Below are 104,589 nucleotides of genomic sequence, written 5' to 3' on the forward strand. Positions count from 1 at the left end.
ATGCTGTTAGCGAGTAGCCAGCAAAAAGATGAGACCTCACTGTTTTTACTAGCTAACAGATTGATGGTTTAGATTAAAATAGTTAAGGGATGTATTTTTTTTTTGAGGGAAAAAAATTCTACACAGGTTTGTACAGAAACCATGACTAATGTAAATGTAGATCTGTATCCTTCCTCTGCTGTCAGATCTACCCCATGACACCATCTGTGGTTGTCTTCAGCTACCCATTGTACATCATATCCTGTGACCTTCCCCTCTATCAATAGTTTTTGATGAAAGTATTATGTGAACAGGTTGGGGTGGGTTATGTGTGTCAGGGGATGGACATGTCTGTATTCATCTGTGCACATGCAGAGAATCATTTACTCTTTTGCTGATATGGAAGATGAGGCCAAGCTAAAGTCAAATTTCAGGTCAACTTTACTCCCAAGTGAAGGTTTTGTGAGTCAATAAACTGTGAGCATTTTTTTTTTAAGAAAAACAGGAAATAAGAGAGTACTTCAGAAAAAGGCTTATTTTTTACGAACAATTTGAATATATCTCAGTTCTGAGTCCTCTCTCCCTTCTTCACCTTCCCAGTACAACAGGAGGACTTGAGCCTATATATTTCACCTTAATGCATTTATTTTAACTCAGCTTTATTAGCTGGCCTTTAGAGCTAAAAAAGCTCACTTCATTCAAAGATTGATCGACCTAATCGCTTCCACCAGAAAATAGATTTATTTTGTTTAAATGTTATCACTTGCTCATATCAGAGAGCTAGATAGGGATCTGCAATTGAACAGACCATGCTAAAGAAACACTTGATGCAAAGTTGTGGTATTAATCATTTGAAGGGAGCTGTGAAGGATGCAAACAGGTTGGAAGGGACATGAGAATTTTAGTTTTCAGTCATATTTTCCAAAGTTTACCTGATTTACTTTTTTTTTGTATTTTAGTTATGTAGGAAACATGTATGATATATATGCACACATTGAAAAAAAAAAAGTTTTTGTTTAGGTTGTCCATCGTACCATTCATTTGCATAATGGAGTTGCCACCTCCCTGTAGCAGATAGAGGCAATGTGCTGAGGAGTCTCCACAAAATGCCCCAGTGGGCTGGGGAAGAGATGGGCAGGGGAGCAGCAAGACAGACGTCCCTGAGCTGGCCATGACAGGTGTCCATGAAACCATACCTCCCATGGGACACAGTACAGGTCAAGAGCCGGATGTAGTGCTGTCCTTGTGCTCCCAGACCTCCAGATATGGCCCCAAATTCTCAAGCAATGTTGTCGAACACTTCCCCACTTGCAGGATCACTGATAGGGCCCAGGGAAGGACCAGCCTTGCAGCAGGACACTGCCACCTCCATCCTTGGCCAGCATGGAGAAAGGTCAGTGGGGACCAGCCAAAATGACCAGTGGAACAGGGTAGTTTGAGGTTTCTAAAGCATGTTTTGTCAAGAGAACCTGTTCATAAAAAACAGGCATAGTGTTCTTGCCTGTTGTTTAAAAGAAAACACAGGTTATTGCTAATTATTTCAGCTAATCTTTGCAAAGTGCTTCAGTTTTCTGTTTAAAGACGTTAAGCACATGTTCACATCTGATTCAACACCATTATTAAGAATTTTCAAGAGGATACGAACAAAGTCAATAAATATGGAAAGCAGACATTTGACAAGTCCTACAATTTGCAGTAAGGACATCCAGTAAAAACACAAAAAGTGACTGTGATGCTTTCAAAGGCCATGTACAGTAACACCAGACTGCGTCAGTAGGTAGTGTTATTACTCCAATACCCACATGGGCCAGCACGCTGTCACTTTCTCACAGCAAGCAGAGGTAAGGACTTTATTTCTCAAAGTACATTGCCGAATGATGTGACTTTGAGCTAAATTCTCCAGTTCATTTCTGAGTAGGCTCCCTGTTCCACCAGAGGTGGTTTTGCTCAGGTATCAGGGCCAAGAAGTGAGGGACTTGACTTCCCATCAACTCTGAGAATGAATCCAGACCCGAACTTCCCGATGCTTTTTACATTCTTTTTTTTTTCCTGTTTGCTCCCTTATCCTCATAAGTCTTCTTCAAAGCCTTATAAAAGGGTCTTTTGATTTATTCCGAAATCTTCTGTGCAAAATTCTAATGCACAGGATATGCTTTTAAGTCATTTATCCTCAAATTTGGTGTGTACAGAGTAAGCATGAGACCAGATTTGTGCCACTGCACAAAGCAGGTGTGCTTGCAGACCCAGGCAGTGGGAGTCTCCAAACTGGTATTTCACACACCATGTTCCTTGTGAGCTGGCCAAATTTCATCAGAATCTTCAGTTTATGCCAAGGCCACTACCTTTTAAAATACCTGATTATTTTAAACTCCAGAAAGTGATTATATTTTTTTACTCTCATTTAGGCTGATGTAAACCCCAAATAACTTCACTGAATGAGACATTGGTGTCAATCTGGGATAGGTCAGATCTGTCACTGACAAACCTCCTTGGCTCTATCAGTGAGTAACAGTTTAATTCTGTCATGAGATTACGATTCCTCTATTTGTTTCCCTTGCTTTGAAGAGTGAGGATGAATCCAGGGCTTTGTTCTGACAGCAAAGGCCAGATAGTGCTAAAGCCATTTGCAAACAACTCCTGACTTGTAGCCTACAAAAACCAAGTTATTCTCATCCTAAACTTCTCCCTGGCAGATTCTGCCAATCATGAAAAATTGTGTGGAATTTGTGGTGAATTTGTGATGTAGAGAACACTCCACTAGGGACTAATTTGACACCATCAGATGCAATTTTCCTTTGCCACCCTGAGGCAAGATTTAAACTAGTTTCCAGGGGTGAGAGGTTACTCCATTAACCCATGGCACTCACCCTAGCAGGCTGCCACCTAGACAGACTAGGGCATCATTAAGAGGATGTATTTCTCCTGTTTCCTCAGTCTGTTCTGCGGTTTTCATTTTAGGGCAACATTTTTATTCTTAGTCTTCGGATGCACACCTTTTTCATAGTCAGACTGATCTCTACCAAATCCTTTTCTGCAGCGTTTTTTTGCAGGAGAAAACTAAGATTTAGGCTCAGTTGTTCCAACAGATCTGGTTAACTCTGTGTTGTCTGGCAAAGGGAGAGGAGAGTGAGGAGGGCAGGGATGCGAAGCTCTGGGTGAAGCTCAGACAACACAGGGAGACAGAGATGGGGAGAGGTGTGTGGAGACATGGAGCACAGAGCCACCCCAGGTACTGTGGGACACTGCCAGACAACTCAAACCAGAGCCGGCCCTGTACACACCTATCCTATGAATACTTGGCCACTCCATAGGAGACCAGAGCTTTTGCACTGGTTCAGGCTTCAGCTGAGCATCTGCCTTTGCATGACCTTGTGCCTGAGGCACCACCTTCCTGGTGTCCTGGATCAGTGTGAGGCTCTCCAAGCAGGCTTCCCATAGCAGCAGCCCCAGCTCAGCAAGGCTTCCTTGTTTGGGATTCAGCCTCAACCAAAGCAGCTACTTTGCTTCTGGATCCCAGCAGGCGCTGGAAGAGGTACAGGCCTGTTCTCTTGAAATCACCCCTAAGTTATAAATCTTTCGCTTGGTTTCTCATGTGTCTGTTTGCCATAGGATCATAGAATCATTTCAGTTGGAAGAGACCTTCAGGATCATCAAGTCCAACCATAACCTAACCTAACTCCAGCACTAAACCATGTCCCTAAGAACCTTGTCCAAATGCTTTTTAAACAACTCCAGAGATGGTGACTGCACCACTTCCCTGGACAGCCGGTTCCAATGCCTGACAGCCCTTTCTGTGAAGATATTTTCCTCATATCCAATCTAAACCTCCCCTGACACAACTTGAGGCCATTTCCTCTTGTCCTATCACTTGCTACTTGGGAGAAGAGACCAACACCCTCCAGGCTACAACCTCCTTTCAGGTAGCTGTAGACAGCAGTATGTCCATGGCACAGTTACCCTTCTATCCACAGAAAAAACACACCAATAACAAATAACTGTGGAGACGTTAATGCTGACCAACACCAGTTGAGATTCCAGAATCATGTCTAACACCCGTCTTATAGTCATTCAGGACCCAGTTCCACCAAAGTCCACCATAAAAAGTCAATATCATAGGTAAGAATGGCATTTGTAAAAGAGCTCGGATTGCATATGCTTTTTTAATTTTTTTCCCCCTCTATGAATTCAGGGTTTTTCCTTCTTCCTTCAACTTCAGAAAAATTGAGTTTAATTTAGTTCTGTGTCTTTGTGCTTCTCCCCTTCACAAAGGCTCTGACTACCAGGGGACATGTTGCTTATGTAAGATTTTGCAAAAGGCAGAAGGAGAGTTCCTCAGTGTTTTCAGTGATGAGTCAGAAAAGTAAGGACAAAAAATGAGAACTTTCCTCTTTAAGCCTGGACATAAAACAGACTCTTCTTAGGATGATGTGTGCAAGAGGTTTAGTTAAACCACAGAATTCTGGTGTGGCAGAGGCATATCCATCCTGAATTTGCAATTATTGTAGTGTTTGTCTTTGACAATAATTTGCAAAAGGCACTGCAGAGGCCTGAACAAGAATCCCCAAGAGGACAGATGCAACGTTCTCCATGGTTTTAATAAATAGTATAAATCCCAAATGGTGAGGTAGTTCTGCCTCTTTTAAAATGTTTTTTTAGTTGTCAAAAAGAGCTGTTATGTGTATTAAAATGAGCTAGTTTTAATAAATGAAATAAAAATATTTATATAGGTTCTTGGATGGGTTTGACTTCCCCTCCTTAACTAAATTAGGTGGAGGCAAAATGTTTGGGACTGATGATTATTGCAAAATAATCTGGATGAAGACTAGTTATAGATTTAAAATTAATTAGCTATCCCTAAATATTTTTATATATACATGGACATTCTTGTCCTGAGGCAGACAACTGGAAAGACTCTGCAGAGTGGATCACCTGAGAGTAGGAATCTGGGCCACAGTACTTCTGATGACAGCATCGTGTTTCTACCATTAACTAGTACTTCATGGGTGTAATGCTGCCCACTGTCCTTCGAGAGCTGCCCGACATCCTCAATTTTTGCCACGTGGCCTCTGCCTTTTTCCTGCTCCAAGGCTGTGTGGGAGGCAGGCCTTGTTGCCACATAAGAGTGTTTGCAACACACTCCTCCAGGATGGAAAACACAGGCTTGGAGGCATCTGCTTTCAAGATCAACAGGAAAAGCCATTTAAACTGAATTACTGGCACTACTGTTTTCACCTCTCCACAACCTAGCCATGACTTACAGAGCATCCTGAGCTAAGAGCTCATAATTCCAGCTGAACATAATAGGAGTATTTACACAAGAATTATGTTGCAATAGCTAATAGGCTTGGTTGTAGGCAAGTCTGTTTTGCTGTGTCTATACTGATTTTGGTCCAAAGAATGTTCCTACTGCTACAGTTCCACCAATAGATAAGAATAATTGTAGCATTGCTGTGACTGATCACTGTTAATTCAACGACCATATCATCTAATAGTGGCCCAGGGCAGACTGTAGTGTCTGCAAAACCATGCTGATGGCTGCTGCTGGCTTGTACACACCAGGTCTCCCATCATCACTACCACAACAGAAGTTCTGCTGCTGGGCAATTTGTAAGGAAAATGTGATTTCCGTCAGGTCCTCTTTGTCTCTGCTTTCTTCATGAGCACAATAGCAGTAATGATATTTCTCAAGGTTATTACAAAGACTAATGAGTAAATACTTATAATGTGCAGTGAATATGAAAAGTGTGAAATATTCTGTTTAGTTATAGATGCATAGATGAGGCAAATGTAGGAGTCAATCATCTAATTTAAATAAAATGTCCTTTTATAACATTCTAGTGATGCTGATTTTTGAATGTGACAGGATAGTCAATCTCTGTACATAAACAATGACATCAGGAGATACACTTACTATTCATGAACTTTGGAAAACCTGATCCATCTCATTTAATAATGAAAAGAATAATAAGGGAAGGAGAGAAAGAGAGAGACAGAGAAGGAAAATATGTTCTTTGAGCTAATGTGAGGTGTAGGGCAATGTTTCATATTAACCCTGGCTTCCTCTTCATCCAGCTGATTTCTTTGAAAAACACAGCCATAGTTCATCTACTCATCCTATGGCCTGTGTTTTTCCTCAGGGAGGCTCAATGTTATGGTTACAAAGAGCTAAAGGAAAAATATTGCTGAAGGAATTTAACTAGATTTTTCAACCCAGCAGCTTTGTAAGAAAAAGGGATGCATTGAAGCTGAAGTTTCTAATAGAAGTCGCATTTTTTTATTGATACTATCAGGAAAGTTTGGACAATTTCCAGAGAGGACCAGACAGAAACCATTGGATTGCATTGGACTGGGTTCAGTTGGATTGGGTTAGGTAGGGTACAGTAGGTAGATCACCTTCTGAGGATATGGAGAGCTAGAAATCAAACCTCTGTCTCTCCTGGCTCCAAATAGGAATACCAAGGTGACTCTCCCTTGTTGTAACCAGTAATTTCTGATGGCTTGCTTCTTTTCTCCCAAATCACCTAGGACTTTTCCAGCATGGAGGCAGTCGCAGAGGAATAGAGATCCTTCAGCCTAGAGTGACAGGGATGCTCAGCTGCTGTGCAGAGACCTGGTCACCAATCCCTGGTGCCAGTCAGACAAGCAGTGAGAGAAACCTGAGCAGCGTTCTGGAGCTCAAAAGCTGGGAAGAGTATTGATGGTAAGCTGCAGATGAAGGGCTGGAAAAGCCTGTGTCCACGTGATGAAAACTGTTAGATAAGATGTCCCATTAAATCTCTTGCTACAGTGTCCATAGCGAATGTAATGGTGAAGAAGGACATGAGCACAGTTTTCCCACAGGACAGATGCCCTCATCACCCTAGGTAGCACTGGTGTAAGAGGGTAAGGGAGTAATGCTTTCCAGGGGTTTCTTCAAAATCCCTCAGGCCTGTGTGAAACAAAGCCAACACGAATAATTTTGGAATTTGGAAATATCAATGAGCTAGGATTTAATTTCCCATACTCTGCCAGTGGCCTGACCTTTCCTCTACATGTTCCTTTGTCTATACACAACAGTGCAAAAGGGAAGTTATTTCATCTAACTTCAGGCACTTACATATTTTAGGACACAATTCAATTCAGCTTTTAGACATCTATCATAAGACAAATAAACCGGTTATAAAATACTCATGTCTTTCTACTGACTACAAAAGCAGTCTAGATGACAAGTTCATCTGCAGATATGTGGTCAGATCAATTTTAACCCTGTAACTATTCCACCCACGTCCTTCACATTTACCCCATGAAAGAATATGGATCCTCTCACAGCACGAGGCTCAGCACAAGCACGGTTCTGCTTGCAGAGTCACACCAGTATGTGCTCATTGATGAGTGAAACCAGGTTGAAATTCAACTGTCAGCTCTGGCCTCCCACTCATTATCTCGGTTGGGTGTTTAGATCTCAGGGAGTTTGTGGAGTTTCTGGGTTTCCAGATACCAGATAGTCTTTTCAGTGAGGCAGTGGGTGTAATTCCTTCAATGATTGTGGAGGAATCTCTAGAAGGGAACCTCATGAGTGTTGCTGTCTCTCTGTCTTCTGAGGGAAGAAATTGAATGCATGGTTTTCTGATAAATGCTTGTTTTCTGCTGTTGACAGAAAGCCAGGAGAGATTTAGCAGCTGTATACAGTAGAAGCTAAAATTTCCACTCTGCTGCTACATTGGGTACATACACAAAGTGAGGTTAAAGAGAAGTAGCTCTGCTCCAGGAGAAACTGTCACCCAGAATAATTTTTGAAGTGGCACAGCCCTCCCTCCCCTCCCACCTTGATATAGGTTTAATTCTTAAAAAGATATTAAAAAGACAAAACAAGGATAGTTGCATATTCAAAGCACAAATCAGTGTTAAAAATAGACTCACTGTTTCAAATAGAATGTGTCCACAGCCTTCATTCAAGATACTAGTGTGTAATTGATGGGATGTTGTATCTGATTTAGAGTTATGTTTCTAACAGGAAGTTATCACATAACAGACTCAGTGTGTCACCAGATACTGAAGTCATACTAAGCACTGCAGAAAATTGTCTTCAATACAATCAATACCTCCATTTCTTTGGGATGTGAAACTCTTTCACTTTCTTTTCTGCTTTTGTTTCCTAGGGCTCTGTTTCCTTCGAAGCTAAAACTGGTATTTGCTGGTTTCAAGGGCTATTTATTGCTGTGACAGTGACACATCACTCCAAGTAATGCCTCTTAAGTACTGTTAGCACGTATCTGATCTGAAAATGTACAAACACATTCAAAAATTCTGTATTAATAGACAGGCCTAAAATAAATGACCCGGAAAATAACAGAACATTTCTCAAAGAAGGAACTGCAGTTGAAATACTTTAAAGATAAATAAACTTTTAGATTTGACTCCCTCTAGAGTACTTTTAAGGAAAAGCTTGATACAGGAGATTCCTTTTTTTGTTGCAGAAACTCTCTCAGGGCAGTCCCACCAAAATGTACTTCTCTCCAAATGCAGTAGTTCCTCCGTGCCTGGCACCCTCTCTTCAGCAGAGCTCTCTGGTGGGTGCTGGTTGGACCCAGGCCCCAGCAGGGCCCCGGGCCAGAGTGCCTCGGTGCCTCATGGAGACCACAAAACAAAGGAAGATCTTCTTTTTTAATAAGAGGCGAAAGAGCCATCATGGTGCATGCCTGCATTTTCCAGAAAGGGAATGAAATCCTGCCTGTCTTCGTCACCTAAAGGCAGTTGGAGAGCTTTCATTTGGTTTGTAGTGACAAGTCAGAACACAGTGGATCTCTGCAGGGACCTGTTGTGGTACAGTTCTGTACTGCAGCACAGTTCTTTTTGACCCTTGGGAATTCAAACAAACTCAGCACAGTGTTGCAACATCTGCAGATCCCAAATGCCTATTTTTTTTTCTAGAAGGAGGATCAGTTACCTATTTCAAAATGAGCAGTGCCAATGTAGTCACTGAGGTCCTCACAAACCCTTTCAGTTAAACTCCCTCAGTCCCGCTGTGCATGACATGAGAGCCACTGATGTTCAGCCATGCTCTGTATCCACTAATGCTGCCACTAGTGCCCGCTCTGGGGGGAGCTGCAAAGGATTCCAAGTAGTGGTGAGATATTGAACAGAAGAAAAGGTAGCACAGAAAAAGCAACAGAATTTTCAAGAAAGAATCCAGCAGAAACAAGACACAGAGTCTTCCAAAGCATTTGTATCTATGTTTCTAATGAAAACCAAGCATAACATCAAATGCATTCCATAAGTTTCCTATGTAATAACAAAGAAGGAATAAAGGACATGCACAATTTTTCTTCTCTCTTTGCCAGGCAGTGAGATGGAAAGATACGTGGAGGAAAAAAAAAAACATAACATATAAATATACTGTAACTGCCTGGACCTGAAAATACAGAAACTGGATTTCTCGCTAACTAGTTCCATCACTTCCCAGCATGTGATAGATTCCCAGTTACTAGTTTTCTAAAGCCACAAAAGAAAGGAAAAAGACAAAAAAAAAATCTATTATCTTTTTAGCTGCAGAAATGTGTAGATAAATTCAATCTGACTAGAACTCATGTACTGCACTGCAGTCCCTCCAGGAATAAATTTGGATCACTATGCCATAGACTCCAAAGGGTCAACATGACATATTGCATCATATCCCCCTACACGAAAAAGAATCCACTAACAAACATCACTTCCAAAATTTCTCCTTTATTCCCCTTTCACATTATAGTTTCTTATGAAATATTTTAGTGGATTACTTTCGTGCTTTGTCACATTTCTCTCAATCTATTTATAAATGTTTGGTTGGAAAGAAACTAAACATTACAAGACAAACACTTTATAAACCTTTACTATTTTCAGATAATACTCGAATTGAGATTGGTTTTGCGTTAAAAAAAAAAAAATCCTGAAGTGCTCTGCAGAACGACAAAATCTCCTATGCTCATTAAAATCCAAAAAGGAAAAAAAATCAAGAAGTGTAAACAAACTATTTATATCTCATCTCAGAACATACAAACGGTGCTTTTCATAAGAAAAGGGGAAAAAAAAAAAAAAACAGGCCTGCCAGGTAAACTCTATCCTGCATAGTATGTAGCTGGTAACAGCCTTCGGGGCAATCACTGTTTGATTATAAGTAGAATTGACTAACGTGCCACTAGAAAAGCGACAGCACGATGAGCTTGTGATTTGTCCCCCTCATCCCCCTCGCCTCCTCCAATAATGGATTAAACAAATGTTTCACACTTGAGGGCTATGGCTGCCTTTGGAAAAACACAACTGGTTTCTCCCGGGCAGAAAAGCGCTGGCCGACGTGCACGTTGCTGCAGGGGTGGCTGCTCACCCACCCTTCCCATCCCGCACACCCAGCGACTTGCTGCTTGTTTATTTAAATGACACTGTTGTTTGAAATGATGGGGGCTTCTTATCCTCTTGAGTCATGCATTCTCTGTCTGGGATTCTCTGTTTAGGCACTTTTAGCACCTCATTAATTACTAACTGCAACAAAGTCGTGCTGTTTTGCAACTCTATTGCCTTTGTTAAGAAATCTCAATCCTGTGTTAGAATGTGAAAGGGGACTGTTATCTACCATATGCCCTGCTTGACTCCATATTACAAAACTACATATACATGTGCTCTTTATAGCCATACCCCATGGTTAAACGGACTGACTTCTGTTAAATAGCCTGCCAGTAACAACTGTAGAAGCTACTGTTGCAGATAAAACCCACTATTAACTCCCCACATTATAAATAAATGTTTTATCCGGGAAGATACATTTCTTAATCGTTAAGTCCTGCTACAAAATGCTACTTCAGATGCCTTTGTATGAATCTGTGGGTACTAAAACCCTCTTGAACAATTAATTATTAAAGATAATTAACTAACAGATTAAGCGGTTGGAGATTTTATTTTACTTTTAGTTGACAGGTTGGTGGGACAGTATCATGTAAGATACCGTGAAACTCTTCCCTGCAATGTCCTGAATGTTTATTACTATATGCAACTCTGCAGGCACATTAAAGCAAGTTAGTATGAGAAGTTTGATCCAAACAGGGACTTTGATGGATATGTAGAAAGCTGTGATCTAAGAATCATCTTCAGAGGCAGCTTAGCTTGGAAGCACCTAATTAAATTCAGTATCTTTCCTTGTTTGAGGTGAATGCTCCATGAAGTTCAGCCCCTGCAAAGACCCAGAGCCAGTCCAGGCAGGACTCCTGGAGGAGAAGCTTGTGGGCTGAAGCTGAGTTTATCACAGCTAAATTCACTGAGGAGCTAGACCCAGCCACCAGCTGGACCAGACCCCTCTCAGCAAGCAGTGTGCAATAGTTGCTTTATAAAACAGAGGCAGAAAAAAAGAACTGTTAATGATAATGCCTTCTCATAGTGGTTAGGATATATGCAGCCAGGAGACACCAGTTTCTGCTCATAAATTTCTGTTTAATGTAAAATGTGCAAGCAATCAAAAGAAAAATAGTCAGAAATTAAGACTTCCCTTCATGTGCCTTAAAATCAGTTCCTTCTTACGGTCTAACACCAAGAATCTGATCTTTGCTAAACCACTGCAGCAAGCAGCCTGTGGAGTGACCCCAGCTGAAGATTCCCCTCACCAGGAGCCTGGGGCATGGAGTGTGCTTGCGCTCTAAATCACACTCTCACTGAAGGTACGCATGGAGCATAGTCCACATTCTGGCCAAGTTTCATTGCCATTGGGCTTTTATACTAAAGGAGACTCTGAAAGAAAAGAGAAAGCTGACTCAAGTATTTGAAAGAAAGGATTTTGATTTGTCCCCTGATGGAGGAGACTGGCTGGCTGTGGCACGGCAGACATTCAGCTGGGATGGGTGATTCCTTATTGCCAGCTCCTGCTGACTCTCAGTTTAGGATGCATGTTGGTTCTCATAGCAGTCTGAAGGGGTACACCTATTCCCACATTTTACTTAGTGAGTTCAGGCAGCTAACTGTTGAGTGTCAAATGTCACTTGCAAAGTCATATGCCTAAAATATAAGAATTCTTACTCCTAGATTGAAGATGCCACCATTTATTTCATTAAGTCTTGGCTTTCAAGTTGTAGCTGTCTGATGCCTGGCTTGTAGCTTGTTCAGTTAAGTAAAAACTGATACTAGCTTAGCAGAAGCTCCAGATCACTAAATAATCATTGTTCAAATATCAGCCGTGAGCCTCATATGACAAAGAACCAAGTCCTGAATCAAAATGCAGAAGGGTTCTTTCCAGTCATAAATAGTGGTCAGAAATATGCTGGAAAGTACACAAAAATGGTAAGGTTCTGACTGAGGAAGACGCGTCTCTTCAGACAAGTGCAAGGGCTTATTTCGGTTCCGATGATGTCAGTGCAACATATGTATCTGCTTCATGCTCTCCAGGCATAGGGACTGACATCAGCTTGTACTTAAAAGTTCTCAGCAGAAGACCTTGTCTCTGCACCATAGTTAAGCAGAGAACATCCTTCTTCGGGACTACCATTTTGCAGTCTTTCAGGACCTTCAATTTATGCCCTGAAATAAGCAACAAGAGCATTCAAGTACAGAAGTGCTTCTTGATTGTTCAGCACTATCAGCCTAATACAATTATATGTTACTGAAATACCTCATCAAATAAGTATCGGGGACACATTTACCAATGTGCAGTGAAAGACCATCTGTTGCAACATTTTAAATCACATGGTAGTTGTCTTCACCTGAAAAAATTCTAATCAAGTGCCACAAAGTTTGGCCAGTGGAACAACTTTTACTCCTGTGCCAAACCTGACAGCTTGTTTAGGAGGGGCAGTGCTGCTGTTTCATTCTGTTTACTGACAGATCCATTTTGTGTAGCTCAGCCGGATTCCTGCTGCACTTCCCTGCTAGCACAGGGCAGAGCACCCCATGCTTGCACATTCTGTGCCTCCTGTTGCAACAGTGACCGCCCAGTCTGTCACCAGAGCCCAGCTACTATCAGCTCTATAGCACCTCTTACGATGCCTTCTGGTCACCAGAGCTGAACTGCTTCAGAACTGGCAAGGGGATGGGGTTGTTGTGGACACCTGGTACTGCAGCACAGGAACTCCATCCACACTGTGCACCACTGTCCTTCATGCCTGCCTGTCCCCCTATATGCACATGAGACAACCTGCCCATCACCCATGCTGGGGTGTGAGCACACATATTAAGAAACAGGCTACTTCTTTACTCCCTGCTTTTGCAAAGGACCCTGCATCTGTAATTTCACCTTCAGAAGTGAGATTGCTTCACTGACCCACTTGAGACACTCTTATTTTACATCAGGCTTTTCATTCCCATTTCCTCATGGTGAATCAGATCAGGGAACTGAATATGCTGGAAAGAAACCTTTGTTTTGGCAGGTTTTCATTTTTTCAGCCCAGTATTTGCCTAATTCAGTGTACAACTGCTAATGTTTGGACCAGCACGGCCCAAGAAGTGGGAATGAGCATATCACTCAGGCAAGCATGGGATCTACTTAGGCTGATATTACCACCAAAGAAATTCACAGGAAACACTGCCAAAGTGAGAAAACAGCTTCAAATTTAGTTGTTGCAAATCGCCCTCCCAAATACTCAAGTCATAGTGAAGTCAATGCCTAGACAAATGGATGTGTCAGAGTCCTGTGAAACCTTTGTTGTTGGTTACTCACATCCTCCATCTTTACCCTGTTATATTCTACCTTATGGGCTATCACCACAGGAGAAGTATACTTGGGCAAACTGATGTGTGAATTCAAACCAGTGTAGTTATTCTGGTATTGCTTTCTGCATGGTTAAAGTTAGCCTAGACCAAAAGATTTTTTTTTTTTTTTTTGCAACTTAGCATACATCACAAAAACATTTATGCTAATCACTTCTGTTCTAGATTGAGTATTTACATCCAAAATACACAGATAGTTCCATGGCAATGCTAAGATTCTTTCTTGTAGATACAGTTGCTCTAGGCAGAGATTCTGCAAACACAGAACAAAAAGTTGGTCTGCATCCCAAAGGTTTTACAATCTGATCTCAAGTCCAAGAGACTGCCAACTGATAGACGAATACAGGGAAACAATGACTTAGCGGGGTTTGATCATCCCCATATTAACTGCTAAAACTTCCTCTGTGCCAAAAAGTTCTCAATTTCTTTTTAAGGCTTTCCTGTTGGACTTTCTTAACTGAACTGCATCTGGAAGTCTTGTACTGCAGAATTTGCCCATGTGTTTTTCCTAAAAATATGTGCCATTTTTATTCTACATAAAATAAAACAATTCAGCTCCCTTCCATTGTGATCCAGAAGACAAGATCCAAACCTCTCTTGGATTGATGTAGGTTCAAGATGACAGCAGCAGGATTTGGATTTGGCCCAGGCTGAAGAATAGTCCAGACCGACATGCTAATTTAGGGCCTGATCCTGCAGATTTTGATTACACTGGGATTTTATTACAATGACAGAATTGCACAAGTCAGAGATGGGAAAAATCAATTAGGTCATCTAGTCTATTTGTTGCCAGTGTAGGATTGCTCCCTACTGCACATTTTGTTAATGTTTGGACATTACGTCTTTCAAATATCTGAAGCATAAAGATATTATTAAAGATATTGGGACCAGATCTTTAGGAACCAGTTTATTTTTTAAAAAGTATGCACATTCTCATCAGTTCAACTTATTGTGAGTAAAGGAGTTGTCATCACTCACTTCTTTTGGTTTACTTAGGCTATGCAGTTATAATCTGTTTGTGACATTAACAGCTTTTGAGAATGCTCATGATGTTACAGGAGATTAACCTAAACTGAACATGACTAAAGCACGAATGGGTTATGATAGGAAACACAGAGAAATGTAACGACTGTCAGATTTGGAAGTAAGGAAAAGTGTAGCAATACAGACACACACATACGTAAGTGTGTATGTGTGTGTGTGTGTTGGGTAATTTATTATAAATTTGTGCCTCTGTATGCCTTACCCACTCTGTGCCTGCTTCTTATTTTGTACAGAAAAAAACAAACAAACAAAAAACAAACAAAAAAAACCTGACAAAAACCACAAACAAAAACTGGGGCAAAGACTGTAATGATTTGAGGTCCTGTGCAGTGCAAAGAATATTGTTGGTGTTTAACAAATAGTAGATGTGTCGGATTGTGCAATTTTTTCTCAGGATGACTGCTCCAGTCCCTTCGGTGGACATTACTGATGCAGCTCTGTGGGGATGCTGCTGTGGATCCCTCCTTGGTGGTGAAGTCTGACCTGTGCCACCTACACCCTGAGCAGCACCCAAAAAATAAGGATATTTTCTTGGACATAGTATGTTTCATTTTCAAGTTATGTATCAGAGGTAAGGCAAGGCCTTTATTTCTTTATTGTGTTTCCCAAGTTGAAAAGGCAAATTAGTGACCCTTTTGTTCACTTACACAAACTATTTCCAGTCTAGAGAAGAATGACAAAGGGTTAGCATTCAGCTGTCCTGTTCACATGGCTAGTTCTTATGGCTAGAGTACAACTTTAAGTAAGCGTAATATCACCTATTAATTGAATATTACTATCCTATTTTGGTAATAATCTGAACATCTTGAGCCCATCTCTTTCTTTCACCTATTTTTTAGCTATTCTGCAAACTGAAAATAACATTTTCTAGCTATGGAAAGTTGCACAGAGAAATCACTGGGCAGGAATTGCAATAGTAAAACCATCACACAGTATTCCTCTTTGATTTTTTTTAAACTAAAAAAACCAAAAAACAAACAAACAAACAAAACAAAACAAAACCAAACAAACAAAAAAACCCACCTAGCTAATTTTAGTCTCCTGCTGCTGATTTTAATGTAGTTCAGCAAAACAGAGGGCTCAGACATCTTTGACTTCCCAACAACAATACAGACCATCAGCCACCCTCCCCCTCCCCACCCTTTTCAACAACCCCCAAAATAGAGAGGTGCACAAAACCGCCCTGGGAGCTGTTTCTGATTAATCGGTTTCGGTTGCAAGGAAATAGTACATCCAGCTCCCTCCGCCTTGTGTGCCGCTGCCAGCTCCTCAAGTCCCTGGGCCTGGCAAGGGGAGGCTTTTTGCCAGCCCGGTCCCCCCAGTGCTGGCAGCCACCAGCCGCAGGGACAAGGGCAGCTGTGCAGCCCCACACAGCCCAGCCCGGTCTCTGGCTCTGCCTCCCCAGGCCTGATGTCAGCCTGAACTTTGCCACCGATATCTCATCGGGATGAGCGACATAAACAGGGAATTGCACGCCAGGGTTTTGCTCTGGAACAAGCTCCTTCCACACATTTCAGCAATATAAACCTTCTCCTTTTATCACAGAACAGCAGTAAATGTTTATGGGTTCGGTTTACTATTGTTGTTGGGGTTTTTTTTCCCTGATTTGGGGGAGTAACCTGGATCTCTGGAGTCCTCTCACCCTGCCTCTTTTCAGATCCTATTTTGAGTGAAGGCACAGCTTTTGTTTTCTTCCTGGTCTATGCCTCGGTCCCTCTTCCACAGCAAATAAGCGACCTCTCCCCACCGCCGCTGGTCACTCATGCATACCCTGCCCTTCTGCTTGGCCCTCGGTCAGCATACACCCCACAAGCTGGTTTTGTCAAGGCTCTTGGGTGACCCACGAGGTCCCCAGGACTGTCTCCCAACACATCTACCCCACGCATCCCTGCTGTAGCAGGGACACATGGAAGAGAACAAGCTGGAGAGGCAGCAAGCGGAGTTCCTCAGCCGTGCTTTGTCAGGGCAAGGAGAGGGAGTGCACTCCCCGTTTGTTTAATGTTTTCCTTATGTTTCTCGCAGAGCGTTTATTTTTTGACATGATTTCTCTGCCCACTGGTGCTAATGCTTCTTGAGCAAGCTGGCTGGCTGGCCACAGGTTGGCTCACACGCGTGTCCCATCCTTTCTCTGCAGCCTCGTTTATTTATGTCACTCGCCTGCCCTGCTCAGAAATTTCCACACATGCACTAGCAGATGAGAAGTCTCAATCTCCAACAAAACAAAACAAAACACTGAGGCGAATGCGCTTTCTTGTTGTCAGCATAGCCCCTCGGCTTGTCTGCTGAATGACTTTTTATTTTATGCCTCTCTGGCAATCCCACCCCATCCGGCTCAAGTATCCTGGATTAGAAAGACTTTCCCTAGAGTCCTTTTCAAAGGGAGCCTCCCACAGACCTTTAAATCCCCCACATTTTATGGTACAGATATTTAACAGTTCTGAGACGGGCAGCGGGGGGAGAGCCTGAGGAAAACAGTTACAAATAGAGTGGCTGCCCCTCACACCACTGAGGTTCCTGATGCGATCAGCGCCGTTTTATCCGGGTTTCTCTCTCATCCCAGCGATAGCCACTGAGATAAGAAGCGAAGGAAGAAAAGGTCCAGTGAAGTCGCCGGCCGGTTTTCCCCTGAATCAGCCTCACCTCCCCCTTGCTAGCCCTCCCCTTCCCCCCCAAATAGTAACGCTTGCCGGAGAAAGGAAACGCGATATCCTTCTGTCAAACAGGCTGCTGTGCCTCCCCTAGGTGCAGCAGAGCTGTCCCTTTGCTGCTGGGGAGTGTCCCGGAGGCGGCAGCTGCGGGCACCCACGGGTGCTGCGGCTCCACTCGGCTCGGCCCCGGCCCACGGCTCAGCCCCGCGTCTCCCCTGCTGCCAGCCGGCCGTGGAGACGGCCCCCGGCCCCGACGGGACACGCGGCTTTGCTCTGCCCTGTCCCACTGGAGAAGCCACCTCGGAAAATGCCGGTCCCACGGTAAAAAGGAAACAACGAAGAAAATCCCGAGGAGAGAGAGAGGCTGGAGACCCCTCACCCCCCTCCCATGTCCCTATCTCCATTTCGAGCAGGGCTGTAGGGGGCAGATTCAGGCAAGGAATGGGGAAGGGGCCGAGCACACCGCCCTGTTCCCCCGGCAAGTGCGGGGGCTGCTCCCCACGGAGAGGCCGGGGCGCGGGGCGCAGCGGCCGCTCCGCGGGGGCCCCGGGAAGGCCGGCGGCGGAGGGGAGGCCAGCGGAGACCTCCGGGCGGGGGCTGCCAGCGAGGCTGCAGAGCCCCACCGCCCGCCCCGGCCCCGGTCCCGGCCCCGGCCCGCCCCGCCCCGCCGCGGGTGGCAGCGCAGCCGCGGGGCCAGCGCGGAGCGGCGCCCCCCGCCCGATCCCGCCGCTGTAGGATGCTCGGGCGCTGATGCCCCGAGGGGGCTCGATCGGGCTCGGGGAGCTTCCCCGCACTGTGCCGGGGCACTGGGGCTCGCCTCCTCCCGCCCCGCTCCGCCCCGGGGCTTGTCCCCTGCGGCCCCGCTCCGGAGCAGCTCCCGCATGAAGCCCGGGGGCTCCTGGTCGGCGGGAGGGAGAGCCGGGGGTGCCCGGCCCACCTGCGCCCGGTGGCTGGCAGTGCCCGTGGCGCAGAGCGCGGCTGCTTCGGAGCAGCGGCGGCGGGGCTGGGTCCTCCTCCTGCCCCCCCGCCGCTCCCGCCCTCGCACAGTCCTCTCCCACCGCCATCCATCTACCGTTGCTGTCGGCACCTCGCCCGCCCGGCGCACACACGGGCGCGCACAGCCGCACGCACCCCGGCACCCCCACAACATGCTGCCGGCCGCCGGCCCGGCATGGACCCCGGCGGCGGCTGCTCGGCTCCTCTCCGCTGCTGACTCCTCTCTGAGGTTTGCGGCAGGTAGCGGGGCCGACTGCTGGAAAGTGCAATAGCAAAAAAAAAAAAAAAAAAAAAAAAAAAAGCAAAAAAAAAGCAAAAAAAAAAGCAAGAAAAAAAAAGCCATCAACCCAGCCAAGCCTTGCTTTGGATCTCAGTGCAGGTATTTCTGCTGCTGTGTTCATCCCTTGCCGCCTATCATCCCGGTTTATTTTTTTTTTAAAGGAAAGAAAAAAAAAAGAACGAAAAGGAGAAGTCGAACTGTCAAAGGGTTACTATGCAATTGCGACTGATTTCTTGTTTTTTTATCACTTTGAACTTTATGGAATACATTGGCAGCCAGCACGCCTCCAGGGTACGGCGACAGGGAAGAAGTAAGTGCGAAGAGATTTATACTTTGATAACTTCTGCTTCCTCTCGTTGTGCTGTTCACCTGTCCGGGGGGTTCTTGTGCCCCCGGTGCCTTTGCGAGTGCGCTGGGAAGCAAGTCCCGCGTCCGCAGCGCGGCCGAGCGGATCTGCAGGCAGTTTCACTGAGTTGGAGGGATGAAGGCGACTTTTGATCTCTTTCTGCTCTTCTCTCACCTCACCGGGATGAGCAGACCTGTCTCCGGGACGACCTGCGCCTGCTCCTTAATATTTTAATGTCTGGTAAAGGGGAACGTCTTTTCTTAACTCTTTCAGTTTCCTAAAGGGAAAGTGCGATGACGCGACAGGTAACTTTTTATGCCTTGATTCCCTAAGCGCCTTTCTCCAACCCGGTCACCATTTAGCGACCTGGGGGAGGACGGAAAGAGAAGCCCTCACCCCAAGAACCAGCAGTACAGATTATCGCTATAAATTAAGCCGGGCACCCGGCGATGCGGAGTGAGGGGCTGGGGTGCCGCGGTGCTGCCTGGCCCGCTGACTTCCAGCCTCCACTCGCCACCAATCATCTCGGTGGCACCGTCCGGGGAGCTCCTGGATCATCCATCGGCACTGCTCCGGCTCTGTGGCCTCTGCTTTTTTTTTTATGTTGTCTGGTTGGTTGGTTGGTTTGTGGTGGTTTTTTTTTAATCTCATGAAATTGAGTTCATCCCTTCTGATTTGGCCAGCGCCTGACCGATGTAGCCTGGGTCTGAGGTGGAGGCAGGAGGGAACCGGGAGGGTCGGGGCATCCTCACAAGCGGGGGCGAGGGACAGTACCCGGGGATGCTGGCAGCAGCTCCTTGGGCGCTGCCGTCCGGAGGAGGTGATGTGGGAGACCAGAGGCGAGGAGACCTCCCCGGCATGGGGACAGGAAGCAAAGTGAGGCAGAAGCGGGTCGCCCCTCGGGAAGGCGCTGTCCAGGTCGCCGGGCGCTGCGACGCGCGGGTGGGCTCTGGCTCCGGCGTGGCCGGCAGCACCGGGCAGCTCCGAGGACCCGAGTCCGCGGTGACTCCCCCGGCAGAGTCGCCGGACAGAGCCCTGCTGGGGCGCCGAAAGGAGCCGCCAACGGTGGCGGGATATGGCAGCGGGTGGCATCGGGACGTGCCCGCGGTCCTGCCTCGCCACCCCGCCTGCATCGGACCCGTCGCCCTTTCTGGAGAGGGGAGGCATTTTCCACGCACCTACCGCGGAGGGGCTGCCCATGCCTGTCCTCTTTCCCTGACAGCTGCAGTTACCGAGGAAATGTCATAAACCACGGCAGCCTGCATTTAATCAGCGAGAAGTAACGGAATTACTTTCTCGGGGAGGGGGCGGGGGAGTACTATTATTTTTTTTTCTTTTTTTTGCTCAACACTCCCTCTCTTGCCCTGCTTGGCATGGCTAGCCCTTGAAAGCCTCCTTTGTATGGTTTGCCTCCTGCACACAATGTTTGATTCACCTAAAGTGCCCCTAAAGCTGAGCCGAGGACCAGAGAGACCGGGGCTCCAGCCCTCCCATCCCCACGGCCGCGCAGCGAAAGAGCACTGAGGGCTAAGTAAAACATGTCAGGGCATCCGATTTATTATCCTTGGCAAGGGAGGGCTCCACAGCCTCCATCACTTCCCACCCACTCCTTTAACCCCTGGCAGCCGCGGGCCCACAAGCTGCGGCTGCCCACCCCCGTGGGGGCACCCCGACGGAGGCGGGTGGAGGGGTTCAGCCTTGGGTCGGGGGCACAGCAGGGGTAGAGGGGCAGGATTCCCTCGTGGGGCGAGGGTCGGGGAGCGGGCCCTCTCCGCCCGTCCTTGCTCCGGCACCTGGTGCGCGGCGCGGCGGGCCAGAGCCGGCCCGGCGGCGACCTCTGCTGTCCTCTGCGGCGGCGGGCAGCCCCGGCGGCAGGTGCTCGGCTCCGCTCGGCTCGGATCGGCACGGCCACTGCCCCCCGTCCTGGGGCGGGAAGCAGGTCGCCCTCCTGCCCCTGTCAGGTTTTGGTGCTGGGCGAGGGCAGCCGCGGTTTCCCAGTGTCGGGGCTGCGCCGTGTGCAGGTGGTGTCGTTCCCCGTGTATGCGCCGTCCCGGTTGGGTCTTACTTAGACTCCCTGTTCAGCAGCCTAATTTTTGGGAAATAGAGGGGGAAGTGTTGGCTGAAAATAATTAGTTGGCTGGTACAACGTGGAGATGGTGCTGAGTACTTGCTCAAAGTTTTCTGGTTAAAGTGCAAGAGTTAAGTTACATTCACAGTAGAACAAGCGGCTGAAGCATCACATCTAAAAAGAGTCAGAATGGAAATCTGGCTCGTTATTTTGACAGTAAAGACAAATAACCTTCACAACATCTCACCTGGACATGGTGTACATTGTCCACTGGCTGAGGTCTTCAAATCACGCTGGTTGTAAAACTTGCTTTGGTATAACTAGTGATTATTTGTGTGAAGCGAGTATTAGAGTTTGAGTCTCTATGAAAATTATCATAAAAGAGGTTATGGTCACCACTTGCACTGATCATTTTGGCTTTAATAATCTATGAATCGCTCTTAGTGAATACTGGAACCTGAAAAATAATGATAGTGTGCAGTTAAAAAGACACCTGTCAAATTTATCTATTACATGGAAGACTTTCTTTGGATTTCTGTTTCTTTTGCCCAGTCTCTAAGCATAAGCCCTAAACCCATTGTTACAGAAGTGTTTTCAAATTTCCATTTAACCTATGTATTTTTAAATACAGTGCAAACCACTTGCCGTCAAGCAGTCAGTGAGCCAGTGTTACTTCAATTTGTTTAATATTCGAGTCCCCCATTCTATGTATTAAATTGTAGAGTCTCCCATTTTAAGATAAAGGAATAACAAATCCTGAACTGAGTAATTCAGAATACGCTGGACCAGACTCTCAGCTGGTATAAATTGAAGTTTCTTTGTTAAATTACCCTACCAGAAGGACTCAGTCTTGGAGCATTATTATTTTGTACCTATTGCGACAGTAATCTTTACTAGAAGAAAAGTACAATCTGCAGTCCATTCACTCGTCAATCTCCTACTGAAGATTCTAGTTTGAGCTTCCTAAATTTCTGTCTCATGATCAGTAGTAAATGAATATTCGGCGATACAGAGGCAAAACTACCCTGAAGTCCACTATGGAGTGCAGAGGATTGGGTCCATAATTACACATAGCGGGCAAGATAAATAAAAGTTCAAAAGCAAACATATCATTAGCAATGAGATTTGTTTTTATTCTGATAACAGCAATCAAGATAAACGAATTAAGTTGCTTGTTCAGGTCGAACAAGAGAGATTAATGCACAGCTGAGTATAGATTAGCATACCAATAAATAAGAAGGTCTATGTATCTAACAGTGAGTCCAGTTTGCTTAGGAAAACCATAGGATTAAGTCAGTAGTTCCAAAATATTTTGGCTCTGCAGGCCACCACCAACCCCCAAAACTTAGTGCTGACAGTTGTGCACCTTTCTCATTGAACTTTTAACTGACGGAAATGAAGTATTTTTTGCTATGGGTCTGTGAATGACCGGCCGGCAGACCATTTGCCTTGACCCTGTGGACTACCAGTGAGCCACAGACTAAATTTGGAAATTGTTAGAATAAATAAAGTGACAGAAAATTCTGCATTTGTACAACTCCTACATCCAGGAGTAGAACTATTGGTATGACCTAGTGGAACTGCAATTGGGAGGTACAGCTACCATGATGTATATTATTGGTAGTCCATCAGTATCTGATGTCGGCAACTGCCTCCTGTGTTTTGCTGTAATGGTATGTTCAGGATACCCAGCGTCGTTTGTTCCTTCGGTCGCTTCTGCGTCGGTCCTTCGTTGACATGGGACTGCAGGTCTTCCAGCATCTGCTTCTGGTCACAATCAGGAGTAGAGAGCTCCACCCTGCAAATACTCTGTCTCTCTGGTTTGGTTTGCATGCAGCTGCTTGCAAATTCAAAACTAAGCAGATGCGTAACAGCCCGTTTGAAAACATAGCTGTATAAAATACAGCAAAACAGGAGAGTACTGACAAAACACAAACTTGTAAAATTATGTCTTCATTTTTTTTATACCCTTATGGAGGGTGTCATTTACATGGAGGTAAAATGTCAAGAAAAGAGGAATTACATTATTAGCTAAAGTAACACTGCATTTTGGAAGCAAAGTTTTAGTAGTTCACCGCTGATATCTAAAGGTATGTTTAGGGCTGGCATGGCACAGATGGTAGTTCTACATAGTCTATATATAATATAGGTGTTGCTAGCAATTTTTTAAGGAAGAAATAATTTTGTATCTGAGTGCAGTAATTTAAAGCACAAGTTAGACAAGCAAACAGCCATTATGTAAGATGAATCTGTCCTTGGGTGGGATTAAATTATTCAGCGTTAGTTCTCTTTCAAAGTATTTGTATGCCGCTGGTAATTTTTTTCTGCGATGTTATCATATTAGTATTGTTGGAGTAAATACTTTGCTGGTGACAAGTGCATCTTTTTTGCAATGCAACTATATTTCTCATTTTTGGATGAGATCCTGTTTATTTCAAAATAGACTGCAAAATTCCTATTGTAGTCATTAGAAACAAAAGCAGACGGAGAACTGTTTCATCGTATTTCCAGAAACTGTGAACTTATTTTGTTGTAGTGATGTCTTAGATAATTAAATATTAGAAAATCACTACCCCTCGCTGAAAGCGTTAGAAGTATTATAGGAATAGCCTGTTTGCATTTTTTTTTTAATAACTGCATGTGCATGTAGATCTGTGCTTGAAGTATACCAGCTGCATGTGGAACGATACGTTTTATTAACCCAAGAGATTAAAGGATGTTACAGACCAGGTCCCATTTCATACATGACATCTGAAAGGGTGATAATTTCGAATTTTGTTTCTTTCAGCTGCAGAAGACATTTCTTATATTATAGAAAATTCACGTTAAACTGTAAATGCATATACTACTATAACTTCTCAAAGCCATTGCTGTAGGATGGTATATCAGCAGATATCTAAAGAGTCCTATTTCTCTTTGCAGGCAGAGTAAAATATTGCTATTAATAATGAGGTGGTTTTACAACTTGAACCCGCCTTCTTTGCTACGGTGGAGAAAGTCCCATGGACTTCGCTGGAGCTGGAAAGGGCTCTATTTCTACAGGACCTCGGGAAACATTTTGAATTTGGAAGAATTCCTATGCTAGAGTACTTGCAAAATCGCATGATCCAAATATGTACAACTCCTATATAGGAAAAAACAGTGCTCTGTGACTTTCAAAACTATGACATATAGCCTGCTTGGGAGGCAATCTCTTTCTTAGGCATATGAAAAGAACAGCTATTTTACTACTTTCACCTGTTGAGCCATCGGAATTCAACAAAGTTAACTGAGATTAATTTCTTCTTTTAAGCTTTGTTATTAGTCTATCGAACTTTTTCAAATCCCTGATCTGCTGCTGCTTCTTGCTGTGAATTTTTCACTGAAGATAATGGAAGTTATGCTGAAGAAAATCTGAGCTAGGATTTTAAAATCAGACTTACTCTTTATCTCTTGCTTAGCATGCTCATTTTGCTTTCTGGTTAATAAATCTAGTGTGCTGGCTTGACCACGGCTGTTTATCGCTAACATTAGTAAGCTGTCTATCATTTCATATTCAATCATTTATAAACAGTGACTACTAGGAAAACTCAGCTGTTAAAACTATGGAGGTTCTTAAGAATTTTTTCCCCAGCAGTAAATAGTATCTTTTGCTCTTGGAATTAAATTAAAAGTTGCGAAAGCCTGGTGGAGGGGGTAGAAAAGCTAATAAAAAAATAATATTTTTGTCTCATTTCTAATTTTGTAGTCTGAACTGCTCAAAATCACTTTGCCAATTTTTTACCAAAATAATTCAAAACAAAGCAATCTTATCAGATGACAAAAGGCAGCTGAAACCATGTACATTTCTACACAAGAGTCTGTCTGTCTACTACTACCGCAAACAATGCTGCAGATAAAAATATTCAGAGAATATTTATTCATGCAAAATACGTTATGGCTCTCAAAAATAAAAAGAAGAGAAGAGCTACAACTTTTTTAATAAATAGTTGAATAACTGAGCTTCTGGTCATGGCAGAATGATTATGACACTTTGTCATAACAAAATCTAACAGCTTTTATTAATGACTACTTTAACCCTGTTTTTGTTGTTAGCGGTGAGCAGTGCAATAAGCAACACTACTTAAAAAGAAGGAACGATTGTACTATGGTTATACAGTAGCTAATAAACATTTTTTGTGTTTTGATTTCTAGACTATAAGCTATAGAACCTGCATTTTAGAATGTTAGTATTTACCTGTGTGATCAAAAGTAGCACCCACTGAAGCAAAGGAACCACGAAACGTATATCCCTCCAGCGCTGCTAGGCAAGAACTCGGCTGTGGGGACCAGAGCTGAACCAGGAGAGCCGTGAAGGGGAATCTCATCTTTGGCTGTGGTGATGGCACCGAGCTCCCCCTTGCTCCAAGCAGCACCCCGGCCTTGAGCCCCACACAGCAGAGTAAATAGGGGGAAGAGCATAAGGGGTGCATATAGTGATGCTTTTAAATGAAAGTAAAACCCCGAATCACAGGTCTACACTGAGTTCTGGTAGCATGCTGTTACAAATGTTGTCCTTTCAAGCTTGTTATTGTGTGTCAGTTTTACATCCTGACACGTTTCATGATTAAAATTAAAAGTTCCTAGATGGGATTTCAGACCTTTGATATTTCCTGCGGGGTAACGCAGATTTTGGGGCACTGCAAAATAAAACAGGAGCTCATTGATGCATGTTGGAATAGCAACGATGTGTGATTCCTGCGGCTTCCTGTAAAGGGCGAGGGCAGACACAGAAAAGCTCAGATCCAAGAACAGGACTTAGGTGCCTGAGGTGTGTCTAGGGCAGGATTTAAACACCTGAGTCCTTCACCTTCAAAGCCCTGCTTAATTGCCACCTCACTGTTGACACATGGGCATTTCTCAGAGGTTTTGTTTTTTCTTACATGAGACTTCAGCTTACTGACATTGAGCGTCCACCTGGCATGGGAGACTTCTGAGCTCAGGTGTCTTCTGCAAAGACTTTAAGAGTTTCTTTTAAAGAAACCCTGGGTAAAAAGGGCAATAAATAAATAATAACAAATAGTAAAAATAACAATACAAAATTCTGCCACAGAGAGCACAAGACTCTGCAGGCGATCGCTTACTGACACTGGAATATAGTCATGCACAGGCCTGCTCCCGTACCCGGGCCCCTCGAGCTCTTCCCTCTGCTGTGCTGACTGAAATGAGTGCAACCAAATGACCTGCAATTACACGTAAATTCAAATGATAAAAAGTCAGTTTATTAGTGCAGATCAACACTGGATAGAGTGATGCTAAATAGAAGAATTAATTTAACCTAGATTTCCAATTCCTGGATGAATATTTTGGCTATTAATGTTTTGGATACATTAAGGGTAGCAAGGCTGCTGCCCCCTTCTTGAAGTGTTTCAACATAACAGAGTGAGGTTTCCTTTCTTTTGTTAAAAAATACATTGGCTTGCAGGGCTGGATAGCAGTGCCAGGGCATGTAAGTCACCTGGGAAGCCAGGATTTGAGACCGTTTCTGAACCTAGCATTTCCCTGTGACCAGGCTGAGTATCCCGTGTTCAGCGTGCTGTTTTTTGTCAGTCCATTTTGAAGGCATCCAACTCTTCCCACCTACTAAAAGGCAACTTAAATGCCTCGCTCAGGGCTGCCAACTGTACTTTGATGGATGGCATCACTACACAAAACAGGGGTGTTCAGAATAGCATAAATCCACTTCTCTCCAAATAGCTTACCTGGTGCGCAGCTTCTCTGATGATAGAGTTTTGGTGGGGAGTTACAGCAGAGGCAGGGCTTGATCCCTTTTTCTCCTCTCCCCTACAAAGTAAGACTCTGTTTCAAGGGGAAGGAAGAGAAGGCTCTTGGGTGAACTAGAAACCTAGGCGCAGCCAGCTGGTGGAACAAGATTCCCATTGCATTTCTCGGCTAACATTTACAAACATCCACGTGAACCAGAGATACTAAAACCTGACACTTTAATATGATTACAAAGTTTATATATGTTATCAGCAAATGTAATACTCCCAACAGGATTTATTACCGGTTTCTTTAGCAACAACATTTTTTATTCATAACAGCTCAACTGGTCAGAGAGAGGAAAACGGCCAGTTTCTTCAGAGCACGCCTCCCACGCACACTTGCCCAGCATTATTGCATTGTTTCTTCATGAAGATTACAAACACCAGTGTCGGCAAGTGTTTCATAACCTTCTTTCCTTTTCCTAGAGTGTTCATAATTAATTTCATTTTTTTCTATGACACTGAATAAGGAGTTGCTGGTTTTATTTTACCTTACGTTACACTGCCGAGTGAAGAATTACCCCTCCAAAGTAGAACCAAGTGGGACCAAAGGATGTTTATTTAACATGGGAATCAGAAGACATTAAATGCACCTATTTAGCAAATAGATGGAGATGGATGAAGATTCAAGAAAGTTTTAGTATAACACAGAACTGAAAATAATCAGCTGAGACCTCCTCATACTGGGCACAATGGCCACAGATGTCATAAAATCTAGCAGACAAGACCTTGGAGGCAGGAAAGATAAATAAATTACAAGATTTCTGTGATTCTGTGATTTGGTATTTTGCAAAAAAACAGCTTCTGTTTTGTGGTCCAAAATGAAGTCACATGTTCTTTTTTGTGTTTATGTTTTATGAAGAGTTGAGCAATTAATGAGTTTCAGAGTTGAGGGTGTATTAAAAGTGAAAGTAGCATTCTGTATGACAGAGTAGAATTTATAACTTGTGCTATTTCCTGGGCAAGCATTTTTAAGCCCAAGGGCCTGGCTTTAGGAATGAAATATCTTAAATGTGCAATTTAAGCTATCCATTGAGGGGAAACTTCAGGGATGTAAGAATTTATCAGTAGGATTCAGTTGTGAGTGAATGTCAGCAGGAGGACATCCACATGGTTGTTTAGGTCACATATTATTTCCTAAGAAAAGACCAAAGTTATTTTGAGGAACTGGTAAATATAAAAACAATTTCCCCTGGCCAGATTGTGGACAAAAATATTTCCCTTTCTCTGATGGCATCTTTTATTTCTGATAACAAGCTACACAATTAGCATGATTTGAGGATGCTTATTCTCTTCCACGACTGGGTACCATATTCTTTCATCAAGAATTCACTGAGATGATAATCACACTTTAGACCCTCAGCTTATTTGAAATATATGTCTTAGAACAAGTAAGCTGTTACATTAATAATTCTGAGTTAAGTATATTTCAGGAACTAATGTAACAAGTGGTGACATATATTATGGTTGTGTGGTCTCTTAGAGGTAAAAGTGGACTTTGTCACTCCATGGATATGAAAACTATGGAGGAGGTTTCAAAAAGGCTTTCTTTTACAATTTTTCTATGTACTGTGGCTGATGAACACAAGCCTTCCCAAGCTTTATGGAGGTTAGAAGCACTGTGTGGGGAGCGACCTGAGTGGGGTGTCTTCTTATTCCTATTTGCCAGGATCTGACTGGCCACAAAGGAAACAGTAAACTGTACCTGGTCGAGATGAGGACAGGCTGCTATTCAGCGCTTCCTGAAATCACGTAATTTCCCAGCTACCCATTCATATCTTCCTCAGTATAAATCACACCTGAGTCCAGATAAAATAGATTAATCAAAAGAGAAGTATTTTCTTGCATTTCCATGCTTCATTGATTATGTAAAAAAGGAGGATTCTAACCTTAAATACAACGATAAGACCACCAAGCATTATGAAAGTCAATCCATAATCCTTTCTGACGCCTTGCATAATTTGTTGAAAAATAAGTTATTCATCTATGGAACTTTCTGGTCAAGTCTTTCACCCTGGTTGCCTGACTGACTGTGGTTACTGCTGTATGCACCAAAAAGGGCCTGAGTTTTTCATCTGGAAGTCAGCAGAGACCTTGGACTCATCTTGTCCAAAAGAGATCAGCCACAGAAATTGCAGTAATACATATAAGAGAGCTTATTCAGAAGAATCTTCCATCTCATGCTCCCTGACTCCTACAGAAGCCTTCTCTGACTTATGAACTTCATAGTCTGAAGCCCCCTAAGCCTACAGTTGTAGTCCTAGAGCTGGAAAAAACTCCTTTACACACTCTATGGCCATGATCTGCTAAAAAGACCTTTTTTATCACCAGTATATATAACTTGACAAACGTGTCAGAAAATCGAAAACCTACCAAAAGTGGAGGGTGGTGTTGAACACTGTTCACAAAATATTGACAAAATTAATAAATTTTATGTAAAAAGACAATGATATTTTATAAAAATAAAATTATAAATAACAAAAATATAAATAAATAAAATAATGTAAATGCTTGTACATTTAGTCATCTCTCCATTCTCCCCTACACATCGATATCTGTATCTGTATATACACATTCACACACATAGACACAAATTCACATAGACACAAGCAAGAATTAAGGGTCTTTTAACTTCAAACCAAACCCTAAATTACAAAAAAAAAAAAAAAATTCTATGGATCTATGGATTCTTCCCTTTTTGGTTGTATACAGGTGAAACCTTTCTGGCTTTTCATATGTCGTGTATCACTAGGCTGGAAATTTTATATAGCCAATGAAGAGGAAAACAGTGTTCCTTAGGCTGGTCTCTGGGCAGGGGAAATGAGTAGTTCTAGTGGAACAGCATCTTTCATCCATGACAACACAGCAGCACAACTACTGATGTTCCTAGGGGGATGTCTGTGTGTGTGCCCATACGTGTGTGTCCGTACGTGTGTCCCTGTGCATGTCCATGTGCTGACAGAACAGCAAGGAGAGCTAATATTCCTCTCTTGTATTAGAGAACAGAAATGTCATGATCATAAGGCACATGTCAGAGTAACATGAGGTTTTCAATTAGAGTCTCTGCATTGTTTTTAATGGGAGTTGGTTTATGCAGAATAAACATCTCATAAAGGTTAAGGGATTGATTCTGCTTCTAGTTACAACTTGTGTCAGGAAGAAGATAACTCACAGAACTCTGCCAGCGTAAAATTTGCATGTGCTTAGAATCCAGCCTAAATTTTTATACGGGCTATTTAAAAAGCCATGATACTTGGTGAGAGATTTTTGTTCTCACTCCTCAAGAAAAAGAGCAGCAATGCAATCTGCACTTCTCTTTGTAAGATGCCGGTAAAGGTTGGGAGGGTATTCCACTGTCTTTTGTAAGAGAACAGCTGCAATTTGCCACTTAAAAGTGTGGGAGGGATAATTTTACTGCTTTGCCCATGATATACGTATTTACCCTGCCCAGCACTGTGTGCTCATGAGCTTTCTCCTATTTTGCCATCTGCTCAGTTGTGGTTGTCAAGCTTCCTTCTTCCCTCTCTTTCTACATGTATTGAACTCGGGCACTGTTTCTCAAAGTACTAACTGAAGTAATTCACAGAGTGACAAGATACACCAAACTAGAGCACCTAAATAAGTCAGCACAGGGATAGACCCAAAATCCTGCATTTTCTGAAGTGGCAAGTGGTAGAGGAACTCTAGATCAACTCCGTCAGCCTGCCTGATGTATTAGAGGCATGGTCTATGTCCTTCTCACTATCCATAATACAGCTGGATCCAACCCAGGCCCACTGGAAACAAGAACTAGCAGGTGAATGCAGTGAACCAGAGCAGACACACCAGAACTAAGTAAGGTGTATGACTGAATTTTTAAAATAATTTTCTTAAATGTTCTTATCACCCTGTCAATTCCTGCTCTTCCTTAGTGTCACCCCAAAAGAATATTCCTATAGTGTTCTCTCTCCCTCATTCCTCTAATAGTACCCATAAGCAAGCTTCCTCCTCGGCATACTTCTCCTTTTGATGCCAAGCCACAAGCTATTGCAACTTATGTTTCTGAGCCCAGGGTATTGAGGAGAAATGGTGGAAAGAGAATAGATGCCCTTGGGCTGTGGTGTGACGACTTGATGATAGCAGTGGGTTTCTTGGTGAGAGAAATGAAGCAGCAATAGTTTCTTCGATTTACAAAGACAGATTGTAAAAACAAGCTATGAATCTTTGCGTATACAAAAAGATGTGAATCCTTGGAGCATTTGTCAGACATGGCCTAGATAGAAGTAAGGAGGGAGCTTGCAAAGTTTGCATACTGTAATAGAGTACGTAGCCCTGAGGTCTATCAAATACAAGAATATGAAGGGTGGAGTTTGGAAAGCAGTGAACTATTCCGAATGTGTCAGTTGACATCAAACCTGGTTATTGCTGTTTGACCAAGCACAGACACGAAAATATTCACCGTTTGTCTACTGCTCTCCAAGTAGCAGCACAGGACCCTCCAGGGACCAGAAGAAAATTTTCCCTTTTTGGGGAGAGGAAAGTCCCCTTCATAACGCTTTGCATTTCCCCTCAATTTTTTCAGGGAGTGCCATGACAGATGGCAGGGCAACTGGCCTCAGTTTTGTACAATTTACAAAATCCTCCTCCTCAGCTGCAGAGCGACGCAGTGTTGCAGAAGGGATGAGCAGCAGAATTCATCAGCCGAACTGCAAGGCGCACAGCGCTGCTTGCTACACTCTATAAGCAATTCCCAGCTTTCGTAATGCCTGATTGTCCTAACTTTCACTATGCCAAGCCCTTTCTCCAACACATTTAATTCCTCAAAGCTCTGAACATCTCTATTCTGTCTTGTGACAACAGTTGAATAATGTCTACAAATGGAAATATATACTCCTCCTCTTGGCTTGCTGTGGAGCCGTAACCCCCTCCCCCAGTATATTCAGTCTAAGTGGATTTACAGAGTTAGTCTGACAGCTTCTGAAATAAAAACCCTCTGGTTAATGGCAGAGCCCAAGCGCTGCTGTCTTTATAGGCGGGTCAGTGCTTCTTGCTTCTCTTTAAGACGGACTCCCTCTGATGATATGGGGATGGAGGAGATAACGCAACCCATCCAGCCATTGGCCTCTTGCTGAGACAGCTATCATGACTGCCAGTTATAGAAGGTTTTACAATGCGTACAGTTTCAAACAAACATCAGACGAAAGCAATTTTGAGTCTAAACGAAGCACGACCAGGTTTGCATTGGTGATTTATTGGTGAAAGTCATCAGCTCCTATTACCTGTTTCTTGAGTCATCCAGTTCTTTGGCTTCCAGCTATTTCTAGGGCCTGATTCTGTTCCTATTGAAGTTAATGGGAGGTTTTGTCACTGATTTCAATAGGAGGCATTTAACTTTCCAACTTTCTGTCTTATAGAGGCTTGAAGTGCTTCCAGGTTTCCATCATAGTCTGCGGTTCTCCTCTTTAAGTCAATTGGACATTAACAGATTGCCTGGGCCCACACCTTTGGATATAGGAAAGCTCTAGATCTGATTCAGCTCTCACTCACACACCAGCTTTGTACCTCAGCGGAGTTCCTCCTGATTTATACTGGCAGGAGAGCAAGGTCCAACGTTACTTATGCCTGGGTCATTGCCAGTAGAACATGGAGAGAATTCAAGTCACTTGTTATCCCCTTCCCTGCACCTCTCAATCACAGCATATATGTACGTATATATATATGCAGATATATTAGAATCATCTGGACTCTTTTAAGTTATTCACCATCGATACTGACTTCAAATTCAAGTTTTAAAGTTGAAATAACGAAGAAGGAAAAAAGAGCCAGAAGGGAGCCAGCTGCAAGGGTACTCACAATTTTCATCAGTCTATGGGACACTCCTAACAACATATTTTACTACTTCGTAGTGAACTTTCTTTGCTTCTGCCATAAATATATTCCCTATGCTGTAAATGAATAGCTTGCAAGCTCAGTAAAGTTAATATAGAAGAATAAATCTTAACTACCTAATGTCAGGTCAGAAATATAAATCTTATCTAATATGCCAGGTCAGAAGGAAAGAATACTTTTAGCTGAAAATAGCAAATACTTTCCAGTGCAGACTAGGAACCTATTTTTCTCTTTAAAAAAATATGCTGCCCCTAATAAGATGAGTTGAACAGTCTCCTTTTAGAATCTCCAAAAGAAAAATAAACACATAGAGCAGAGTTAATTTATAAAATGCTCCAAAGTTTATCTTGGCAGAACAGTTTTAGGCAGTGAGATTTCTCTCTCTCTCGCACATGCATTCATACACATACAGACACACACACACACACGTCTCAAAATTAGGACAGGCCCTTAAAATAGCAAATACTAGAGAAAACTTCTATATCTGGACAAATTTGCAGATCCTTATTCAGGTAAAGCTCTCGTTTTCATATTAATGGAATTTTTGCCAAAGCAAGACAACAATCCTTCAAGCCTTTTTGTGTAAGTACAGGCCTGCTGTGCCACAGTGGGAGAGAGCGAGCCTCACAAGTGCCTCCTGTCTCAGGTCCCCCTCCCATGTGCTGACAATTTTGCCAGCTATAAAGCAGTAATGCAGCCACCGTCCCCTCCTGCCATGTGTCCAGGGCCCCACTTGTTTGGCACAGCTGGATGGCCTGGTGGGCAACCTGCCAGACAGCTGATGATGACACACAGGTCCCTCCCAGGACCCATAGACTCACACTGCTGCTCATCCTTTCGTTCCTGCACCATACCTCCTTCACACACATCTTGCACATCAAAGCCAAGGCAACTGCAGGGACTGTGGAGATGGAGCCCACCAATGGCTTTCTTTCAGCCTCATGGGCTTAGCTTTATTTTTCTTCTATATAGTTCTTGTGCCTGCAATCCGTCTGTCCTGGGGAGCCACAACAACAGGGGAACAGTTCATGCTCCAAATGCAGCAGCCAATAACTGCCCAAGTGCAAGGCGCAATGCAACCAACAGCAAACAGCACCATGCCCTTCACTGACACCCCCAAACAGTTTGGGGCTGCTCTGCCTCTTGCAGCAGCCACTAGCCTTTCAGACACTTTATTTACCTCAAGGTCTGCAAAGCAAACAATCACTTCCCTCAAGATTAGCAATACAGGCAGTTTTAAGTGACTGAAACACAACTCAAGGCTGGTGTATGCACAACTCTCTGGACCATCCTTGCTCAGTGCCATCAAGTTACAGAATGCAGACCCTGACTTACTAAAACCCCACAGAAGAATGCAACAATGAGCGGGTTCCTTTTCTCCTCTTTTTCCTTTTTGGCTGCTGGGAAGTTGCCAGTAATTTCCAGCATTTGGTCTAACAACTGTTCTACTGTAAATATTTAGAAGAAACCATTAGAGATTAAACAAAGTGTAAGTAACTGCTCCTAAGTGATAGCTCTTATTAATGTTTGCAGCAACAGGCGCTTTACAAATGTGTATGAAAGTCCTACCTCTAGGCTGCTTGTAGGAAAGGGCAAGATAGAAGGCAGCAGCCAGAACACAGTGTAATTTGAGCATCAGTGTGTTATCATTATAAATAAGCGGTGCAGAGACAGCGTTCTGTAATGTGTGCACCATGCTCGCAAATCTTCTAGACAGCATCGGGTAGAGTACGCTATCCTGTCCAATGTATATTAAATTATCTGTATCAGGCTGTAAAAAGTACTCAGAGCCGCAGTTTGGACTTCTTTTCCTTTCTCTGGTCTGCCCCAAAAACATGGAAAACAAGTAAAAAACCAAACAAAATCCCACACTCCCTCCCCCTCCAAAATGTAGCAACAATCATCATGTATTACAGGGAAAAAGGCAAGCATTGTTCTGGTGGAATTTGTAACTTTTATTGTATTCTAAAATGATCCTGACTGTACAGTGTCTTAAATGTTCACTGTGCAGTGTGACAGTAGTAGAGATGAACACTAACACTATTCCGGGGCTGAAGGTGAGATACTTGAGAAGTAATGCTGACAGAAGTCACTTTCCAGTGGACTCAGTTTTGAGGATAGAAAAGGTTGTATTTACAACAAATAGAGATGAATAAAGATGCATAAACGCATCTACATTCTAGCCAATTTATTTGCAGAAAAATTACATTGTATTCTAGGAACACATTGAACAGCAGGTATTTGTCTATGCATGTACATATTATAGCAGAATTTTCTATCCCAACAAAGGTTGGTGATACTGATATTTTTTTTTTTCTCTTTTAAATTACACTATATACTGTCAGTTTGTGCTGAGTAGAATGTGCTGGTTCCAATAGAGATGAGGTAAAAAATGGATCACAAGACTTGGCTCCAGTGTCCTCCTTGCACTCATTAGGTTCTGCAAGCAACAAGGCCTGGGGCTTATCCAAGCCAGTCATAACGCTTTCCTAGGGTAGTATGTCTGATACTCAGAAATAATGCATGTAATGTATTAGTTCTTCACTTTTTAAGCTAGCAGCTCCCTTCTACTTTCTTGTCCTCTACCTTAAAGAAAATGTCTAGATAGTCTCTAGCTGTTATCTGTGTTGTTCATCCTTTCATTTTAGTTCCATAGCCACATCTGACTTTTCAAACTTGAGTCAGCATTTTCTGTATGCAAGTTTAGACCTTTACTGAAGAAATATTATAAATAAAAGCAAGTTGGTTAACTGAGAGAGTTGGATGTGAGCTGCTGAGCAGGAACTTGCTGACTTGTTGGGTACTTCCGTCACTGATTTTGGTGTCTTATGGAGTTGCTGGATTCAGTGTCACAGCAAGGAAGAAGGATGAAGCTTGTCAAGGTAAAGTTTGGTGCTGCAGGTTTCCCAGAGAAAGAAAAGGGGAAGATACAATGCTTGTGATCACCTGAAGCAGGACTTGGCAAGTTAAACAGAAAGGCTGGTGGCAAAAGAAGTTATTAACAGCCTCCTCACTAGTTCAGATGTTGGGTTGGTGTCAAGAATGAAGAGGAAGGTAACATCTGCTCCAGCTTCCCCTCTACATAGTTGATTAGTACCCAGCACAAATGAAGTAAACATGCTGTTATCACCAGTTCACAGAATTGCAGAATCACAGAATGTTAGGGATTGGAAGGGACCTCAAAAGATCATCTAGTCCAATCCCCCTGCCAGAGCAGGAACACCTAGATGAGGTTACACAGGAAGGTGTCCAGGCGGGTTTTGAATGTCTCCAGAGAAGGAGAATCCACAACCTCCCTGGGCAGCCTGTTCCAGTGTTCTGTCACCCTGAGTGTGAAGAAGTTTCTTCTCAAATTTAAGTGGAACCTCTTGTATTCCAGCTTGAACCCATTACCCCTTGTCTTACTGTTGTGTCACCAAGAAGAGCCTGGCTCCATCCTCGTGACACTCACCCTTTATATATTTATAAACATTAACGAGATCACCCTTCAGTCTCCTCTTCTCCAAACTAAAGAGACCCAGCTCCCTCAGCCTTTCCTCATAAGGGAGACTCTCCACTCCCTTAATCATCTTTGTGGCCCTGCGCTGGACTCTCTCCAGCAGTTCCCTGTACTTCTTGAACTGAGAGGCCCAGAACTGGACACATTATTCCAGATGAGGTCTCACCAGGGCAGAGTAGAGGGGAAGGAGAACCTCTCTCGACCTACTAACCACCCCCCTTCTAATACACCCCAGGATGCCATTGGCCTTCTTGGCCACAAGGGCACAGTGCTGGCTCATGGTCATTCTGCTGTCCACCAGGACCCCCAGGTCCCTTTCCCCTACACTGCTCTCTAATAGGTCATTCCCCAACCTATACTGGAACCTGGGGTTGTTCCTGCTCAGATGCAAGACTCTACACTTTCTCTTGTTATATTTCATTAAATTTTTCCCTGCCCAAATCTCCAGCCTGTCCAGGTCTCGCTGGATGGCAGCACAGCCTTCTAGCGTGTCAGCCACTCCTCCCAGTTTGGTGTCATCAGCAAACGTGCTGATAGTACACTCAATTCCATCATCCAAGTCGTTGATGAATATATTGAATAATACTGGTCCCAGAACTGACCCTTGAGCCACTCCACTAGATACAGGCCTCAAATCAGACTCCGCCCCATTGACCACAACTCTCTGGCTTCTTTCCTTCAGCCAGTTCACAGTCCACCTCACTACCTGATCGTCCAGACCACACTTCCTCAGTTTAGCTGTGAGGATGCTGTGGGAGACTGTGTGAAATGCTTTACTGAAGTCAAGGTAGACCACATCCACTGCTTTGCCATCATCAATCCACCTTGTTATGTCTTCATAAAAGGCTATGAGGTTGGTCAAGCATGACTTCCCCTTGCTGAAGCCATGTTGACTGCCCCAATGACCCTCTTATTCTTGATATGCCTTAAGATGGCACCAAGGATAAGTTGTTCCATCACCTTCCCAGGGATGGAGGTGAAGCTGACCGATCTATAGTTACCCGGGTCCTCCTTCTTGCCCTTTTTGAAGACCGGAGTGACATTTGCTTTCCTCCCGTCCTCAGGCACCTCTCCCGTTTCCCAAGACTTGGCCAAGATCATGGAGAGTGGTCCAGCAATGACTTCAGCCATCTCCCTCAGCACCCGCGGGTGCATCTCATCTGGACCCATGGATTTATGGATGTCCAGATTGCTTAAATGCTCCCTAACCCAGTCCTCATCAACTAAGGCAAACTCCTCCATTGTCCTGCCTTCCTCTGGGGCCTCAGGGGTACGGGGCTCCTCAGGACAGCCTCCAGCAGAGTAGACAGAGACAAAGAAGTCATTCAGTAACTCTGCCTTCTCTGTATCTTCTGTCACCAGGGCACCCATCCCATTCATCTGTGGACCTACATTGCCTCTGGTGTTAGTTTTATCTGCCATGTATTTGAAGAAGCTCTTTGTGTTGTCCTTGACCCCTCTTGCCAGGACTAACTCTAAGGAGGCCTTAGCTTTCCTAGTTGCGTCCCTACATCCTCTAATGACAGCCTTATATTCTTCCCAAGTGGCCAGCCCCTCCTTCCATGATCTGTTCCCAAGCATAAGATGGACTTGAAGCATAGGCAGAGATGTGCCTGCCTCCAGGGTATGCAGTACATTTTTCAAGGCGCTGTTGAGGCATGGCCATCTCTGAAGTTTGGCTGAAGTCTGTCTGTCAGAGAACAACTGCCACAGGCTGTGTTTGGCCTTGTGCTACACATTGTTCATGTCCAAAAGTGGGAGACAGAAAGCCATGAAGTCTTCTTCAGGCCTCGGTCTTTCTGAACTTGTTTATAGGCTTCCAGGTGCTGACACTCTTCCACCTCTAGAGCCAGCAGCCAACAGGAGGAGAGGGTGAGGGAGCTGTCCTGAGCTCCTTGACAGTGTCAAGGATGATAAAGCATCAGATGGGATGTAAGGCAATTTATCTTCTGTACCTCCATGTGTGCATATATGGGAGCTTCAGGAAGTCAGGCAGAAGAGGTGCTCATGCTCTAGAAAAGCTACAGAGAGGCAGACTAGATGGTGTCTTCAAGGAAGAGGAACATTAGTAAGGAGTGTTTCTATGCTAGTGAGCTTGGATAGCTCAGAGCAACTGGAGTTACTCTGCACAAAACTCCCTTCAGTGACTGTATTCACCTTAACATAATAACGATAAGAAGCAGCAGCAAAATCGCACCTTTCAAAACCTGTACAAATATGGGTTAATTTTTCATAATAAACCTTTCGACAGGTTTGCAAGAGGGCATTGTCATAATTTTTCAAAAAAATTAAAAGGACGCAGATAAGTTATCTTCTAAGACCAGCCAACAGCAGTGATCTCATTTTAAGACACACAGATCACTTGCAAATCTTGCTGAATTCCAGGTGGTCAGACCTCTTACGTACCTAAAGGAACAAATCTTCCACTGTATAATTTGGCAGAGCTCTGTTGATTTTTACAGGGCAGTGACATTTGACCCAAATAAATAATTTGACCATCTGCCTTAACTGCAGGCTTTGAAGGCATAAACACTAACAACTGAGCTAGTCATTGGACTAGCAATTCCCAGGCCACCTCCATTTAGGCAGAGGTTTAAGATAGTTCAGATGGACTGAGCCCTAGAAGTGTTGGTTTGCCACCACTGACTACAACATCTGGTGTTCCCAAGCCCAGAGGATCTCTTCCTCTATGTCCATAGAAAAGTTAAACCCAGCAAGACCCTTGTTGACACTTGAGGAGCCTGGACAGCTGCTTCAATGATGGATGTCCAAATCTTCAGTGCCGACAACCAGGGGAGATGAATCCCAGCGTGGGTCACTAAGTGCAGGCATCCTAATTTTTAAAATTAGATAAAAATCTTTTGGAGGTGCTAAAATGCAACTGAAAGGGAACTGAACCTCCAGAGCTTGTAATTCCTACTCTGGAGCCACACTTGAATGTTCAAGGGCAGCAGACATTTTAATTTTACAACGTTTCAGGGGGATTGCTGGAATAATGTTTCCCCTGGAGTTTGTGATGCCGTGGGCCATTCCCACTTATTTTACAATGCAATGATCACCATTAAAACAATTGTTTCTCAAAATTTGCTATTCCATTGCTGTATGGTTGGTTACAGCATAGGCACGTGCAATTTGAATGTTAACCCGCTGATTGAGAATAGAAGCACTTAACAGCCACTTATTCCAGGTGTGAATGCGTACCCTGGGGAGAAGAGGGATCCAGCCCCACGCTTCCAGAACATGAGCCACAGCACAATGCGGATGAAAGAAAAGTGTAAAAAGAGAGGCTATAATAACAAATGTAATTTTTCTTCTTCTGCTCACACCCATGCTGGCTGAGGGAATATGCTGTTTAAGGTAATGTTGTCTCCAAGTTCCACACAAGACAGCATCTTAAACACTCTTCTGAGATACTAGTTTGAAGAAACAGAGTGGAATGTATGCTATAGTTCAGAAAACACAGGAACAGTGAATAACTTGGCTTATTATTCCTTCTTCTTTTCGAAAGAGAAGTGTTCCATCGTTTCACTCAATTTTTGCATGAAACGACATTCCATCTTTACATCTTCTTTCAAATACTAACTTATTAGTGCTTTCTTAATTTCCTGTGATATAAAGAATAAACAAACTGAGGAAGATACCACGTTGCTGAAGAATTTTAGATACATGTTTAGGTTTTAAAAAATGAAAAGGTACTGATACTTTTTAAAAATTTTGCCAGTAATTTCATATGAATGCTAAACTGTGTTAGACAAGTGGGTAAGACACAGAGAAAATTATGTGAAATCAAAAGGATACTTTCTTGAGATTCTCCCCCTCTCTATCCTGCACAAATATATCACGGTAAAATCAACAAGTCTCCCACCATCTGTTTGCTTACACTGATGCCTCATCCAGCAGATATGCTACATTGAAACCTTATGAGAGATAAAAATCCAATTTTGTTCATAAGGCAACAATGTGGAGTTTGTTTTAAGGAAACTGAAGTTTATTTTATTTCTGAAAACTCCTGTGAAGCAAGTAGTTCTCAAATCACAAAGAAAATATCGGATCATCACCCTATATTAAAAATATGACATTTTTATTTGCCTTTATCCACAATTATTTCATTCTCTTTTTTATGTCATCAGAATCAGGTTCGTGAGCATAATACAACTCACTGTGAGTAAGAAAACTATGATATTGCTGATGCTATCTTAAGGCAAAATGCTAACAAACAGCTGGCTTGCCAGTGCATGCAGCCCCTAGCCAGGGGTACGGCGGCCAGGGATGTCTGAAGGTGCCTGGCAAAAACTGTAGGACCCTCTCAATGGTTGCTTTCTCAGGCACAATAATTTATGGTTAAAATATAGCATGTGTTTAGAAAGATATTTGGCCTCTTATTTGAAGCATACATGTGACTGAGATTACACTGCCTCCCTGAGACTGCTGCAATGATTTAACTATCAAACCTTTCTGAAATTTGCCTTGGATAATGCAGTTGAGACTCATTGATGCCCATTTCCAACCTTTGATCCATTGTATCTTTACTTCCAGTAGCAGACAGCTTTATAGCATCTGATATTTTAAGGGGAGCACTAATTACAGACTGACCATTTTTTTTTTTCCATCTGGAGAAAGAGGTGCTGTTGTAGAGTGTGCCTCAGGCAAAGCTGGTTTTGGAGAAAAACTCCACAAAGCTAGATGCAGCTTTTACTGTGCTTTTTTATCTCTAAAAACAGGCATCACCAAGGCTTTAATATATCTGATCTCAGCCCTGTTCTATGCCAGTGTAACTCTGTTGGTGTTAAACTTTAATGGAGCTGTTCTTTGCTTATAAAGTCATAACAAAAGAACTGGAGCAGGGTCTACCACAGTGCTATTCGTATATTGTGACCGAGCAACTATGTTCCTGGTGGAACTGAAGATCATGAAGACATCCCGGTGCCACTTTCCCTCATGGCTGTGCCCCACCTGCTGCCAGTAGTTCTCAGGCATTATGTAGCATCAAGACACTTCAAAGCTTAGAGATCTTCAGAAGAATAAAACAGCAGTGAGGTGATGCACTGACCCTTCCGAATTCCCAGTACTGACCTCTTGCTTCAGCGTGGGCACTGGGACAGCTGTGTGTCCTCCTTGCAGAACAAGGCCAATAGCAATCATGCTGGGGTTTGCTGGTAAGAGATACTGTTTCAGCCCTAGATGTACCCCAGATTTCTCAGTTCAGACTGGCTATAGCAGCTATCAAACAGGCGGTGCATTCCCTTTCTTCTCCAAATGTCTTGTTAAAGAGCTGCTGCAGCCACCTGAGAGACAGGTAATGTGACCCCTAAAGCATTTACTTGCGTCATGGAGCTGTATCTTACTTGTTTGCTATAAAGTGCCCCGAGGACCACAGGGTGAAAGGTCCTACAGAACTGCACATATATTTGGAGCCTTACTGCTACTGTTGCTATTTGATTATGTCGTATTGTCGGGTGTTTTTAAGGACGGCTGAAATCACAATATAGTTTGCAATAATTATTCTCTTTTTCACATATCTGTGAAAAACTTTCTAATCATTTTCTCTGATCATTTGGCCTCCTTTTCACCTGGCTCCCCTTTGAACATCTCTTTCTAATTTTCTGTGAGAACACCTTTGTTGTACTGGCTTTTTTCAATATGGAGTGTTACATATGATGCTGGTATGGAAAGTATTACATAGTAAACAGCAGATTTAAGCTGAAAAGGATACTTTGGAGATTAATGAGCAGGCTTTGAGTCTCCTTTTATAGGACACCAGTTTGATCCTTACTGAAATCAAAACAATCTGTTTTCCTTCCTATTAGGGTACAGTTTAGTAGCCTCTTAAAAATTATTTAATAATCTCAAAGTTCAAAATCTTCATATTAAAAAAGCAATGATATAGTAATAATCTGTGTTGGCTCTCCTGCTGAGACACAACGAAATAGAGGTGCTAACTGCAAGCACTGTAGGAATCTTACTCCCAGATATAATGGCAGTGATTTAAAATGAATGAACATTAATTTTGAAAAGTTAATAAATTGAAGTAGCACCAGAAGCCTTTCGTAAGCCTTTTGAATTCACATAGTTATGCTTTTCTCTGCAGAACTAGGGATGATAATTTATTTTTTTAATCTTTTAAAAAAGGAGAAAAGAATAATGGTTTTGCTCTGTGGAACACCATGAAAACATAGTCATTATGTTGAAAATATTTGATTTTTTATTTTCTCTACTACAAAGTTACCTAAAAATATGGGAAACTTAAAAAATGAAAAATAGGTTAAACTTTTAATTAGTTAACAGCTGAGAAGTTCAAGGCATTATTTTCAAATTTAGTATGTTAAGAGTTAGTCCTTTGTCTACTTCAGGAAGATATATATCTGCTACAAGCACAAGAGCCTCTATTCAAGAATGTGTCCTTAATTTTAATCAGGTATTTAAGTCTAATTGAAGTCAAGGGGTCTGTAACACATGTGTGAAGGTATCCATATGCTGATGTGCCTTTTTCACATGAGGAGGAATTTAAGCATGGGCTTACATAGTAATTGTTTGGGTCTTTTTTCATTTGGGTCTGGGTATGCAGAAAGCAGCATAAAAGGCAACAACAAGCATTAAAGCTTGTTATCTTGGTTCTCAATATAGAGGAGAAAATGGGCCTTTTATTTCCCTGAAATTTCTGACCTTTTTTGTTATTTTTCTTCTCCCTGTTGCTCTTTGCTCACCAACCACAGCTCTCGTTTGCTGTGGACAATTCCCAAAGGGAACATTCCTTCCTGGAGTAACTTACCCAGCTCTTTTCCTTAATTTACAGCGAGTACAGCACCCCTTGCAGAATGCATAGCAGACCCTTTGGCTGCAAGCCAGTGCTAATAGCATGTTTTCCAATAATCTAATCTCTTCAGTCACAGAGCAGAAATCAGAAAGTTAAAAGAACTGGCTTCTTGACTTGTCTCAGTCTGCCTTTGTAATCCATGCATGGAAAAGTTGTGAGTGTACAATAAATTGTTACCACACTTGCACCCATGACTTAGGAGTTGGTTCATCACAAACTGACATATATGAGAGAATCTCATACAAACCAAGGTTGAATGCAGTGCCAGGAACAGAATCACACAGAAATGCTAGCGTGAGCAAAGAAGCCAGGAATTTCAGCCAAAGCTGAGGACATATTGTAAACATCCATTAATTAAACACCTCAACACTCCTAAGAGATAGGTATCCTTTCTCCTTTGCAGATGAAGGAACTGAAGCCCAAAAACGACAAGGTCAAAACTTTAAATTTTGGCTCTAGAAATGAAGCAGCAATCCTTTGAGTGGACTCCTAAATAAATAGCTGCATTTTCAGACCTCTGACCATCTGCATCTTCCACAGGCACTCTGAAAAATCAGGTTATGTAAGTAGGAATGAAGCAAGAGATTAGTTGTCTCACTGGAGGCCCTGGGTTTGAAAATGTAGATGTTAACACTTTTAACTTTCCAATGCTAGAAGGGGACCATAAGCAGGCAACTTCATCAGCCTTCATATCCAAGAAACCCTAGCTTTCTCCAAAAGCACATAAGTCAGTGGTGCTGTTATGGGGTTTCAAATACAGGAAAAGACAAAGTAACTAGATGTTTAATGTTCACCTATTGCTTTTATTTTCTTCCATGCTGTTTGTTGCTTTTTTATTTGTACTGGACTGTGTATATCACAGAATCACAGAATGTCCTGAGTTGGAAGGGACCCACAGGGACCACTGAGTCCAACTCCTGTCCCCAAAATTCACACCATGTGTGAGTATGTTTGCTTTGGGGATGGGGAACTGATACCATCATAATAATTTTTCCCCATTTCTAACATTATGCAGACCTCTGGTGGTCTACAGATTACAGGTTGATAACTGGATCCATCATTCTACCCCAGGATAGAACCCTCTCTGTGTACAATTCTGCTTGCTGTCACTGGGGGCATATACTTGTGGGGAACTGCTACCTCTTTGTGTGAGCAAACTGCTTGACTTGCTTCATGCAACTCGATGAGGCCAAGGAGTCAGTTAAGAAGGATGTTTTCCTACCAGAGCATAGTTCAACCTCTCACTTCTTCCTTTTTGGCATCCGCCAGTGTCATTTTTTATCACAATTTTTGCTGCAGCAGCCCAGCATTTGGAGTGGTGTTGTTGCGGTCATCTCATATCCGAGCCCTGTCTCATGGCAGCCCAACGTGGTGCTGCAAGCCACTAGCCACCAGTGGAGCTGCCAAATATTCATCATATTGGATGCTTTAAAAATAACTGCTGTGATTCCACGTTTTTCTAATATCTAGGAGATGTTTGGCTTTCACCGAAGCCTGGCTAATTGTTGGTATAACTTATATTAGACAGTTCAATTTCTATCATTTATTCTGCATCAGCTTAATTATTTTACAGCATGACAAAACAGAACTGAACAGTCCTTTCTTCCTCATTACTGAAGTTATTAGAAAAATGTTCTTCAATGGAGCACTGTTGCAAAGTGCCAAGGTTATTTTGCAAGCTAGCTAAGGCATCCGACACCTGAAAAAGCAGCTCTCTCAGGCCACGAAACAGCAAATGGATCATTTTGTTGTGCAGCAGGCTGGGTAGGAAGAGGCGTCGCACAGATTTGTATTTGCATGTAAAGCGTAAGGTTAAAAATACACCCTCAGGATGCTGCTGTGATTCAGCCAAAGTTATGTGACTCCTATCACTCTTATTGGTGAAATATTCTACTTTAGCAAAAGTATATTTTTAAGACCACTTGTTCAATTGTATATAAAAAGCATCAGATATCACTCTGAATGTGCATCAGCAACACTGAATAATGTATCAGACAAATAAAAACCAGTCATCCCTAAAAGTTACAATTAACCATGAATCTTTTAAAATGCTTTTGTCTTCGGTTTAGGTTAAACTGGTTTTAAAGATGCATAAGGCTTTTTCCCATATTTTTTCTCAGTTGTAGAAAAACTTTAAAGTCGTTTCAAAATACTTGACTTTACAAGTTTTGCGATAAAATATTTAATGACGTTTATGACACTAACCTCAAAATTTCCTAGATATTAAATTCTTGGGTTTATATACACAACTTTGTTAGTTAGTTTGTTTGTTTGTTTTAGCCTAGTATTGTCAATAGGTGGCCTCAGTTTATTTTTTTTACCTTAGAACTTCCTTTTTCTTTTAAATTAAAATGCTATATCTCACCATTCCTTATCACCCTTATGTTATTATTTTTATTTCACATTAAAGCAACTTGGACAGTCATTGACAGAATAAAATTCCAATAGAACACATAAATGTACAGACAAAAGTATTTTGTTAAAAAAGCTTTGGCTTAATTTTGTTTCAGAATAAGAAAGAAGTATTTTGCATAATACTCAAAAAGACCTCTAACAACTTCTGGCACTGATTTTTTTGAGATTTCAACCTGAATTATTTTTTCATCTTAGGTCCTTAATTTTGAATAATTTTATGTAATATGAGTGCTCTAAAAGGTTAAACTGAAAACAAATATTCCCAAGAAAGTGAAGTGGATTATCTATATTTGAATATTTTGTGGAATATTTAATATTTTTTCATTTTATGGAAATTTTACATGAATCCCGCTTTCAAAAATCCTTGTGAAACCGCATTCCCATCATTCGCTATAGATGTGATCCTCACAGGCAGACACCAGAGCAGAGCAAAACATTCATAGAGACCTTTAACCAATTCAAACAATGTCCCAGTTGCTGCACATCCTCTCTAGGGCATCCTCAGAAGGCCGGAGGAACCTGGTAGCTTTCAGCTTTAGGTTGCAAGGGAGGTGGTGGTCATGAGGCTCCTCTTGGTGGGAACAGCGTGGATGAAGGTGGGTACAGGGGACCCGCCTTCATCCTGTGCTGACCCAGCAGCCATGGGCGGTGTCTTCTACACTGGAGGTGACAACAAAGGGACAACAGGGCGTTTTGTCTTCTGCCCGGATCTCTTTGTGCCACTAACACACCGGATAGGATTGCTGTGGGTGAACCAGCTTCAGAGGGAAAGCCGTGATTGATGGGCTCACCCACCGCTGAGGCCATAACAGTGCTGCCTGCCATTTGCCCGTATGCCTGCCTGGAGCTCGCCCGGTCTGCGCAACGCCCGGCTGCGACAGTCACCAACAACCCCGCGCGGTCCGCAGCCTCTGCTTTCAAATACAGCCTGTGCATAAGCTTTCAATTAATTTAACTGTCTGGAAGGCTTGGTGTGTCAGCATTACACTGTTAGTTGGTTTTGGGATAACGAACATACTTCTACAGATGTTATATTAAAACAAACAAACAAAACCCCAAACAACAACAACAAAATAAAACAAAACCCCACCAAGCAGTTTTAATTCACTTTATCTTGCAATCAACCAAGCTGATAGGCATGCAAATCCTCATAGAAGTAGTGGTACACCACCACACAAAAAATTAATTGTATCCCTGCTTAAGCACAAAATGTATGATAGCCTTGATTTCATCACCACCACCCCAGTAATCCAGTTCAAATACTTCCTAGCATGGCTTTAGGCTGACCATAACCTGCCTGCTGTGTATCACTGCAGTGATGTTAGAGGTATTATGGTTTGGGGGAAGTGAATGATGCTTGGTGTGAGCACTAAATTTCTTTCATGTGGGTCAGTGTGTGAGGCAGTGAAGCCGATCAGGAGGAGAAGGCTCAGACTTCAAAGGGAGGGCAGCAGGCAGAAGGGACGATGAAATAAGCCCTAACTACGTGCCATTTATAGTTACTTCACAAGAAGAGCCAGGCACACGGCGCTGCTGAACTAAGCCAGTTTCTCAGGAATCAGACACCTACTTAAATCTCGCCCATCCTATTATTTAATCCAAATCAAAACAGGCCATCCAATCACGCTGCCTTCTGAAAATCAGATAACTGTAATCCAAACCACAACTACCCTAATGTGGATAAACAACTTGCTGAAATCCTCACCCCATCTCTTCGCACGAGTTTTACTGTTGACTTTGGTGGGCCAAGACTTCCGTCGGTGGGTCCGAGCTGACTGATGATGAAGTCTCTTGTCTGTTTTCCATCAGAGCTGAATTCAATTTCATATCATACTGTTCATGTTTTGCTCTCAAAACCCTTTGACGACTTTTTTTTTTTTTAGACTGGCATGGATCCTAGTGGCATGAAAGAAATGTGAAAATAGTTGGGTCATCATTTGCTGAGTGTTGACAGTGTATGCATCACTACACAGCACTACAGCAAAGAAGCAGTCACTAGAGCTACTATTTTAATCACTAATTTAAACTTGGAATTTTGGACAGTATTTTTTGTCACTGACGGATGGTCCAGTCAGCCTGAGAATTTACCCTTTTTTCCTTCATGGAAATTTGAGATCAGCATTTCCCCTTGTTACAGATTGTTGAAAAAAATTTTTAGAGACCTTCCAGCACTGTGATGCTTCTTAGTTTCTATACTTTGGGTTCAAATCTTGATGTGAGACTTGAATTTAAGGAGACAGGTTCTGCTTCAATGCTTGCAGGCATCAGTCTAGAACAGTTCCGTTGCAAACAACATACTTCAGGGCTTTCAGTTAGCTTTGGTATGGTATGATTTTAATCATTACACAGAAAAAAAATGTTTCATTCAGGACAAACTTTTGATCAGTTCCACTTAGGAAAATATACCAAATTGAGAGGATATTAAGTAGTTGACCAAAAGTGCACCTGGGCAACGCCAAGGTAGTGGGCTGGGTGCTGTGTGGCTTATTAATTTTTAACACCATAAACATGGTAATAGAAAATCATAGCTTCGACATGGGATTACAGGCTTTTGCTGTCTAAACCCTTCTCTCTAGGCCCCAGCATGGAAAGTAAAATCTGTTACATCCTGCTGTTCTTTCTGTGGTTTCTGAAACAAACTTTGAGAGAAAAACTCTGGTCTCAAAAGACCCTGTGGGAAATGAGAAACTTGCAAATGCTACTGTAGTTGTGTAATGTTGACAGTATAACCCAAGTGATCCTTCTACAGCTTGAAAGTATACGAGCATCTGTGTAATATACAAAAATAAAAATCTCCGGTATTTTAAAGTAACAGAAGGGGAGAAGCGAACTGGGGAGACAGGCTGTGCTACCACTAGGACAACCTGAGCACCAACGAGCTTTGCTAGAAACACACAAATGATAGACGGAATGCTAGTATCAAACAGAAAATCAAGAAGAAAGATGGCATATTTCAAAGAATTTCCGCATGCAATAAACAGCTGTGCTTTTTTACTTAATAGAAGCAGGTGTGTCTTGTAGGGAAGAGACTGGGGAGTCACGGGAGTCACGGTGACATTGATAACTTTGTTTTTAGAGTTCTGTGTGCATAGGAACAGTGTAAAATCAACTGGGGATCTTCATTATGGCATCTCGCAGGATTAGAGTATTAAAATACTGTCTAAATATATGCGCATCAAATATAATCTCTTTCCAAATCTCACGCCTCCTTTTTTTGTCTCAGCACAGATGCTTTATTTGCAAGTAGCTGAGTCTGACAAGTGTCATGACATGTCGGTTATACAACTATTAGGTTATACAACTGTTAGGTTACTAGTCTTTATAGAACCCATACTTTCCTTTCTATAATAGGTCATTTTATCTAGACAGCAAGGAGGAGATAATATAATTCAGTTTTCCATTTTTAGACAAGATTCATAATGTATAGTCTTGAAGGCTGAGTATTTGGAAACTACAGCTGACTTTAAAAGTAAGATCTGTAGTTGCTTACAGGATTTAGAACTCGATGAGAGAAGGTACTGCATGACATGGTCCTACCGTACCATCCCTACTAGGGTGCTTAAGGCAACTTGCCTCAGGATCCTCTTTGATTCCTATACTGGTTAAACTTCCTGGATCCCTGAATTTAAGGCCAGGCTGGACAGGGCTCTGAGCAACCTGATCTAACTGAAGATGTCCTGGCTCATTGCAGGGGGGTTGGATCAGTTGACCTTTGAACGTCCCTTCCAACCCAAACTATTATATGATTCTATGATTCTGTGATTTTGTTGGTGCTCCATAGTACATGGGAAAGAAAAAAAAAAAAAAAAAGTCAATTTCCCTTCTCTCTCCATGAGTTTTATTTATAAAACTCCCTGGAATGAGAAGGAGTAATTTGTGGTTGCTGTGGCTGATTGCTGTTGTGCTGAAGATGCTAGGAGACTGCATTAAAACTCTGCACCCCTGGTGAGATTTTTCAGACTGTTGATGCTCTTTCTAACCAAATTCAGGGGAAACGTGTTCTGGCAGCCAGTACACTTAATTTTCAGGATCACTTTGCCAGACATGTGTTTAATAATGAGGCATTCCCCAGTGAGATTTCGGGCATTTAGGCTAAGGGCCTCCTTGCTCGTAGACACCACCACAAAACAGTTATGGATACTGCCTGAGATTGTGGGACAGTCCCATACTCATGTTTCTGTTGCTTTTTAGAACTGTCGACACTTGGTGAACAAAACAGGTTGGTTTCTTTACCCTCATATAGGAAGTGCCTCTGGAGGATGAAAATATTCTGTCAAGCCAGGCAAACGTTTGAGGAAATTTTTTTCAGTCCTTGAGGATCTTCTTTGTTATGTGTTTTCTAGCATAGAAGGTAGCAATGCTCTGAAGGAAAATTGAAGTCAGGCAAATCTCTGGAGGAATTACCATTCTCTTAGAAAGAAATCTTAAGTATTTGGGAAGCACAAATCACTGAGAGAAACAGAAGACATTAAGCCTTTAACAGTTGACTTTTAGACTGATTTTTCCTGTTTACTCTTTTTGCGGCTGCTTCTCCTTTCAAGGTTGCCTCAGACTTCTGTAGGTCCAGGGGAGGCTGAAGAGAGAGTCCACGTTCCTCAGCTATCACCACTAATTCAGTTGCACCCCAGAAAACTCATGGCTAATCCAATGTAGCAATTGCTGTGTACAGGTCTACCTTCCCTACAGAGCCCAGCTGAAGCCTCATCATGACACATCAAGTTTCTTGCCTCCCTATGGATGATTTATGGCCAAGCTATCAAGCAGAGCTTAGCTTGCAAGATTGAGCTCAGGTTTCATCTTGGCCCAACCTGGCAATCTATTTAGCAGAGATAATACAAAATAATCAAACCCATGTTTACTTGCTCTGACAGTGCTGTCTCACCACTCCTGGGCTTTCACCTTGGTCAGCACTGCATGTTGCCTACACAGTGGTTCAGTGTTTTTGCCCCACCATCGTGCGTTCAGCTCCTAATGCATTTCCACAAAGAGCAACACCGTCCAAGAAAGAGTCTGAGGAAATACGCTGTGGTTTGCAAATTGAATTCCTTAATGACTTTCTCATTATAAGAGCCCACTGCCAAATACTGTTTGTGTTTGCCTAAAGGATGGTCTGCGTGATTAAAAGTAGCTCTGCATTACATGAGGTATTGTTTTCAGGCCACTGTCACAGACACTAGGCGAGAGAGAGAGAAAGGAACACCAGTGAATGCAGGGAGCAATCAAGTGACAAAAGAACCCATGGGATGTGCCCTCCAGTCCCCATCACCACAAGGGCTAATGCCCACAGGGGTGCTGCGTGGTGGGTAAAGCTGAGGCAGGGCTTGGGTGTCGTGACATGGGGCAGCCCACCGGGGAGGCTGAATTCCAGAGCAACTCTACTGTGAAAATATTTCCTGTGAGAACGCGCAAGCCCGAGAAACCAGGATTAACAGCAGCTCTCTAGGAGGGATGGATTTCATCTGTCTAGCACATTCATTTCGAGAGTGAGTCTCTAAATGGATGTCTTGTCGTCGAAGATTGACGATGGGGCAGTGCACCTCAGCTGCAGCAAATGGGCAAAGAATATTCTTCTACCCCAATATTTCCCCTGGCTGTCAGAACATATGCCCACCTGGATTCCTCCTGTATTTTCTTATTCTGCTTTTTTCATCCCATACATTTATATATTTTTATATATATATATATATATATAAAGTACAACTGGGAGAAAAAATTCATTCCAAAGGTTTTAGAATTTATTTCCTGCATGCCATCAAAATCTCCTATCGTCTTGTCATTGAAAGTTCAGATTCAAATTCAGCTCCTTGTCCCTGACTTTCTATTTTTAACAAAGAGACCACAACTCATTGTTTCCAGAACAGGGATTTGGAAAATATTCTGAGAAAGGAAAATCTCCAGTGATTTCATTTGCTAATGAGGCTTAAAACTAATATCTGTACAAACAGCTTGCACAAAAAAAGAACTCCAAGCCAAAAAGGGCTTAAAGCCAGGCAGGGGAAGAGAATAGTTCAAGATTAACTTAGTGTCTTCTCTGATCTCTGGCATTTAGGTTTTATAAAAAGAAAAATGAAGGGATGGATTTTGGACCTAGAACTAGCCATGAGCCTGCACATACATACTTTGTATCTGATGAACCAGCAGGCCTAGCTGATGTATGTGTAAGAGATGGGGAAGAGCTTGTCTGTGGGTCTCTGTGCTCCCACCGTTTTCTTTGCCCATTGCTGTGCTGTATTTTCCATCCTCGAGAGTCTTGGATTTCACTGTGCTCAAAGAATATTTGAATACGAGAGAGTAGACTGCTCAATGGCTGGTAGGGTCATCTCTAATGGCAGACACTGCTCCTAGCAGCCCGCACATAGAATAACTCATCCTCATAGAAGTCAGTTCTGAGGGTTGTGGAGCATTTTTTATGTTTAATTTTATTTGTCTTTATAATGGAGCAAGTTGCACTAAAGACCAAGTGGTTACAAGCAAGAACATTTCTTGGACCTATTTGCAATGCTAAAGCCCAGACCTTCTGATCCTGCAGCTAGTACCTAACCCATGAGGACACAGCGCCTGCCTCTCTGCCAAGAGACTGGCTTCTCTCTGCCCCACTTACCATATCTAAAGCCTGTGGCTAACAGGAGTGGTCCATGCTCTCCTAGTGCTTTTTCCCCTGTAGACTTCGAAGTATTTCTTGAAGGGATATACTTTACTTACCCATTTCTACTTTGATCTAAATATAGAAACTTGAAGTAATGCTTACACCAGGTGTTCCATGGCTGGATTTCACCGGATAGGGTTTCTGTTCCCAGCTTCTTGTGGCACATCACTTAAATTCTGAGCTCACAGTGTCTGATATGGGGAAAAAAAGGTAAAACTTCTGATTGCTTCCTTGTGGTTATGCTATGCAGTTGCTGGAGCGCTTGAGATCTGCAGGCACTACCACCTTGCTGCAACAAGAGAAGAATAGTAAGGGCCAATTGTTTATCCAGCAGTGGTGAGTTCCTTCCCTGTGGCAGATGAATGTTTCAGAGACTGAGTTTGCATTGTTTCCTTCTGGAATCCCTTCAAACTCACTTAGCTTCCACAGGAGGGGAGGGACTGGCCCCAACATTGGCAGGGATCAGGCAAGCACCTGGATCTGAACCAGGGAGGGAGGAGGCAGAAAGGTAAAGAGAACGAGATCTTCAGCTGGAGCTTGTAGATGACTTATTTCAAAGATGCTATTTCATTTTCTAGACACAAATGTTTTCCCTCCACCATTTATTTTCTCCCAGGCTCGATGACAAAGCCCAGTGCTGGGCTTTCAAATGGTACCAACTTCTGGAGCACTCAGCTGTCCCTGCTTTGCTTCTTGCCTGAGCCAGAATAAGGGTCTGCCCAGCATTCAGAGCAAGCAAATGAGAGACAGCTTCATTACACAGTTACAGCACTCAAAGAAATGCCAGGCGCAATAGGAGACAATCAAAAAATGATCCTTTGAGCAGCTTTTAAGAGAAGAAAATGTCTTTCTTGATTTAAAATGTCGATTCTGACTTTTCAAGGAGAATTTTGCTTTATGCATTTCCAAGAACAGGAGGTTGTTTTGCTTCATACATTGAGTTATAACATGGCATGAAGTCAACCTTTAAATAGAGCTTGACTTACATATTTTAACTTATTCTTTGCTCCATAATACTAACACTATGATTCTCCATTTGGAAACACAGACTTTATTTTTTGCCGGGTTTTTTTTTATATGAGATGTATGCATGAAAGGAGGTAGAAACCGTGAAAATGACTAGGAGTACATTTTATTTTATACTTAATATTTCTGGAGTTAAAGGGGAGATGGAAATTTGCCATGTAATGGATATTAGCTATAGAGAATTATCATCTTTCAGTAATAAAGTATTGTCTGTCTCAAGGGCTTACACACACAGCTTGACCTCAGAGCAGTTGCACATAATGTTTTCTCTGTCAAGAGAATCTATTCATAATGACATGTCACAGATGCTCACACATAATATGTTTCCCATCAAAAGTGATCATCCATATTTTATATGGACGCTTTGATGACAAATATTTTGTACTTCACCTGCTTTTTATTCCCTCTGTCAGACTTAATGAAGGAAAGTCAGATAGTTTTAAAACAATGCCAGCTTCAGGTCACATTACTGTGTCTGTCTTTGAAAGTAGCTTCATATAAGAGCCACAAGACAGGGGAGAGACAGACAAGGACATTTTCATTTACTTAGCTTTAAAAAGAAAGTCAGTTTTTCCGGCTCTTAATTTCAAAATCAATATACCCTGCATCTTTGGAATCTTCTCAAAAAAATATGTGATACTTATTGAGCACTCAGTATTTTGAGAGTCTAGTAAAAATAAGTTGAAACCTGATTTGAGGCTGCAGCTTCTCACTATGCATAATGTCATTTATTCTCATAGTAGTGGTGTGTCCTGGTTTGCCACCTGGTTTACACTTTTCTCCAGGTTGTTTTACAAAGTGAGTACCTCAATGGCACTGAAAAAGAAATGAGAAGGGCGAGGGGAGACCTGATCGCTGTCTACAACTACCTGAAAGGAGGTTGTAGCATGGAAGGTGTTGGTCTCTTCTCCCAGGTAACAAGTGATAGGATGAGAGGAAATGGCCTCAAGTTGTACCAGAGGAGGTTTAGATTCAATATTAGGAAACATTTCTTCATCAAATGGTTGTCAATCATTGGAACAGACTGCCCAAGGAAGTCGTTGAGTCACCATCCCTGGAGGTGTTTAAAAAATGTATAGATGAGGTTCTAAGGGATATGATTTAGTGATGCCGTTGGGTTAATGTTTGGACTCAATGTTCTTGAGGGTCTTTTCCAACCAAAATGATTCTGTGATTCTGTGAAATTGTTTGTCTGCAGCAGGGCCAAAGTTTGCTCTTCTCCTACATGTTCAGACCTACTGAGAGAAACAACCCTCATTATTCATTCTATTAATGAAAGAGGAAAAGTGAACATGAACTCCCTTTGAGGTTTCTCAGATTGCAGGACTGGTCATCGAAACCTCAGAGCATAGAGGAGTGCTTTTCCCATTCATGGGCCATGTCTTTTCTGCCAAAACTGTAAGTGAACAAAGCACAGAGGTATTCCTGAACTTGGGAAGAATATAAGGCTGTTGTCAGAGGATGTAGGGACGCAACTAGGAAAGCTAAGGCCTCCTTAGAATTAAACCTGGCGACAGGGGTCAAGGACAACAGAAAGAGCTTCTTCAAATACATGGCAGATAAAACTAACACCAGAGGCAATGTAGGCCCACTGATGAATGGGGTGGGTGCCCTGGTGACAGAAGATACAGAGAAGGCAGAGTTACTGAATGACTTCTTTGTCTCTGTCTACTCTGCTGGAGGCTGTCCTGAGGAGCCCCATACCCATGAGGCCCCAGAGGAAGGCAGGACAATGGAGGAGTTTGCCTTAGTTGATGAGGACTGGGTTAGGGAGCATTTAAGCAATCTGGACATCCATAAATCCATGGGTCCAGATGAGATGCACCCGCGGGTGCTGAGGGAGCTGGCTGAAGTCATTGCTGGACCACTCTCCATGATCTTGGCCAAGTCTTGGGAAACGGGAGAGGTGCCTGAGGGCGGGAGGAAAGCAAATGTCACTCTGGTTTTCAAAAAAGGCAAGAAGGAGGACGTGGGTAACTATAGATGGGTCAGCCTCAACTGCATCCCTGGAAAGGTGATGGAACAACTTATCCTTGGTGCCATCTTAAGGCATATCAAGAATAAGAGGGTCATTGGGGCAGTCAACGTGGCTTCAGCAAGGGGAAGTCATGCTTCACCAACCTCATAGCCTTTTATGAAGACATAACAAGGTGGATTGATGACGGCAAAGCAGTGGATGTGGTCTACCTTGACTTCAGTAAAGCATTTCACACAGTCTCCCACAGCATCCTCACAGCTAAACTGAGGAAGTGTGGTCTGGACGATCAGGTAGTGAGGTGGACTGCGAACTGGCTGAAGGAAAGAAGCCAGAGAGTCATGGTCAATGGGGCAGAGACTAGTTGGAGGCCTGTATCTAGCGGAGTCCCTCAAGGGTCGGTACTGGGACCGGTATTGTTCAATATATTCATCAACGACTTGGATGATGGAATTGAGTGCACTGTCAGCAAGTTTGTTGATGACACCAAACTGGGAGGAGTGGCTGACATGCCAGAAGGCTGTGCTGTCATCCAGTGAGACCTGGACAGGCTGGAGAGTTGGGCGGGGGAAAATTTAATGAAATATAACAAGAGAAAGTGTAGAGTCTTGCATCTGGGCAGGAACAACCCCAGGTTCCAGTATAGGTTGGGGAATGACCTATTAGAGAGCAGTGTAGGGGAAAGGGACCTGGGGGTCCTGGTGGACAGCAGGATGACCATGAGCCAGCACTGTGCCCTTGTGGCCAAGAAGGCCAATGGCATCCTGGGGTGTATTAGAAGGGGGGTGGTTAGTAGGTCGAGAGAGGTTCTCCTTCCCCTCTACTCTGCCCTGGTGAGACCTCATCTGGAATATTGTGTCCAGTTCTGGGCCCCTCAGTTCAAGAAGGACAGGGAACTGCTGGAGAGAGTCCAGCGCAGGGCCACAAAGATGATTAAGGGAGTGGAGCATCTCCCTTATGAGGAAAGGCTGAGGGAGCTGGGTCTCTTTAGCTTGGAGAAGAGGAGACTGATTGGTGATCTCGTTAATGTTTATAAATATATAAAGGGTGAGTGTCACGAGGATGGAGCCAGGCTCTTCTTGGTGACAACCAACAGTAAGACAAGGGGTAATAGGTTCAAGCTGGAACACAGGAGATTCCACTTAAATATGAGAAGAAACTCCTTCTCAGTGAGGGTGACGGAACACTGGAACAGGCTGCCCAGGGAGGTTGTGGAGTCTCCTTCTCTGGAGACATTCAAAGCCCGCCTGGACGCCTTCCTGTGTAACCTCATCTAGGTGTTCCTGCTCTGGCAGGGGGATTGCACTAGATGATCTTTTGAGGTCTCTTCCAATCCCTAAAATTCTGTGATTCTGTGATTCCCTGCCAACAGGCAGACTCCCCTAAGCTGGCAGAGATTGGTGGCTTTCAACCCGTAAGTTGTGGATTCATATCGGCTTCCAGTCTGCCTCCAAGGGATCCACAGAAGGGAGTTGACAAAAGCAAGTTCATTGTGTATACAAGCTATTTAGCAGTGTCTACAGATAAAAATAAACTCAAAACACTAAAATAGGCAAAGTATGACACATACATATTTATAAAATTATCACTGGCCTGAGGAGAAGGCAGAACAGGAAGACAATAGTATTTACAAACAGGATTTAAAAATGTAAACGAGGATGAGAGTTCTCTTACATATGAAATAGAACCAGATGTCTCAGGTTGAGAGATGAAAGCTTGCACTTGGAAAATGTCTGGGTTTTTCGTACAAGAAGAGGCCAAAAAAGAGAGGACAAGGGGTCTGGAGCTATTTGATGCTTAGTTATTTTTCAGATCCAACTCCTATTTAAGAATGCAACCAAGAAGGAATTAAAAGTAGATAAGAACTTCTAAAGTACAGGAAGATGCAAAACATTATTCTCTGCCACTAAGAAGTAGTACACTGATTAACATCTGCTGCTGAAAAGACAGTCTGTAACAGCATCCTCTTTTCTGCTATGCCCAAGCTCCCAAATAAGAACTGAATACTCTTAAACAGTGAGTGTAATAAGTTTTCCTTTCCTTGTCTGAAGAATTAGAACAATTCAATTGAAAGGCAAATATAATCCTACCTATGCTCCATGCTGGGACTGGAGAAGGGTAAATGCCACAGTTAAGTCTGAACATCAGGTTGTAATTGTTAGAGATTAAAAACATGCCAGAGAGAACATTCCAGGGAAAGAAGGAGGGTGAGAAGGATGGCTCTCCTGTGTCTTTTTATTAAGGCATCAGATCTTACAAGGGCATATTCCTGCACAGCAGAACTCAATCAAATGGCATTTAGTCAATGAAGGAAATTATACACTTAGTTGTTTTTTAATCATCCAGCTAGGAAAAGCAAAGATAATAAACATGTATTTATCTGCTGAGCCAAGTGCATACAAGGCAGAAAAGCGACTGAAAATAACTAAAAGAAAAATTAGTTCTCTAGGATGCTGCTGTTGCATAGAATCTGTTTCAAATATAATTCGCTGCTAGCTATTTCTGCAAGATGTGAGCACATCAGCCAATCTTCTCATTTTTATGCAGATTAAATAATGGCTGAAATGAAATGTCAGGTCATAAGAGACACAAGAAAAAATTATCCAGTTTTTAAGACCTGTCAGAGAGGATGTCCACCCTTCCAAGTGCAGAGGAACCATAATTTTCTGGTTTTGTCTAATATCTTGTTCTCTCACCCCTCCCTTTTTTTTTTTAATGCTTGTCTTTTCAGTGCATCCTAATGTGAGCCAAGGTTGCCAAGGAGGGTGTGCTACATGTTCGGACTACAACGGATGCCTGTCATGTAAGCCCAGGCTATTTTTTGTTCTGGAGAGGATTGGCATGAAACAGATCGGAGTATGTCTTTCCTCGTGTCCAAGTGGATACTATGGGACACGGTACCCCGACATTAATAAGTGTGCAAGTAAGTGTTGGATTTGTTTTTTCTCTCTTGAATGCTGTCTCCCCTTAGGAGTCAAGTCAACAGAAAAGCAGATGGGACAGGCTGTGTCTTTTTTTGTTCAGTTCTTTTATAGCACTGCAAGAAGTTAAAGTGAAAAACCACGAAATGGCCTAAAGCTCTGTAGGAATGACCTGTCTAGGTCCCAGGCAATGGTCTCCTCCTCCAAACCCCCATGCAAAATGGAAGCACTGGTGGGCACGAGGCACTGCCCTCCGGCAGTGAGAGGGAGCGGTGGCAGCTCCAAAGACTGCAGGGCTGAGGGACACAGGATCTCAGAGGCTGGATTCCTTTAACTCACCGCCTTTACCCACCTGTCCCCTGAGACAAGGAGAGAAGATGGCAGGTGGCACTCTTTGGAGATGCGGCTTGCCCTGGTCTCTTTATGGCTTGTCTCACACCCGGTGTAGTCCGCTACATGCCCGGAGCAGCTGGCTGGGATTCAGCTGGCTAGGTTTCAGCCTAATTTGGGGGAAATTACCCATTCATGTTGCCTCTGGGCTAGGAGACAGAGAACCCAACTCTATTCTTTAGCTTTCAGGCAACATTTTGACCCTATTTTGTATTTTGAATGATAAATTAGCTGGAAGAGATCACAATGTCCTCCCTACTCCTTTTTGTTGTTGTTGAATTCACTAGTTTTAATCCCACAGGTGATATCAAAACATAAGAGCGATGGCCAAGCAACTCTCCCAGTTTTCACCTGGTAATAAAAGTTATTTAATGAATGGACCCCAGAGTAAAGTCTTACAGAGTAACTTGACACTGTGAAGCATTTGCTCACTTTTTAGCAGTGTGTGGACTTGCATATCAGATATGAGCTGTGTCACACATGAGTTTTTATGTATTTCTTTTAAAAATATCTGAGAACTGGGAAATATACCTCTAATGCCAATTTGGGTAGTCATACAGAGAATATATGAAATACTACAGAACATCTGATCGAACACCAGGGAGTAATTTAAAAAAATAAAAAGATGTTGATGCAAAACAATCTCCAGCAGATTCTAAATTCTGGCATATTTTTATTTCTCCTGGATGAATGGAGATAAATAGTGTGGAACTGGCCCAATACCTGTGCCCTGTGGAGTTAATTAATACCTATGCCGTGTCCATGTAGGGCAGAGGCAGTACATTGTTATTCTGCTGTGCTGTGTGCTCTGTCTTCAGTTTGCATAAGTCTGAAAGAAGACAAGCAGTTTGAGGCCATCCAGCACCAGGCCATCCTTACTAAATCCTCACTCTTTCCAAGGTCACTTGTTGCTGGCCTTCCTGTATGTACGGTCCATGAAGAAGAACTAAATAGAATTTGCTTCCTTTGAAGATTGTTTAACATTGCTAGAATTGTGTGATTCTGGTATATGTGAGAGAGCCTTTGGTGTTTCATGGCAAAGACAAATAATATTGTTGTTTACTCTTTGCATTTCAGAATGTAAAGCTGACTGTGATACCTGCTTCACCAGAAACTTCTGCACAAAGTGTAAAAGTGGGTTTTACTTATACAGCGGAAAGTGCCTTGAAAAGTGCCCTGATGGGCTGGAAGCCAACAATCACACGATGGAGTGCACTAGCATCAGTAAGTCTGGTCCCCCTGCGTCCCACATGGTTTTCTCACAGGCGATGGGGAATCTAAGGAGGGCATGAGTTGCAAGATCAGTTACCACACCAGGGTAATGCAACTTAAAATGGAAATATTCTGCATCACAAGATGTATGCCCCAGCACAACACACTCAAGACAGTTCCCAGGTGTGTCATTTCACAAAAGGCAAACACGGTTGTGCCCCACAAACACAGCCTTGACGCTAAGGACAATTCTGCCTCAGGAAATATGGCCTGTTTCATCTCTCCTGTTTGCTCTGCCCTGAGGTAGAATGACATCCATCTCTTACTTGCTCTGTTATAGTGTTATGCAGCACTGCTAACATCAAAGGTTCAAAAATCCTGAGTCAGACCCTATGTCTAGTTGAAAGATTAAAATACTAACTGCTTTGCTTTCGCTCCCTAGTACTACTTGAGCCTTCAAAGCATGCATGCATCAACTTTTTGAAGCTTACCTTCACAAAGGTGAAGGCTAGAAACTAAAACATAGGGAAAGGAAAAATAAAAAACAAACCCAAACCCAAAACCCTAAAATGGTATATGCACATAATCACCTGACTCCAGAAACTGAGGATTAAAATAAGGCACCAAATAGTGTGGCACTGTCACTGAAGGACCAAGATTGGCGACACTGGTCCTGTGATTCACCAGCTGCAGAGACCTGCTTTTGTATCTCTCCAGCCTCTGACTCACAAGCTCCGATTATTCACGCTGGGCAATTTTAGATGTCACCACACCTAACTGTCTCCTCCATCCCTTTGCCACTCCTCTGGCTGAACACAGAATGAGTGATATATTTGCCTCTGGGCTGCTGCAGTTGGCATCCCCTGCCATCGGCATGCCGAAGCTGTGGCAAGGTTCAGCTTAATTTAGTAGGCTGGCAGCGAATTGTGGTGGCTGAGGGCTGCAAAATGTGGTGGGAGTGGTAACCTCTTCAGCCACCAGCAACCAGGGAGCCCTTAGGCATAATCTGGCCATGATGGAAATCTCCTCCCCGAGAGTCTCATGCACATAGCTCTCCCTGGCATCATGTGTTTTGGAGTGAAAGTAATGCAGGAATAAAAATAGTGTACAGTAGTTTGGCATTTTCCTTCTCAACTATGTATTAGTTCAGGTGGTAGTGATAGTTTTTACAGTTTTATTTTCAAGCAAAGACTTTCATCTTTGAAAGAAATTCAAGGAATCATTTTTGTTTCTTTATGGCTGTTTCCAAGTGTTGTAGACGTAGCTGCTTTAACAATGAGTCAGTCTCAACTAGGAAAAGCCATTTAAAGCTACAGAGGAAAAACAGAACCTTTTTGTGCACGTGAAGGACAATTATTTTAACAGGAGAGGTCCAGTGTAACATGAAAACCAAAATTATTCACATAAAAATTGTCTGGAAAAGGAGTCAGAGATTACCTGAGGTCAATTATAGTTCTAGGTTTTAAAAAATTTAGAAGTAAATTCTAGAGCTGGAAAAATGTTGACTTACAAAGTCCTCCTTATAGATGGGCTGGAAGTCTTTCTTTAGCAGTGGTTTATAGTCTTAAGCACACATATTTACATAAAGTAAATATAAATGTTTGCTATCTTTTATCAAGAGAAGGCTATCAAGAAGATGACACAAAAGGATAGTTATTAATAGCATACTGTTAAGCTTCCAGGATTTCTCCCATTTTTGTATACACTATTAGGGCAAGTATCCAGCTGCACACCTTTTGATTTCCCAATAGTATGGGATAACTGTGGTTTAGAAACTGTAACCCACACTTTTCTGAAAAGCTTGCATCCTTCTTGACCCAAATTATCTTCTGCTTTGCCTGTTTACAGCTTGTATGTGCTACAGATGATGGCTCTTCCACTATTTAAACTGAATACTAAGCAGCAGATCACCAAAGACACTGGATTCTGAATGCAATGCTTTTTGATACCAGTTGGTCCTTTATAACTCTATTGATTTCCAAATTCGATACCTTTGAGACCAACCGTAGCCACCTGACCCAATGATTTCACTCTCCTTTCACTTAGCCATGACCAAAGTTTAATTCCACTGAACCTGTAAGGATATATACCGCTACAAACCCAAAGTAATCTCAGAACAAGCCCTGGTAACTGATTTCGTTGAGACCAATTGTATTGTTGTTGTTGTCCTGTTTTGGATATGGAATTACAAAACAGTGAGTGCAAAATGGTAATTGCCGTAATTATTTGACATTATTTTATGCAGCATATCCTCAGCAGCCAAATTTCTCTCAATTCACTGCTGCAGATCCTGATTAATTATTCAATTTTGCCACCTTCTGGCTGATGCAGAATAAAAGGAATGTACCATATGCATTGTATGTACAAAAATATATTGGCCAGGCTCAGCTTGTCCTATGTTTATTGCAGTGCACTGTGAAGCTAGTGAGTGGAGTCCATGGAGCCCGTGCACAAAGAAAGGAAAAACATGTGGTTTCAAAAGAGGAAATGAAGTAAGGGTCAGAGAGATCGTACAACATCCGTCAGCAAGGGGCAATCCTTGCCCAGCTACAAGCGAGAGCAGAAAATGTATTGTACAAAGAAAGAGATGTCAGAAGGAAGGAAAAGGTACCATGTTATCATCATCATAATATGAGATTGGTATTGTGCTTGTTTAATAATTCACATCTGAATCGCCAGGCCTCAATTGCAGGCTTCACCAAAGCTCCTGTTGATGTGGTGTCCTTCGGGCTGGAGAGAACTGTGCCTTTGCCTGGAGTAAATAAAGTCCTAATGCTGCTCAAAAGATGCGCTTTGTGTGATCTAGAGAGGACAGGGTGGGCTGGATGGGAAAGCACATTCTTGGTTTGCTGAAATTGCTGCCAAGATGAGGGGTTGCATGTGGAGCTCAGAACAAAAAGATCCATCATAAAACATGTCATGGTGAGAGTTGTTTGTTGGCTATCATCAGGCAGCCAAGCTTCATGCTTCAACCACGGAATTCCTCTAAACCAATTCCTATTTCATGCTTCCCTACAGGTAAGACCATAACTCTTGCAATTACAGTGCTGTGGCCTCTCTCTCACGCTGAACTCTTTCTACTAGCTCTGGCTGAACAACACGGCCTGATCCTGCCATCTGCATCTGACTCACGGAGTCTCAGCATGGGAGAAAGACCACAACACTGTGTGGCAGACAAGGGAAACTCCGCTTGGTTTTGCCCAATAAGCAAGAGTGGCAGCAGAACCTCCCTTCCATGAGAGACAGCTTGTTGGATTTATTCCTCATCATGGCACCTAGTGAATGATGTCCCACCTGTTGAGAGTGGGAGATGCTTAAGAAATCTATGAAATAATAATTTATATAAATTCCATCCAGTAGAGATTGTTGTTCCATTTGTTCCCTTTTCTCTCCTTGCAGCAGGGAAGTTACTTGCTCTGTCCCCGGTGCAGTTACTCTGGTTGGCACAGGAGTGTTGTTGGAATATTTCCTTTTCCCCATCCCCCTAATTTTCCCTGTCCTTCCCATTTCCTCGTCACTTCTGTTTACCCCTTCACCCCAACCCAAAAGGAGGACTAGATCTACTGATTTATGGGAACATCTGGGGTAGACATCACCCACCTGAGGTTGGTTCGGCCTCTTGTGTCACGCAGTGTCTTGAAGAGGTAGAGGGAGCAGCCAAGGCAAGTTATTTATGGATTTTCTTGTGCTTAGGCTTTATGTCCAAAATGTCCATGCTTGCTCTTGCCTCTGCACAGTGGTACAACTTGAAACACAGCGGTACAACTTGAAACACAGCCTCCCATTAGCCCCCTGTAACAGGGGGAAAAGAGTCCTTTTTTTTTTTTTCCTACTGAAGATTATTTTGCCAGAGCTGAAAATATAGGGCTGAACTGTAATTTCAGAACTGTGAAACTGTTTTTTTGAGGTGATAATGATGTTGTGTATTTCCTTATGGTAATTTGGCAATCCCTTCAGATTAGACATTTCTGTTTGAGAAATGCCTGCTGTTTGTGTGTAGTAAGTACTTTAGAAGAAACTACTCACGTATTTTACCGTCGATTCTTATTTTATGGGATCTGAGCCAAACCATACTTGAAAAATACTGAGCACCACAAGAATTCCTTCACAGTCATGAATCTTTTTCTTTCTTTCTTTTTTTTTTTTTTTTTGCAATATGCATAAATATGGAGGGTTTTTTTGAGCAAGTCACAGACTATATTCTAGCCTGTTTTGCACTCAGTAGATAATACCTTCAAAACCAATGCAGGCAGATGAAATCTGTTTTCTAGTTCTACCTGTGCCCTTGGGATTTGTATGTCTACATCTGAGAGATGCTTTTTTAATGTTCTGAAATCCACTACTACATAGTCCTCTGTAACAGTATCCACAAAAGTCTGTCCCATTCACTTTCATACATCTTCACAGGGAGATTAATTTTTTTAAAAATATTTTTTACTAAAACTGAGGAAATTCACACATAAAACATTAAGTTAAAATAGCTTTAAGAGATGGATTACAGTGACAAGCCAGGAAAATGAGAAATAAACTACAAATTTTCCTCTCTTCCTACTAGAATAGGTAAATGTAGCTTTCCAAATTAATCTCCAGGCAACTTATCTTCCCTACTGCCACTGTCCCTATTACACAGAGAGAAACCTCTGTTCCTCTTTGAACAGCAGCGTAATTGCACAAGAAATCAAGCCAGGCTCTGTTCTTATGGCTAGCTGTATCCAGTCAGTGAGTGCAGAAGGAGATAACAATAAAAGCACTTTGGGAAAGGGAATGGAGAGTAAATATGTTTGTCTTACTGTTAAGAAATACTGAAAACGCTCTTGTGTATTGTACAACTCCCTATTGCCGCTCAGGCATTTCTTTGGAGTTTAGCTTTCATGGGATCGGCTTTTGACGTTTAGTGACGGACCCAGAGGTTACCAACAGTGCTGCTGATCTTTTCTTCGTGGCCACAAAGAGAGATTTAGCTCAGTCAGCCTCTGCCATTTCCACGTTGAATAGATGGCTGTGGCCAAGGGACCGAGGGCAAAGCCCACATGATGACGGGGTGTGCTCGTCACAGATGCCTTAGCGACTTTGCTCATGATGCTGAGATCAGAGGCAGGATGTTAGTCAGTAAGCTGCTGCTATTGCACAGAAGCAAGGACATGTTTCTGGAACATCTACACGGAACAAGATAAAACGGATGAAGAGGCTTGTTTGTTTGTTTGTTTCCATCTGCTAGGGTATCATTAAAGCTGGTGAGATCTATTACAACTGGTTTTTTTTTTCCCTTGCTGGCTATAAAATGAAGTTTTACTGGGAGAAGGTGCTAGTATTTTCAGGATTAATGCAAGCAAATGGGAATAATGAGGTTACAAATAGCCTGACTAGCCTAAAAGCTTCTTCTAACTCATTTTAGCACTACATTAGTTGAGTATGTTCTGATGTGGCAATTCCCATATGTTTCATACACAGACTCCTTTTATAACTCAGTCCCATCCAAACTTCACTGTAATTTATTTCATAATTCTCCTCTTTTAATCTCATGACGGTGAGCTCTTCTTAGTTTGCACAACTATATGATTTTAAGTTCCAGCTGCTTCTTCTTCCTTTCTCTCCCTCACACTTTTTGCTTTGTTCCGCCAGTGCAGTGCACTGTTACTTCTACCTTCCCACCCTTAACAACTTCTTGGCTCCTGCCTTTCATCGATAGACAGACTTTGAGAGTCACGTGTTTCTGTGGCCATGTCCACAAATGGCAAATAGATGTATTGGAAAAGCATAACTTGCAGAGCTCTTCAAACACTGCTAATTATCCATCCATGTTATTTCTTTGCCTTTATAAATGTGCTTTGGTCAAACACAAGTCCCTTTGGACTGCTGTCTGCAAATGTGTGAGACTGACTTTTATTGACCAAAAGACAAATATCAGAATTACATGCAAAGGTATTTGTGGGGAAGGAATTGCATGTTTTCATGCATGAGTAATTCTGCTGGAAGAGAACATTCACCATATGACTTTCTGTTGAGTCCCAACTAAATCCCCTAGAGAGTAGACACTTCTGCGTGCTTTCAGAGAACATGTTCTGATCAGTTTGAAGAGACTGAAAACACTCACCAAAAGACTAAGTGCATAGTTATGAACAAGGAAGACATCTTAGAAAGCTGAGTATTATGCACACCAATAGACTGGCTACATTGGCTACATAGTAGTATTGTTGTAAAAAAATAAACAATACATTGCAATTGTTGCTTGTTCATATATTGATTCATTTGCATGCTGATGGCATTTAGATGTTCAAAGGAGAGAAGCAATGTTAACTGTGTCCAGTTCTGTTCAAACATGGACCAAATACATTTCCTGTTCCTGGCAGGCAAAACCTCAATCATTAGGAATGAAGAAATGGCAGGATGAATGTAGAATAGCATATTTCTTTTTCACTGTGGAGTGTAGGAATTGGCACCTTGTAGACTTGGAAAGCACGATACTGTTATGAAAGGAAGAGGGGCCATTTTAGTCAAAATTCACAAGACTGCAATCCCCTGGAGGCAAGGTAGCTTGTCAGTTAATGGTTTGTGCTGTAAGGAGAATACAGATATTATGCCATGATTTTTTTTTTAGTGTAAAGCAAGAATAAGAGAGATGAGGGGCTGAATTCTAGACGCAGATTGATAAACAGAAGGGAACCAAGAAAACAGGATTTGTTGATCAGCAGTTTTAATGAGGAAGTGTATATATATTTTGGGAAACAAATTATAATAAATGCTTCTATCCTTCACTGCATACATATGAATACAAAAATCCAGGTTTGTTTTGAATAACTTAGAGAACTGAGACTCAGGTAATTTCTGTTGTTTCTTTGAACTAGTTCCTCCATCCTTTATTGCTATATGTCTGCATAATGCTCCAAAAACATTCATCAGATCGTGTCTGAAAATGTCTTCACTTGGCTATGAAGTGAGGAGGCAATTCTATCAGGCATCCATCAGGTTCCCAAAACCACCACTCAGCTAAAAATCCCAAGCCATTCATCAAGAATTAACTTTAGCTGAAAACAATGTAATTTGATACTAACAAACTTAAAATATTAGGCAATAAACTAATTTCAGTCACTTAAATGAAACTCCTTGAGTTACCCACCGTAATGTACACACTCTGATGCCATATGGATCCATGTTACAACAGAGCATAGAGGACTCTGGAGTCTAAACTAAGTCACCCCTTTAGTATTTCTCAGAAAGAAAAGTTTCCGCAGTTGATCTCTGGTTGAGGTGCACTAATTTCATTAAAAGTCAGTTAAGCTGTCCCAGGCAAAACAGTGAAAGAAAAAGAGAGCCCCTACTAAAATAAGATAAAATATGCAAGATATCCCAGTCACAGCTCATACTAAAAGTCACATCCTCTCTTCCTTATGTGTAACTCATTGGCATTTAAAACATGAAGGCTGGAGCATGTGAGCCAGGGAGACATTTCAGTTCACAGATCACTTGTATAACTGTGAGAGATGGGGTGTCCTGTGTGAAGATCACTACTGTGGTTATGGTTAATGACCTTACTCCATGACGGGTCACAGGACTTCTGAAGCCTCAAAATGAACACGAAGCTAATTACTGCATCCCTTTGTTTACATACTGCATATGCCAATGGGTCATAACTCCAGCCTTTGCAAGCCTGAGTTACTATAATTGAGGAGTCTGTCTTGCGAAGAGTTTGGTTGTTTATTTTCTGTTTGTTGCTGCCAAGAGGACCTTTCATTTCCTTTCCTTGCAGGGGTTTTGACTCTTTAACTTTAACATATTTCCAGACTTCAAGAGTAAGGCTGTTGAGACTGGGAATCCGCCATTTACAATGCCAAGTGAAATGGCATCCAGGAGATACCTTGAGCAAGGCAGGGCACCGACAGCACAGGGTTGCCCACTGCCATGGGCCGGCAGAGAGACCGGAGTGAGAAGAGTTAAGAGGGAAAAAACAGGACCAGTATGAGTCAGAGAGATGTGTGAATCCAAAATAGCTAATAGTAGAGGGTATAGTGGGTCTACAATTGAAGGGCTGAAATGGGTGGATAAAGCCATTTTTAAACTTTCTTGATAGCATTTCCAAAATTTAATCACAGGCAGTTTTTAAAGGCTAATTAGGTTACTAATTGCAACCTGAGACCTTAAAATCTGGACTAATTAATAGTAATATTGCATTTTACCACAGTATGTTTATTTTGATTGTATTAGAGTGAACATTAAATTCTCATCTTACCTCCCAGTTCTGACAGAAGTGTATGAACCACGCAAGCAGGTAATACACACCTGCTGTGTGCCTCTGTGCATATGGTACCACACACATAGGCACCCACTGTGTACATGTGTACCAGGCTAAGGTTGTATTCTCTGAATAGAATGCATCTCGATGAACAGCCAGGCTGAAAATGGCTGTGGCTATACACCAACCTGTCAGGCCCTCAGGTATCAAAACTGTTTTTAGCCTTGCAGGGTGTTGGGCTAATGCTGTCTCTGTGCTCCTCAGGAGACAGAATCATAGAATCATAGAATCATTTAGTTCTCTTCTCCTGCTGCCAGCTCCTCTCTCGCCACCTCCCATCTCCTGCCCGTCCTGGGGGGCCTGGGAACAGAGGGGAGGTCGCTCAGCTGCCCTGAGGTCCTCTGGAATGTGCTATAAAAAATGTGCTGGACACACTGCTGGTAAACACCATCAACCTCATATTAACAGGAAAGGTGTCAAAGCTGAGAAAGAAGCATGTGGTCAATTGCTCCCATAAGGGAAGTGAATCAGAAAAACACCCAAAACAAAACAAAACTCATTGCATTCTTCTGTTAAAATGTGAATGATTTGAGAGTTGTTCTCCTCAGATCACTAGACCAAATAAGGAATAGGAATCAGCTCTTTTTCTCTTTCTGATCTTCCCTTCTGGTGCCTCCCTGTGCTCCAGAACTGGCTGGCTGACTATCTTTTACATGCCAGAGCTCTGTAGGAAAAACAGGAGGGAATACAAACTTCTCACAAACCCATCTTCCACTCCCTTCCAAAGTGCCCAACAGGTATCCATTCAGCACCAAATTTCCATCACCTGCCTGAAATCTTCTGTCCTGAATAAAAATGTTTGGGACTGAGATGAGCAGCTCCAGCTTTAGAAGGTGAAATCCAGAGCTATGTCTATACTGCTAAAGAAAAGCAGGCAAAGGTCCGCTCCTTGGCCACAAGGCCAAGGGCCACGTTCTGCCTTGCAGCCAAACTAGCTGGGGCTATTCCCTCCACAGTGGTTTTGACTGGGGAAGAGGGATGGCTATTGCAGGCCTAGCAGAGTCCTAAAACACACTATCAGTGATGCTGTGCAGATATGCAGGGGTGTGCCTCTGTCTCTTTTTCCCCGGTACAAATGTACTTTATTTATCCATGGCACCTTCACCTTGAAGTGACTTCACACTGTTGAGTTTCAGGGAGAGACAAATAGGAAACTGTGGCTAATCTCTCCTGTCAGCGCAGGGCAGAGACCATGGATGATAAAAAAGAGCAGAGTATCATCCTGCCTTACTACACATCACTTCCTTGCCCTGTCTGCACACCCTCACTTACTCATCTTTCTCTCCACACCTGCCTTTCTATTGCTTCTCTCAGTCAATGCTTTCAAAGTCCTTGCCCTAACTTCTAGTGCTTTAAGGAGCTCTTTCTGAAGGAGGGACATGTTTGTCACGGCTGGAAGAGGAAATGAACCTCTTCCAGGCTGTGTGCCACGGTGAGATATCTCCTATCTCTTGACTCTTCAGAAGAGCACAGCAAGCTGTTTTCTCACTTTGGGGCAATATTAGCTCAGAGCAAAGGCAAAGGGAAGTGGCTGCTGACAGCAGGGCTCTCCGAACCATCGTCACCTAGAGATCTAAACCCCTCACTTTTTTGGCTTGTGTGTCCTGGAAAGAAGAACGAATGCAAGAGGGAAGTTTGCTTATACATCTATCAAATTTAGTCCAAGAATGCAAGACATTTTGGGTATGCGAGCTACAGAGTAAATCAGGCAGTGGATGTTTCAAGTCTAATGGTGACACATGCAGTACTGTTTAATCAGCTAAATCCTGGGCTGTGGAACACTTCCATGTATAGAAATGCTGTTATAACACCACCAGTCATGGACAGCAAGGGCACTCATTCACTATTGTACTATAGCTGCTCTTCTTTTAAAGGGCCTGATCCAAGACCCACTGAAATCCCATTGACTTCAGGATGCTTTGGATCTAGCCATAAAGAAGGGATTTTCAGCATTCCTTTGTAACAAAGCAAAAACAAAGGAGCACTTTTTGTCTGCCGTTTCTCCTGATCTTACTGGATATTTATCTGCTCTTTCCCACCCAGGCAGCTCTGTTTGCTTTTCTCCACCCAAGCCTCCACATCTCCAGTTTTGTCGTCTCTTCTCAGCTCTCCCTGCCATCTCTAACACCTGACGTAGCTTTTGGTCTGCTCAGGCTGCCACCTCCCAGCTCTCTTCCAACCTCAGAGCTTTGAAAAAGAAAACACTTACTGCCATAACTTTCCTTTACAAAGGTCCAAAGGATCTTCAGAGTGTTCCCAATCAGATGATAACATCCAACGTTATGAGAGATTGCAAAGATCAGGAGAGAGGTTGTGGGAATCTCCATCATGGAAGATTTTTAAGGAGGTTAGACAAACATCCACCAGAGACAGTCTAAGTATAGCAGTTTAGCTTCGTAGCCTAGTAAGGGACTACATAATGCTTTGACAAGCATTTCTAAAACTGCTACAAAGTTTCCACAATTTTTTTTCTTGCCTTAAGTACAACTTCCATAGAGACACAGCATAATGCACATTTACAGAGCACGAATACAAGTACCTCTGCCCATTGACATCAGCATAGGGCCTCCTGCTGTCTTTACCAAGCTCAGACTTGGATTTGGGCCTGAGTCAAGGAACTGAAACCAACTTTCCTTTCATTTTGTCCAGTTTAGTCATTTGCATTGCTGAGGCATCTGTTCTTGTTCCTCTTCGCATCAGCTTTGAATCATTGTTATAGAAAGTGTATAGGGTTGGATTTTCTTACAAAAAATTCATTGAACTTGTTACACCAGTTCACCAGAGATATGAGCTAGCACCTCTTTGCCAATGAAACAGATGAAGATGTGGCCCATGAGGGCCATATTGCTGTATCCCTACGCCTAAAAAGAAATGAGCTAGTTTTAAGGGCTGATGCAAATAAACATCATTTTTCAGTAATTTTTGTTGAAGCAATTTTGCAGGGGCAAGAAATTAAATAGCTGGGAAAAAAAATCATTTAAGGATGCAGTGGCCACACAAAACTGAGAAAAAGTATTTCCTACATTTTCTATTTTTAGTCCCTTAAAATCCAAAATGGTAGCAAAAGAATCAACCAGCGGCCCATGAGTGAAATATATACAGGTGATAGAATTAAATGATAAACGTTAGGGATTTTTCTATTGTTTTTTTGGTTTACAATCAAAATGACCTAGTAATGAAATTTTTCAATTCTAATCTGATCCCTCCCAATATCTACGGCAAACAGTAGCCCCAGTATAAAGATTTACGGCTACAGTTATGTCTCTGCTTTGTTCTTAAGCATGTATTTACTTCTGCCCATTTGCTTTCTGAACTTCTCTCTCTCATTTGTCATCTGAAGAACTCCATTTAAAAGGAAAACAGGCTTCAGACATGAAACACAGCTACATTCCTGAAACATGAGATGAACAACCTTTAATTCACGCAACCTTTCATTTACAGTAATGTTTACTGGATGGGCCAGTTTCATTATGGACAATGCCTCTCCCTGTCATTAGCCTGCAGAAAGGTCTAAAACTCTTAAGTATTTAAAGGAACACTGTTTCATGCTCCGTAATCTCTCCTTCCTTCCCTCCCCCGCTCCCCACCACCCTTGCTGACTGCCCTTGTTCTAAGTGCATAATCTAAACACTGTACTCTACAAATTGCACTTATTGTTGACTTCGAGCTTCGAAGGACCCTTCTGAACACTTTTTATACAAATCCTAACAAGGTCAGAGTTGGAAAAATCTCAGCTGGTGGACTTGGATCCCATGAGCTAGTGACCATTTATAATTAATATTAATGAATGGCAGACGACAGATGTTTATTTCTTAAGTAGAAATGTGCATTGCTAAACCAGAAGGATTTAGCTTAAATTCAGAGGAACTGACTTTATTTCTTGTACGGGTGTGGGTGGTAGGAGGGAATGCCAGTGGGTGATCCAGCCCCTGCTACCTTTAAGCATGAGCAAGGAGACAATACTCCGTCAAGAAGGATCCTGAGCTCTCTATCTGATTGAAGCATGATGTTTGGTCCTTCAACACATTAACTGAAGTAGGGAGGAATCTCCCTGTCCACTTCAGTGGCTTTGATTTGCACCAGTAGTGGTTTTCATCCGTAGATCCCAAAGCACTTACCAAAATTAAGGAACTGTCATCTCCATTTTCCAGTTGTGGAACCTGAGGAAGTCATATGTAGGCTGTATTATAAAGAAAAAAAGTTCATCACTGAGATGAAGGATCACATTCCCAGTCATAGTCTATTTTACATTGCCATTTTTTTTTTCCCCAGTGGTCTTAAATCAAACTAAAGCTATGATGGATAAATCTCTTAAGTTTAAATGTGACACAGTGGAAAGTGCAATATGGAGATGGAAGAGTCTCTGTGAATTCCTCCAAATACTACAAGGCATATTCAGGCTTAAGGTTGATGGAACCTCTGTTTTCTAACTCAAAGCAACTCTTTTAGAGTACATAAAATAACTTCCTGGGCATAGGGACAATCTTGAGTAACATTTTCAAAAGCACATGAACAATTTTAAGTACTTTCTTAGAGTTTATGGTTGAGGTTGGGGTAAGGGTCTATTTGCTCTGGATTCTTTGGACAAAGCATCCTGCTCCTTTTAGTATCTTACAGAGTATGTATGCACAAACCATCTGCTGTTTCCTTGCCCCAGAGATTTCTACACTTCTGTATGACAGTCTATGAATGTTTCTGAGCATGTCATACCAGACCCTCACAAAATATTATTGGTTTTATAGGATTGGTCTCAGATGTTATAGAAGAGTGCCTAAAGAGTTGCAAGAAAAAGTTGTAGAAACTTCTGCTTCTCAGAGTTGTAGAAACAGTGAGTAGTTTCTCTTTTTGACTAACATGAAAGTTCTTGGAGCAGGCACGAAAGTGATTAGTTACTCGGTTTTGAAGAAAAGCATGAACATATTAATTGACTAGTGTACAGTGAACTGCCTCATTTGGAGGCAGGAGGCAGCTGGAAGGACAGATTGCTGGCCGCTACAGTCCCAGCTTTCAGAGGCTAGAGAAAGTCCTGACTTCTTGCAATACATTGTAGTACAGAAAATATCACTCACTGAACTTTAGCTTTGCAGCCCTATAATTCAGCTCCTGTAACCAGCCCTGCCATATGGGCTGCACACCCACCCCACAGGCACACCTGGAAGTGTAAAGCCTAGGATTGCCACCAATTTACCAGCACTGCTGTAGCACTCCGAAGACACCAGCCAAGCACCAAGCAGAAAAATAAAACATGCCTACAGCAAGTTCTGCTGAACTGCCGTTGTGTACGGTAGGAACGGTGCTAGACAGGACATAGCAGATCTGCTGGTAGGGTGGCAAAGTCTTACAGACTTCCCTTAGCGCTTGGTGGTGCCCTCTGTCGTAAGAGGCTGCTTCTCACCTCGGTGGGAGTTGCATCTCCTCTAACCTCTGGGCTGTCCAACCTCATTCATACCCAATCTACATGGCACAGTGGTCAGTTTGTAGAGTATACTAAGTGGATCCCGGTGATCCACTGTCACACGGCATACTCATTCTTCACATTCCACTTCAAGCTACTCATAAAGCTGGCTGCTCACTTCAGTGTGCAAAGCCTGTGTTACTACAAACAGCTCTAAATGCACAGTTCATTCCCAGAGGGATTTAAAAAGAATAAACTTATCACATTCTTGGAAAAAAAAATAAGATGACAAGAGAGCCTGGATAAAATTTACATGGTCAATTTCTATCTGTGATTCATTTTAAATTGAAGACTTACAGGCAATGTTAAAATACTTGCATTCAAGTTTTTTTCATGCACGTCCTCCATGACCTTTATTTAGAAATCTTTTAAAAAATATTTTATAGGGCTGATTTTTCCAAAGGAATGGAAAATACCAGATTATCAAAGTCATTGCATTTCACAGAAACTTAACTGATTTCAATGAAGCCCCAGTGGAAAGGAGGCAGGTTTTGAAACAACTTTGCCTTTGTGTTGGGTTTCTGCCTAGAATCCTACCAGCTTGTCCATTGGGTTGGCCTTTGGAAAGCCACCTGGCAGGCTGACAACAACCTGAGAGCCTGAAAACCTGAGACCCCTTTGACAGCATCTTGGTCACCCAAGTTCCCTGAGCTTCCTAGGGCTAAGCCCTGAATCAATTTGGCATAAAAATTTCCTGAGCCTTTTTCAGAGGCAGCCCAAGAGTCTTGGTCATTCCAATCCCTTTCACCACAAACAGCTTTCTACCTGGTGAACTGCCAGGTATCCTCTGAGTAGGTGAGAAAAACTCTTCAGAAACACAGTGACATGGGCAAAGTGAAATGTCATGTTGCCCTTTCTGAAAGGGGACCTTTTGAGTCCTTGATCTGTATGAAATTTAGAAACCTAACCTGCCATTTTGATCAGGATGAAAACGTATTCAGAAATATTGGCACTACCTAGAGTGGGGAAGATCAGTGCTTTGGCAAGCTGAAATAGTACACACACATTGGAAACACTAAACAGAAAGAAAATCTCCCTTCATTTACACCAGAGACCAACCTTGGTGACCTCCATGTGTTCAAGCAAGTACAAGAGAGGGCAGAATTGGGCCTCTCGTGAGTTTGAGTAATAGCACCCTGGCTCTGGGCTGATGGGTTTGCTGAGTGGATCCGTCAGGGTCTGCCATTCACCTATGTGTTAGCTACTGCTGACCGGCTGATCCATCCGTCAGGCTGGCCTGGGTTACCTGTGGGACACGCACGGGCTCTTGTCTACTTGTCAGCACAGGTGTCACCCTGGGCAGGAACGCAAACAAATCGTGCCTAGAGCCGAGGGGACAAGTGAACCGTGCAGAGTGGGGCCAGAGGTGCATCCTGTTGGCTCCTCATCTTCCTTCAGCCTCCTGACAGATCAAGAAACTTAAGGAGATGTAAGGAGGGGGCTCCAGAGGGAGCGTGTATCTGCATCTATACCAGCAAAGGAAACGGTGGAAGATGCGCAGGTTCCCCGGCCCTGGTGTCTGGTACTGAGGCAGAACAGCTGGCCTGGCCCATGTGTTAGCATCAGCACTCGCAAATCCCCTCCAGGATCCATTCTCAGTCATTGGTATAGCCCAGATCCAAGCCATAGTTGTTTAGGGAAAAAGGCTTTCTTACAGATGCATCTAAATATTTGGGTTGTATGAATATCTTCTGAACTGGCAGGTTACATTAATGCAATTGGTTTAAGTAAAGCCAAGGAAAATGACTTCTCTCACTTATCCCTCACTTCAGAACACTTGGAGTACAAATTTGAGTATTAAAGAAACAAGTATCTTTGGGTGTTTTCTCCTTTTTACTATTGTACTAGAAAGAGTTCAAATGTCTGCTGAGGCACTAGCATCTGTCTCTTATCATGTATAACTTTTCTTGATTATTTCTAGAGAGGCAGACTAAACATGCAGCTCTGACATAACGCAGCATCACATTTTTATTTCTGGTTTGCTCAAAATTCTGCACCAGCTGAACTAAGTCTCTAAAAAGAACTATATTTATTACCTCAATTCAGGCTAATGGGAGGGCTTGGGTTATTGATGCCTAAAAGGAAAACAAACTATTACAGATTTCTGCCAATATTCTGGCACTCTAACAACAGGGTAAGGTTTTTTGGTACCAATCACTGCTATCGTCAATCTTTGTATTGGCATCTGATGCCATTAGTCTTAAAAGAGGTTTGTACCGTAGATTTGGACATTCATCTACCTTTTTGCAACTCTTAGAAGAGTTGTAAAAACTAAATCCCATTCAGAAGCCATTGTTAAATATCTCAAAGCAAGCTCAGTGACAAAACGTTACTTTCCTAAATACCAGCATGGTGTATGTCACTACCCGTCCTAAGCAATGCGGAGCGGTTTTCTGCTCTGTTAAACAGCCATTACTTTCCTGTCTTTGGAAGCCGTGTTCAAAGTATATAAGCTGCGGGATCTTATAAGATGAAAACTGTTGTGTAATTATAAAATTGCTGTTGTTAGCGCAACATTAGTCCTGATTAAAACAAGGCTGCTAACAAATTCCCTTAGTCCCAACAGACAAGTGCAAAGGAAATAAATCCCCACAGGCTCTGGTTTGAAGAGACAGCAGTAAATGTCTCCACAAACAGCAAACAGAACTGATTATAGAAATCCTCCTCCTCTGGCTGCTTCTTTGACTGGCGGATATTCTTGTATTTCCAGGCACTGGCAATGTCTTTTCTATGGCACAGGAAAGGCAGATACAACCCATTCCTATTGCAAAGAGGTCATCACAGGACAGTTAAGCCAGGGACTTTCCTTAAGCCTTGCCTATGAGCTCATGAGTGTAGCAGTGTCATTTCCCAAGCAGCCCATGGAAGAAATCATCTCTTCCTACTTCCCATACACCTAATGGGATACAACTTGCTCTTTACGTGCTGCAGCAGCAAAGCCTGACATCTCCTGTCCCAACAGAGTTGATCTGCTCAGCTTCCTCTCTTTCCTCTCTGCCTGCTTTATGCAAATGGCTGTGGCGCAGGCCTGATCGGTTCCTGTATTTAGACACAATATTCCCATTCTCCCAAATGTGCTTGCCTCAGCAGTGCCCTTTTCTTGCAAGGACAGCCTAGCACACGACACAAAAATAAGAACATTTTCCAAGTGAATGCAATTTGGTAGTCCAGATCCTATTTTGAGAGGCAAATGAAGATCAAGGACCCCACATATCAGGGAAAGACTACAGTAGGTCTCAGGCTCCAACATCACCTGGAGTCTGAAACTAGAGAAGTATTTCCATTTTCAAGAGGAGATAGGCACATACGTATAAGTTAGTCACTAACCGTAAGTGTTGGTATCTTTTGAAGTATCTTGGGTTATCCAAGATTACCACATAGGAATGTGGATATGACACATCTTAAGACATGTATCCATCTAGACTGGTATGTACGTAGGCTGTTCTCATGCATCTCTGTAGCAGGAGAACCTATGTGTGGCCAAATTGATTGCTTCTTGAATGCTTTTGGACCTTAGCTCCTTTAAAATTTTTACCCAGATTCACTTCTGCAATTGATGCATCTTCAGGCATGCGGCCAGGAAGTGCACTGAGCTGTGTAGCACTTAGGTAATTCTGAACTTGTTGATCCTCACCATTTCGGTCACCTGAAAATTGAGTGATTATAAAATAGGGCCACTATAACTAGGAAAATAATGACTGCTGATAAGAAAGTTGTGCTATTTAAACTTCAAAAGGATGTACCAGATGAATCAGCTACTAATGGTTTGTGAAAGAAAGGACAATGTCCTTTGCATCACTGGGTAGCTGGTGGTTTGGAGGCTTGTTATCTTGGCAAGTAGTGTGAGTACATGCTACAGCCTGTGTTCCAGAAAAAAAATGTGTCACTTTTCTTGAAAATGAGTGATCTACTCATTTGCATACTATGACATGATTGCATTGTAGATGGACCTATAGTAAGTGGGTTTAGAGCCTGAGGCATGATCGTGCTACTGGCATCTTTGCTCGGCAGAGCTTCTTCTGGGTTGTCATATTGTCGTTGTCCACATCGCATTATGAGGAAAGGGTGACAGACTTTTAGTCTGAGACAACTGAAAAAAGGTCTCTGAGAAGGGTGTGGATGGATAGGAAGGAGGGAAACACAGAGTGGTGGCACTTAGCCCCTCGGTTTTGTCCCTGTACCTTGTGCGATATGGAGGTGCTGGAGCACAGGTACCAGAGCACCAGTGCTGACGGTGCTCCAGCAGCTGGGAAAGTGCTGAGAGGTCAGCCCAGGCTGTGAGGGGTGTGAAGGAACACTGTGGCACGTTACAGCTGTGGCTTGTGGTCTTTTATTATAGCTCTTTAGCTTATTGCAGTGTAGTGGGGAGGATTTTGTGGTCCGTGGTGACATGCACAGTAGAAGCACCATGATCCTTCCAGATAGGGGCCTATTACAATTGGTGCCTGCAACCCCACCAGCCACAGTTCAGTGACTCCTCTTGCCCCTTCTGCTCTCCCAGGGTAAAATTCTTCGTGGGAGAGATCTCTCCAAAAGAAATACGATCATCCCAAATGCCTGACGCCAGATTCTCATCCCTCTGGGCTTCTCACGACACCTACCCTGTGACACTTCCCTCACATGCCAAAGCAAAGGAGTTTGCACAATCCGATTTTATGCCTTCCTATGGTTGTTTGGGGTTTCAGTGCCCACAGAAGGGAGAAGTGAAGAAATATGCTGCTCTAAGCTCCCTGTAGTAATTACAGCTGAATATAATAGGGTGGGCTAAGTGACAATGCCTAAAGTAGATGAAATTTGGAACCTGCAGTAGTTAATCCATGTCATCTGTAATTTTTTTTCCGTTAGTAACCATCTCTTACATGGTACGCTTGAGTACTAAGTTCTCCTAAGTTGTCACCAACCCTTGTTCCCTTTACTCCATAAAACACGGCTATAGGTCTAGTGGAAACACCACATCTGATGTGATAATGCGAAGACTTCTCTGAAGGTGTATTCAGACACAGATTGCATAAATACAGACACAGGGATTTCTTTGACCAGGGGCTATAAATTAGATTAACAAGAACTCAGCACCTTTAAGCTGATTTGACATGTAGTTGTATTGTTCTCTGAATTAATGTCATGTCTGTGTTTAATTTGAACTACTGCACTTCTCAAAACCATGGCATGTCTGTAGATTTTCTTCAATGTACGAAGTTGCTATTATTAGAAGTAGTAAAGTATCCCCTGTCTACAAGAAAATTCGCTGGACCGTGCCTACAAACTAATTCTTCCAGTACAGTTGGTCTTATGCAGTTTCGATTCTGGAAAAAAAGCTAGTTTAATGCCAAATAATTACTTCACAGAACTATTAGAATCTCATGAAATCACATCTTCATGAGCAAAACATTCTCTTGGAAAAAGTTTGACTATCTCCTACTTAAAAAGACTTACTATCTTCTTTTGTCTTTTCTTTTCTTTTCTTTTCTTTTCTTTTCTTTTCTTTTCTTTTCTTTTCTTTTCTTTTCTTTTCTTTTCTTTTCTTTTCTTTCCTTTCCTTTCTTTTCTTTCCTTTTCTTTCCTTTCCTTTCCTTTTCTTTCCTTTTCTTTCCTTTTCTTTTCTTTTTTCTTTTCTTTTTTCTTCTCTTCTCTTCTCTCCTCTCCTCTCTTCTCTTCTTTTCCCTTCCCTTCCCTTCCCTTCCCTTCCCTTCCCTTCCCTTCCCTTCCCTTCCCTTCCCTTCCCTTCCCTTCCCTTCTCTTCCCTTCCCTTCCCTTCCCTTCCCTTCCCTTCCCTTCCCTTCCCTTCCCTTCCCTTTCCCTTTCCCTTTCCTTTTTTCCTTTTTTCCTTTTTATCCTTTTTTCCTTTTTTCCTTTTCTTCCTTTTTTCCTTTTTGTCCTTTTTTCCTTTTTTCGCTTTTTAATTTCTAATTTTGAAAAGTTTTATTGAATCCTTCGCAAGACATAAACGTTAAGTAGCGTTAGCGCATCACCATAGGAGAATTCCGTACCCCGCTGCGGAGCCCCTGTGTCACCCCCGGGGGCAGCACCCGGGGGGGTCCCGCTCTCCACCCCCCACACCCCGCGCGCGAGCAGGCCTCGCGCGGCACCGCGGCGCCCCCTGGCGGGCGCCACCGGCACCCCGCTCCCCCTCCCGGCTCCCCCCGGCTCCACCGCGCCCGAGGGGTGACCGTCCTCTAGATGCAGTGTAGCACCGTGAAAAGGCACCGATATACATATATATATATATGCACTGATATATGCATAAAATGTCACATGTTCAAACCCAGGAGGATTTTCTAACAACAACATTCTTCTTTGTCATTAGTGCGTCGTTTTCTTCTTTGATGAGCTTCTGTTTTAAAGCTGTTTCTGCCGTTTCTTCCTCTTCAAATGCAAAGTAGTTCAGAGACGAACTTGTAAACATAACACCCCGTGTCGTTTTTGCACTTTTCAATTCACAGATAGCCAAATGACCCAATTTCCAATGAATTTCCATAACTTCTGGCATCCAGTTCAACGTGCTGCTATCAAGTGGGTTTCAGCAACTAATAGGAAGAAGGAAAAATAATCAGGAGCAAGTCTCTGGGAAGAAGAGAGCAGGGATGTGAATGGGGAGAGATGCATGCAGTAATGTAGCTACAGCTACACCCCATTCCTAGCAGTAACCGCTGGTAGAATCTTCCTTTGTGTCTAAACTGAACTAAGGACCGACTGGAAATAACACTATATTGTCATATTAAAACTCCGACTAAAATAGTGCTGAAAGGAGCTAAACAACCAGCCTGGACAAAGAGGACCCTCCTATGCTTCATGGCAGTACCAGGTCTAGAGGGCAGATCCTTTCACAAATGGTAACAGCATGGAGATGATGGCATTAAACCCTGCATAAAATTGCACAGAGGACTCCAAACTAGTTATCCTCAGCCTAGAAGAGAATTAGGACTGAGTTTTAAGTACTTTCCAGAGAACAGTTTTGCTTGTCCCTTATAATGATATCAGTCTGATTAAAACAGAAACAGTAAAGCCATGCCTAGATAAGTCTCTAGCTAGACAGTGTATTCTTAGTATATTCACACAGATACATTTAAATGCATACATCTTGATCCGTGGCTGAAAGGGAAACCATTAAATGTCATTCTAGCTTACTTAAAGAATTGCGGCTAGGAAGTCACAGCTGAAGGATTTTGGCTAATCACCAAGTGAACAATGTCAAACACTGAATGTCTGGACAGTTTCCATTCAAATAACATTTCATCTTGGGCCAACTGTATTTACAAACCACTGGAAGGAAATTCTATACTGTCATTTACCCATTAGTAAGAGACAGCATTACAGCTGGGTAAGATGCAGGCTCACTTCTGCCTGGAGCTCTCCCAGCTGTGGTTGCTCTTGTTGAGTCTCACATGCCCATTCTGAAGGTCTCCCCTGCTCACCTCTGTGCATCTTAGATGGCATTGCCAAATTTATAGAGGGATTCTGCAGCTTTGTGGACATATATCAGAGTAATCTCTGACTGGTTATTTAAAATTTGAGGAGTCATTTTGCATTTAAAGCCTTATTACATGTTTCAGAAACAACAGATGAGGAAGGCAGATGTTTGTTCCTACTTGACTTAACGTGTATCTAAACCTTCGCTTGCTCTCCAATCCCAGGCAGTGATGGTGAGGAACAGAGGAGCTGTAAAAGCCCATAGAGCTACACAACAAGAAGAGGATACAGCATATCCTCGCATCTTAGTCTTACTCCTCGCTTTCTGCCTTCTTTTCACCTCCTCTGAATCTCTCTCCCTTTATCTGGCCTACTCTCCTTTGATGGTCACCTGTTCTCAGAACAAAGCCACTGTCCTTGCACCTACATCCCCACTGTGACCTACACCCATAGAGCCCATCGAGGCACCAAAAACTTCCAGCTCTGGTTTTGTGTCTGGAATGGGCACAATTCCCTGCATTCAGCACCCTCAACAACAAGAGCTATTGCCAGGTTTGTGTAATTCCCCTAGAACTAGTGTAGGAAAGCCTGGATTATCTCTGCTGATATTTAAAAGCAAAAAGTGGTTTTGCTGTAACAAAGAAGGACAGATTATTTTCAGCAGTATTGTTATGAGGACATCATAAAACAGAATTTGGCCAGATGTTTTTCAATACTTGTCCACAAATTTCTCCGAGTAAGGAGGCATACAGGTCACTATGACATTGTATCATGGAAGTCTCGAGCAAGGCTGCTTTTGAAGACATCATTGGGATTCATCTAAGCACAGGTGAATTTCAGCTGCATAGCTCAGCAGATGAACCAGTTTCGCACAGAAAAAATCTAATCTGTTTTAGGTTTGTGTGTACATACATGTCATACTGCACTGGCTTGTAAACCAAATAGAATGAACAGAATCCTAGAATTGTTTGGGTTGGAAGGGACCTTTGAAGACCATCTAGTCCAACTGTCCCGTGCCATGGGCAGGGACATCTTTCACTAGATCAGGTTGCTCAAAGCCCCATTCAGCCTGACTTGAACACTTCCAATGATGAGGAATCCACAACTTCTCTGGGCAGCCTGTTCCATTGTCTCACCAAGCTCAGAATAAAAAATTTCTTCCTTATGTCCAAGCATAAATGCATTATATCATATCATCTCCACAGGCAATACGCAAAGTTTTAATGATCCTAAGGAGACAGGAAGCTTTATGGGAGAGGTCTGCAGCAGTAACAAAATCAACATCTTACCTTCAGAAGTATTTAAAGCAATAAAGCACTTGAATACCTAATTTTGTAACGATGGTCCAAAGCTTGGCTTGAGACTTGGAACACCACCTTTTAGTCTGAAAAGGGTCACACACCTGTGCTGGAGCTGACACTTGGTGGTGGGATTCATGTTGTAATACCAAGAATTCCCTGGGATGTGGGTGTGGTGGGGGTTAAGGGAGGGGAGGGAGATTTTTAAAAGACATAGATGCTGCGCATTGGCAGTGAAGGGGAGTGACGTGATGGCTAATATCCTCTCACTATATGCTCTGGGTCCTTGCTCAAGATAAATTCAGACCAGTCAATAGTTAATGCCATCTGGCTTCAGCCATAGATGTCCCCAAACCAGCTGCGTTTTAGTGGAGTACATGGAGCTGTGCCCCTGGCTGAGGGAGAGAGGCTATGAATATGTGATATATTTGTACCAGCTCTAAAGCACCGGGATTCCCCAGGGAGTTCTCAGCTCTTTGCTTAGAGTCAGACTGATGGGAGGTGCTAGTCCAGTGGCCAAATTTAGTAGTTTGATGGAAAGCTGGACACTTCCAAAGACTAGAATTAGTGTCCAGCTTCTAATGGGAGGTGCGAATCCAGGATCGGTTTTACAGTCACAAATTGCATCAGCCTGAGTAAATCTTCTAATGTGCCATCATTTTTATTTCAGGGAAAAAAAATAGGGAGGAGAAAAGAAAAAAGTCCAACAAAGACGAAAGCAAGGAGACAAGACAGGAAAGCAAAGGGCGAGCAGCCCGAAGACAAAACCGAGAACAGAGGGAAAACAACAACAAAACGCAGCCGAAGAAAAGAAAAGCCCCAAATAAAGAACAGAACCTGGCACCCGTCGACACTGCACATTAACAGCCCTCAGTGATTGTTTAAGTCTTATGATGCTGCTATCTCTACCAGATCGCCCTGACAGGTGCTCCAACCGTTCAGGCCGCAAATGGACAATGCTACCAGTTATTATTAAACTTTAAACAACATTCCAAATACTTCCTATATTCTCCAAGCAACCATAGTTTATTAAAGAGATTGACATGAGCCAAGAAAAAGAAATCTAAAAATGGGATCCTTTAAAACTGTTATATTATATGCTTCCATGCATCTGTAAAAGGCAATTAAGAAATTTTGTATATATTAATAATAGGGTATAAAATATAGCAATATAATAATGAATGACATTCAGATGAACAATGTTCTTTTTTCTTTGTAAAATATTTTTCAAGTTATTGTTTAAGTACGAGGCAAGAGATATGTCTAAATCAAAGACGCAAATTGTATCCCTTCATATATTGTACATAAATATTAACAGAAGGAGGAAAACATTTCTGAAGAGCCAGTAGGAATCCCAGGTTTTATAACCTTTGATGGAGCAGGATGGGATTGCCCTGTGGTTCCCCAGTCTGTGCAACAGAGGCGGGTGAGAAACACCGGGGGAAAGCCGGCAGGGCTCACGAGCTGAGGGGAAAGAAGCAGAAGCATCTGCAACTTTGAAGACTGGATCCCTGTGGTAGAAGGCAACAGAGCTGAGCTTGAATAGCGCTCTTATCTGTGGGACAACACAATGTTTTCTGGTCTAAACAGTGGTACCATGTGTGCTGTTTTATGCTTTTTATACCTATGTGTAACTTAAGTCTACATTTCAAATCTTCTGGCGAACAACAAATCGTATTTGTAGGAGACAATGTTGAGTTAATAAAAACCAGAAAAAATAGATCATGTAAGTACGTGTTTTTCACAGTGATGGTGTCACCTTTTCTACTGGGGGAGAGAATAATTTCATAGTTTCACAGACAGAAGAGGATAAAATTTACATCCACAACATGCATCTAGTGAAAGAATATCCCTGTTGCTAAATTTATTGAAGCATAGAAATTACAAACTCCTTTCCAATTTTATTTCAATTCTTGTTCTAGTTCTTCTCTCTGACACAGCAGAAATGAAAATCTCCACCGCTCAGAGGACAAACCAAACCCCTGAGTACCATTCTGGCTGTATTAATGGCCACGAGTGAAGCACAGGTTATGCAATATGCTGTCTCTGCTCAGGAAGGGATTTACCCTTTACAGAAACACATGGAGGAACCAACATGCTTCACAGTATGTGTTCTGTTGCCGTTCTTCCCCCAAGGGCAGTTGTCACAGGGGTAACAGCCTGCCCAGGGCGCTGCATGGACTAGAAAATGTGGCAGGCAAGACCTCCCAGCCAGTTTCCATCCCTGTTCACTGCGTCTGTTTCTCACAGTGAGTTTGATCTTAAAAAATATTCTTCCCAGCACTGAAGCCTGGCTCTCTGGCTGAGGAAGCCTCAGTGACAGGCTTCAGTGACTTTCGGAGGAATATCATAATCATCCAGACAGCGATGTAGGATGGTTTCCTATGTTTTGCTTTATAAGAGCTTTATCTCTTAATGACGTGTATAGATGCAGTAGTCTAATAAAAGGGGTGTTTGAGTGTCTCACAGCTTGCCTCCAAATTTCATGAGAATTAGCCAAAACTTTCTGTAACCAGTCCCTGATTATATGCACATCATATTTTTGCTGGTAAGAAGACCTACATGCTAAAGGCTGAATTTTACAGAGATGAGTATTACACATGTATATCACTCACCAGATACAATGAAGTCTGAAGGGGTCAGAAGGAAAAGCAGGGTGTGCTGAATGCCTGTGAGAGGCACCTAACAGCGGGAAACCGGAGTAGGGGTGGTGATCTGTGGGCTCCCAGCTCCATCATATAACTCGTCTACACCCTTCTCCAGAGTGAGCTGGTCTCAGTTTCCCACTACTAATCCTGGCAGCAGCAGTCATCTTTCTCCAGCAGCATCTTCCCACATTCTTGGCAGCAGCAACTGAGGACAAGCTGCGGTCAGAGAGGTGCAGGGCACAGGACCTGTGCTCAGGGCTGAGGCTCTGGGTGATGCTGAAGGGAGACAGAGAGAGGAAAGGAGAAATCCTGCTGCTGCCAGACTCAGAGGCTGGCACCAAATATGAGGTGCAACCAGCAGTTGGGGGCTGAGGTGTTGGTACCACCACAGAAAGCAGCATTTGGTGCTTCAAACCCTCTCCTGCAGCTGCAGTCACCCATCTGTCTGGGGTGCTGGAGGGCAGATGGGCATGTCAAGCTGCTCGGGAAGAATTTGGTGCTCCATTTACTTTCTCTAGTGATAGGTTGTTGGCCAGCTGAAGTATCCCTTGTTGGATTCAGCAAACTAGACCACCAGCTGCACCACATGGATAACTGAACCCAGGGGAGCTTTGTCTACAATTCTTAAAACTAACCAGTAGGAGTGTGTCTTCTCCCTGCCTTAATTAAATATGGGAGTTAAATAGCAAGGGGTTTTCTGATGGGAGATGGCTCTTGATAAATGCACAGGCAAAACCTACAAAAATTAACAAGAGCATTCAGAGGTGAATTAAAAAGAGGAAAAAGCAAAACAAGGAGATAAACCCAGAATGTCCCTGATGTCAGTTATTCTCCACTACAACACTTGGAGGAGTCAAAGGAATGCCATTTATCTGGCAAAGATAGACAGGGCTGGAAAAGCAGTATGAAGTAGCTCAAGAGCTACAGATTGAAGGAAAATCAAGAGGGTGAAAGGAAAATAAGAGATTTTAGGATACAAATGTGAGCTTTTTTATACACTTTCACATAAACCTTTATTACAAACTCCAGTGTGCCTCTCCCTGCTTACGCAAGTGGCAGTGACAAGAGAGACGGTTTCTCTTACCAAGAGCAGGACTTAGAATACTATCACCTTTCAGCAAGGGATAAAAATGTAAAAGGAATTTGGCTTGTGGCAGTAATAATTCATGGCAATAATGCCTGAGAAATCATGATACAACTTTTCCTGGAAACGAACAAGGAAGCCGCCACCATGTTGTTCCCTCCCACACAGGATAATATTTGATAATATTTCCTGTAGCCATGGTGAAGCACTGCAAAGTACAGCCAACTCATCTGGACAACTAAAATTGTCCCCAGTCCTGGCACTGAATGTAGACTGCCCTGATGGCAGGTGACCTACTCCACTGGGACTCCCAAGAAACTGAAGAAGAATATGGACATTTGTAGGTCAAATATAAAGTATTTAGTAATAAATGTGTAAAATTAGGAGTCGATCTCACATGCTGAGTAAGAGCTAATGGGGACTCATATGACCTTACTGGAGAAGATCCTATTACGTACTGCAAGTAGCTGTGACTAAAGTTGTGTGAAACTTCTTTCCTGACAATTGCTTCCCAGCTACAAAATACCTCAAAAGCTTAAGAGTCAATTCAAGTAATTTCTAGAGGATTATGAGCAGAGTAGGATTATGAACAACTTTTCTTAAAATGGGAGCTAAATTGAATGGACGTTAATTGTCAGTCAAATTCATTGTGTGTTAAAGAACAGGTCTGGAATAAAATACTAAATATCAGTTATGGTCAGTAAATAAAAACAAATGATGTGCTATTTCTGACCATTAAGCTGCTCAGGGAATTATGATCAGTAACAAAGAGGCAGAAAAATGCAAAAAGCAATTGCTATGGCCCAGGCTTCAGATCTGTCTGACCAAGCTGTAGCTTGTTCTCTCACCTGGCTCCATGTCAGTGAAGACCTGAATAAGGGAATCCAGTGTCAAGGTACCATAAACAGTTTAAGCTCTGAACTGCTGAACACTTAATTGAAATCGTCCCAGCAGCTTTATTCTGAGCCACCAGAGCAGAGTTGTCAGGCTGATCAATGCACTAAATAAATGCCAGGTTTTGCTGTACTCTGGGGCAAAGTGGCTGCAGAAGGACCCATCAGCAGAAGGGGACCATCATCATCACCAGTCATTCCCAAGAGTGAAGGTCTTGTGTCATACCCTCTACGAGCTGCCTGTGGATACTTGTGGTTGATATGCTGATGGGAAAGCAGCACATGAACATTGCTATGAATTCAGAAGTATTCCTCTATAGCCCTCATGAGTCACTGACAATTATTTTTTTGTTTCTATGGTTTTAGGCTCTGAAACTTATTAAAGGCTTAACTTTATGATGCAGTGTGAATGTACCATGACTCTTGCACTTAATTGCTATGCATTGTCATTTTCAGAGACAGCAGCACTGGGTTTCGTTCATGTGGTTCACATGAAGTTACAAGAATTCAAATGAAAAAATCTGCACAGCACGATAGAACAGCTGACCATGGGAGTCACTCTTCACAGCGACATTCTGCAAGTGTCAGCTAAAGTTGGGGTTTCAGGCTTGCCTAAGTCCAACGGGGAAGGCTTAGACAGTACAGTCACATTTCCAGGCCCAGATCTGCTACTTCATTGCCTTTATTTAGCACAAAACTTACATAGGAAAGATCTTGCACTCTTATGTGGCAACTGGACTCTGCAGTTACACATTCTTAAATAATTCTCCCATGCTGCCTCTTGTTAACAGGGGACTAGATTTTTCCTACTATTTTGTAATAAATTGCATAATTTAAAGAGAAGTCAGCATGCTTGTTCACCATTATAATAACCCATTCGTCCCTTACATCTTCATCTCCTAATTTAGCTTTGATATTCCTAGTGGATTTAGGCTTGCTATTTCAGACTCAGAATGCTAATTGCATTCACCTTGGAGATACAAGAATACCCCTTGATTGGTTTGGCACAGAAATTTCTCGTTTTTCATGGGTGGATAAATTTTTTGCTGATACTGTTCTCTAGAGCATTTCAGAGTACTAATAATGTCCATATCAATCCCTCATACACAAGACAGTCTTTCAATTTCTTAAAATCCATTCTCCGCACTCCTGCAGAAGGCTGGTTGGAAGTGCATCTTTCCTAAAGAACATTTGTTAAACATCATTTTGGATATAAAGCTGTCTGAGAATTATCATGTGTATGTCAGCAAGAAAACAGACTTCAAGGATCTCTGAAATTGGCCATGTGGTGCTGCTAGTTAGAATTTACTAAGTATTGCCTAGGAGTAGTCTTAAGACATATTTCAACACCCTGTGGCTCTGTTTCCATCTCAAACTTACCTCATCCAGTCTGGGCTGTTCATGGAAAGGTGAAAAACAGATACAGTACTCTCCACCTTCCTCTTAATGCACATGAAGGTCTGCACTTAAACTGTATATACATTATTCTGTTCTGCTTAGCTCACATAGATGCTGTAGATAGATTTGGTTTTGAGCCATTAGTCATTCTCCTTTCTGACTGGCTTTTCTTCAGTTAGGTACATGTATCTTCTGAATTCCCTGCCCCCGGCTGAACTTTTGGAGGTCTGGTCATCACCGTCACACATAGAAGGAAAGAGCGGTCTCACATTCACCTCTGTTCTTGCTTCTTCCTCCTGTCCTCTCCACTTTCCATCTAAGACATGCTTGTAATCACGGAGGCTCAGCCTGGGGAAAGGATGGTGCGGTAAGCAGCTTCTCTTGGATGAAATTGCCAGCACAACCTTTTTTCTGTAATCAGTGCTGTGGAGGCAGAAGAAAATCTGCAGGTGTCACAAAAAGTAGGATGCAATGTAACATGGACAGGAGGGAAAAAGTTTGTTAGCTGGTCTGTCACCTTTAAAAGGGTGATGTGAATAACATTAAACTAGCAACGGCAACTGCTTTTTCTTGTATGAAGCGAATAAAGCACTAATGACCCCAGGTTGAAACCAATGGGTTTCAATGTATTTAGTTCTTGATGTGCCTATAGGAGGAAACCAGAGATGAGGCATATTAATGCAAAGATGGAAACAGAGGGATGGTTGGCTGCAGATAAGCAAGAAGCTGAAAAACATACTGTCACTATTATTTAATCTGTGCACAAAATAATCTCTACTCATTCATAGTCTACTCCAGCGCATCTCTGGCTAAACAAGTCAACAAAGTTCTACAGATGTTTGTTCAGACATTACCCAGAGGCACCCAGTACAGCAACCAATACCTTGCACTAGTGAAACAGGTATTTTCCCAGAGCATGAGATTAAGGAACTTTTGTAATTATTTTGGTTTGGTTTGGGTTTTTTTGTGACTGAAAAACAGGATGGCAGTTCCCCTTTCTACTTCATGCTATAGCACAAAATACCTGGTTCCACAAATGGTTTGATCCTCATTATATTATCAATGCACTGCATAAATATGCATCAGTCCATAAAACAGGCTTCTATGAAAAACGAAAATGTGGATAAAACTTCCTAGGCAAATCAATATAACCTGCTCAAGAGTACGTTCCTTTTTTATAAAAAATGACATATTGTTTAAATCTGCTGCCAAAGTTGAACAATGGTCGAGACTTGGAAAAACATCTTACAGCAAAAGCATAATTCAAAATGATAAAGGAAGTTAGTTTTCATGGTGATGCTTTGTTCATAAAAGAAACCTCCAGCGAGTAAATGACAACAAAATCTGTCATATAGTTACCCTAATAATTCTCTTCTCTGGAAACAGGATTTATGGTTTCAGAGAGCAGGAGGGGATTAAAAATGGGTAAGTTATCTCCACATGACACTGACAGATATCAGTGTACCACGGCTAGTTATTGGAAAAGTAATGTCCAAAATAATAAATAAACCCAAGGTCATCCTTTTACTATCCCCTTCTTCCCACTGTAAATCCTCAACTAGCTGATAGGAGACCATCTGGTTTTGCAAGCCAGAGACTGAAGAGCTGAGCAAGGAGCTGTCACTCACTCTTTTCTTGAACGGTGGGCAAAGTGCACAATTCTGTCAGTTTTGGTGATGATGCCTCCACGTCCGATGCCTAAGTCTTGCTGTCATGCTGCTCTCTAACAGTATCTGAGATATTACTGCTCTTCCTGTGTTTCCCTTCCACTGAAGAATGACTTTGACTGTTCCTAGAGTGTGATGAACTTCTATTTTTTCCAGATTCTAGCTACTTCTTTCTGAAACACATTTCTACCCACCAGCCCCTGCCTCCTGTTCAGTAGATGGGCCGTATGTAGGATACCTAACCCAGTTCTGCTGAGAACAAGATTGTGAGATTTGAACGTTCCATGTGCTTGTGTATGTGCATTTGGGTCAGGGGTGGAAGGGCTGGGGGAGACTGGATTTTGGATCAAACCCCTCTAAAAGGGGGAGGAAATTAGATGAGTTGCCATTATAGTTTTAAGCACCTTGAAAGCTTGGGAGGGAGTATTCACACATCTTAGTCTCATAGTCATCCCTGAAATGAATCCCAAGTGCACAGTCTCACCCCTCAGACTACAGGTTTGACCCATTTCTACGTTCGCAACATGCCATGTTATTTCTGTATCATTCTCCTCACCACTGATGCTCATCTCACTTCCTAATGGGATTTGTAATAAATGAACAGTCTTCCTGAATGTTAATTAAGTTGTTTGCATTGTTGTTAATGAATAGTGAGGGCTGAGCCACTCACTGTTCTCCATCTTGGAGATGCTCTTTGGAGCATCTTTTGGTGAGAGCTCTTCAGATCATCTCAAGCACAAATATATATTCTACTCTACATGAGCCCTTTTACCTTACCAGTGTTATGTGAGCTCCAGTAGTGCACCAAATGATGTAATTATCATCTCTCATCTGTGGTTTCTTTTCACATCCTGTTCCCTATGGCCTTACATGTGCATTATTATTATTCAGTAATGCATTACTACTAATGCATTACTGAAGTCTAGACATATTGTGCTTGCTGCTCAAAGGGAAGGAGAAAAAGAGACCCGAGGATTCTCATGGGAGTCGAAATTATGCTTGAGAGATCAATTTCTTGTTTTGGTTTGTTTTGCTTTTTCATACAAGGGAGAAATGTCAACATAAGAGAATTTCTTAAGCACAGGCACCCCGAGACATTTTCAAAATTAATCCCAGGGGAAAGAAAAGAACGATAATTAAAACTATTTGAAAGTCAGCTGGGAACCTTAAGCTGAGATTCTAGTACACCATTAGGGGGCCATCTCAATATAAGATCTTAAGAATGAAGCTTTTAGAAAGACTTAGAAGTTTTATTCAGCCGAGAAACACTTGCTCAGGGATAACTAAGAATTCTTTGCAATTTTCTCAAGGGTCCTGCAGAATCCTAGGAGCAACTTCATACATTAGGAAATGCAGGTCCACTGCACTTTAGTGAATATCAGTGGGTGGCTAAAAAGCACAATGTCTGCATTGTACCTAAGCTGTAATTAAAGAGGTATCAACTATTTTTCAATATAGAAAGCTTTGTCTTCTGACTACAAGAATAAATAAGTCATTGCTCAGGAATGCTGGATAGTCATAATTTCAGGCCTATAAATCATACTTAGTGTGTTTTGTAACCAGCTTTTACTGAAATGTTTCTTCATAAAAAATCACACTGGCAGCACCATGCACTTTACTATTTATTACTACAAGTGGGAGCTGCAGAAGCATCCTCATCATCCCTCAGCTGTCTCCCCATGGGGGAGAGCAATAACTGCCATGTTTTGAAAAATAGTTGACAGTATATATGAGGAATTTCAGTATTAATTTGAAAAGTGGACATTCTTGGCTTGCTATAAGGCAACAGGCAATGCAAAGCATCTAGATATAGTGGCTTATTTAGAGGATGCATTGACACCACTGTGCATATTCTTAAACAGCTTTTAACTTGATTTTTTAATACAGTGACACAGATCTGCAGTCGAGGTGTCTTTGCATTTCATTTTTTTGTGTAAGCAAGAGCAGTGACTCATAATTCCATATAAAGCTGTCAGCACAAACACGTGTTCCTTTGCATGAGCACTGCTGAAGCTGGTCTGAAGCTCACGCAGTCTCTTTGCTCAGCTGAGCACAAGAATGAGTCTCTCAGAAGGCTGAAGCCAAAGGCTGAGAAGGTTCCTATGGGCTTCAGCGAAGCAGCAAGATGAAATTCAAAGGGGAGAATGGAGAGCATTGCACAAAGGCAGGAATATACAAATTCACAGACTAATAAGAAAAGGCCTCTTAGGCAGCAGTGGTAATTCGCAGCTGAATGCAAACAGTGTCATGATATCACAAAGAAAGCAAACATCATACTGGGACATACACGCAGGAACATAGCCTGGAATACATATGAAGCAATTCTTCTGTTCTACTCAGTACCACAGGAAGTCTCAGCTGAGGTACAGCGTCCCCTTAAGGCACTGCAGTTAACAAAAGAAGTGGTCTAACTAGAAATAGTTCAGCCAAAAGTACTGAGAATGGTCAAAGCTGCAGAAAAATGAGCTCCAGGAAAATGTTCCCACACTTAACTATCTACAAAGAACGTAACAGGTGTACAGCAACACTGCCAAGGGTGAGAGGGATATGGCCACAAATGGGAATCAGCTGTAGGGAACAGAATTAAGGAATTCTTTATATGTATAAATTTTCCCCTTTCCAGATATAATAAGGAAGAACACTCACTGAGGGCAGGTAGCAAAAAAACCAACCAACCAAACAAACACAACAAAAAACCCACCAGCAGCACATGGCAAACACACTGATAAATCTAGGTAGGTAAAACTAAAATATCACCTCGATCCCATCTGTAGCCAGTTCGTAATTTTAGCCTTTCTCAGGACATGCAGTGCTTGCATTCCTACCTCCCATATTCATACATTTAGACAAGAATAACGCCTTACCTATTATTTTCTAAACAAAATTCACCCTCCTTGTTTCCCAGTGACTCAAACAAACACTGAAGCCTCCAAATTCAGAAGAAAAATACAAAACCTAAACTTCATAATCTCCTTTCTTAGAGGAATAAAACTTGTGCTGCCATACTAGCCACTGGGCAGCTGGCTGTCCCAGCAACTTCTCAGCCTGCTGGCCAGTCTCACCCTGATTTGGAAAAAAAAAAAAAAATCCAAGAAAATTGAGTTGGTACAAGGTAGGCATTTGACAGACAGATCCTGGACTGCCAGTCAGCACGTACAGACTTCCAGACCTGTCTGCAAGGGTGCTGTGGGGAACACGCAGCAGAGGCAGGGCCACTGGGGGAAAAAAGGAAGGGCTGGGGCCAGAAGACACAAATCCAAAGGAAAAATGAGTTCTTTATTTTTGCTCTTCACTGAGTGACTTGTTTTAAACTTTTTAATTAATCTTCATGATTTTGGGGGGAAGAAGGGCACAAACAAACAACTTATGATTTCTCAAATCCTCGGTAGGACAGTACTATTTCTGTACAGAAGACGTTCCACTGGATCAGTGGTAGCAGTTAACAGCCGGGACTGAAGCTTGACATTGCACCTGAAGGATGACGCTTGGAAGAGCAGAGCCCCCTCTAACATCACACACGAGCCTACCCCCATGTTCAGCAACAGGAGAGCAATCTCTGGAGGATCCCACTAATGGCCAATGCAGGTGAACTGTATATACCTTGTGCCACACATGCTGCCACCTTGTATAGCTCAGGGAAAGCTTCGCCAGCATGGACTTGTGCCCAGAAGGCAGCTGAGCGCTGCAGGTCACTCCAGCCAGCGTGTGAGGGAAGAGACAAGAGAGGGAGGACACTCACATCACCGCTCCACCAGCTCCCCTGGATGCCCACCTTGGTGCACAGTCCCCCCAGTGCTGCTCGGTGGAGGGGCTGATGGGGTACGGCAATGCAGAGCCACCCCAGTAGTCTCCCTTTAGGCAAACAGGTGAGATTTTGAGAACTGCTGATTCTGCCACCTTAAGATACACATATATAAAATAAATCTAAAATTAATGAAAATGAAGGATTCTCTTCGATTTCTTGAAAGCCTTGGAGCTAGGTTAGAAATCCATCTCCTTCCTTCCCTGTCACATATGGCACTTCTCAATATTGAGATGGTTTCCCCTGCCACAGTTTATCCTGAAAGCAAAATTCCGACAGGGATCCTCAGAAAGGGAAAAGCTGTCTAACACAGTCAGAATTGAAAAGCAAATTTGGGGACGGAATTCCCAGCTGGGTGCATCAATAGCTATGTCTGCCCAAACAGGTGTGTCATTTCATGCATATGTTGTGGTCTGGAAGTCAAAGAAACATATGCAAAGGGACAGGGAGAGACCTCTACTCCAAATACCAAGATCTAGGACAGTGACATTTCACTGGACCAGCAGACGGCTGGGTTCATAGCTGAGCGTCCCAGTTTGGAGCGGAGATGGGAGAGAGTGGCATGCCTACTGTGCAGCTGTCCCAGTTTAGGCCATGCAAGCTAAAGTAAGTAGGATCACACAGCCAGGAAGTAAAGTAACATCTTAAAAAAACCAAAATCTGTTTCAAGATCTCTTGGACATGTGGGTGGCCCCAGTGCCTGAGCAGCGTTACATGTGCTCACTGGCAAAACACGGGCAGAAAGCGATGTGCTTGGACAGCTGATCAGGGCACAAGTAAGGGGCAGTTTTTGAGGAAGGCAGTGGTTAAAGGAGACACTTGAGAGGTGCCGGCAGGAGGTAAAAAAGAGCCCAGTTACTGGTTTCAAGGCTGTGTTGTTCACAACTCGCTGCGAAAGCTTCTAGATGTTGGCAATGCACAGTGTTAATCTGAGGCAGCGGAGCTGAGGGACAGACGTGTTTATGCACTTGAGCAATCACTGAATTTCCACAGCACTCTTGAAACTGTTGTGCTTCTCTAGCACAACAAACTTGCCGGTAATACACCCTCTGCCAAAAGACATTTCCTGACACCATAACTGAAGGATATGAATCACAGGAGAGAGCCAGTGTCCCAGATCAACACTTACCAGCTCTTTGGCTGGAAGAATTATCAAGGAAGAATGAAGCTACATGAACAACAGATGGGATAGAAAATTTTGTAATGATAATATGCCAGTAAAACATATTTTACCTGGAACTTCTTTACTGCTTGCTCTGGATCATGTTTTCCCCTCAAAGTTTCTATTTCAAAACCAAAAAAAACCCTAGTCATCTTGCTTTTCTTTTGATCCTACCCACGCAGGGTATTCCACACTCTTTGCTCATCCTGTTTCAGCCTCAAACCTGGAGATGGGATATGAGTGAGTCATGTTAACAGTGTTCTCTATATTTTCTGACTCGCTGCATTTTTGCATTTTAAAATTTGAAGTTGTTTTTGCACCATCGGCCATCTTAGATAATGTAGCAAATTCCTTAACTACAGCATTCTCACTCATTTATTTTCTGTAGAAGCTTAGGTGATACCGAAGACCTACCAAGGGACTTCTTGCTAACTTTTACTATTTCTCACTATGTCCAGATGATCTGAACAATGTATTTTTTTAAAATGCAGTGCTGCATTAATAACACACATGAAACATAAGATTTATGAAGATGTTGGCCTTAACACCTGGTGAGAATAAGGCTATGGACAAATACATCCATATACACACACCTGTATATTCTCAGTTGTAATTTTGAGGGCCTGCTGTGTGGTAGAAACATTGAAAGATCATATTTGTCTTTTTCTACTCTGTTTTCCGTGATTCCGTTTAGACACAATGACCAAGACCAAGATTCCCAGCTGCACCCAAAGGAAAGTGCAATGCAATCCTGAAGAAGGGCATGAGAAATGATTCCAGCCTCATTTTATTAGTTCAAAAAATCCCCTGTGACCACTGTTTACCAGGCAGAGGGCTCCTGTATAGTTTTCTTGTTTCCAGTAACTAACAGAGCCTAAGTCACTTCCCAGGGTATTTGAAGTACATCCCAAGGAAACTTTGTCTTTCCTGGCAATATCCTGCTTGGCAGGTGGATGATGAGAGAAGCGTTACACTGACTGAGCTGGCCCATGGGCTGATGCCTCCATAACCAACAGAGAGCCAGTCGAAGCAATCCTGACGTGGGAAAAATTTCAACCACTGGTTTAGAGGTTACTAATTGGGGATCTGAGACGCAGAGGGGCCTGACACTATCATTTTCTTAATTCTTGTGTTGTGGACTCATAATAATAGCTTAATTGTGGTTTTAATTTTGGAAATATAGATTATTGTTCTTCCAACGCACGGGCCAGACAGATAATGATTTCTTTGTTGCAAGCCTGGCAGAACACAATGCTTCTTGCTTACAACAGCAACTGGATAATTTATTTGCATGCAGGAGGTAGTTTGTTCCACTGGATACCCTCTAACCTTTACTTCTCTATTGTTCAGAAATAACACAATATCTTACAATTACGATTATATTACAATAAGCCTTCAATTATTGGACAAACCAATTTAATCAAACAAAAGCTCATACATAGTTGCAATTACCTGTAAAGTTATGGGTACTGACAGTTAACAATACTGTCTTTCACTCTATCGTGACAAATGGCATCTCCTAATTTAAATATGCTCAACTATCAGCAAGACTCCCATTGACAAAAAATATTATGGTAATTATTCTATTATGGTGTTATTCCACCTTACTACCCACGGAGGGACAGTAGAAAGAGAAAAACTTTATCATCCCTTGTATATGTTGTACAGTTCCCTCACTGTCAACATACAGCAGAAATGTTTATGTATAGCTCACTATATACAAAAAAAGATGAAAAGTGTAAGCTCATGTGATGCAATTCTTCAGCATCTGCTGTCAGGGCAAAAAAGCCTTGGCAGCCTTGACTGGGGCAGCAGCTGCCATAAGTCCTGTTAGCAACAGCCCTCTCTTGTGCTCGCAGCTGCCCCGAAGAACTTTAGTTTCTACCAGGCGTGCAATGCTCGGGTATGGGCAAGTACAGCTGCCATCAAGAAAGGACAGTCCCAGGAGCAGGAGTTGGTGACTTACCAGGGCACAACCGCTGGCCTCTGTGCAGGACCTGTCTGGTTCAGCGCTGAGGGAAAGGATGAAGCTCAGTCTGAGATGAAGATGCGTAATTTTCACCATCTCCATGGAGATGTCTGCACAGGTTAAGTGTCTAAACTCCTGTTACTGTGAAGGGAGAACCGACGAATACAGCCAGTGCAGCCTGGAGGGTGATTCAGTTGCCCAAAGGCAGGTGCCCAGGGCCATTTTACATTCCCTTTCATATTCCATCTGACTTCCAGACAGCACTCCAGAAAGGACAAGGGTCTCCTGTAAGGCCTGTGTCATATCTGCAACAATGCATGGTTCTCACATACTCTCTGCAATGCCATTAGATATCACAGCAACTGTTTTCCATCTTTGGTGTCTACGGTAAACTGAATTGATTCAGATACTCTTCAGACTGTACCACCCAGGAGCTCAGTGCAGCTGAACACCACACGGAATGCCACCTGAGATGCCCTGGGACAGCCTGCCTGGAGTCCAGCTACCACTGCAGAGGGATACGGGCCCAAAGGCCCTGTGCCATATCTACCAGCTGCCAGTGGGTGTCTCAGAAACCCTACAGCATCTCCAAAGCCACAAGACACATGTACATGGGCATCTGAATCCTACCTACATCTCCATAGACTTTAATGGGTGGCTAGACATGTGGCGTATCTATAGACACATATGCATAAAGGCTGAAGTGTGTTTAAGACTCATATTGAATCTCACCTAGTGTCATTTAGCTTTGACCTACTTCTTTCTTATACAAAGATAGTTCTGGGCACTCAAATGAGAGCATCAGCTCTTAAGCTGTCATAACTGGATTGTGTGTCTAACAAGTCTAAACCAAGTTAACACTTTTAAATGAGTTTAAAACAAAAGTCTTCACTGTCCTACCCTTCTCAGTCTACTGTCACCCCAGGTGCCTCTGCAATATGAGCTTTCATATTTTCCAGAGAGATCTTGACTGTTACTGCATCTTAGCTGGGTGACCAGGTAAAGAATGTTCCCTTATGAATTCTTGCTCTATGTAAAGCTGGCTCTCTCACACCCTTACTTTAGCTACAAGAGCTTTCCATTCCATTGTTGGAGTTGATAATCAAAAAGCAGCAGAAATATCCACTTTCCACACTTATCCAGCAATCTCAAACTGTCCACCACATCTGTCCAGATACCCTGAGTCCCCAATACTCCCCTGCAGAGCTGACAAAGGTTTCTGCTTTTCCTGCAGATTCCTGTAATTTATCCCTCCTGACACCATTTTACAGTAAACTAGAAACTGAAGTGGGAGTAATGAAGAATAATAAGCTAGATAGTGCAAAGAATTGCTTCATCAACATAATTATTCAACATCACATCAAGCTGAACCAAAACCACTAGTGCTAATTTACCTGAACCTACACAGAATGTCTGCTTTGCTGGGCCTGAGCATCACAGAAAGTTTGCCACAGAACACAAAGCATGAAGCATCCACAGCTGTATACGCGAGGATGTATACAACTGCACATACTATGGAAAAGCAAATGAAAGTGCAGGTCCATTCATCATCTTCTCTCAAACCAACTTCACTATGTTCCCTATAAAATGTACTGCTTAATCTCTGAAATCTATAGGCTTGAGGAGTCTGTAATATGAATCAGAAGTAAGTTAACTCATCCATCCATGTCTGATTACTTCTTCTATAGTCTTACTATGTGTATAGTCTTAAGACATTTTAGTCTGATTCAACTTTGGTTTACTATATAATTGTGTTGGGGTCTTGGATGAAATCATAGGAATTAATCTGTGGCAGGTGTAACCCAGTGTCACTTCACTGGAACTCAAAGAGTTACATGTTCTTACAACAGCAATTACTTTAATCCATGCTCAGTGGAACAACATACTTGCAGCATACTGCTCAAAATGAATAATGGGGGCAGCTTTGAGCCCTCAGGCAAACAAATGTAATAAATTCAGCCCTTGTGTAAATCCAGGCATTTATACCGGGAATGGATGCAACCTACTCATCTTGCTGTTCACATGCTCTGTAGTTTAAAGGCTACACATTATTAATTGCTGATGTGAGTAGCTGAAAGCTTGCTAAACTCCACGGAATTGCAGTGAGCTATGCTAGCTCTCAATGTGTCCCTACGGCATGATTCAACACACAGCTAAGTCAGCAGTGCCAAACAGTGACATAAAACGGAGACATGCAAAATAAGATTTTTCAGACCTCTTTTCAAAGTTAATGGAAATTGTGTAGCCATTTCCTTTACCTAAATTTAAAGAAGCCCATCACAACTCCCCTGGAGAGAGGACAATGGCAGCGGAAGAAGTGATCATTGTATGTCTGAATGAATTAACTGAAATTGGTGAAACTAATTCTAGAGTAAAGCGCTATCCAGCAAGAACAAGGGCCAGAACTGAGCCCAGAGTAACATCTTACTCAAAACCAGGAACGGTGGTGAACTGAGACTCCTCATCTCTTTCTAATAGAAAGCCTTCATAGCTTTTGTCAGCACTGCTGGAAGTCAAGAAGCAAGAACACCTTATTTTATTGCTCTTTCCCTCAGCTTTCAATGCTCCACATCATTGGAACACTCCTAAAAATGCAGCTCATGTGAGAACGAAATGCCTAATCTATTTATTTAGCCCTTCAAAAGAAATGTTAATGATGCATTGACACATCAGAAGCTTTCCAGGATTATTAAAACAGACCTAAAACCACAAAAAAACCCCCACAAAAAACAACAAAAAACCCCCTCCAAGCTAACATTACAGATCTACTAAGAGACCTAACTCACACAAGAAGCCCTGGAATAGCACTCTTTATCTCACTTCAATTCCAGCAAGACCAGTAATTATGAACCGATGCACTCAAAGGCCAAGGGTTGGGTGTAGCAATCCCCAGGGCAGCCTCACCACAAACTGAACAAACGAATTTCATCTTGAGATCCTCTCAACCCAACTGAAGAAAAAAAAAAGGCAGTAAAGAAAATCCAAGCAGATATAAACTCGAGCAAACATAATAGACAATAAATGGTAAGTAGCTGCAGTTTAGAAACAACTGTTTTCCTCAGAGGGTCCCCTGATGACACTTAGGAACCCGGAGAGGATTATGGTGCCAGTAGAATACTACCACTTTGCACTCTCCATCGTCAAAGGATTGTAACTAATGAATAATCCTCACAAGGCCCTCGTGAGACAGGTAAATATGGCAATCCATCTCACAGGTAGATAAACTGACTACTGATTTGGTAAAACTTATGCCAGAGCAGAGATTATAAATCTATGCTTCCTGAGCTTGGAATCCCAAAGGTACAGTCACCCTTCTCTGAATTTTCCTTCTCTGCCTTCTGCTTTCTTTTGCTTGCCCTCTTCCTCTGGGTCCAGAGAGAGAATACAGCCTTGCTGCAGCTAATTTTTGTCATCTTGTGAAATCCACTAAACTGATGTGAACTCCATCAGAACAATTAGGACTACTAGAGCAAAAACGATGAGCAGGAAATAGCCAAAGTTAAGGCGTTAAGCTTACAGAAGGAAAGGGTATTGCACTCTAGGCTGCAGAAAACGCAGCCCTTCCTTGGAGATTACAAGTCATTTATCTTCTACTGGGATACCTCTTCCTGATAAACAGTGCCAGCAGGGGCAGCCTGCTCATGCCATTTTTAAACCAGTTTGTCAGAGAACTCAACCAGGATGTAAATTTGTCCCTCCCTTCCCCTTGGGGAAGATCTACAAAGGCTTTAATTGCACCCATGTTTTCAAACTCTTCTGTAGGAGAAGGCGTAAAACTCTTCATCCGTGCCCTGGGCCAACCCAAGCAGCTTGCGAGGCAGCAGGCAGTTAAACACGCACAGATATTCACTTGGGCAGTCTGTCCTGCTGGATCTAATGAAACTACTCACAAGTGTAAATGTCAGCTTGTGTGCAAGTAAGTACTGGCTTGGGGGTTGTGTGAGTAATCGGAATTCTTAACATTCGACTTTATTCTTTTTAACATTCATATGGTTATTTTGCAAGCTATGCTGAACATCGTGTTATCACTGTTTATGGATGCTATTTCCCTTCACTGAATTTGCTAATTAAAGTCTAACATATAACAGGCAGTGCAGCATTACTGTTTAATGTGTGCCTCAAATCCTCAATGAACTCCTGTCAGCCCAGAGTTCATACCACTGAGAAACGTGCTTTTCTGTGCTATGATGTCATACTGTCTGAGATCACTTTATAAACTAGAGGTAAAAGTAAGTAACACTGCGTTATTTCTATCTGCAGCATCACCTTTGTGTTAACTGTTCCATCCTGTGTGGATCTTTGAGGTGATAGTCATTAAAATTGCAACTATAATATTGCAGGTGGTGTGATTATTGGAAGCATTAATTGACATGAATTTCCTTCTAAGATTCTGTCATAACAACTCCATATTTCTTTTCTTCTCTATGGAGAAAAGGCTGGTGAAGCCATAGAAAGAAACACCTTCTCACAGACATTTATTTAGTCCACATTATTGGCAGTTAAAGATTCAAATAATGTTAAGAAGTGTTTCTCCACAGCAGTACTACTTCAATTGCAAAGCTGAAAAGTGCATTACGAGTCTGATCTACTCTTGCATTCTTTGTAGTATCAGCAATGATGGGCATCTCACTGGGAGATGTGAATGTACAAACAAACAGAGACTAGACTTCAAACAGGAACATTTACCCCAGTTATTTCCTTAACATCATGTTTTTATTCCTTACTCAAGAAACAAAGAGATGCTGTCACAATTCATGGCTACCTGTCGTAGCCCAGATGAAGGCTTCTTTTGGGCGGCACAGCTACTTACTCTTTTCTGTACCATGGCTCTATACATCTTCAGAAAACATACTCCCTTGCTGGTCTTAACTACTGCAAAAATGGATCTGTTTCCTGTGCCTGGAAACTGAAACTTGCTTTTGAGGGGACTCCTGTTCTGCCATGGAGATTGTAATGGAGGATGGTGCTGCATGTCTGAGACTTCTCCTCATTCACCGCTTTGGTGCGATGCTGGGGGAGCACACAGCACGGCTCCAGTCCTCCCTCCCTCAATCCACTTTGTCCCACTCTCCCTCTCCACTACGGGGGTAGAAAGGACACACCAGCCCCTGCCAAACTCTGGGGAGGAGACTGGGGGAAGCAAAGGCAGGGAGGGCTTGGGCTGTGCAGAACAGAGCCCTGTATGCCCAGTCCTTCTACACAATGTTTCATGCTACTGTGGAAAGAGGTGACACTGTGAGAGCAGTTATGAAAGCTTCACATGAAGCAGCAGCCCACCATAATGAAAGGGTCTCTCACCCAAAAAGCCACAAGAGTCTAAGCATAGGAGAGACCAAGGCAATGCAAAAAGCACAAACCGCCAAACAGCAAACCAGTTTCTGAAAACTGGGTGCCTTTTTTTTTTTTTTTCTAAAAAGCACTAAGAAAACTTTGGCTCCTACATGGAACAGGAGAAATAAGATGAAACTGTGGAATTGTGTCCATAAATCTTGCTCATGTGAGTAAAGCCTAGAGGACAAGAGTAATCTCAAGATGTTCTAATTTTGAATTGAACACTTTCAAACTAAAATGTCATTACCATAATTGGAAAGTGGAAATAGCTCCATTTAAGTTGTTGAACTCTTCATGCAAATGGAACAGCACCAAATGCTTTTGGCTCTTTTATAAAATAATAACAAAAACATCTCACTTGTTAATCAAAATACTGGCGTGCTTGTTAGCTCGCATCTTACCTGTTAGAAGACTTTTACGTCCTGAGGCTGCAGTGTTATCAGGTCCTAACGAGAACTCAGGCAAGGAAGCTTTCTTGAATCACGTCAGCCTTTTAATGGATTCAGCAGGAATTTTTTCTCCGATGCTAAAATTCACATTGACCTTCTTGTAATTTCCGGGAAAAATATTTTAATGGAGTTCGTTTTGGTTTGTCCTTTAATTGTTTGTCCTATTATTTTCTTATTTTATTTATTTTCCTATTTCCTTTTCTAATTGCTATTAGAGATGCTGATTTGATTGTGCTATTGCAGTGTTAAAAAAATATTACCTGCAAAAATAATAATGTGTGTGTAAAAGTAGCTGTTTGCATGGCAACTGTGTGATACTTCATACGGGCCTAAGTAAAATTACAAGCCAAAATCTCCATTTGTTCTTTCTCTATAAGGACTTTTATGCCTTTCAAGAGCTCACCCGCGGGTAGCTCAGAGGGTCTGACACATGGAGTTTGAAGACTTTTCTAACTTTCCAATAAGGTGTGGGTGTTTTCACACGTTTCAATACAGAGTTCCACTTTTTTAAATACGATCCTGAGTTAGAGGCCTAACTGGCGTGCAGTCTCCCAGAAAACAGGAGCACAGAAGCACTCAGCAAGTTTTGCCACTGACTGCAACAGGACCAGGGTTTTGGTACAAAAAGCAGCAGTTTTGGTTGTCAGGAAGAGCTTTGCGTGTATTTCCTCTGTGAGCCAGGAGTCTGGTCAGTGCAACAGCTGGACCAGGAGCAACAGCAGTACCTATAATCTGTCACAATTTTTTTGAAGAGCTCGGTTTCCCTACAGTTATCATATACCATCTAGTGATACAAAAGGAAATTGCAATTTCTAATTCATTATTCTTTAAATGAAAACGTATTTTTGATATTTGGCTTTCCTTCCACTAAAATAAAATGTAGTCCTGAGTGCACTACCTCTTCTTTGCAATTAAGTTTTTCCATCTGTCAAGAATCTTGTGACTCCAGTTAGTTTTCAAGATTTCATTTCCGTATGATTATACAAGAATTTCAGCTTCAATACAGTTAAAATAAAGTTTGCCTCATATCTACAGACCTACATTTTATATGTAGTTATAAGTTATTTTAAGTCCTACAGATGTAAAACTTGGGGCCAAACTTAAAAGAAACCCAAAATCTAACCATGTAATTTTTGTAAACTTCATGATTTTGAAGATTCCAAATATACATATATATATATGTATAGATATTTAACATAAGGTTAATATTCCCTGTTGATGGGAAGGAAGTCGAAGAGAAAAATATCCTAGTGGTTGTGAGACTAAGGCACAAGACTCACTATTGGGAAAAGAAGGCTTTATTCCTGGAAACTCTCTGCCTGGAAAACTAAAAAATTTAAACACACTGTATTGTAAGGCAGAAACTGTTTTGTAGTGGGGTTTTTTTCTGCTTGTCTGCATCACCATATGGATGACTTCAATTCAACAGCAATATACACTGTGATATGATTTGGACAGCTGGGATAATGGAAAAAGTCAATGTTTACTTATTGGCAAAAGAAAATTTTACCTTGCTTGCCAACTGGGGCAATAAAATCAATTTGTTTTGTATGCTGTGTGGAATTTTTTACTGCCACTAAGTGAAAGCAAAACAATCAGGATCTCTCCCTGGGAGTTCACAGACAGAATGGGTACAGATCCACTGAAAGTAACAGATTGAAAGAACTGAGAAAGAGAACTTGCCCTCAGCGCCTCTTCTCCCACTTCTCAGCATCGTTCAACTTCCTGGTTTTAAAGCAAAATGGGATTGTTCTCATGACTAACCAGCATAATCCTTCCTAAATTGTTAAATAACAGCATTTTTGGCAGAGCATTCTACATATCTAGATTATGTAAGCAAAATACAGATATTATATGAGGTACAGCAGTTGCATTTTCATACACCAATTCAGGCCTTAACTTTTTGTTCTGAATCTACAAATAGTGACTGGAAATCAGTTTAGCTACAGCACAACAGGACTGTAAGTCTAGACTGCCGAGACAGACATTAACCTCAACAGTCACCACCAAGTCAAAATGAAAAACCACTTGCAAAACCAAGACTTGGCCTTGGACTTCTGTCAATCAACTTACTTTTTGTACATCACTGGAACTGCAACTGCCTTTCAAGGGAGTCAGAGCAAATGTC

At 42.5% G+C, this 104,589-nt stretch overlaps 1 protein-coding gene across 3 annotated transcripts; it reads left to right on the plus strand.

Annotated features, from left to right (window-relative positions):
* Window positions 1–17,460: 17,460 nt before the first annotated feature.
* On the plus strand, window positions 17,461–83,778 carry RSPO3 (R-spondin 3). Of its 3 annotated transcripts, none has more exons than XM_065630547.1 (6): window positions 17,461–17,803; window positions 18,807–18,955; window positions 57,817–58,008; window positions 59,474–59,620; window positions 62,018–62,215; window positions 82,729–83,778. In XM_065630547.1, exons 2-6 carry the CDS (start codon window positions 18,859–18,861, stop codon window positions 82,920–82,922), a joined length of 828 nt encoding a protein of 275 aa, XP_065486619.1. In that variant the 5' UTR covers window positions 17,461–17,803; window positions 18,807–18,858; the 3' UTR covers window positions 82,923–83,778. The 3 variants fall into 3 exon arrangements, with proteins under 3 accessions (XP_065486619.1, XP_065486620.1, XP_065486621.1); XM_065630548.1 differs by lacking the exon at window positions 17,461–17,803 and adding an exon at window positions 72,641–72,726 and having other exon boundaries at window positions 82,729–82,805; XM_065630549.1 differs by lacking the exons at window positions 17,461–17,803; window positions 18,807–18,955 and adding an exon at window positions 19,040–19,231.
* Window positions 83,779–104,589: the final 20,811 nt, after the last annotated feature.

Source organism: Caloenas nicobarica, chromosome 3 (assembly GCF_036013445.1).
Source record: "Caloenas nicobarica isolate bCalNic1 chromosome 3, bCalNic1.hap1, whole genome shotgun sequence".
Lineage (NCBI taxonomy): Eukaryota > Metazoa > Chordata > Aves > Columbiformes > Columbidae > Caloenas > Caloenas nicobarica.

Bases quoted from the DNA above. Each gene is read 5' to 3' on its own strand.
- RSPO3 (XM_065630547.1), top strand. From the start codon at position 18,859: ATGCAATTGCGACTGATTTCTTGTTTTTTTATCACTTTGAACTTTATG. The intron at 58,009-59,473 runs GTAAGTGTTGGA...TTTGCATTTCAG, and splicing joins CGACATTAATAAGTGTGCAA to AATGTAAAGCTGACTGTGAT. The intron at 59,621-62,017 runs GTAAGTCTGGTC...TGTTTATTGCAG, and splicing joins GATGGAGTGCACTAGCATCA to TGCACTGTGAAGCTAGTGAG.